Source organism: Cynocephalus volans, chromosome X, assembly GCF_027409185.1.
Source record: "Cynocephalus volans isolate mCynVol1 chromosome X, mCynVol1.pri, whole genome shotgun sequence".
NCBI lineage: Eukaryota > Metazoa > Chordata > Mammalia > Dermoptera > Cynocephalidae > Cynocephalus > Cynocephalus volans.
Genome location: NC_084478.1, coordinates 12,620,661 through 12,763,838, shown reverse-complemented (window position 1 = coordinate 12,763,838; position 143,178 = coordinate 12,620,661). Strand labels below are relative to the sequence as shown.

Here is a 143,178-nt window from a genome sequence, read left to right as displayed (position 1 = left end):
TGGACATACCGCAGGGCCTTTCAGAGCATATGGGCACTTTGCTCCTGATTGGGTTTTCACCTTCGTGTAGTTGCTAAGTATTTTTTTGTTTGTTTTTGAAAGTTTTTGTGACTAGTTTAGGAGCAGTGTATGTAGTAGCCTTTCCAGTGTATGTAGTAAATGCTTTTGATTCTTATCTGAGATACTCCCTCCTTTAAACTGATGCTTAGTTTTTGTTTGTTTCTTGGCAGCTGGCCACTATGGGGATCTGAACCCTTGACCTTGATGTTATAACACAATGCTCTAACCAGCTGAGCTAACTGGCCAGCCCCTTGGATGCTTAGTTTTTAATACATGTGACTGGAAATTTGTGGTTTTGTTGCTCAGGATGGAGAGGATTCAGTTGGGACTTCTGTACTCAATTTCCATGCATACATCTATATACATGCATACACATGCACTCACATGCTCACTCATGTATTTTAACCACACGTTGTATTGCATGGTATCAGCAATATTTCACATACATGCCTTTTCTCCTTGATTAAGATAATCGGTGGGGCTTGGCTGCAGTCTGACAGCTGGTAGTTTAACTGTCACATTATTAGAAAAGGATGAAGGACAACTTGTCCATTTAAGAACACTTAGAGAGTGGAAATGCATTGTGATGGAGAAGGGAAAATTGTTCCACCACCGGAATTTGGATTGCTCCAAGCTTTGAATCTTCCTTTCCCAATCGTTACTGAAAATTCATTGGGGCTCATTAAATAATTCTTTATATATATATACATAGCACTTAAAAAACCGTGCAATTAAATAGTTACATTACAACCCTGGAGTATTATACAACTTGTTTTCTATTTAGCAGACTCTGATTAGGGGTAGCTTAATCCAGTCTAAGTGGACACATTCTTTTTATGATGATGATGGGTACTTTGAAATCCTCATAGGAGGTTAATGGTGTGCTCTGAGGTCACAAACCTGGCCAGTCCGGGGGAAGGGCCTTGAGAATCAAAACCTGATGTCAAACATACATTGCTGCTTCCCCTCCAGTCTGTGCCATCTGCTCACATCTGCTTACATCTTGCAATACAGTATCGAATAACTGTTGCCTTTGTTGGGTCGGAGGGTTTTCAGCTTTGGCACTGTTGACATTCTGGGCTGGATCATTCTCTGTAGTGGGGCTGTCCTGTGCATGTTAGGATGCTCAGCAGTAGCCCTGGCCTCCACCTACTGGATGCCACTGGTACCTGTCTCCAGGTGTGACAACCAAAGATGTCTCCAGACATTGCCAAATGTCCCCTGGGGACAGAATCACCCTGGTTGCAAATCACTTTGTTGGATTAACTATGTATTACCTTTGCTCTTACAGGATTTTTGCTTTAAAAGCTCATGTTTAATTCTTCTTTTTGAGGTCTAGCCTTCAGCTGGTGTGTGTGGAGGCCCCTGGCACTGCTAGTGTTTGGGTGGAGGGCTGTTTTCTTCCCAAGCGTTGGCCCTGAGAACAGGCTTTATTTACATAGTAAAACTCAAACAAATACTTGCTTCATCTGCATTTTTGTAGCAAGAGAAAGGCAATAGAAACAGGAACTCCCGAGTGTTCTGTTTTATGGGCAGTCAGAGTGGCCGCTGGGTAAGGACTGACTTTTCTCTGGGTCTAGTGTGACGTTAAAGGACTAACTTCTGGGCAAGAAGAATACTTGGAATTTGAGTTGCCTGCATGAAGCCCAACAAGACCTCTGCTGAAAGATGGCAACAGGATTCGTGACTCCTCAATACATTTCCACTGATTCGTAGCTTGAAATTTTGCTATGGTTAGTGAAAAAATACACTGAAACTCATTTTTCCATGCTGCTGTTAGCGAGGGAGCAGGAATAATGTCCACGTTCTAAGAAACTACACGATTTGCTGGTATTTCCGAGACTCCGCGTTGACACAGGACCTCTCAGGACCCGTGTAAGTATATCCGATGGATATATGTGCTCCTACAGCTTTTTGCGTGTTCCTTTCCCGATCGGTTCAACCAGTGGAAAACTTCAGTAGGGGGAAGGTAGGGGGCTGATTTCTAAAATGTCACCAGAGTGGCTTGAATTCCAAAAAGCCCTTTGGGGGATTCATTAGGAAGCATTAAATTCTCCAGCTGGGTGTCAGCAGCCCCCTGCGGCCTCAGGAATGTTTGTTAAGAGAGGGAAGGAATGAAGCCCCAGCCCCTGCTAGTCACCATTTCTCAGAGTCCCCTCTAAGAATGCCAGAAGCCTTAGCCAGAAGCTCCAAAGGAGACATTAATTTGGGCCTGGCCCAGCCCAAACGGGGTAGCTCCCTTGGGCACCCAGGGATTTCAGATTGTGTTTGGGGAACAGAGCCAGCTGAAGGGGGTTTGGATTGCTGTGGCGATTGCTGTGGTGTGGGATGCTTGGGGGTGCTGATATATAGGCCCCCCACCTGACTCACCCTCTCAGGGGGATCACGCTGCTAGAACATGTCTCTGGTTATGAGACAGAGCTCTGAAACGTCCTTTCTAGTGAATACTGAATGCAGGTACGTTTGGGGGATACAGAGCCAGGTTGCAAGTGTCCTGTGTACAGCCTTAGCTGGAGTCCATGGTTGAAGAGGGCTCAGGACAAAGACAGGTGGTTGGTGATGGATGGGAGTGGGAGACCCAGTACCTTCCTTAGTTTGAAAAGGGGAATCCATCTGATGGGGCCGTGCTGAGTCATGTCATTGGTGACCCAGGGATGGGGAGGTCGGAGTGGCAACCCTGGTTGGGACAAATTGTTGTCTTTTATGTCCTTATATTTTCCCCCAAGAGCCAAGTCCTTTTTCAGATATCAGTAATGGCTTGAAAAAGAGGGATCTGTTGAATTCAGCAGTGGATCTAAACTTCTCTGTGGATTTTGGTCGGTTTCTGTGTTGAAACACAGCTGGCCAGCATTGTCTGCATTAGGGAATGCTGCTGCTTTTTCAGGCCTCTCAGAGGGTGGGCATGAGGGAGACCTGGGGCTGCCACTCCTCAGAATTGTAAACCCCCAGTCACTTCCTGATTGTCAGTGACAGTGTTTTCTGCGGTTAGTAGGATGCACGTAATGCTCAAGATTCATTCGTATTTAAGAATTAGTAGTACAGTTCAAAAACAAGAGATGAGTTTTCTGTCCTGTGCTGAAAGACCCTTTCAGCCTATAGACCTGCCTTGCCAACTGGCTTTCAAATATGTCTTTATTACCTTTTCCTAGCCTGCGAATTAACTTGGCCCTGCTGAATTCTAATGCTTGTTCCTCCAGAGATGTTTTGGGCGCAGGGGTGGGGAGTCAGGCAGAGTGTCTGCAGTCCTCCTCCAAGGCCGGCTAGCTGGAGGCTCGGGGGGTTCCTCCTCTCCCAGGGAGTAATGTCGCCTCCCTCACGCTGTAAATCTGAGGCTTCTACAGTTCCAAAAAGGTATAAACTGAAGCTGTGCGTCATGCTTCTGCACCACGATAAGTTCAGTCTTCGTGGCTCAGTTCTGAGTACTTCTTAACATGTCCTAACATTTATCTTTTGAAAAAAAGAAAACTAGCTTGCCCGAGAGCTAAATGTAGCATGGTATGATAATGAAAAACTCATAACAAATAGTTTTCACTTCGTCCTAATAAGTTGGGATTCTTAATCCACATTTATACTTCATGGCCAAAGAGATGGGGCTGCTCATTTGGGAAGGGTTGGTTTTTCTATTTGGAAAGTGTTTTGGAATTGTCCCCTTGCCAAAGTTGTTTTGTGTCAGCATGCAAATAAACCTGGATCTGTGGCCAAGTTCTTAGGGGCAGAGGGAGAAAGCCTGGGGCTCTGTGGAACTTTTCTTCTTGCACACCAGGCAGGGTGGAAACATTCTACAGGATAATTTTAGGGTGTAAAGGCTGAATAGACTTTTTATTCATTTCTTAACTTTTACTTTTAAACACGGTAGTCAGGAGTGGGGCAACACTTTGAGGAGAAATTCTGCAGGTTTCTGCAAGCCACGGCTCTTCTTCCAAATGCAAGCTGAAAACTAACCCACATGAAGGATTTTGAAGGAGCTCTGGGTTGCATGTTGCTCTTTTAAGGCCTTTTGAAAACATTGCCAGTATCCAATACAGGGAGGGTATATACTGGAAGGATTGTTTTCCTGTTACCTTGTTTGATCCAATATTTGCATTGTCCCATAGTTGATCGAGCCTATTCCGTTTACAATTATGAATGTTCAGGCTTCTCTTTGGGGGGTCATGTCTTAGTAGGAGGATGATAGTGTATCATTAAAAAAAATTGAGCTAATCTGATTTGGTTGAACCCCAAAACCTGGATGTTCTGTATTGCAAAGCAAAGGTAACATTTTTTTCAGGTTGAAGAGACCCTGGGCTTTAAAAAAAAAATCTCCAGGGTGTTAAGTTGCAAGTGATGACAGCTGCCTCTGCTGGATGGAGAAGGAAGAAAAACAGTGCTCTGAATTGGCAAGGAAGGGTTGGGATTATCTTTCTTTTGGCCAAAGGTGACTTTAAGACTTTTAGATCTTAAAGGCAAATTGTGAAGCTCAACCCTGGCAGGATAGAGTCTGTGCCCTTGAAAGCCAACATTTTTACTTATTCATGGAAGGAAAGGGACAAAGTGTCAGTGTATCTTTTCTTGAGTTTTCTTTTTATTTTTATCAAAGTGGCTCTTGTATAGTATAAATAATCAAATAGTTCTTCAGGGGTTGTTACATACCAGCTCTCTGGCTGTCATTTCCCCTCCCTAGAGACAATGATTGAAACTTTTTAGCTGATTGTTTTATGTATTTCTATCCATATCCCTAAATTATGGGTTTACATTGTATATTTTTCCCCCCATACTTCTGCTGCCCACCCTCGGTCCCCCAACTGTTTAGGCACATTTCTTGGGGGAAATGTGCCTAATGTAATCACTTTGTAATTTTGGTTGGAAGAGTTTTCAACCTTGGCGTTGTTGACATTTGGGGCCACATAATTCTTTGTTGTGGGGCCATCCTGTGCACTGTAGGGTGTTTAGCAACATCTTTGACCTCTTCCCACTTGTTGCCAGTAGCAGCCTCCTCCCCCAGCATGAAAACCAAACACATGTCTCCAGACATTGTCAGATGTTCCCTGTGGGGGAGGGGATTGCCCCCCTCTGAGAAGCATTGGGTTAATAATATTCAGCGTTGACATTGTTTTGATTGCAAATGGTATCACTGCTGAGCCTGGAGGTACATACTCTGATTATTTTTCCTGCACATGTCTTTGCAGTCACTAGGGTTAATGAGAGCTTTGTTTTGTTGCTTAATTTTCTATGCACAGATCATTAATTTATCCATCAAATCCTCCCCAATGATGAAACATCTCTTAAAATATTCAGACATACAGGGGGTCATCTTTTGACACCTTCTCTGCCTGAAAATGTCATGATTTTATCTTGACAATAAATTGATTGGGCCGAGCCCGTGGCGCACTCGGGAGAGTGCGGCGCTGGGAGCGCTGCGACGCTCCCGCCGCGGGTTTGGATCCATATAGGAATGGCCGGTGCACTCACTGGCTGAGTTCCGGTCACGAAAAAGACAAAAAAAAAAAAATTGATTGTTTGGGCGAAGTCTCAGCTGTAGACAGCTCTCCCTCAGCACTCAGAAGGTGGTGTCGGTGCTGTGGTGGTGTGCAGTGTTGCTGGAGGGAGGTCAGACCTTTCTGTTTCTTGACCCTTTAGACTGGCTCTAATTTTTTCTCTCGTTTTTCATTTCTGTGTATTTTTGTTCTTCTTGGGAGAGTTTGTTCAACCTCATTTCCCAGTCCTTCCAATGAGTTTTAAATTTTTGCACTCATTTTTTTCTAATTCCAAAGTTTTATTTGTATCTCAAATGTTCCTTTTTCGTACCCTACTGATCTTATTTCATGGTTCTTCTCTCATGTCTCTGATGATAAAAATCATGACAAAAATGTCCTCTTTCTGCATAGATTCTGTTTCTGAGCTCTGCTCTTGTTTGCTTGTTTTGGCTTCTCTCTTCCCTTTTAGATATTTTATTTAAATGACTAGTGCTCCTTTGCCATCTGCTGGTACTGAAGAGTGAGTTCCCCAAGCTGTTTGGAGACTGTTTGCATGTGTGTGAATGACCTGGTGAGGCTGTTTCCCTGGTGACTCCATAAGGCCATGACTTTGGATTGTTTCTTTTGGGGTTGGCCATGTCCTTGTGGATAACAAGTTTTTCTCTACTTAATAAATTTCTGGTATAGAGCAGATTGAAAAGTAATGGGAAGTCTGCCATTTGAGGGGATCCCTGCTTTGCTCGGTTGGGGAGAGTGGTCAACTCTGTCCTGGTGGTTCCAGCTTGGAGAGAAGGTCACCAATAGGATTAAGTGGCAGTGTTTGCTGGCATCTGGAGCTGGATCTTGCACTCAGTTCTTAACCTTTTTCAATCCTTAATCCTTCAGTCTGTCAAACCAGAATCATTCCTATTTTATTGTGTTATTATGGTGATTAAATGAAGTAATGTGTAAAGCTAGCTCTAATAAATTTAAATTTCTTTTTTCCTCCCCTTCCCCCCTTTCCCTAATCCTGATTCATTAAAAGTTTGGAGGGCCGAGCCCGTGGCGCACTTGGGAGAGTCCAGCGCTGGGAGCGCAGCGACGCTCCCGCCACGGGTTCAGATCCTATATAGGAATGGCCGGTGCACTCACTGGCTGAGTATCGGTCATGAAAACGACCAAAAAAAAAAAAGTTTGGAAAACTATTTTAAAAATGATAATATATTGAATCACCAATTTGCTATGGAAAGACTTTAAGCTGGGTTTTGTATGGCAGGAGTTTAAAGTGTCTCCAGGAGATTTTGTTACTGATTTTGACTGTTTAGTATAGGATTTGTAGGAAAGCATTTAATTAAAAGATATATGTAATGCCCAACACCAGTACATTGTTTGTGCTATTTACAGCTCACTGGAAGTTATTATTTCCTTCCCTCTACCAAAAGTTTAATTTTGGGGGGAATAATACTGTTTCTTCTTTTTATATTAATGAAGGGAGTAACTCTTTCATATCAATGTGATATTCAGAAGAATAGGATTTTTAAAAAATGATTTTGGAAGTGAAATTAATGGGAGAAATGAAGGCTGGGTATCTCAGAGACAAGACTCCATTTCTTTACTCCTTCACTCTGTGGCAGTAGAAAATCTTTCAGGGTGTTGAGTTGGACTCACAGGCGTGGGGGAGATGCCACTTGCTGGAGTCCAGTCTCCTCCTCCTCTTGGACACACAGTTGTATTATGTTACCCAGCCTCTCTTGCAGCTAGGTGTGGCCAGATGATGGTTCTACTCAGTGGAGTGCAAGCTGTACTTTACCCCTTCTGGATGGGTGGAATGAAGATGGCCTTGGGGCAGAGACTCATCCACATGGGTCCCTGAGTGACTGAGGAGGTGGCTGCCCCACAATGTGGTCACCTTCCCAGTAGTATTCATTATATGAACAAGAAATAAGCCTATGTTGTGTTTGGGCCACTGTACGTTTCCTGGATTACTTGCTATAGCAATTAGACTGTTGTAACAAATGAAATCCTGAGAGAAATCAAAAGCTTTCCTTTTAACAAGTATACTCAGCTTGGAGAGACAGAATATAAAATGCTTCATTTACACCCATACAGGAAGGAATGATTATTTACTTTGTTGAAGGAATCACCATGGGTGTCCATTAGCACCTAGCTTAGTCCCCACACACTTATTATATAAAATGAGGCCTCCACGCCTATCAGCGTCTTTCCATCTTAGGTTTTTTTCTCAGCTGATAATTTAATTTTTAGCCTGTCTTGCTTTTCCTTCCCCTCCCTGCTGATGATTGCCTGGGAACTACAGAGAGGCAGGGTGGGATGCCCTAGGGGGAGGCTGGGGGAATGTCCAGTGTACATGATTAGCTCTTGGTAGGGATTGGACCTCTCTCCTGGTTGTATTGTCTTTTCCTGGGGTAAAGTGCAGGAGTTGTTGCCTGGGAGGGCTGCACATTAAGTCATCATTAGCAGGGCTGCCTTTATCAGATTAATTCATTATAATCCTGTATGGCAGACTTGTTTTCTTCTGGGGAATAGCACACAGACACATGAAATTAGACCAGCAATGAGAAGGGGGTAAGGATGAGTGCCAAGTATAACTGGCCTTGGAGAGAGGTGGAGCTGGAGGGGAATGGAGTGTGCTGGAGAAGGAGGTGAAGGAAGACCTCATCTGTCCACACCACCCAGGAAGAGGAGAGCCTGCTGATGTCAGGTGGGCTGGATCCTCTGAGCTGGAAGCCCTCCCTGCACTCGCAGGAGGTGAAGGGGGTTCTTTGCCTATGGCTTGCAGATTCTGAAGCTCATGAAATTCTGCATCTGTGTTAATTGTGCATATGTTTGTAAATCTGTAAGCAGAATGATACTTATCTGTACTAATTGTATGTATGCTTGTAAAGTTGTAAGCATGGTGGTATTTTTTTTTCTTGTTGCAAAAACATTAAAACAATATTGAACAAAATTGAAAATGAAGGAAAAGAGATTGATCAGGAGCCCAAAACATAAAATAATCTTATTTCTGGAAGTACAGCTGTATTGATTCCCCCCTCCCTGGGAAATTGTTTGCTTTGAATCATGTAGACCTAATTATTAATTGCTTGATTCTTGTAATTCTCTTAAGAATTATATTATCAACAGTCCCTGGAGTCAGATAACAGATTAAAGGAAGTTTAATTTTGTGTGTGCCACTTGAAAGTTTAAGAAATGACATGTTTTGTTATTGTGGAATACATTGAATTTTATAATTTAGCTTTTTCTAGACAGGCTTGTATATATAAGAAAGAAAAACCTAACTTCTAGAAAATTGAGTACTCATGTTGGGCAAATATGTCAGTGTTTAAAATAACTGTGCTTTTTTTGGTATGTGTAGCTTTTCTTAACATTTTCATTATGATTAGATGCCCTGAGTCTTGAGTTAAAGTGTGGAAAGGAAACATCTGGACTTGAAAAGATAGGCTTGCTGCTGCTTGACTCATTTTTCTTTTGTGTTGATTTAACGACAGGGATCTCACACAACTGATGCTGTTAGGGTTTACGAGCTGTGGGGGAGGAGGGACCTGTTTCAGCTTCTCCTCCCCATTTTCAGTGGCTGGTATTTTGGAGAAAACTAATTAAAACCTCATGCCACTCTGCATGGTTGTGAAATTTCAACCACAAAGGTAAATTTTACATTCCCTGCTGGTTCCTGAGGATGCAGCTTCTTGTACCCTGAGGCAGGAACTGGCTTTGCTTTTAGAGTTTAATTCTCAAATGATGCCTGCCGTTATTGCCTTTCTGAAAAAAGATGTTGAATTCACAGGAAAACTCAATGTTTTCATTTCTTTCAGACTGTTTTTACAGTGGTCTCTACTAGCTCTTTTTCATTGCCATTTACTGGAATGTTGTTCTCTTGAAGGGCCTCCTATTCTCTCTCCTCTCTCGTCTAGGTGGTAATCATGCGTTTGCTTGAAATAGCATAAGTGTATGTAGACATCTCTTACTTTCACATGTCTACCCCTCAAGAGCAGGTCCCCGACAGCAGACCGCAGGCCCCAACCCCACAGGGAGCAGGACCCCCGTGGGCCATGTGCTCTGCACCCGAATGGAGCATGATCCCCCACCGCGGGACATGCGACCTCAGTCTACACTGAGCGGGTCCCTACCGTGGAACTCGCGCTTCAAGCAGACACCGATAAAGTCTGTAGTCTTCAAAAGCACGAAGCACGTCTCCCAACCAGCCACACGCCCGAATCCCGCACATACGGGGCATGTCCCTGCGAGGATCACGTGACCTCACCACGGAGGAGCAGGTCCCCCCCCCCCGCGGGCCGCGCACAGTCACCTGGACACCTGTAAGATCTAGAGACCACAAACCACACGAAGCATGTACACCAGCGTGATGTGCGCCCTGACGTGGCACGCAGGAAGTACCCCCGCGGTCCACGGTCCCTCACCACACAGGAACAAGGCCCCCGCTATGCCTCAGACCGCATGCACTCACCACGCAGGATCAGGTCGCCAACGTGGGTCGCGCGCCATTACCACTCATGGAGCAGGTCCCAGAATCAAGGGGAATGCCTTCACCACAGACGCCATAGTTCCTCGCGCTAGCCCTTTGCCCTTATCCCGCACTGAGAAGGTCACCCACTGGCCGTAAGCCCTCAGACCCTACGCTGGGTTCACATTCCCGTGAGTGTCGCATCATCCCACTTCACAGGGAACGAGACTCCCGCGGGCTGTATGCCCTCCCTCCAAATGGAGTATGCTCGTCTACTGCCGGAAGCACGCCCTCCCTCTGCACTGAGCAGGTCCCTACGCAGTAGGGATGCACGCCTCAACTGGACACCTACCTGTAAGGCCTAGAGACCTCACTTCGAAAGGCGCAGGTCCGCACGGTGGGCCGCGCGTTCTCACCAGGACATGTATAAGATTTGGAGCCCTCACACTTCAAGGACCAGGTCCATCCTCGTGGGCCGAGCGCCTTCACCCTTTAAGAACATGTCGTCCCTAAGGGACAGTGCAACCTCATCCCACAGGGAGCAGGACCCCCGTGGGCCACGCGCCCTCACCACTCAAGCGTTTGTCGCCACCAGGCGACTGCGGGACCTCACCCCACACGGAGCAGTACCCCCGCGGGCCATGCGATCTGCACTCGGATGGAGCATGATGCCCAACTGCGGGACGCGCGACCTCCCTCCACACTGAGCGGGTCCCTATGGCGGGACGCACGCATCAAGTAGACACCGATAAAGTCTGTAGTCCTCAAAAGCAGTAAGCAGGGCTACTAAAAGCCGGGTGCCCTCACGCCACATGCATGGAGCATGTCCCCTGGAGGGTCACGTGACCTCACAATGCTTGAGCAGATACCCCCCGCTGGACGCGCACTGTCACCCGGACCCCTCGAGTCCTAGAGACCTCGATCCGCACAGAGCATGGACCCCGGCATGACGCACAACCTCACCGTGAACCCAGGAAGTACCCCCGTGGTCCAGGGGCTCTCAACTCGCAGGAACAAGTCCCCCACTGTGCCTCGGACCGCATGCCCTCACCACGGAAGAGCAGGTCACCAATGCAGATTCTGCGCCTTTAGCCCTCACAGAGCAGGTCCCAGAGTACAGTGAAATGCCCTCACCCCAGACGGCGCATCTCCCCACGCTGGCCTTTTCCCCTTATAGCGCGCTGAGAACATCACCCCAAGTGCCGTGAGCCCTCATCCCCGTAAGCTTGGCCCACTTTCCGGCGCGTGTCACGTGATCTCACATCACAGGGAACAAGACTCCCGCGGGCGTATGCCATCCGTCTAAATGGAGTATGCTCGTCGCCTACCATGGGAAGCGAGCCCTCCCTCTGCACTGAACAGGTCCATACCGTGTTACGGACGCCTCGCCTGGACACCTGTAAGGCGTAGAGACCTCACTCCGAAAGGCGCAGGTCCGCACCGTGGGCTGCGCGCCCTCACCAGGATATGTATAAGATTTGGATCCCACACACTTCAAGGACCAGGTCCGTCCCCGCGGGCTGAGCACCTTCACCCTTCAAGAACATGTCGTCCCCAACAGACCGTGGGGCCTCACCCCACAGGGAGAAGGACCCCAGCGGGATGCGCACCCTCACCCCTGAAGAACATGTCTCCTCCAGCCGTCCGCGGGACCTCAGCCCACAGGATGCAGGACTCCCGCTGGTCGCGCGCCTTCATCCCTCAAGAGCTGGTCACCCCGAGGTGACTGCAGGATCTCACCCCACAGGGAGCAGTAACACCGCAGGCCGCGTGCCCTCACCACTCAAGAGTTTATCGCCACCAGGGGACCACGGGGCCTCACCCCAGAGGGAGCAGGATGCCCACGGGCCATGCGCCCTGCATGCAAATGGAGCATGATCCCCAACTGCAGGACGCGGGACCTCCCTCCACACTGAGCGGGTCCCTACGGCGGGACGCATGCATCAAGGGGACACCGATAAAGTCTCTAGTCCTCAAAAGCAATAAGCAGGTCTCCAAAAAGCCGGGCGCCCTCACGCCACATGCACGGAGCATGTCCCCGCGAGGGTCACGTGACCTCACCATGCTTGAGCTGATACCCCCCGCCGGATGCGCACTGTCACCCGGACACCTACAAGATCTAGAGACCTCGATCCGCACGGAGCATGGACCCCGGCGTGACGCGCACCCGTACCCTGAACCTAGAAAGTACCCCTGCGGTCCACGGGCCCTCAACTCACAGGAACAAGTCCCCCACTGTGCCTCGGACTGCATGCCCTCACCGCGGAGGAGCAGGTCACCAACGTGGGTCCTTCGCCTTTAGCCCTCATGGAGCAGGTCCCAGAAGCCAGTGGAATGTCCTCACCCCAGACGGCGCAGTTCCCCGCGCTGGCCTTTTCCACTTACGGTGCGCTGAGAACGTCACCCCATGGGCCGTCAGTACTCATCACCATAAGATGGGCCCACGTTTCCGCGAGCCTCGCATCATCTCACTTCACAAGGAACGAGACTCCAACAGGCCGCATGCCCTCCCTCCAAATGGAGTATGGTCGCCAACCACGGGAAGCGCGCCTACCTCTGCACTGAGCTTGTCCGTACCGTGGGTTGCACGCCTCACCTGGACACCTGTAATGCCTAGAGACCTCACTCCAAAAGGCCCAGCTCTGCACCGTGGGCCATGTGCCCTCACCAGGACATGTATAAGATTTGGAGCCCTCACACTTCAAGGACCAGGTCCATCCCCGCGGGCAGAGCGCCTTCACCCTTCAAGCACATGTCGTCCCCAACAGAACGTGGGACCTCACCACACAGGGAGCAGGACCCCAGCGGGACGCGTGCCCTCACCCCTGAAGAACATGTCGCCTCCAGCCGTCCTCGGGACCTCAGCCCACAGGATGCAGGACTCCTGCGGGTCGCGGGCCTTCACCCCTCAAGAGCTGGTTGCCCCGAGCTGACCGCAGGACCTCACCCCACAGGGAGCATGACCCCAGGCGGCCAAGCGCACCCACGCTTCAAGAGCATGTCGCCCCTAAGGGACAGACAGCGGAACCTCAACCCACAGGGTGCAGGAACCCGCGGGTCCCTTTCCATAACCCCTGAAGACCAGGTCGCCCCCAGCGGGCCGTTGGACCTCACCCTACAGGGAGCTGGACCCCCGCGGGCCATGCGCCCTCAGCACTAGAATATGTGGCCCCAGCGAACCTCCGGACCTCACCCGGCAGGGAGCAGGACCCCACGTGCCGATCGTCATCATCCCTCAGGAGCAGCTCGCCCCAGCAGACCGCGGGACCTCACCCCACAGCAAGAAGGACCTCCACGGGCGACGCGCACACTCACCCCTCAAGAGCAGGTCGCCCCTAGCAGACCACGGGACCTCACATAACAGGGAGCAGGACCCCGGCACTCCGCACGCCCTGCAGCCGAATGGTGCATGACACCCCACTGCGGGACGCACGACCTCCCTCCACACTGAGCGGGTCCCTACAGCGGGACGCATGCCTCAAGGCAACAGCGATAAAGTCTGTAGTACTCCAAAGCAGTAAGCAGGTCTCGAAAAAGTCGGGCGGCCTCACAATGCACGCAGGGACCATGACCCCGCGAGGGGCACGTGACCTCACCACGCTTGAGCAGATACCCCCCGCCGGACGCGCACTGTCACCCGGACACCTACGAGACCTAGAGACCTCGATCCGCACGGAGCATGGACCCCGGCATGACGCGCACCCTCACCCTGAACCCAGGAAGTACCCACGCGGTCCACGGGCCCTCAACTCACAGTAACAAGTCCCCCACTGTGCCTCGGACCGCAAGTCCTCACCGCGGAGGAGCAGGTCGCCAACGCAGGTCCTGCGCCTTTAGCCCTCACGGAGCAGGTCCGAGAATACAGTGGAATGTCCTCACACCAGATGGCGCAGTTTCCCGTGCTGGCCTTTTCCCCTTATGGCGTGCTAAGAACGTCACGCCAAGGGCCGTGAGCCCTCATCCCCGTAAGCTTGGCCCACGTTCCCGCGAGTGTCACATGACCTCACATCACTGGGAAAGAGACTCCCATGTGCCGTATGCCTTTCTTCTGAATGGAGTGTGCTCGCCTACCACGGGAAGCGCGCCCTCCCTCTGCACTGAGCGGGTCCCTACCGTGGGATGCACGCCTTGCCTGGACACCTGTAAGGACAAGACACCTCACTCCAAAAGGCCCAGCTCCGCACCGTGGGCCGCGCACCGTCACCAGGACATGTATGAGATTTGGAACCCTCACACTGCTAGGACCAGGTCCGTCCCCGCGGGCCGAGCGCCTTCACCCTTCAAGAATATGTCGTCCCCAACAGACTGTGGGACCTCACCCCACTGGGAGCAGGACCTCAGCGGGACGTGCGCCCTCACCCCTGAAGAACATGGCACCTCCAGCCATCCGTGGGACCTCAGCCAACAGGATGCAAGACCCCTGCAAGTTGTGCCCCTTCACCCCTCAATGGATGGGCGCCCCGAGGTGACCGCAGGTCTCACCCAAGAGGGAGCAGGACCCCAGCAGGACGTGCGCCCTCACCCCTGAAGAACATGTCGCGTCCAGCCGTCCGCGGGACCTCAGCCCACAGGATGCAGGACTCCCACGGGTCGCGGGCCTTCACTCCTCAAGAGCTGGTTGCCCCGAACTGATGGCAGGACCTCACCCCATAGGGAGCAGGACCCCAGGGGGCCGCGTGCCCCAATGCTTCAAGAGCATGTCGCCCCTAGGGGACAGCGGGACCTCACCCCACAGGGCGCAGGAACCTGTGGGTCCAGCTCCATAATACCTGAAGTGCAGGTTGCCCCCAGCGCACCATTGGACCTCACCCTACAGGGCGCCAGACCCCCGCGGGCCAGGCGCCCTCACCACTAGAGTATGTGGCCCCCAGCGAACCGCCTGACCTCACTCCTCAGGGAGCAGGACCCCCGTGGGCTGAGCGCCCTCATCCCTCAGGAGCAGATAGCCCCCAGCGGAAGGCGGGACCTCACCCCACAGCAAGCAGGACCTCCGCGGGCGACGCACGCACTCACCCCTCAAGAGCCGGTCACCCCCAGCAGACCGCGGGACCTCACCCTACAGGGAGCAGGACCCCCGCGGACCACGCGTCATGCAGCTGAATGGTGCATGATACCCCACTGCGGGACACATGACCTCACTCTACCATTAACAGGTCCCTAGAGTGGGACGCGTGCCTCAAGGGGACACCGATAAAGTCTCTAGTCCCCCAACGCAGTAAGCAGGTCTCCAAACCCAACGGGTACCCTCACCCCGCACGCAAAGAGCATGACCCAGCCAGGGTCACGTGATTTCACCAACGGGGGTCCCGCAGCTTTAGCCCTGACGGAGCAGGACCCAGAAGCCAGTGGAATGCCCTCGAACAAGATGGCGCAGCGGTTCCTCGCGCTGGCCTTTTACCCTTATGGCACACTGAGAACATCATGGCAAGGGCCGTGAACCCTCACAACGTACGCTTGGCTCACGTTCCCGCGAGTGTCCCATTATCTCACTTCACAGCGAACGAGACTCCCGCGGGCCGTATACCCTCCGTACGAATGTACGATGCTCGTCTACAGCAGGAAACACGCCCTGATCCTGCACTGAGCAGGTGCCTACGCGGTAGGGACACACGCCTCACCTGGACACCTACCTGTAAGGCCTAGAGACCTCACTCCGAAAGGTGCAGGTCCGCACCATGGGCCGCGCCCCCTCACCAGGATATGTATAAGATTTGGATCCCACACACTTCAAGGACCAGGTCCGTCCCCGCGGGCCGAGCGCCTTCACCCTTCAAGAACATGTCATCCCCAACAGACCGTGGGACCTCACCCCACAGGGAGCCGGACCCCAGCGGGACGCGCGCCCTCACCCCTGAAGAATATGTCTCCTCCAGCCGTCCGCGGGACCTCAGTTCACAGGATGCAGGACTCCCACCTGTCGCGTGCCTTCACCCCTCAAGAGCTGGTCGCCCCGAGGTGACCGCTGGACCTCACCCCACAGTGAGCAGGACCCCCGCAGGCCGTGCGCCCTCACCACTCAAGAGTTTATCGCCACCAGGGGACTCGGGGCCTCACCCCTGAGGGAGCAGGATGCCCGCGGGCTATGCGCCCTGCATCCAAATGGAGCATGATCCCCAACTGCGGGATGCGCGACCTCCCTCCACACTGAGCGGGTCCCTACGGCGGGACGCATGCATCAAGGGGACACCGATAAAGTCTCTAGTCCTCAAAAGCAATAAGCAGGTCTCCAAAATGCCGGGCGCCCTCACGCCGCACGCACGGAGCATGTCCCCAGGAGGGTCACGTTACCTCACCACGCTTGAGCAGATACCCCCCACTGGACGTGCACTGTCACCCGGACACCTACAAGAACTAGAGACCTCGATCCGCACGGAGCATGGACCCCGGCATGACGCACACCCTCACTCTGAACCGAGGAAGTAACCCCGTGCTCCACGGGCCCTCAACTCACAGGAACAAGTCCCCCACTGTGCCTCGGACCGCATGCCCTCACCACTCAGGAGCAGTTCACCAACGCGGGTCCTTCGCCTTTAGCCCTCATGGAGCAGGTCCCAGAAGCCAGTAGAATGTCCTAACCCCAGACGGCACAGTTCCCCGCGCTGGCCTTTTCCCCTTACGGCGCACTGAGAACGTCACCCCACGGGCCGTCAGCCCTCATCCCCGTAAGCTTGGCCCACGTTCCAGCGAGTGTCACATCATCTCACTTCACAAGGAACGAGACTCCGCGGGCCATATGCCCTCCCTCCAAATGGAGTATGGTCGCCAACCACGGGAAGCACGCCCTCCCTCTGCACTGAGCGTGTCCGTACCGTGGGTTGCACGCCTCACCTGGACACCCGTAAGGCCTAGAGACCTCACTCCAAAAGGCCCAGCTCCGCATCGTTGGCCGCGCGCCCTCACCAGGGCATGTATAAGATTTGGAGCCCTCACACTTCAAGGACCAGGTCCGTCACCGCGGGCCGAGCACCTTCACCCTTCAAGCACATGTCGTCCCCAACAGATCATGGGACCTCAAACCACAGGGAGCAGGACCCCAGCGGGACGTGCGCCCTCACCCCTGAAGAACATGTCACCTCAAGCCGTCCTCGGGACCTCACCCCGCAGGGAGCAGGACCCCCACGTGCCGATCGTCGTCATCCCTCATGAGCAGCTCACCCCAGAGGACCACGCGACCTCACCCCACAGCAAGCAGGACCTCCACAGGTGACGCGTGCACTCACCCCTCAAGAGCCGTTCGCCCCCAGCAGACCCTGGGACCTCACCGTACAGGGAGCAGGACCAACGCGGACTGCGCGCCCTACAGCCGAATGGTGCATGATACCCCACTGCGGGACGCGTGACCTCACTCAACCATTGATGGGTCCCTAGAGTGGGACGCGCGCCTCAAGGGGACACAGATAAAGTCTCTAGTCCCCCAATGTAGTAAGCAGGTCTCCAAACCGGCCACGCACCCTCACCCCGCCTGCACCGAGCATGCCCCCTCCAGGGTCACCTGACCTCACCAACGCGGGTCCCGCGCCTTTAGCACTGACAGAGCAGGTCCCAGAAGCAAGTGGAATGCCCTCAACCAAGATGGCGCAGCAGTACCCTGCACTGGACTTTTAGTCTTATGGCACACTGAAAACGTCATACCAAGGGCTGTGAGCCCGCACACCGTACGCTTGGCCCACGTTCCCACGAGTGTCGCATCATCTCACTTCACAGGGAACGAGACTCCCGTGGGCCGTATGTCCTCCATCAGAATGGACTATGCTCATCTACCATGGGAAGCACACCCTGCTTCTGCACTGAGTAGGTGCCTACGTGGTAGGGACGCACGCCTCACCTGGATACCTACGTGTAAGGCCTAGAGACCTCACTCCGAAAGGCGCAGGTCCGCAACGTGGGCCATGTGCCCTCACCAGGACATGTATAAGATTTGTTGCCCTCACACTTCACGGACTAGGTCCGTCCCCGCGGGCCGAGCGCCTTCACTCTTTAAGAACATGTTGTCTCCAGCAGACCGTGCGACCTCACCTGACAGGGAGCAGGACCCCCGCGTGCCGCGCGCTCTAACCGGGACATGTATAAGATTTGTAGCCCTCATATTTCACCGACCAGTTACGTCCCCCCGGTCCGCGTGCCCTCACCCCGTATGGAGCACGTACCCTGCGGACCTGGCACCCTGACCCAGACACCGGTAAGGTCTGGATTCCTCATTCTGCACGGAGCATGTAGGTCCGCTCGAAGTCCACTAGCCTCACCTGAATACCGATAGGTCTTAAGCCCTCACCATCATGGAACAGGAATTCCCGTGGGCCCCTCCCCGTCACTCCTACCTGAGCAGGTCCTCACTGTCTCACCCGGACACCGGGGAAGTCTGGAGCCCTAAAGCTGCACAGAGCAAGTGCCCCGACATGATGTGCGCCCTCACCCTGCACGGAGCAAGCCCCCCTGCTGGTCCTGCACCCACACCCAGCACGGAGGAGGTCACCACCACGGGTCTCGTGCACTCACCTGGGCACCAATAAAGTCTGGAACCCAAAAGCTGCACGGAGCAGGTGCATTGGCGGGCCATGGACCCTCGCCGCACATTAGCGGGTTCCCCCCATGCCTCGGATCGCGTGCCCTCACACCGCAGGAGTAAGTCCCCAACCCGGTTCCAGCACGCTAAACTGGTCACCGATAAGGTTTGGAGCCCTCAAGCCACACAGAGCACGTGCCCCAAATGGACGTGCGTCCTCGCCACGCACGGTGCAGTTCCCCCCACCCTTCGTTGCCCCGTACCCTCAGCCCGCACGGAGGAGGTCCCACCGCTGGCCGCGCGCCCTAACCACGCAGGAAGAAGCTCACCCAGATCGGACTGCCAACTCACTCCTCAGGAGGACGTGTCCCAAACCCATGGGCTGCGTGCCCTCACTGGGACACTACTAAAGTCTGTAGCCCTTCCCGGTAGGACCACGTCCCCCTCATTGGGACCAGAGCCCTGTTCCTGCACAGAGCAGGAACGCCCATGAGCCGCGCACCCTCCCACCCCACAGAGCAGATGCCCAGCCACGAAGGACGCGAGCCTGCACCTTTCACAGAGTAGTTGCCCACAGCAGGCCACCCACCGCTACCAGCAGGACCAGATTGCCACCTCCCCACCCCCGCGGCCCGCGTGCCCTCACCCCTCAAGAGCATGTCGCCCCCAGAGGACCGCGGGACCTCACCAGGACACCGGTAAAATCAGGATCGCGCATCCCTTAGGAGCAGGTCCTTGTCACGTGGGCTGCACACTCAGCGATGCGGAGCAAGTCCCCACCCCATCAACTGGACACCAACAAAGTCTGGAGTCCTCACACTGTACGGAGCCGGTACCCACCGCAGGCCACGTGCCCTCCCAGCGCACTGAGCAGATTCCCTGCTTCCCAAACGAGAGCCCTCCCTCTCCAGGGAGCAGGTGCCCACAGCTGGCTGCGTGCCGTTACCCAGCAGGAGCCGATCGCCACCTCCTCAGTCCCGCGGGCGGCGCGCTCTCAATCCCCAAGAGCATATCCCCCCGTCGGACCGCACCCTCTCACCCCACAGGGAGCTGGACCCCCACAGGCCATGCAACCTCCACCCGGATGGAGTATGTTCCCCTACGGCGGAATCATAAAGGGTCCTTACACATGATGTCATGGAGAGCGGAATCATAGACGGGCATTATAGATAACATCAGTGAGCCAATCATAGCCGGGCATTATAGATAAAATCATAGAGAGGGAATCATAGAGGAGCATTATAGATAATACAGAGAGCCGAGTTATAGACTGGCATTATAGATAATATGAGCAAGCTGAATCATAGCCGGGCACTATAGATATATTCATAGAGAGCCAATCACAGCTGACCCTTACACACAATATCAAAGAGAGCGGAATCATAGAGGGGCATTATAGATAATATCTGGACACCGAATCATAGAGGGGCATTATAGGTAGTCTCATAGAGAGTGGAATCATAGAGGGGCATTACAGATAGTATCATAAAGAGCCGAATCATAGAGGGGCATTATAGATAATATCAAAGAGAGCCGAATCACAGACGGGCCTTACACATAATATCATAGAGAGTGGAATCATAGAGAGGCATAATAGATAATATCTGAGAGCCGAATCATAGAGGGGCATTATACAATGTATCATAGAGAGCCGAATCATACACGGGCCTTACGCATATTATCATAGAGAGCCAAATCACAGGTGACCCTTACACGCAATATCGTAGAGAGCTGAATCATAGAGGGGTATTATAGATAATATCTGGACACCGAATCATAGAGGGGCATTATAGGTAGTATCATAGAGAGCGGAATCATAGAGGGGCATTATAGGTAACATCATAGAGAGCCGAATCATAGAGGGACGTTATAGGTAACATCATAGAGAGCTGAATCATACAGAGCCGAATCATAGCCAGGCATTATAGATAGTATCATAGAGAGCCAATTCATAGAGGGACATTATAGATAATATCAGAGAGCCGAATCATAGACAGGCCTTACACATAATATCATGGAGAATGGAATCATAGAGGGGCATTATAGATAATAGCTGAGAGCCGAATCATAGAGGGGCATTATAGGTAACATCATAGCCGAATCATAATCGGGCATTATAGGTAGTATCATAGAGAGCCGAATCATAGAGGGGCATTATAAGTAACATCATAGAGAGCCGAATCATAGCCAGGCATTATAGATAGCATCATAGAGAGCCGAATCTCAGAGAGGCATTATAGATAATATGGAGGAATCATAGGGGAGCATTACTAGACAATATCATAGCAGGGCATTACAAATAGTATCATATAGAGCCAAATCATTGAGAGGCATTATAGATAACATCAGAGAGCCGAATCATAGAGTGGCATTATAGATAATATCATAGAAAGAGGAATCATAGAGGGCATTATAGATAATCTAGCGGGATGAATCATAGAGGGACATCATAGACAGTAGGGTCATAGAGAAAAGATTCGTAGAGTGATGTCTTAGCTACTATCACAGAGAGGGGTGTCATACTGGGGATATCATAGATAATATACATACGGGTATCGTAGAGGGGATATCATAGATAATGGCATCATGGGGAAGGGTTTCATAGAAGGACTTATTAGGTGATATGATAGTGTGGGGTATCATAGAGGTACATCGTAGATATCATACAGGGGGTATCATAAAGGGACATTATTGATAATACCATAGAGAGGGGTGGTATAGAGGGACATCATACATAATATCATGAAAAGGGGAATCAGGGAAATCGTAGATAACAGCATCATGGAGTGGGGTATCACAGAGGGGCATCATAGATAACAGAGAGAGAGAGGAATCATAGAGGGGCATTATAGATAATAGCATCATAGAGAGGGGTGTCATAGAGGGACATCATAGACAGTCGGATCACACAGAAGGGTTTCATACAGGGACATCTTAGGTCATATCATAGAGAGGGGTGACCTGATGGGACATTATGGGTAATAGCATCATAGAGAAGGTATCAGAGAGGGACATCATAGAAGCAATGAAAACATCTAGGTTTGGGGGGACACAGCCATCTGCTGAGACCCACTCCCACGCTCCAACTACCACAGGGAACTTCCCGACATAGTGGTCATGACACGGGCACCTGGCTAGCCACCTTGGTCCTCTGTGGGAAGCGAGTTTGTGAGCATCTTAGCACATGCGTGGGAAGGGTCCAGACTGAAAATGCTGCAGGGCCCCAGTGTTCAGAATGGAGCCTCCTCAGCCTTCACGAATGGAAAACCGTGTAACAGCACAGCCTGGGACAGAGGCTTGCCAGCCTACGACTTCGTGGCTTCCGATACAGGCTAGAATAGAAGCTGCAGGACACTGTACACTGCAGTGTGTGGAGCTGAAATGATGGACTCAGTGATGTCGGGGACGAGAGAAACCGAGCGGGGAGAGGTGGCAGGGGATCTTGGAGTGCAATGGAGGGGAAGGCGGGAAAGGCGCGTTGCCCTAGGCAGCAGGAGGACAGGCGGCTGGGAGCACGGTGGTCAGGGGCCACCAGGTCACAGGGGACATTGATCTCCCTGCCCGACGGCTGGTGTTCCTCCCTGGTCACAGCCTGGGATCACCAGGAACCTGTAAAGACTCCTGACGCCCAGCACCTGCCCAGAGACTCCCATGTCCCCGGCCAGGGGTGCTGGGGTGGAAACGCTCCGGGTGCCTCTCCCGGGCAGCGCGGATGCGATCCAGCATCTCTGCACCTCGCGGGTCACTCCAGGGATCGTGACATTGAATTCTCACACCAACTGCACAGCCTTCTGTCATCAACCTGGTTGACATGCAGCTGAAGCCAGCAGACCTTGCCTGCTGTGCCCACAAGAGGATGGGATGAAGTCAATTTAATATGCACCCTACAGCATTGCAACCAGATGTGCCCACAAGACATATGAGGAATACGACATTTCACAGAGCAGGGCTTACTTACCATGTTCAGTGTCCTCTGATCACTTCTGATCCACTCCATTAAACTACTGCAGTCTGGGGTGTGGGGGGCCCAGTTCACAGGCATCAGGGTCGCCGCCCGTGTGCATACCTTGGACGCAGCTCGGGGTGGCAGTGCCGAGGTGAGAAGCCTCCACTTTGACTAAGACGCTGCATTCTCGCTGCTTTGCTGCCTCCCCTGGGTCCCTGAGGGTCATTTGGGCTCCAAAGACATGTTTGAGAAACGTGGGTTTTCTTTGTAAAGAAAAGGAAACGCCTAGAATAGCCATAGGACACCTCAGGCTATGTTCTAGTGGACGTGAACCTGGATACTAACAGTTCCATAACAGAGACATGTGTACCTATGTGTGTGTGTGTGTGTGTGTGTGTACATGCGTGTGTGAGTGTGTGTGTGTGTGCATTGCGTGTGCATGTGCACAGAAGAACATTGTACAACACCTACTTGAATTTCTGACTTCATGTCGATTTTGTAACACACACATATATTGTTACAGGAGTCCATGTATTGACCTTCAGCCAAGGGGCACGCCTGGCCTGGACACTCACCTCCTCGGTTTCGAGGCCTGGGACCCCACTTTCCGCTGCCTCGTTCGTTACTCTATTGTGCTCAGAGCCTTGCTTGGGACGCCTCCAAACCATCCCCGCAGCCCCCGACTTATCCCAGCACCAAGAGAGGCTAATTGCAACTGGACGTTGCCTGGGGGGCCCAAAGTCTATTTTGAATGGTCTCCATTTCTATTGGCCTCCCCATCCCCACCGCTCCACCAGGAGCAAATCAAGCTCCCCAACCCTTTTACTGAGCCTCAGGCTGTCACTAGCAAATTTCACCCTCCACAAAGCTGTCCTTCTGCCTCTAAATCTCCCTCTGGGCATGTTCTCCTTTAAACACCTCCATTCGGGCCGGCTGCTCTGCCTTCTTGTCTCTGTAAAGACTGGGGATCCTGCTGCCTGAAGCCAAGCCATCCGTCTACACACCAGAAACCCCAGACACGCGGCCCTGACTGGGATCAAGAGCAGGGCACAAGTACCCAAAAAGAAAAAAGTACCCCCTGGCCAAGGACTTACTTCACCCCCTTGAGGCTGAGGTTTTTCCTTCTTTGTCCTCCCAAATCCTCACGCTGCAGGAGAAAAGTCGTGATAGTGTCACTCAGATGTGTCTCTGATCCCTTCTGTACTCCACTCACACCTCGCTAGAGTCACTCTTGGATGATCAAAATTCCCCAAAGAGTCACTGTCACGTTGCTCTTCCCACTGTAATTCTGTAATTCCCAATTATGCCCAGTGTTAACCTGGTGAGACTTTCACAGAGACGTTCAATGAACGAAAATACTAGAAAACAAATCCTAACTGCTACTGCACTTTCCGATATCATCGAAAGGGCCACAGATCATCAATTCCTGGTATCTCCAGGGAAATCCCCCGTCCTCTCTAGCTCTCACAACCCCACATATCCCCACAGCCTCCCCTATCACAAATCCACAGATTAACCTTGTCCTTGCCACTTTGTCTACCTTACAGATTTCACCCCGTCAGTTAAGCTTCAACCGTCACGTGTAGCTGCACGATAATTAAATAGGAGTGTGACGGAGAATGTGCTTTTCCACGAATTCAGTTCTCCTCTTCTTAGATTAAGAGTCTTTTCACTGGGTATGTGGCCACCTCATTAAAAGACCCCTCAGAGGCTAGGAGTGACTGAGTGGGGATGTGGATGTGATGGCAGGAGTTGGAGCACCTGTGTTGGGCCATGAGTTGGAAACCACAAGCTGAGGAAAGCAGAACAAGAGGAAGGGGCATGGATCCCTGCTCTATGTGGAGCACCTTCAGACTGCCAACAAGGACACAAGGGACAAATAAGTTTCCCACTTTTGGAAGCTCCTGGGCTTTGGGGGTCTCCCTGTCAAAGCAGCCAAAGGCTATCCTAAGTATTGCAGTAACAACTGGAGGAGGGAGGAGGTGTGTGCATCACCCCTCCCTGCTTTCCTTCCCTCCCCACCCGTGCGCTCCAGGGCACTCTTCTAGTCTCTGCTTCTCTGAGTCTGTTTTACATTCCTCATACTCATGGAAGTGGTATCACGTAGTAGGCGTCCTTCTGTGTATGGCTTATTCTTCAGCATAATGTCCTCCACCTTCATTTCAGGTTGTCAAGACTGAAGGATTTTCTTCCTTTCCAAGGCCAAGCATGTTTAAATCTCTTATGTCTTTGAACCCCCAGCTGTGGTTGTCGAACTGGCATGTGAAGCAGAATCACCTGGAGGGCTTATTGAAACACAGATTCCTGGGCTCCCTACCACTCTTCAATTCTGCAGGTCTGGAGTGGGGCCTGAGAATTTGCATGTCTAGCAAGAACCCGGGCACGGCATGTGCTGCTGGTCCAGGGACCACATGGTGAGACCCACATTGTTCTCTTAGACCTGGACCTTGCAATAGTCCAGCCACCAGCTCATGCACTAACGGACACTTGAAGAGGGGAGGTCTGAAGGCACATGTCTCCTGGGTGAAAAATACACGACAGGCTTTAAAGACATCACACACACCAGCGCAGAATGGTCAAATACCTGTAATAATCTTATATCTCTTAGACATCGAAAAGAAAACAGTTTACATATCTGAAAGAAAATATACAATATTATGACATCCATCTCACGTATTTGGTATTTTTAATGTGGCGGTTGTGGTATATATAATTATACGTCCTGCATTATATTTCTATTGCAGAGTGGTGTATCAGACAATTAAAGGAAGTAGGATATCAAACTGTGAAAACTAAGTGGGTACGATAATTAGATATTTGAATACTAAATGAATGTTTGGTGATATCAAGGAACTGTTAAAGTGTAAATAAAGCTTTAATGTTAGAACAGCGTTAGATTCACAAGATCCTAAAATAGTGGAGAGAGTGCACATTTTCCCCATACCCAATTTCCCCCGTTATTAGTATGTTACACTACTATGGTACCCTTGCCACAGCTAGCGAGTCAATGTAGATACATAACTATTAACTAAGGTCCAGGCTCTATTCAGATTTCCTCAGTTTTTTCCTAATGTCCTTTTCCCGTTCCAGGATCCCATACTCCACTAAGTCATCATGTCTCCTTGGGTTCCTCCAGGCTTCAACAGTTTCTCAGGCTTCCCTTGTTCCTGGTGACCTTGTCCGTTTTGAGGAGTACTGATCAAGTACTTTGCAGAGTGCCCCCAACTGGGATCTGTCTGATGTTCCTCTCATGATTAGATTAGAGTTACGGGTTTGGGGAAGAAGACCACAGAGTGTCCTCATCACATCATATTAAAGATCCGTGCTATCAACAGCACTTCTCGTTGTCAATGCTGACCTTGGTCACCTGGCTGACACAGTGTTTCTCAGGTTTCTCCACTCTAAAGGTACTCTTTTTTCCATTTTCCATGCCATGCTCATTGGAAGGACATTATTATGGGCAGCCCACCCTTAAGGAGTGGGCAGATATGCTCCAGATCCTTGAGGGCACAGTAAGTACGTAAATTATTTGGAATCACCTGCACAGCTTTGTGTGCTCTCCCTCATTTGTTTATTTATTCAGTCATTTATTGATGATGGCATGGACTCATGGACATTGAGTTTATGCTTTGGGTTCTAATCCAATACTGCTTCATTCATTTTGTAGCTCAGTTCTTCCGCATTCAGACATTGGGGACATTGGGGTTATCTCCTGTGTACCTTTTACACCCCTCCCCGCACTGGGCTTTCTTTGAGCACAACCCTCTCATACTAGAAAACACTGCAGGCTCAGCTTGTGTATTCCACATCCCAGTCCTAGTACCAGCCATTTCTCTAAGGATTCCCAGTTCCTGTGATTAGAGAATGGTGTTAGAAACTGATTAATGCACGAATATGCCAACTATCCTGATTTGATCATCACATACTGTGCACATATACTCATCATCAACTCTGTGTGATAATGGTGGGGTTACTATTTTAAAATGTTATCTTTGAAGTACACATGCTGTCATAATTACAGATTAAATGATAAGTCTGATTTGCTTCAAAATCATATGGAAATGGGGATTCATGTGGACATATAGATGAAACACAATTGGTCATGAGCTGATCATTATTGAAGGTGGGTAAGAGATAGAGGGTTCCTTTTACTATTTTTTTTTCTTTTTCTGCATCAGCTTAAAATATCCTATCATAAAGCTTTTAAACAAGAAGGCAATATTTGGTAGATCCAGTATTTGCTCATGGAAATCGGTGTTGAATAGTAGATACCAAGACCAAGCACAACTTGGATATTGTATTTTTTTAATTTTTAAATTTTAATTCCAAAGCATGAAAAAGGCAACCCATAAATGGTTGGTAGGAGTAAGAGCTCGGCCGGGTAAACGTGGAATCACCTAGCACTTTGTCTGGAGACATAAGGTATAAATGGACTCTAGGACCTAGGACAGTTTTATTAAACCTTCCTTTAAGTGTTTACAGCTCACACTTAGATGTCCAAATGCTACTTAACCACTCATGCAAAACACTGACCTCTTCATTTAAAGCACTTGGTTTGTGTCTTGGCCAAATCTTCTAGGATATTCACAGTCAAAGATTAGGGTTCTTTCCATTCTCCACATGCAAGTCCTCTCATCTCCTGTCTTCACTTCTGTTCAAATGTCAGAGATACTCCATGGAACTGGGAGGAGCCACATGGGACTAATGAAATGACAATACTGAGTACAATTATTTTATTTGACAATAGGAGATGTACCCAAAATGCCCATGTTTCTTGAAAATTTGCTTTCGCATTCTTTCATTTATTCAACCATCTGAGCGTCTGTTATGCAGGAGACACTGTGCAAAACCCTGGGAATACAAAAGTAAATCAAAGCGTCAGCCCTCGATGTGCTCCCAGGGAAGAAACAGCATTCGGGAAATGTCAACCTGCCCACAGGTTCCAGAAACAACAGACTCGGGGGACTGTAAGAACAGAGAGCTCCGTGGGAGTTGGGAAGCCTGAGACCTGGCTACCTCAGGGCTGCGTGCGGGCTGTGGACAAGGGAGAGCTCAGGCCCATACTGGCAGTCAGTTCGTTGGGTGACAGGGTGCACGAGTAGGTGAGGGTGCTAGTGACAAGGCAGGGACTGGTGAGGGGCAGACTGGTGAAGTGAACACAGGAAGACTCAGGCAAGGTGAGTGGGGGACACCTGCGTGGGCAGGGTTGGACACAGAAGTGGACAGTTGCAGCCACAGGCCTAGAACCCAAGGAGAAAATTCAGGAAAGAAACTGTGGCTAGGGAGATAGTGGTGGTGATCATCGATTGTACTGTTAGTGTCACAGAAGAGTCTCGTTAACTTCTAAGTTTGTGTCCCAGACTGTGGCCTGTGCTGTATCTTCTGTAATTCACAGTGTTCTTTGGACGGTAGTGGGTACCGAATTTTGTGAAAGTCCTATGAATTCCTGATAAGAGTATATTCTCTTTTTGAATTTGAGGTCTACTGATGATATCTCTTCAATTGTATCAGTATCTGCCATTTAATTTTGCTAACTTCTGTCAAAGGCTGAAACATATAATAACATCTTTCATTTCTGTCGCACTTCTGTTAAATTATCATTATGGTCTACCTGGTTTTGATTTCTACTTTTCGATTCGATGTAATTAATCATACATAAGCTATTGATCTGTATTTAAACCTCTTCCCATGTAATGAGTCCTGATTCATCGACTGCTTTTTGCCTGCAGTTCCACCTTGCCTGGATCAGTATTATCACTGCGGCTGACTTTTTCTTTACCTGCTGATCAACTTTTGCCCTGACCTTTATTTTTAATGTTTAAGGCAAATGAGAAACTAGGTAAAATTACATAATTGTTTTTTAAGGTCAATCCTTGTGGTCATTTAATCTATTTACACATACTATCATTAAATTAACTTGGTCTTCTGACATGTACCTTTTTCCTTATGTTTTGCTGCTTCTCCTGTCTGCAAAATGGCAATGTTTTTTTTTTTTTGTTTTGTTTTTTGGGGTTTTTGTTTTTGTCTTCCACAGTGATTAGGACATGATATGGCCTGGATTCTTGTAATTAAACAATTATTATAAAAACAATACACTGCAGAGAAATAAGAAATAAAGACGAGCAAAATGAAGTGAAACATATCCAGAATCCCACCAACCCCGAGATGCCGATTATAAGCACGTTCATGTATATCTTCTAGGCATGTAAACACATCTGTATAGAAACACAGAATAGAATCCCCTTATAGAAGTAGTGGAATACATCTATATCTGTGACCTGCTTGGATCAGCATATTGTATGAATCCCTTTTACTGCAAATAAATAACTTTCCCATAAGTAATCTTTACTGCCTACAATGTATCCTATTAAAAGGGATAATCATAATTTAAACAGTTCCCCTACTGTGGACTGGTTTATTAACTCTTTGCTATCAACTGAGAATATTGTGATGAATAGGCTTTTTAAAACCTTAATCTTTTTAGCAGATGGTTAGATCCACAGGATACATTTGAAGTCATGAAATTACTAAGTCAACAGGCACGTGCATTCTTCAGGCTTTCTATATGTAATGCCAAACTGCGTTCTGGACATGTAACACCAAATTTATGTCCTATTAGTATGAACATTGACTGTTGGTTTTGACCTTTGCTACATTTCGAAAAGGTGAAGAATCACATATATCCTGTTTTCCTTCGTATTTCTTTATTTACTTAAGGTTGACATTTCTCATGTATGCAAGAGTTTTAAGCCTCCTAGATGGTCCCCAATGGTTCCCACCTCCTGCTATTCACACTCTTGGGTAATTCCCGCCCACAGTGGATCAGGCCTGATCTGCATGACCGGTAGAATATAGACAAGTGGTCATCTGTCACTTCTGACACTTAGGTTCCAAAAGACATTTTTTATTTTGTATGATTCATATATTCATTGCAGTTTAACACGTGCTCAGTTTTGTGAAAGTTCTTTGAATGCCTCTGCCTCTCTCTTGGATCACTTCTGACTGTGCTATGCCTCAGTCTTAGATTGCTTGCACGAGAGGGACTTTGCAGCCACATTGTGAGCAGCTCTACGGAGAGGCCCACATGGAGGAGAACTGAGGCCTCCTGCCAACAGCCAGTGAGGAGCTGAGCGTTGCAGTCAACATGCGTATGAATAGGGTCACCACCCATTCTGAGACAGAAGGGTTACACAGGACAGGAGAGTTTCAGTGCCAAAACCAGTGAAGTCCCAGGCAACTGGATGAGTAGGTCACTCTACACACGAGTGAACAATCCTGGAAGCAGATCCCTCAGACCTAGTCAAGCCTCCAGGTGACTGCAGTTCTAGCCAACATCTCGAATGTGATTTTCTGTAAGACCCTGAGCCAGAAACACCCACCTAATCCCCTCCCAGACTTCTGACCATCACACAATGTGAGATTCTAAGTGTTTGTGGTTTTAAGCTGCTAAGTCTCAGGCTAATTGGATTCCACACAAATAACAAGTACATGATCTTTTAAAAATAATTTATAATGGTTTAATATTTAATAAAGTGATCATTTCAGCACCCGGAACAGTTGACTTATTCAGTGTATGATATAGGAATAATTGGGTAGCCATGTGGGAAAAAGACAGGAGCTTTACAGGCAAATGATCACCAGGTGTATTTGACATCGTAAAGAGAAAGTCACACACCTTCAAGTTGAGAGACCATTGAGTGTTGAGAGAATCTCACTCTTGCTCAGTGTCCTTGGCCTTCAACGCACACCTCCCTTCACCACTGCCACTGGCATCCTTCTGGTCTTGGCAAAAAAGACACTTCATCAAGAGAACCGTTCATATCTGCTCCACCATGTAAAGGTCGCCGGGTGTCTCTCTCATGGCTGCTTCACTTTTGGCACAGGGTGTACTCTTATAAATTACCTAGATATTTGTATTTTTTAATGCTGCCTTTCCATATAGACTGTAGGCCTCCTGAGGACAGGGATCCTACCTTCTTTATTCACTCTTCTATGCCCAATTGTCTGTCACTATTCAGTACCTTTGTGGGGGCATTTTCTCCTGTCCCACTTCCTAGTTCATTGGCACTGAGTGTTGAAAAATTACACTTCTCAGCATTTGCCCCTGTCACTGCTGTTCTCGTCTCGGCTTCCACCTGGGACGCTGCACTTGTGGGGTCCCATGTACGACCCCCACATGCCACCTCCAAGAGCAACATGAGTCTCGTCTGCCCCCCCCCCCCCGCTAGCATTTGCTAAGTGTTTTGGAATCGACAGATCCTGAAGGAAAAAGCAAGAGGCAAAGCATGTCCGAGATACTAATGACTGTACATCACGGAATCTGAAGATGCCACGGACGGTAAAACCCCTTCAGAAATGACACATACTCATGCATGGGTTGGGGGAGTACATCTTAGAGTGATGATGTAGTTATTTCCTCAATCCAGCTTCAAGAACCTCAGACGTAGTAGAAATATTTCCCAAACTAGCAAAAGCTTGCCTGTCCATCTTAGTTTTAGGGGTGCCGTGCGTTTTCGTCATTTTCATTATTTATGGGTATTTATTGAGAAGGCAAGAGGGAGTGGTTCGATGGCTGTCAGAAAGATGTCATGTGAAACCAGACGACTTGCTGGGGACGTTACAGTTCTTAATTGTCTTCAGAGTCATGCTGCTATCCAGTCACTCACCTTTTCTACCTGTAGTTTCAATGCCTGACAAAACAGAAGGAAAACCAACCAGAAAATCGTCCAAAGGCCAAATGGCAAATTGTCATTAACTATCATACTTGTGGAAAGATACAGGAATGTATTCGGCAATGGAAAACCTCTACCTACATCTGATTCCCGGGATGCTGACTCAATCAACAAACAATTGAGCCATACTATGTTCTAGGTGCCAATCCACACACTGGGGACAGCAGGAATCAAGCTAGTGAAACTCGCTGCCCTTATGAACAGTTGCTTTTAGTGGGAAAAGACAGCCAAGTTGCAAAGACATACTTGTATACGATATCAGGAACTGTATCAGTTACAACTCACCACAGGTTTGAGCTATGGTGGTAAGTCCCAGATCCCAGCAAGTTAAACCAAAAACATCTATTCTTGCTGTTGTCATGTGAAGGAGGTGACAGGATGGCTCTGGCCCAGCCCCATGTACCGTCTTGCTCCAGAACACAGTCTGAAGGAGCAGTCCCAATTCGGTGACTGCCCTTTTCATAGCAGAGGGAGAGAAATGACAGAGAAGATCTATGACACCGCAGAGAGTCTACACGGATGTGGCGTTCTTCAGGTCCACTTCCTGTCCCATTGGTCAAAGGAGGGTTCTGGGTGAAGCGTAACAATGGGGCAATAGATTCTGCCTTCAGGGATGAACTGCAAGTCCTATGACCATGAAGAGGATGCAATACCCTTTCCAGGGAGGAGTCAATGATTGCCAACAATCTAACCAAGCACAAGTTCAAGTGACATGGAGAAAATGAAGCAGGGAAGGAGGCTAAGAGGAGCCAAGTATGGGGAGCCAAGTATGTGAGTGCAATGGGGAAAGTGGGGTGTCACAAGGAAATTGACAACCTTAAAGGAGGCATCAATGACTTATGTTCTGCTACTAGGTAGGTGGCGTATGGTCGAGACTGCTAGCTACATACCAAACAGCCATTTCATCATCCTCTTGAGTACACAAACAACCCCCGGCCACCGTTGAACTGCGGTATGGCCACGTGACTGAGTTCCAGCTAACCGAATGGGAACAGAACGATGTGTCCCTTGCCACCTGGAATCAAAGGACCCCGAGGCACTAGCAGATGATGGACACACAGGATGGAAGGAGTCTTGGCCCCGCAATCACCATAGTGAAGAGGAACACCTGCTTTGGATTGTGAGGAAGAAGTAAGCAACTAGTGTATCTGGGACATAATGGATGTTGTGTCTGTCACTAACGGCAGCCTAGGATACCCTAAAACTTCAAGTTTTCTCCAAAAGTACCCTTTCCTGGCAGATGGTTTATGTGTAGAACTTCGACGAGAGGAAATGTCGGGGCAGGTGGGGCAGATGGACAGAACTTCCAGTTGCAAAACCCAGTCTAGCTTACCATGTAAAAGTGATGCCAACAGCCAACAGTGTGTCAAGGGATGATTAGGACCATTAAGGCAAATGTCATGCTCTTACAAAGTGTGTCAACTACCAAGGTGAAATCTGGCATCTTATGATAAATGGAAGCCAGCTGGTAGTGACAAAATTTATGGCGATGTTGACTTAAGTGGACTCTCCAGGGAGGGAGTGACTTGTGAACATGGGATCGGGATATATTGGCAAATAGGAATTATGAGGGTCTTTTATAGGTATATGTAAGAGGAATACAAACGTGGAAAAAAGAATGGAAAACAGAAATAGGTCCTTGTTCCCGGAAAGGAAATAGAATTAGAGAGATAATAACTAGAATGACCAACTGGAGAGAGCGCGAACAAATTTGAAAGAGCTAGGCCTTGCACTTGTTGGGAATCACCAGAAGGCGAGGTGAACAGGTGAGAGGGAAGCAGACACTTTTAGACAAGGCAGAGTGTGGAGGGTGGTGGTGAAGAGATGAGAGCCTTCCCTTTCTTACAATCTCTCTTCCAGAAAACCCCCCTCAAGATCTGCCCTAACCGGACGCATTTTATTTTATTTTTTATTTTTTTATTTTTATTTTTTTTATCTTTTCATCCTCTTAAAATATCTTTTTTAAAAAATTTTTTTTTAAAAATTTTATTTTGTCGATATCCATTGTAGCTGATTATTGCTCCTCATCACCAAAACCTCCCTCCCTTATCCCTCCCCCCTCCCCCCCAAAAAATGTCCTTTCTGTTTGCTTGTCATATCAACTTCAAATAATTGTGGTTGTTATATCTTCTCCCCCCCCCCCGTTTTTTTTTTTTTGAGTCTGTGTGTGTGTGTGTGTGTGTGTGTGTGTGTGTGTGATTTTATATATTAATTTTTAGCTCCCACCAATAAGTGAGAACATGTGGTATTTCTCTTTCAGTGCCTGACTTGTTTCACTTAATATAATTCTCTCAAGGTCCATCCATGTTGTTGCAAATGGCAGTATTTCATTCGTTTTTATAGCCGAGTAGTATTCCATTCTGTAGATGTACCACATTTTCCGTATCCACTCATCTGATGATGGACATTTGGGCTGGTTCCAACTCTTGGCTATTGTAAACAGGGCTGCGATGAACATTGGGGAACAGGTATAATTTTGACTTGATGATTTCCATTCCTCTGGGTTTATTCCCAACAGTGGGATAACTGGGTCGTATAGTAGATCTATCTGCAGTTGTTTGAGGAACCTCCATACCATTTTCCATAGAGGCTGCACCATTTTGCAGTCCCACCAACAATGCATGAGAGTTCCTTTTTCTCCGCAACCTCGCCAGCATTTATCGTTCAGAGTCTTTTGGATTTTAGCCATCCTAACTGGGGTTAGGTGGTATCTCAGTGTGGTTTTGATTTGCATTTCCCGGATGCTGAGTGATGTTGAGCATTTTTTCATATGTCTGTTGGCCATTTGTATATCTTCCTTAGAGAAATGCCTACTTAGCTCTTTTGCCCATTTTTTAATTGGGTTGCTTGTTTTCTTCTTGTAAAGTTGTTTGAGTTCCTTATATATTCTGGATATTAATCCTTTGTGAGATGTATATTTTGCAAATATTTTCTCCCACTCTGTTGGTTGTCTTTTAACTCTTTTAATTGTTTCTTTTGCTGTGCAGAAGCTTTTTAGTTTGATATAATCCCATTTGTTTATTTTTCCTTTGGTTGCCCGTGCTTTTGGGGTCGTATTCATGAAGTCTGTGCCCAGTCCTATTTCCTGAAGTGTTTCTCCTATGTTTTCTTTAAGAAGTTTTATTGTTTCAGGGTGTATATTTAAATCCTTAATCCATTTTGAGTTGATTTTAGTATACGGTGAGAGGTATGGATCTAGTTTCATTCTCCTGCATATGGATATCCAGTTATCCCAGCACCATTTGCTGAAGAGGCAGTCCCTTCCCCAGTGAATAGGCTTAGTGCCTTTGTCAAAGATCAGATGGCAGTAAGTGTGTGGGTTGATTTCTGGATTCTCTATTCTATTCCATTGCCCAGTGTGTCTGTTTTTATGCCAGTACCATACTGTTTTGTTTATTATAGCTTTGTAGTATAGCTTAAAGTCAGGTAGTTTTATGCCTCCAGCTTTATTTTTTTTGCTCAGCATTGCTTTGGCTATGCGTGGTCTTTTATTGTTCCATATAAATGTCTGAATAGTTTTTTCCATTTCTGAGAAAAATGTCTTTGGAATTTTGATGGGGATTGCATTGAATTTGTATATCACTTTGGGTAGTATGGACATTTTCACTATGTTGATTCTTCCAATCCAAGAGCATGGAATATCTTTCTATCTTCTTGTTTCCTCTCTAATTTCTCTCAGCAGTGGTTTGTAGTTCTCATTATAGATATTTTTCACATCCGTTGTTAACTCAGTTCCTAAGTATTTTATTTTTTTGGTGGCTATTGTAAATGGGCAGGCTTTCTTGATTTCTCCTTCTGCATGTTCACTATTGGAGAAAAGAAATGCTACTGATTTTTGTGTGTTGATTTTGTATCCTGCTACTGTGCTGAAATCATTTGTCAATTCCAACAGTTTTTATGTAGAGGTTTTAGGCTGTTCAATATATAGGATCATGTCATCTGCAAACAGGGACAGTTTGATTTCATCTTTTCCAATCTGGATGCCCTTTATTTCCTTCTCTTCTCTGATTGCTCTGGCTAGTACTTCCAACACTATGTTGAATAGGAGTGGTGAGAGTGGGCATCCTTGTCTAGTTCCTGTTCTTAAAGGAAAAGCTTTCAGCTTTTCCCCATTCAGGATGATATTGGCAGTGGGTTTGGCATATATGGCTTTAATTATGTTGAGATACTTTCCCTCTATACCTAACTTATAGAGGGTCTTTGTCATGAATGAGTGCTGAACTTTATCAAATGCTTTTTCAGCATCTATAGAGATGATCATATGGACCTTGTGTTTGAGTTTATTAATATGGTGTATCACATTTATTGATTTGCGTATGTTGAACCAACCTTGCATCCCTGGGATGAATCCCACTTGATCGTGATGAATAATTTTACGTATGTGTTGCTGTATTCTGTTTGCTAGTATTTTAGTGAGGATTTTTGCATCTATATTCATCAAGGATATCGGCCTGTAGTTTTCTTTTTTGGTTATATCTTTACCTGGTTTTGGTATCAGGATGATGTTTGCTTCATAGAATGAGTTTGGGAGATTTGCGTCCGTTCCAATCTTTTGGAATAGTTTGTAAAGAATCGGTGTCAATTCCTCTTTGAATGTTTGGTAAAATTCTGCTGTGAATCCATCTGGTCCTGGGCTTTTCTTTGTTGGGAGCCTTCTGATAACAGCTTCAATCTCCTTTATTGTTATTGGTCTGTTCAAATTTTCTATATCTTCATGGTTCAGTTTTGGGAGCTTGTGTGTGTCCAGAAATTTATCCATTTCCTCCAGATTTTCAAATATGTTGGCATATAGTTGTTTATAGTAGTCTCGAATGATTCCTTGTATTTCAGATGAATCAGTTGTAATATCGCCTTTTTCATTTCTAATTTTTGTTATTTGAGTCTTCTCTCTTCTTTTTTTTGTTAGCCATGCTAATGGTTTGTCAATTTTATTTATCTTTTCAAAAAACCAACTTTTTGATTCGTTGATCTTTTGAATTGTTTTTTGGTTTTCCATTTCATTCAGTTCTGCTCTGATCTTAATGATTTCTTTCCGTCTGCTAACTTTAGGTTTGGATTGTTCTTGTTTTCCTAGTTCTTTAAGGTGAAGTGTTAGGTTGTTCACTTACCATCTTTCTATTCTTCTGAAGTGAGCATTTAATGCAATAAATTTTCCCCTCAATACTGCTTTTGCAGTATCCCACAGGTTTTGGTATGATGTATCATTGTTTTCATTAGTTTCAATAAATTTTTTGATTTCCTGCTTGATTTCTTCTTGGACCCATATGTCATTAAGTAGAATGGTGTTTAATTTCCATGTGTTTGTATAGTTTCCAGAGTTTCGTTTGTTATTAATTTCTAGTTTTAATCCATTGTGGTCTGAGAAGATACATGGGATAATTCCAATTTTTTTGAATTTATTGAGACTTGATTTGTGACCTAATGTGTGATCTATCCTGGAGAATGATCCATGTGCTGATGAGAAGAATGAATATTCTGAGATGGTTGGGTGGAATGTTCTGTAGATATCTGCCAATTCCAATTGGTCTAGAGTCTTGTTTAGATCTTGTGTTTCTCTTCTGATTCTTTGCCTAGATGATCTGTCTAATATTGAGAGTGGGGTGTTCAGGTCCCCTGCTATTATGGTATTAGTGTCTATTTCCTTCTTTAGGTCTAATAGAGTTTGTTTTATAAATCTGGCTGCTCCAACATTGGGTGCGTACATATTTATGATTATTATGTCTTCTTGATGGATCAGTCCTTTTATCATTAAGTAGTGTCCCTCATTGTCTCTTTTTATGGTTTTTAGTTTAAAGTCTATTTTGTCAGATATAAGAATAGCTACACCAGCTCGTTTTTCTTTTCTGTTTGCATGGTAAATCTTTTTCCATCCTTTCACTCTTAGTCTGTGTGAATCTTTATGGGTGAGGTGGGTCTCTTGTAGGCAGCATATAGTTGGGTCCTGCTTTTTGATCCAGTCAGCCAGTCTGTGTCTTTTAATTGGGGAATTTAAGCCTTTTACATTAAGAGTTGTTACTGAAAGGTGTTGATTTATTCCTAGCATTTTATTGGTTGTTTGGTTGTCTTAGGTGTCTTTTGTTCCTTGCTTTCTGATTTACTGTTTGGTTTCTTTGTTTGTTGGTTCCTTAGGTTGTAGATAGTGTTTTTGTTAGCTTGTTTTCTCTTCATGAATGCCATTTTTATTGTACTAGTGCATTTAGATTTTTCTTGGGTTTTTATGGCAGTGGTAGTTATTTTTCAGGAACCAAACCCAGTACTCCCTTGAGGATTTCTTGTAAGGGTGGTCGTGTGGTAGTGAATTCCCGCAGTTTTTGTTTGTCTGAGAAATACACTATTTGCCCCTCATTTCGGAAGGATAGCCTTGCAGGGTAGAGTATTCTTGGCTGGCAATCTTTGTCTTTTAGTATTTTGAAAATATCATCCCATTCCTTTCTAGCTTTTAGGGTTTGTGATGAAAAGTCTGATGTTAACCTGATTGGAGCTCCCTTGTAGGTGATTTGACGCTTCTCTCTTGCAGCTTTTAAGATTCTCTCTTTGTCTCTGAGTTTTGCCAATTTGACTATGAAATGTCTTGGAGAAGGCCTTTTTGGGTTGAATACGTTTGGAGATCGTTGAGCTTCCTGGATCTGAAGATCTGTGATTTTTCCTATACCTGGGAAGTTTTCTGCCACTATTTTGTTGAATATGTTTTCAATGGAATCTCCATTTTCCTCCCCTTCTGGAATACCCATGACTGGGATATTTGAGTGCTTGAGGTTGTCTGATATCTCTCTCAGATTTTCTTCAATGTCCTTGATTCTTTTTGTCTGCTTGTGTTATTTCAAACAGCCCATCTTCAAGTTCAGAGGTTCTCTCTTCAACTTCGACAAGCCTGCTGGTTAAACTCTCCTTTTTTTTTTTTTTTTTATTTTGCTGAATAACTTCTTCAGTTCAGCAAGTTCTGCTACATTTTTTTTCAGGACATTGATTTCCTTGTACATTTCCTCTTTCAGATCCTGTATACTTTTCCTCATTTCATCATGATGTCTAGCTGAGTTTTCTTGTATCTCATTCAGTTTACTTAGAATTATCACTCGAAATTCCTTGTCAGTTATTTCAAGGGCTTCTTGTTCTATAGGATCTAGAGTTTGAGATTTATTAACTTTTGGTGGTGTACTTTCTTGATTTTTTGTATTTCTGGTATCTATTTTTTGTTGTTTATTCATTGTGGCATGGGGTTTCACAGTCCACCGGTTTGAGACTAATGACTAACTAGGATGTTGCTGTAGTTGCCAATTTCGTATGGCTCCCTCCATGACTGCTCAGTTGGCCTCTAGTGCCTTGTGTGTGTGGTTGCCTCGGGTCTTGGGCTTCTCCGGGGAGCCACCTTTCTGGTCAGCTTGGACTCTGCTGGGCTGGTGGGTCACGTACCACAGGGTATGTGATCTCTGTTGAGCTTTCACTTCCTGTGCAGGACTTCTCCCTGTTCCGTGTGCTCTGGCCCAGGCTGTTAGATCGTGTAGTGGTGACCCCACCGAGTGTGTGGTTTCTGTCGAGTCTCCGCCTCCCTGGCCGCACGTCTCCCCACTCTGTGCGCATTGTGCTGGGCTGGGGCGTGTCTTCTGCACCCCTCGTCTATCAGCTGGGCCTTCAAGACCCTGCTCGGCACTGCCTCGCCCAGGAAGTCTACCAGGTTTCTGCTAGGCACAGACGACCGGTCTCTCTGGGTGCCTTTGTAGCACTGTGTAGATCTTTCTCGGGTCTTGTTCACCTTTGTATCCCCCTGGTATAAACCGAGTCTAGCGCCCGCCTGCAGCCTGCTCTCCAGCAGGTTCAAGCGGACTTGGGAACTCTCCTACCACACTATTCCCAACCAGAAATTCGTTAGGCTTTTTTCCAGACTGGTGGCCGCAGAGATGGTATCTGCCTCCCAGTAACAGGAAGTTTACCGGGGGCGGAGTCCAGGGTGTGGTGGAGTGACAGTCGGCCCGCCCGTACTTCCTTGACTTCCCAACACTGGCCGGGGACGCCCCTGCCACCAGCCCCGCCAGAGTACCACGGAGGGAGTGGGAGAGGAGGCCGGCCTGCAGGCTCCGGAAAGCCCTGCGCCGGGCCAAGCAAGTGGGAGGGCTCAGTGATGGCCGAGCAGGGCAGAGCTGCCCACACCTGGGAAAATGGAGGCAGCACCGGGGCGGTGAGTGGCCTGGTGGTGCAGGCGGGAGCCGGGTGGGCATCCATCCCCTGAACAGAACTGGGCCAAGGGTCACTCACAGGGTTGTGCCAGGTCGGGTGCTCACTCTCTGTCTCTGGTTTGTCGCCTTCCGTGTTCGCGGCCGCTGCTGCCTCGGGCTGTTCAGTCACGGCGCAGCTCGAGCGCTCCCAGGAATCTTCTTTAATGCTGGCCTGAAACCTCAAATCCTGAATAGGGCAGCTGGCCGCTTTCAGCGCGGCCCCAGCCTCCGGGATCCTGGCTGCATCAACAGCAGCCCTGGCGCCGTGTTCCCTGTTTCGAGACTCGCTTTTGCAGCTAAGAAACAGTTCTTTTCCTGCTCCACACTTCAAAGCTGTTGCCTGTAAATGAGGCAGCCTTTCCTGCCGGGGGCAAAGTGGTGTTCAGCCCCCACGACCGGCCAGCAGCTGCAGTCCTCCCTTAAGAGATGGCGAGAGGAAGGTCCACAAGTTTCCCAGATGCCTGAGGCCCAGTGGCCGCCTTTTCCACCTCAGCTACTCCGCGCCAGCCGCCGCAGCCACCGCTATCTTGAAACTCTTAAAATATCTTTTGAAGAGCAGAATTTTACATTTTTTTGAAGCCCAACGTAGTGTTTTTTGCATCATGGCTTTGGTATTGCATCCAAGAAATAAGAAATACTTTTCTAACTAAAGGTTACCGTGATTTTCTTCCATGTTTTCTTCTATAAGTTTTATAGAATTAACTTAGAATCAGCTTATCGATTTCTACAAAAAAAAAAAAAAATTGCTGGGACTGTGATTAAGACTCTGATGCGTTTTAGAAACACCTGTATTTTCAGTCCCCAGAATTGCAGACCTGCCACGTACAATTTATCCCAGTGTTTGTCCTTTCACTTCCTCACGGTGTTTTCTATATGCCTCCCAAGAGTATTTTCCTGACAGAGAAAGGCCTCTATGCTTTACACCATTTCACTTTTACATCTATTATTTCAAAAGCATTACCTGTTTTTGGCCATACCATGAAGAACAGGTGTTTCACAGCGGTAGGCGGCTGAACTCTTCGGGGGTAGTATTAAGCAACCTCAAGGAAGAAGTCTAAATATTTACCATTAATTTACTGAAATTCTCTGTAGATTTAATGTTCCTTGACTTTAGACACCTGTGAAAAACAATACGGAGCTTTGTCTTCATATTCTGGATACTTTTCTTCAATTTCTTTTTATGGAAACTTCCAAAATACATTAGAGGGATTTGTGTAATGAATTCCCATGTATACTTCATTGGCCCTCACAAATACCGCATAACTCCAATCCCATTTCATCTGCACCTCCCCCCCGACCCCTCCGCCTGGTCCTGTCAGAACAATTCAAGATGTCATCTCACTTAACCTGCAAAGTTTTAGTATGCTTTTGTAGGAGAAAAGGACATCTCCCATTCAAAATAAAACTCTAATACCAGTAGCACCATTGTTACAAATGAATAATAACCCTTTAGTGACATCCAATGACCCCTGGGCTTGACCTTTTCCTGTATTGTGTCATATATGTCCTTTTACTGTTGCGTTCTTTTCATGAGGATAGAAACAAGCTCGGTGCTTAACATTTGGATGACATGTCTCTTAAGAATCTGCTAATGTATAATTATTCCAACTTCCTCTTTTTTTCTTCTTGCTGGATGCAAGGAAATGATTAAATATCTCACTACGTGTGATGTTCTCATCCTAGTATTAACTGACACCTAAAAGTAAAGTAAACATTTCTGGTGAGGCTTTCTGCTTGTGACAGTGGATATCACTTCATATTTCAAAGTCTTCTTGGTAATTTTGAATTTTGGGCAGATCTGATTAGATTGCTTTTGTTTCAATTAGTACTATGGTTGTTGCAAAGCTTAGATGAGGTCTGCTGCTTTCTTACTGTTCCCTTGGACTTAACATTACTAGTCCTCGGTTATTGGAACTTCCTTGCATTAACCATTTAAAACCACCTGTTATGCTTTAGAAATAGCATTTTACATGCTTTAAGCCACCCGTTTTTTACCTGTTTAACACGGATGAAATTGATTTGCACGCTATAGTTGATGGTGAGTGATAGATTTACAGGCAGCATTTTCCTTTCTATGTGGTTCAGCACACAGTTGCACATCTTACAAACAAAGGGGTCTTAGATTTGATGAAATACACTTGTTTACTGAAACTAGATAATCTGAAGGCACCTCTCTGTGGAATTTTCCTTTTCCCTCAGAGCAGTGGGCAACCTCTACAGGACAGACATTTCTGAGGAAGGTGGAAAAGTCAGGGTTTGACCAGGAACACACAAGCAATTCTACGTGTTCAGAATGGAAGTGATTTCATACGAAATCAGAAGCTTACACAGATGCTGGAAGGCAGAGGGCCAAGGTGAGGGAAGAAGATTCTCGAAATCCAGGACTGCAAGGGTTGCAGGAGACTTCCACCAATGATCTCAGCTGCCTGCGTGACTAAAGCAGGTGAATCTCAAGATGACACCCAGAGGCCGCTGGCAACCCCCTCATCTGCCTTTTGCTGATGCCCAAAGGACTGTCCTGTGCAGCTCCCAAAGGAAAACTCCTTCTGCTTCACTTCCTCCATGTAAAATCATGACAGAGTGCCTCTGGTGGCAGAATCTAACAACCCAACCCTACTGGCTTCATGCCTATAAGGACAGAAAGGAACATAGATGGGCTGGGATGGTGACAAGTATCAATGACGTGCAGCACTTTGGAACACTAAACATTAATGAATCCATAATTAAATGTAGAAAAGCTCAATTCCTCTCACCTTATGTGACTATGAAGGTGTACTATATTTGCCCTGTTCCCAATGCCTTGGCCTTTGCACCCCATGGATTAGGCACACCCCCCTCACACATGACATCAGTGGCCTTGAGCATCCAAGGCCACCAAAGCCAGGGGGAGGGGTGAGGTCAAACATGGGTCAGGGCTTGAGGAAGCCACAACCCTGCCCTGGCTGCCCCCTACCCCTGAGGTATTATTTCCACAAATGAATGCACTAAAGTGCTTTGGTTCTTTGGCCGAAGAGCAGGACACACAATTACGGAAGCGTGATGAGACATCACTTGTTTAACTTGGGCCTGAATCACGTGCTATATCATAGGCATCCAGAGGTTCTTCTTTCCATGAATGTTCACCTCAATTGTGTTCCAGGCAGCTCGAGGGGAGGAGCTAGGACCCTTATTTCTTAAGGATTGCTCCTCAGTGCTGACAGTATCCCTAAAGGCAGGCAAGGCCACACCAAAATACGACAGTTGCCTCTCCTGCAGCAGGGTGAGCAACCAAGCTGAATCTGAGGATGTGCTCACTATGGAGAGTCGCCTTTACATTTTCTGTTCTTCCTGGCTGGCTGGCATGAGGATTCAAACCCTTCACCATGGCGAGCTAACAGACCAGCCCAAGGAGAGTCGCCTTTAAGCTTCAATCTCATTGATCAACTGGACAGAACAGGCCAAACAGCAGGGAGGTAGAGGAAGGAATAGTGTCCACCATGCATTCCAAAGTGGGCCCCTCTTTGTCCCTCCTCTCTATCGTAGAGCACTCCCTCACCTCCTGGATCAGCCTCAGAGGGTTTGTAAGCAAGTCCCAGCACGACGCCGTGGAAGGATTGAAATTGACTTTGTTTGCTCAGCCACCTGCCAGTACAATCCCCTCTGTAGCCTGAAAAAGCAGTGCTTTTCCTCCCAATTACTAGTCACACTATTTATGTTTTAATTTTGAACACTACAGAAGCATATGGCATTTTAAACCTTGTGGACGGAGCCCTGGGTTTAAAAGTTTGGACAATCCCACTCTAGAACATATTCTCTAAGACATTCCAATGAGGAGAAATAACATGCATGGAAGACCAAAGCAAATGCTGGGTATGCCTGGAAGGACTTAGAGCTCAAGGTGCAAAATTTTGCTGGCTAGAGAGAGTCAAAGATGGACGGAGAGGCAAAGCTAGGGGAAAGATCACTTTAAATGCCTGGAAAACTCACAGGAAAGAGAAAATACATGATAGTCTCTGGACTCAAAATGTACAAACCTTACAGGAAAAAAGAAGGGCACTGAATCACTCAAGGCTCAGATCACTCAAGTTAACACCTCGTTCCAGCCAGCTCACTAGCTACCCTGGAGCCTCAGTCTGGGCCCCAGTGTTGCCAGTGGAAGCTGGGCCACCTGTAGGCAGAGGGACAAGAGCCAGAATCTCACAGAGGGAGCTCCTGGGTCCCAATGGTAAAAGAGTGGCCAGAGTTGCCAGCCAGACGTACAGACTCACACAGGATGAAGTATCTGGGGGTACTGGCAATTTCTAGCACACTCGCAAAGTCAGTAATATTTGAAGTAACAAAGCTTTGGAGCACAGTAAAGAAGTTCAGGAAGGCTTTCTCTTAGGGAGGCAGCCCGCCTCCAAAATGTAAACCAGAACTCCATTCTGAAATGGGCTCCTGCCACTTGTGTACTGGACACCACCTCTTCTCCGTGGACCTCAAGTCTGGGTGTCCATCCCCAGCCTCTCCGTGGACCTCAAGTCTGGGTGTCCATCCACAGCTTCTCCGTCGATCTCAAGTCTAGGTGTCCATCCACAGCCTCTCCATCGACCTCAAGTCTGGGTGCCCATCCCCAACCTCTCCCTGGACCTCAAGTCTGGGTGCCCATCCCCAGCCTCTCCATGGACCTCAAGTCTGGATGTCCATCCCCAAACTCTCCATGCACCTCTAGCCTGGGTGCCCATCTCCAACCTCTCTGTGTACTACAAATCTGGATGTCCATCCCCAACCTGTGCATTGACTTCCATACTGATAATTTGGATGGCATGTTTACCAGGCATTTCTTAACCATAATCCCACCCTTGTCATGATAACCATTTTCCTACCACTATCCCTTCTCTCCAAGGAAAACTTCCTGTACCTGTAATTTAATCACTGTCTTACTAAGTCTGCTTGGGCCGCTATAGGAAAATGCCAGAGTCTGAGTGCCTTGTAGACAACAGAATTTTATTTCTCATTCTGGAGGCTGGAAATCCAAGATCAAGGTGCTGGCAGGCTCAGTGTCTTGTGAGGACACACTTCTGGGTTTATAGATGGCACCTTGCCCTCTCATGGTGGAAGGGGTGAGGGAGCTCTCTGGGGCCTCTCCTATAAGGACACTAATCCCGTTCATGAAGACTCCACCCTCATGACCTCCCAAAGGCCCCACCTCCTAACACCATCGTCATGAGGGTGAGGATTTCAGTATATGAATCTGGAGGGGGAGGGGCACAAACTTTCAGACCCTAGTGCTGTTTAATCTAAAAGCGTCAGGATGGTGTTCAAACAGTTCTCTTCTGCTGCCTCCCTGTGTTCAATCCCCTCACCCCACACTCCCTCAGGCGTGCACTCCCCACCCCATCAAAGACAGCTCATTCCCCCTCCTCATTTGTTTGTTATAATAACAATAGCTCACATTTATTGAGCACTTACTGTGTGCCAGGCATGCTTCTAAGTTCTTCACAGTTGAAACTATTCCTACCAATCCCTGAGAAGTAGAAATGGCTCCATCCCTCATTTACAGATGAGAAACCCAAGGTGTGGAGAAGTCCAGACTCACCCAGGTCACACTGGGAGGTCATAGAGCTGGCCTTCAGAAAGGGCCATCTGGCTCTGCAGTCTTTCTTATTGGCTTGTTTGTTTAAATTGACAAATAGAAATTGTATATACTTACCTTGTACAACATGACATAGGCATCACCTCACATACTTTTTTTGTGGGAGAGGTCTACTCTCAGTGATTTTCAAAATATAATGCAATTTTATTAACTGTGGCCACAATGATGTAAAGTAGATCTCTTGAACTGAAATTTTGTATTCTGTGACCATCATCTCCCCAATACTCCCCCTCCGCCCAGCCCCTGGTAACCACCGTTCTCCTTTCTGCTTCTATAAGATCAAATTTTTAAAATTCCACACATGAGCGAGATTCATGCAGCATTTGTTTTTTGGTGCCTGGCTGATGTCATTTAACTTAATGTCCTCCAGGTTCATTCATAGCGTCACAAGGAGCAGGATTTCCTTCGTCTTTAAGGCTGAGTAGTGTTCCATGTATATATGCCACGTTTTCTTTATCCATTTGTCCAATGTCGACCACTTGAGGTTGTTTCCATATCTGGGCTACTGTGAATACTGCTGCAATAAACAGGAAGTGCAGATGTCTCTTTCATGTACTGCTATCCTTTCCTTTGTAGTAGGATTGCTGGATCCCATGGTAATTTTACTTTTCATTTTTTGAGGAACCTCAAAAAATTGACTGTTTTCCACAATGGTTGTACTAAATTACATTCCCACCAACAATGTACAATGGTCTTTTCTCACCAAAAACTTCATCTTTGTGATAATAACTTTTCTGACAGGTGTTGGTGATATCTCATTGCGGTTTTGATATGCATTTCTCTAATGATTAGTGATGTTGAGCATTTTTCACATACCTCTTGAATCTTCTTCTTTTAAATGATTTTCCTTGATTCTATTCATGTGGTGAAATTATTTATTTATTTTCTGACATTAAGCCCTGTGTTCCTGGAACAAACCTCACTGGGCCAGGACATTCTGTCCTTTCTATGGCTGAACTCAGTTTATTAATACTTGGGTACACTGGGAAAAAACTGGGCTCTGAGAAAAACTGGGCTCTGATGTCTCTTTTTGAATATCCTTGTCAGGTTTGGATCTCAGAGTTATGCTGGCTGGCCTCATACAACAGGTTGGGGCTTTGGAAACTGTTTTCTTAAGGACCTCTTAGTCCCATCTCCTAGTCTATATCTCCCCATGATCAGGATTTAGGAAACTGTAAAGGGCCAGTTAGTAAATATTGCAGTCCCTGTTGTAACCATGCATCTGTCTTCTAGCACAAAAGCAGCCACTGAAAATAAGTAAACAAATATGACTAGCTGTGTTCCAATAAAACTTTATTGACAAGAACAGGCAAAGGGCTGGATTAGTCCCACAAGCTGTAGTTTACTAACCCCTGCCCAATACAATCTGAGAATTTCTTCCCCCTTCAGGTGCCAGTGTGTGTCTAGTGAGGATTCTTTACTTCCTTTCCCTTGAAGACTTCTGTGGTCCTCCTGCTCTCTGATCTTCTATTTCCCAACTGCACTTCTTTGCTCTTCATCTGAAGTTTTGCCATATTTGCATATGCCTGGGGAATTTTATTAATATTTATTAGTATTCTTAAACTGATGCAGTTACTTCGTCTTAAATGTACCAGTAGATATTAGTATAACTAGTTCTGTTTAGTTCTGTTCTGTTTGCATAACACATATTAGTTCTTTGCACCTTAAAATAAACTACTAAAATTTCAGACGTTTGCTCCCGTGCTGCCTAACATCATTTGGAGTACCACCAGAGATATGGATGCCATGAAAGAGTCCTTCTTGGTGTCCAAGAATACAGCAGTTGTCCCAATTTTCAGTTCCACACATCTCTTGTTGGGTTGTCCCATGGATGGTGGCACTGCCCTGAGTGCTAGGGTCAGAAGGATGGGTGAAAAGAGGAGGTCTTGTTGTTTTCTCCCCGCCTAGAGAGGATCACGGATACTAAAGCAGTCAGCTCTTGCACAGGCTGATAAATGTAATATTAGAAGTGCCTGCCACGTGTGCACAGAGGGGCCCAGGGTCCCAGGAAAGGGCACACAGAGGAGACGGCATCTGAGCTGGGTCTTGAGCTAGAATTCTTCAGGCAAAGGAGGAAGAAGAGCTTTCCCAGGAACGCTAGGAGCCTGAGGGAAGGCCCTGAGGCACAGCTAAGCCGGCTTGTGTAGGGAGGAAACCACCTTGGTGAAGGAACCCTTGGATACACGGTGGGAGGGAAGAGGAGGAGGTGCTGGAAACTGGGGCTGGCAGCAGATGAACACCAGCTCAGACGTTGGTCCCCGTCCAGTGAAAAGCCATTGATTCATTTTTTAAGCTAAACCTGGAGGTAATCTGAGTAAAAAATGACCCAGTTAATAACCAAAATGGTGGCTGTCAAGACCAATCAGCACCTGGGGAAAATGCTTATATCGTGTTAGGTAAAAAAGAACAGGGATGCAGTATTCTACGATCGTGAGGGTTATACGTAAAAATTAGTACACCTAGAGTAAAGGGGCTGGAGAGAATTCCCCAATGTCAGGACAGGAGCTGAGCTGATTGTATAAAAATGGGAGTTATTTCCTCCGTCTTCCAAATTGCTTTCTCAGTTATTTCCAAAGTCAAGTTTTTTCTAATTGTGACATTTAACAGTGCTGTCCACAGTAAATCTCCAGATTGGCATTCATGCTCTTATTTCCTGATTTGCAGACGTTGAATCCCAAATGCACAAGGGTTCGAAACTGCTGGGGACCCCCCTGTGGTGCTGTGGACGAGACTGTTTGAGCCTTGCCTTGCCGAGCGCCTGACTAGAAGCAGAGCTGGGGTTCCCCTCCTCTGCATCCACTGGGCTTCCCGTGGGCATTTGCAGGAAAGCAGCCTCCCCCACCAGCCCGGGCCCCTTCACAGGGACCCCTCACCCACGGCCCAGCATTGACCGGGGAGGATGTAGCAGCCTAGTTTATGACCTGAGTAAGCTTTCCCCTCCTGCATGTTTCCCATGCTTAGAGGATATTAAAATAGTCTTGGCAGGGGCGCCCGGCCACAATAGTCAGCCACCCGAGCTCTAGTCAGCTGCCACCCTTGGGGTCCAGGCCAGATGTTAGAAGTGAAACCCTGTTTTAATGAGATCCTCCTGGTATTGCCTTTGGACGCCCTCCAAGGCAGTTCCATTTTACACTAAATTCCATGTTATGGCGGGTCATCTCGAACAGGTCTGCACACATAAAAACATTCCCACTGCACTCTGTACTCTAGCAAAATGTGGACAGAATGAGGGTAGGATTCAGGCCCTGGGCCATGAGGATTTTTTACAAATATATACACACATTGAAATGTAAAGCAGATAGGAACATGTCGAGTGATTTAGACTGCAAAATCAAACGGAATTCTCAGCATGTTTTTGTACATTTTGCTGTTGATGAAGCTGGGGTTTGCATATGCTAAGGATCGCTTCTCGGGCAGCAAATGCAGTTGTCTGGTGAGACCAATCCATCTCTGTAGAACAGAAGTGACAGTAGTAAATTAGCTCCAAAGGGAGGACGCAATTTGTAATTCTTGCACCTTTTCTGTTTACTCTTTCTGACTCTGAGAGAGAGTGTGAGCGTGTGTTTCCGTGTGTGTTTTCTTCTTGGCTATCTGGCCCAGCTCCCACTATATCTCCACAGCCCTCTCCCATCTTTATTTTGATCAGTGCCCTCCACCACCTTGAGTCACCTCGGCCCCAACCTTGAGAGCAGAGCAGGCACCTTTCCAGGCAGCTGCAGTTCTGCTGGAAAACCTTGACGATGCATGAACTATTGACAAGGGAGATGCTGAGCTGACTCCACCATGTTGAGTGATGTTCCAGAAGCATCAATATTTGCAGAAACAAAAAGAAGCGCTACATAAAAATCAGCAGTCCGCGGTTGGGTTTCAGAATGACTCTGTTGTTACATCTTCTCTCATTAGCCCTTGAGACTGGATAAGTGTGTTAAGCACTAGTGTCCGTCCATATAGGGCCAGCCCAGCGGCAGAGTTGTTCACCTGTGTCTCATCCAGTGGCTGTTAAATCATAGTGCAGAGCTCCCGACCATAAGGTGTTTTCACTTCCTGTCCAAGGAGGGATGTCCCCACCATGTAGTCACAAAGGCACTGTCCCAGATCCTGCCTCTGGCTCTCTGCTTCCTGGTCCCTGGTGTGATAGTTTCTTGTGGCCCTGCATGGCGTGGCATTATGTGGCATGCTCCCTTCCCTCGGGAACTGTAAGTAATAAGTTCTTTCAGTGGCATTAACCTTTCTGTGTTGTCACTCAGTCACCTCCAAAAATTAAAATCTCTTGGATTTGCTTGGGACAACTAGGTAATTTTTTTTTCTGCGTAGAATTTTGGAATCTGTTTGTTGGTTAGAAAAGGGAGGCAGGGCAGCTAATTGGGCACCTGTTTAAGTGTGCTTTCTCCTTAAGTGTAAAGAAGTGGTACAAAATTCTTCTGTCACTGCATCTGATCTTTGTTCTTAATTTAGGTTTCTACATGAGCGTTGTTGAAAATTTCGATTAATCTCTGCTTTTTTGTCCTACAGAAAGCATCCAGCCGTGTTGTTAACGTGTAGACCTTGTCTGTGACTTATTTTGCTGAAAACATAATAAAAATGATGTTACTGATTAAATGTGTTACTGGACACGGGGAGTCCATCCCTCAGAAGCACAACCAAGACCAGGGTGAGAAGAAAAAGTCTTTATTACTTGCAAGTAAGGAGAACATGCGGGATTGCTCCAGAAGCAGTATCTCCCCAAACACAGGAAAGGAATCGCCTTATACAGGCAAAGTTCACCCCAACTTCCTGCCCAAGTCCTCACTGAGGTCCTCTCATGTAAATGAAGGATACAAGCTTGCTCAATTTGGATTGGTTGACTATGGGACATACTTCACTGGTCAGTTCTGAAGCCAAATTTGTATTTAAGCCTGGGAAGGAATGTGACTTTCGTTCAACAGCAGGACTTCAGAAAGTTGTCACACAGGCTAACCCTTGAGCCTTGGCTAGTACAGGTTACAGTCTAAAGGTGGCAAATTGAGACTCTCATGGCTGACCCATGACATAATACAGAGGCAAGTAAGTCTGGAGATCCCAGCTCCTCTCTAGGTGGAGAGTCACCAGAGTTCATCTCTGGGGCCCATATTTCAGTTTTAGCTAGTATATTTTGAGGGCAGTCTAGTATTTCATGGTTCATGACTTCCTGCCACCTCCTGCAAGAACAGAAACTCAGAGCAAAGTGTTATGACCCGTTTACTTCCTGTTTTGGGCTTCTAAGTGGTGGCAAGCGCCTGGGCATTTAGGAGACCCTAGACCCTAGGTTACAAATGGTTTCCTTCCTCTTTTAAGGGGATGCCGTCTTGAGTCATCATTGGTTTCTAAACACATTTCAGTAGTGTATGGTGTGTGGGTTAAGAGCGTGGATTCAAGGGTCAGGTGGCTGTTTGCTAGCTGTGTGCCCTCATGGAATCCCATAACCACTTCATGACTCAGTTTCCTCATCTGCAACATGAATTTAATTGGACCAAATCGTAAGTTGTCAGATCTCTCTGACTTAATTCATGAAAAGGGCTGATGCACATAGTAAGCACCCTCTGTCATTAGCTTTACTGTGGCTGTTTATAATTCTTTCCAAATAATTAATTGTTTTTGACTCAGGTATAGATTTATGGCTGAAAGTTTTCTGACTGGCACCCTTGTCTGAAAACTCAGTTTTCTTCCTGTTGTGCTGTTGTGCCTAAGTCCTCAAGTCTTGTCTGTCTCCTTGAAAGTCCTTTGTTATGAAAATAGTGACAGTCACTTCCTGTCACGCTGGGGTGTAGAAAGGACTCCTGGCTGTGGCCATAATTACCAAGAAGGAAAAGGTGTCCGCAGGGGTGAGAGCAGGGTTTCTAAACCATGGCACTCTTGAAATGTTGTTCCAGATCATTCTTTGTTGAGGTGGACTGTCTTGTGAGTGGTAGATGTTTAGCAGCATCCCTGGTCTGTACCTGCCAGATGCCTACAGCATACGAACACACGCACCCCCATTATGACAACCAAAGATGTTTCCAGGTACAGGTTGAGCATCCCTAATTCAAAAGTTGGAAATCCACTATGCTCCAAAATCCAAATCTTTTGAGCACTGACATGACATCATAAGAGGAAAATCCCACACCTGACCTTATGTGACAGGTCATGGATTTCATGCACAAAATTATTAAACATATTGTATAAATTGCCTTCAGACTGTGTGTGTAAGGTATATATGAAACATAAATGAATTTCTTGTTTAGACTTGGGTTGTGTCCCGAAGATATCTCATTATATCTATGCAAATATTTCAAAATCTAAAATCCCAAATCTGAAGCATTTCCAATAAGGGATACTCAACATGTATTGCCAAGTGTCTTCTTCTGGGGAACAAAACTGCCCTCCTTTGAGAAACTGCTGACCTAGACCGAGAGACCAGAATGAGCAAAGTCATCCTGCAGGAAAGCAGGCATGTGCTTGGAGCAAGGCATGGGAGAGATGACAGCGGAGGTTTGGAAGGCCGTGCTGAGGCCGGGGGCTTGCCCAGGCAGGAAGGAGCGCAGTGGGCTGCTTGTGGTGAAACAGCAAAGTTGCTGTGATGGTTTTGTGTTGCATCACGTTATTATCAGGCCTGTTAGAAGGAGAGGAATGAAAGAGGGGTTGGGAGAGAGTAAGGATCCAGGATCAGAGTGGTGGCAAAGAGAAGAGAAAAGTCAGGTGGGTAGCATGGATACGGAGAGAAGAGAGGATCTGGGAGGCTTAGTGATACCATGTATATATGTGTGTGTATATAATTGGGTTAGCATACTCTTCATGTAAGGCAGCAGATAGTAAATATCTTCAGCCTCGGTGTGGGCAGTATGGTCTCTGTTGCAACTACTCAGCTCTGCCATTGTAGCATGAAAATAGCCATAGACAATACACCAAATCATGGGTGTGGCCATGTCCCAATAAAACTTTATTTATACATACAGTCAGTGGGCCAGATATGGCCTGCAGGCCTCGGTTTGCCAAGCGCCAGTCTAGACCATTTTGAAATAAACAGACTGTGCCCACTGGACAGCTGTCAGTATGTAAGTCTGTTAAATACTTAATACAAATTCTGTTTTTAATGCCACAAACTGGTGCCCTTGGTATTTGTTTCAGCTGAAGATGCAAAACTAACCTCGGAGCTGCCTGAATATTAAGTGTCTGCTTTTCTCTGTCAAATAAGCAGTATTTCTAAGGGCTGGAGGGTGATAATTTAGCAAAGTTTGCTGATAAATCAGGTTTGCATTAACTGGGCATAATGGGTCAATGTACAACTAAAATGGTTTGTGAAGCCATTTGTGAAAGAGGTAGAGGTAGGGAGTATTCTAATTTTAAGAAACAAAGTGTGTACTTGGTTTGTTTTGAGTGTGTTTTTATTCCCTAGTGAGGTGAGACAAACTCATGCACAGACTGTTTCCTCTCTTGTGAGACCAAGGCAATTTTCACTTCAAATGGACAGGACTCTACTTTTGAAGATCCGACCGTTCTTTTTAGCATGTAGTCCTTATTTTAAGCCTTCCTCAGTTTATCTTGATTGTGTCTTTTTTTCCTTGGGAATAATTTTGCCTCATCTGGTGGTTGTCTGTTACTTCATATTCTCTAAAGTTTGTGATCAATTGCATGTAGACAGGGACTTGCTTTTCATTGGCAACAATCCAGAAACAAGCAGAAAGACGAGTAGAATAGAGCTGTGGATAGTTGCCTTTTGGGGGGGTCAATTCCTCCGTGTTATTGGTTTTCAACCACAGCAGGGTCGACTAGATAATGTTTGGAGACATTTTTGGTTGTCCCAGTGGGAGTGGATGCCACTGGCATCTAGTGGAAAGAAGCTGGGGACGCTGCTCAACAGCCTGCAAAGGCACAGGACAGCTCCCACAGCAAAGAATGATCCAGCCCAAAGGTCAGCCGTGCTGCTGCTGTGGAGATGCATCAGGGATACAGTTGCTAAGTGCTGGCAAGCCTGCTGGCTTCCGTAATGCCTTCTGGGTAGCTGAGCAGCAGGCACCAAGGACACTGACTCGTTGCCCTCACATGGATCTTTCATGCATCCACCACCATGCTTTTTGTACTTCTCCATTTTAACTACTCCTGCACCTGCTGCTGGGGCAGTCCTGAGTGTCGCATCTGCCAATGACATTCTGATCTTTGTGCCTACCTATGTCTTGTTGGGCAGAAGAGATGTGTTGAATGTCGTGGGACAGCTGATAGGTACAAGATACAGAAGTCTCACCGTGCCAACAGACTGCGAGCGGATGTGCTCATGAGCCTTGGAGTCCCATTGGGAGGGGTGGGACACCGGCAGTGGTGGAGGTCGGCTCACCCTGGAAGAGAAGTGTCCTGCCTGGAAGTACACGTCTTCCAGGACAGCACCTTAAACAGCACCTGGCCGTGGCCGCAATCTAGCAACTGTGGCCTAAGAGGAAGTAGCCGAGCAGGCCTCAATTACATAGTCCTTGGGCATTGTCTTAGTCTGTACAGGCTGCTATAACAAAATGCGTTAGACTGGGTCATTTATAAACAACAGAAATTTATTGCTTACAGTTCTGGAGGCTGGAAGTCCGAGATCAAGGTGTGGTAAATGCCATGTCTGGTGAGGACCTGCTTCGTCGTTCACAGACAGTGTCTTCTCACTGTGTCCTCACATGGCGGAACAGGCGAGGGGGCTCTCTGGGGTCTCTTGTATAAGGACACAATCCCATTCATGAGCACAGAGCACACATGACTTAATCACTTCCTGAAGGCCCCACCTCTTAATACTGTCACAATGGGTATTAGTTTCCAACATGAATTTTGGGGAGACACCAACATTTAGACCATAGCAGACACCTCCCTGATCCAGAATGAATATCAGAACTGGAAAGAGTCCTAGCAGCCGTTTCATCCAACGTCTTCATTGTACCAACACAGAAATGCAAAAAAGTGATGTTTCCTCTAGCTCGTGGTCTTCTGTCCTGATCCATAAGTGTCTGGGGTCTGGCTGCTCTTGCATCTGGCTCTTCTGTCGGCTCCTTGAGGTCCCTTTTATTGCCACAGTACGGAAGAGGAAACAGAGGCCCAGCCACAGTGAGTTACGTGGCTCAGATGCTCGATGACAGGGCACACATAGAAGCCAGCAATCGTTACTGTTCCCAACTTCTTCCCCATTGAGCCCCCCCCACCCCGGCCTCGATGACATCAGACTGGCGAGGAGTCAGCGAGAAAGTCTTACAAGTAAATGGACTGAAAACCATTGATTTAGAGTTCATATACAGATCCATCGAAAGAGATGCAACTAATATGAATTTAAGCAACTAGGAGAACTTCTTTGAACAGGGACATGGAATGTACAGACTGCGAGTCTTTATGGAGGTGCCTAATTTCCAGTCATGATTACCCGCTGTCTCCAGTAGAAGACCCAGGCTAACCAAAAATGTTCAAGGTAATGGAACCCTGTAGAGCTTTATCCTGCCTTTTCCTCGTCATTCTGCTGCCATGGGGAAACTCGTTCTAGCAGACTGTTTTCAGCTCAGACTCCCACACCCTCAGCCCATCTTTACTGCTCCGTCCCTTTTTCAAGAAGACTCAACTCAGTAGCGTCATCAATGCAGTCTAGAGTTGGAATCCCCACCAAAGAGCATCGTCCCATAAAGGTAAGAGAGTGATGCAGTCAAACCATATACTCAACGTTTAAAACCCCAGAGAAAGAGAGAAATAAGGGGCGTACTCAGGCCTGCGGTTAGGAATAGAAATGGGCTCTGCATCCGTTTGCAGGTTATCTGGCCCTGCAGTGATGCTGCTGGTCAGAGCTGCCAGCCGTGCAGCCGGGCAGCAGGTGGGAGTGCCATCTGCGTCAGCCTAGAGGCTGCAGGAATTCTGCTTCCTGTGCCTGCGGGTCTTACAATGTAGGGTAAAAGGATGAATCTTGGAATCACGGGGTCTAGGGTTCAAATTCTAGATCAGCCTCTCATCACAGGTGTGAACCTTGGGCAAGTTACCTAATTTCTCCAATATTTTCCCTTCTTATGTGTAAAACAAAGACAGTACTGGCTCTGAACAGCTGCTGTAAAGATTTAGGTAATGGCTACAAAGCTCCCAGATTCGGCTAAAGGTAGCAATGCAGTCAGGATCAGCTGTGCTTCTCGGAGCATGCATCCTTCAACGTCAGTTCTGTGGCTTGGTGTTGCTTGAGAGAACGAATGAATGAATGAGTGAGTGAATGAGTGAAATACAGACAGTCCCTGGCTTGCTATGGTTCAATTTATGATTTTTTGACTTTACGGTGGTGCAAATGTGATTCAGTAGAAATCGTACTTATGAGTTCTCATACAGCCATTCTGCTTTTAACTTTCCATATGATTTTCAGTAAATTACGTGAGATGTTCAACACTTTATTATAAAACAAGCTTTGCATGAGGTGATTTTGCCCACCTGTAGGCTAATGTAGGTGTTCTGAGCACATTTAAGGCAGGCGAGGCTAAGCTGTGATGTTTGGTGGGTTAGGTGTATTAAATGCACTTTGGACTTTCAGTATTTTAACACACGATGTTTTATCAGGACATGACATCATTGTAAGTCGAGGAGCATCTGCACACCAGAAGCTGGACTTCTCTTGCACAATTGCTCCAGCAGTCACTGAGATTTGTTTGTCAGGAGCCCTCATCAGCAGTGAATGCTGTGCTCTGAAGCGTTTAGTAGATGTTTCTCGACAGTGTTTTACAGTGACTAAGCACAGTGTCCCACTGCCGGGGTTTGGAGCTCAGCCCCACCCCTACCAGCTCAGTAATGTGTGCCCATCAGTCACCCTTGATAGATCTCGGGGACTTATTCTGTGAATGGGGAAGCGGAGGAACAAGGGAAAGATGGCAGAGGGAACGACTGCCAGGAGGCTTGAGTGAATTCGAATAAAGCCCCAGAAGCAGTGCCAGGCTGAGAGTGGGTGCCCTGTGAAGGCTGGCTGTCATTATTATTACGACTGTAGTGTCATAGCCCTGCATGAGGTCTTTTCAGGATATCAGGAGGATGAGACATAGCCCTCCATCCATTGACCAGCCTTGCTGGAAACCTGGACGAGGAAAGCCTGGAGCTATAACCCTGCACAGCATGGTGGAGATACAGGGGAGTCACTGGTTGAACACAGGGGTGGGTTGTTTTGTTTTGCTAGGAGTGGGTCAGGGAAAGGAAGGTGGGTAAAGAGAAAGAAAACAGGGGAGAAGGGAAAGGTAAGGTCTACTGTAAAGGGCCTGTGCTTGTATCCTCCAAAAACGCAGAAGAGAGGAATCCTTGCAACCTAATTTATGTATGGTTTTGTGAAGAATTACAGGGCTGTATGCAACTGAGTGCAGAATTAATGACAGCTACCACGTTTGCTCCGTTCCGTCAATATAAACTACCTATTTTACACACCCGTTATTACCGGGAGATGAGGGAGGGACGGGGTGGATTGGGGAGGAGCGAGTGGATAGGGAAGTGAGCAGGGGACGGGGCAGGAGAGCGCAGACACAGACGCCTCCTTTCATGGAGGTGTGCTCCCATCTAGTGAGACTTTGGTTTATTGCAAAGTCAGTTCGATTTGGGTAACGGGAGGCAGCAGGGCTGATGATATTGCATCTGATGAGAGACGAGCCCGCGAGCTCCTGATCCCGCTGCCTCTGTTCGGGTGACTGAGGGAGGGTGGAAGGGAAGCAATCGCCAGGCCAGGTGGAAAGGCACCCACCTGCTCGGGTAACCAGGGACTAAGCCTGCAAACCGGCAACGTCGCCATAAACAGTGGGCAGAACAAAGTCAGGAGGAGTGGTCACTTTGAGAACCCTTGCTGCCCGATCAGCAGACAACAGAAACGGAGTGAGAGGCCCTGCCCCACCTCTGGCCGGGGAGCCGAGCATGGGGGTCCAGGTTACACGGATCCCCCCACAGCATTCACCTCCCTGGGATTACGAGCCCTCGAGCACCCCAGGGCCGCCTGTGGGCCACACGGGCGATCAAGCCCCACCAGACTGGGCTGCCTGTTTTACCTGCAGCTGCGCAGATCCCCCCACCGACAGCAGGGGGCCAGTTTCTTGTCCTTGAGGAGGGGCTGTTGCAGCTTCCCCACTGCCCTCAGACCCCTACGTGGACCCCCAGCACCTCCTTCCATGCCTCATGCCACTGCCTTCTTTTCGCAACGCAGCTGTCATCCACACGCAGTAGCCATCCTGGCTCTTCTGAACTTTTCCTTAAAAACCTTCATCCAAAATTCCTTTGAGTTGCCAAGCAGCTTCCCACACAGGCAGTAAAGGAGACACACTGGGGGAGGAAAGGGACACAGAGAGGCTGCGGCACTGAGCTCCTGCAAAGAATATGTGAACCGAGGGGTCGGGGGACGCCCAGAGTGGGATTTCTGCAAGAGACAGCCATCCAGGGCACGTGGGGCCGCCTCCACTCTGTTCCCTTTTGCTTCTTAATAGCACTGAAAGGGTCCTCCCATGAAGGCGTCTCATCCCTTCCCCAGTCTTCCTTGGTCTCACATGCGTCTCTCTCCCCCTGCCCTTTCCTGCCTGCCTGACCCCACATCGGAAGCCGGGAGTCCTGCAGCAGTGTCCACCCCGTTAATGAAGCGTGGTTGAAATTCGCGCTGCCCCCTTCAGAGCTTGCTGGCTGTGCCCGCTCTTCCAGCTCTGGTCTCACCTGCCTGGCCTCCCTCTCGCTGCAGGTTTTTCCCACTCGGCCTTCACGTTCGGGATCGAGAGCCACATCAGCCAGTCCAACATCAACGGGACGCTGGTGCCGCCCGCCGCCCTCATCTCCATCCTACAGAAGGGGCTGCAGTACGTGGAGGCTGAGATCAGCATCAACGAGGTACGTGATGGGTGCGGGGCTGGGCTTCCCAGCAGCGGGGGGCTCGGGGCCCCGGTCCACAGCCCGCGTGTGCTTCCTGCAGGCGTCTGAGAGCAAGCTGGGGTTGCTTGTTTGGTTTTTGTTACACGTTGAGCATCCCAAATCCGAAATCCTAAATGTTCCAAAATCTGAAGTTTTTGAGCGTCAATGTGATGCTCAGAGGAAATGCTCACTTGAGCATTTCAGATTTTGGATTTTCGGATTTGTGGTGCATAACCAGTAAGTATAATGCAAGTATTCCAAACTCAGAAACAAATTTCACACTGTGAAACACTTCTGGTCCGAAGCATTCCTGGGAGCCTGACAGAGGGCATAACCAGAGGGACAGTCAGGGACAGAGAGATGATGGCCCTGTGTTAAAGTGACTTCAGGTGCTGGTTTCCCGACTGTGCTCTTTGTGGAGCTGATCCGGGGAAAGATGGAACAAAAACCATCAATTAAAATCACACAAATTCTCTTGTATCCCCTCCCACCTTCTAGATTGGGGCTGTGCCATTTTGATAGAAATTTTGAAAGTCAGTTATTTGGGTTTTAAACAGTTCCCTTCACCTCCCTGGCCCCTTCATCTGTGCTCTCGGGATTCAGCTGAGTCCCACGGATGAGTCCACGTGTCCCAGCTCTGTCCTGCCTTCCTCCTCTCCTGCCTCAAGTTCAGAGCACACAAAAATGTGTTTGTCTGTCCACCAGGCAGCACCCTGAGCACTGCGGGTTTCATGTGATGCGAGTATTTGGAAAGCACGTCTTACTTTTAAGTGTGTACAGAATTTTTTTTGATAGTACCAGAGAATCGAAGGATGTTCAGACAAAAATGTGAATCAGAGGCCCAGACTGCAGCTCACTCGGGAGAGCGTGGTGCTGACAACACCAAGTCAAGGGTGATCCCCTTACCGGTCATCTTTTAAAAAAACAAAAAATGTGAATCAGAACTAAACGAGGTCATTGTCGGTTGTATCGTGGCTGTATTCGGTCTAAACCCTGAGCCCAGGGCATCGTTTCAAGTAGCTGCAAGTACTTATTTTATTAGATCACATGGGCACGTGCACCAGGAAGGAAATCCTGAATGCTGCAGGCATCTCTAAATCGGGGCCGATGCTTCCAAAGACTTACTCCTCCCACAAAAGTGGGTACTAAGAGATTCCACACTTGCCGTGGCACCGGGCAGGGTTTCTCCTGCTCAACACTATGTACATTTGTGGCTGGACCCTGCTCTGTGGTGGGGACTGTCCTGTGCACTGGAGGATGTGGACCAGCATCCCTGGTCTCCACCCACCAGCTGCCAGTAGACCTCCCGCCAAGTGGTGACAATGAAAAATGTCTCCAGTCATTCCCTGATTTCCCCCAAGGAGACAAAATTACTCCCCCCATACACACACCCCTGCCCCTGTTGAGAATCCTTGCATCAGGGATATAGCACTTTTGTCTTGGAATAAAGGAGACACGTTCACATGTCCTTAATGCCCCAGTTCAGGTTGACACCAAATATCAGGTCTCCCTCGGGACAGCCACCATACCTAGTTCTTCATCGACGGTTCCCCTTGTCCACCTCCCTGTCCTTGGCCCACCATGGAGTCCCTCTGCCCTGCCCCTACAGTCCGGGCACCTGCTTGATGCCGCCGACCCCCGACCCCAGCCCCTGAGCTCCCAGGCGTCTCTGTTTCTGGGCCACCTTCCTGCACCTCTCCCACCTGGAAGGCAGAGTCTGGTCCTGGAGGTCTTCTTTTGCGGGTGCTGACGGCTGCCCTTGGCTTACTTTCCCAGGATGGCACGGTGTTTGACGGCCGCCCCATAGAGTCCCTGTCCCTGATAGACGCCGTGATGCCCGGCGTGGTGCAGACGCGGCAGCAGGCGTTCCGCGAGAAGCTCGCGCAGCAGCAGGCCAGTGCGGCGGCCGCAGCGGCAGCAGCAGCCACGGCAGCCCCGGCAGCAGTTTCCCAGCAAAATCCACCAAAGAACGGAGAGGCCACGGTCAACGGGGAGGAGAACGGAGCACACGCAATAAGTAAGTGTGGGGCTTCCGGCGCTTTATTGTGCTTCTAAAGCTGGGCGAATGCAACGACTTCTTAGAGATCTGCCCGCTGTCAACTTCTCACCAGTTGCTCTCCAGTGCTTGCTCACTGTCTGGCCGGAAGACCTTCACGTTCCCTGGTTGTCACCAAAATCCTTAGACCCGACCTTCTCGACACACATCCTGGATTTTATGAAATCCTGCTGCCCTGCTCCTGCGGGCTCACGTGTAACAGGGACAAGTACCAGATGCTCACTGTCCAACACGAGCAAGTGTCTCTCTCAGCCTTCCATGCAGAGGGTTTTCAGCCAAATTATGGTCTAGTAGTCGAGCCCATGGTCAGTGCAAGGGCACCACGCCCCGGACACCAGGCATCATCTTACTTGGTCATTGCAAAACCCCGGGAGGTTAGACCTGTTAGCTAATCGCCCAAGAGTATGCAGCAGATGAGTCAGAGCTCGACAGTCATATCACAAAACTTGCTCAGGCCCGGTGCACCTTCCACCAACTAACTCCCACATCAGAATATCTATTTAAAACTAGAACAACAGAGACAAAAGAGGTGCCCTGTCCTGGGACCCACAGTCAGAATGCAAGGCATGCCTGTGCCCCATCCAGGACCTGAGCCATTCTGCCACCACTCTGGTCTGAGGTCGGCTCCTTACCCGTTCCGCATCTCTGGTCTGTTGCTCTGGAGGCTGTTCCCTGCTGTGGCCATGGGAGTGGGAGTTCTTCTGCCCAGGCTGGGTCTGGGCACTGACCCCTGCCCCAGGGAGCCCAGCCTCCTTCTCTTGCTCGTGCACGTGGCTAATACACCCTGGCTCACTGCTCTTAAGTTCTGCAGCAGCCGCCTCGACCCCCTTCTCAGCACCTCACACCTGGTCTGCAGACCAGCCTGTCGGGGCTGGAGCGTGCCACGGCTGCCTGTGGATAAGTGAGCAGGTGACGGCCTCCTCTGCACGCCTCTACAGAGTCCCAGGCCCCCACTGCACGGCTGGCTAGGACGCCAGCTGTCCTCTCGCCATCACCAGGGGATGGATCCACCAAACCTGGAAGATCATTTTGCTTGTCTTCATCTTCTCCCAGCCACATAGGAACTTGGGAAGCATATAAGAAGTAGCGTTTTTTCATAGCCCCACTGTTCCTGAGGGTAGGCTGTGAAGATTTTGTGTCAGGCTTCTCAATCCAAGCAGGGTCACCAGGCATTTTCATATTTTTATGTGTTGACCCAGAAGCAGTGGATCTTAGGTTACCTGCCACTGAGAAGTGAGTCCTTCTCTTCCTGGGATTTTCCACCAAAATACCTGAACAAGAAGATGTAACAGCAGACTCAGCTCTACACTGCATTGCAAAACTGTCAGCTGCTGCTGACTGTGTGCTGGTTAGACTGGACCGCTGCCTTCTCTTTCCCGTAAAGCAGGGGCTACTAAACTTTCCCTAAGGGGCCAGACAGTGGCTGTCACAGGCATTCAGGGCCAGGCAGTCTCTGTCACAGTGACCCAACTTTGTCTTGAAATGCAGAAGCAGCTGTCCTCTTCTGCTCGGGCTGCTGTGACAGAGCACCGCAGATCTGCGGCAGAAACAGCAGACATTTCTCCCCGCAGGCCTGGAGGCTGCAAGTCTGAGCTCCAGGCGAGGCAGGCTGGTTCCTCCTGAGGCCTCTCTCCTTGGCTAGTAGACACCATCTTCTCCCTGTGTCCTCACATGGTCGTCCCTCTGTGTGTGTCTGTGTCCTAATCTCCTCTTCTTATAAGGACATCAGTCGTATTGGATTAAAACCCACTCTAGCAAGCTCATTTTACCTTAATCACCTCTTTAAAGACCCCGTCCCCAAATACAGTCACTGTCTGAGGTACTGGGGACACGGTTCATCCCGTAACAGTCGCTGCAGGTAATGCATAAATATGTGGGCGTCAGTAAATAACTTAAACGTGATTTATGAGGAGAGGCTGCAGCAGGCTAGATTTTGGCCCATGGGTCATAGTTGACTGGCCCCAGTTTTATGGAATAAATTAGTGTATTCCTCACTCAAATTTGAAGACTGGCAAAATACAAAGAGATATAAAATACCCAATCACACAAAGCCATGATTTAGTTATAATCATCAGAGATGGTATCGCCTAGTACATAAAAACAAGGTGTTCCTAAAACAGAAGCCCCCTGAGAATGAGTTTCTTTTGTATTGATAAGCCACGTGCCTTTTTGTGTTTCCTACAACAGATAATCACTCGAAACCCATGGAAATTGACGGGGACGTTGAGATTCCACCCAACAAAGCCACAGTCCTTCGGGGCCATGAGTCCGAGGTGTTCATTTGTGCCTGGAACCCTGTCAGCGATCTGCTGGCTTCTGGGTGAGGATGTCAGGTTGGGGACGCTCCAGGGTCAGGGGAACCCCTGCTCGTCTCTGGCATTCTGCCTCAAGGGACACGTGCTGTTGTCTGACCTCGTGTGTCACGTCTTCCCGACATGAGCAGATCCCGAGCGGGTCCTGTGCACTCCACAGCTCTGTGTGTCTCGGATTGTGAAGTCGGCATTCCTCGCCGTGTTCTCCATGGGATGGGGATCAAAGACATTTAAAACTGCTAAATGCAGAGATGGGGAGGAGGGGGGGTGCATGGGAGGGGTGGAAAGAGCTATTCCCACCAAGAGCCGACATGCGCGTGTTTTTATTCTGCAAGTCTGGAGACTCGACGGCCAGGATATGGAACCTTAATGAACACAGCAACGGGGACTCCACCCAGCTTGTGTTGAGGCACTGTATACGGGAGGGGGGACACGATGTCCCCAGTAACAAAGATGTCACCTCGCTGGACTGGAACGTAAGCATCTTCCACCCCCCAGGCCCCTTGAAATGTCAGGGTGCGGTGGCCCTGCCCTGAGCTGTGGGCTCACAGGTGCCCTCCATTTCCAAGAGCTCCTGCTGAGGCCATGGCGGGCACAGAACGAGCTGGGTGTTGGGTGGCCGTGCCTTCCCATGGTCAGCACGCATGAGCGAGTCGAGCCTGATGGCTCTGTGAGGGGGACCTCACAGCGTGAAGGTGGGACCCCGGGAAGGCTCAGCTGGGGAGCTGTGACAAGCAGCCAGGAAAGAAAACTTTCCATCTTGAGAGCTCAGGACCAGCTGCTATGTGCATTTATACATGGGACACACGCCGTTCAACTTCTTTTTGCTTTCTGCAAAGTCTTAGGATGACTTTCTATAGGTATTTTAAATTCTGTCCTTAATTAGATAGCACACAAGGTGAGTGGTTCCAGTGTGGTTTTCTCGCTTCCTGGTCCACATGCCTTGCGTTTAATTTAACAGCAGTGTGTGCTGAAGTAGTCAGAGATGACCCGTTAGTCTCTTAATGTGGCATCAGTTATCGGCTTAGGAATATTCTAGACTTGGGATCCTAGCGAGTTCTGTGTGCTTTTCTGGTACCACCACTACTAAGCTGCTTCTGTGGGTTTGTGTCTCTTTCTGGCCTGCAGAGCGACGGGACACTTCTGGCCAGAGGTTCATACGACGGTTTTGCAAGGATTTGGACGGAAGACGGTAAGTCCTGCGTCTGTCGTGTTGGGGTTGGACAGGACCTGCTTCTGGATGTAACCGTGAAGTGAACAGACCATGACTTTGAAGTCAACATGTTTGTCGGTATTTTTTTGACATAACAGGTAACCTGGCCAGCACCTTAGGCCAACATAAAGGCCCCATCTTTGCCTTGAAATGGAACAAAAAGGGGAATTATATTTTGAGTGCTGGTGTAGACAAAGTGAGTATTAACTTAAAACACATACTTTCGATCTATACATGTTTATTTTCAGTCTCCAGATAACACGGTGTTTTCTTTGAATTCTTAGGCTTTCTCCTTCCCCTTAAGAAATCAAAAGGACCTGTATAGGTTTTGCTTTTGTAATTTTGATCTTAGTGTTAATTTATAGCCCATAATCTCTGTCAGTATATTCCACTGTTCTACAGACCTCTGTGCAAAGTGTCCCTTCTTTTGAGGTTCATAGTTCAGTGATAAAGAGAGGAAAATCTCCAGACTGTGTTTATCAATGGCTGGACAGAGCAGGTGGTGTGGGTGTGCTCTGTGTAAACTTTCACGCCTAGAGTGATGTTAGTGACACAGACTGTTCTCTTAGCAGACTTCTGCTTTCCTAATTTGATAAGCTCCTGCTTCCCACTGTGGACTGCACATTTCCCGAGCAGGAGTAAAACGGACCTAGGGACAGGGCACTGTCCCCTGACAGGCCACGGAGCCAAAGTGGGACTCCCTTGCTCTGCACTTGGGCAGGGCTGCCAGAGAGACGTGATGGCATTAGAGCCAGGTGCCTCTCGAAGCCATCCTGGGGTGGAAGATCCCAGAACAAAGAGGAAGGAGACATAGAACCATTCCCCCACAGAAACTACACTGGTTTCATGATAGTTTGAAAACTTTACTCTGTTACTGCTTTCTGTTCATTCAAGTTGTAAAATTTAATATAAAATAATAAACGAACTCTAAACATCATCACACTCTTGGAGAAGTCATGGGTGCACTTGGCAGGGTACAGCCCACACAGGCCATAACTGGCCCATCACCTGTTCTTTTAAATAAAGTTTTATTGATACACAGCCACTCCCATTTGTTGAGAATTGTCGGTGGCTGCTTTCACGCCTTAGTGGCCGAGTTGAGCAGTTGCAGCAGAAGACCATTGGCCCTCAAAGCTTAAGGTATTTACCAGGTGGCCCTTGATAGAAAAAGAGTGCCAGCGCCTGTATGTGGATATAACTGTGTAGGTCAGTGAATCATTTGTTCCTTTTCTCTATATTTAAGCCAAGAAACTCTTCATTCGGACTTGGGAGCCTAATTTATTATAATATAAGAAAAGATAAGCTGCTGTGGTTGACACACTAAATGTGTCGTGTAACTACCATCAAATTTTTCCCAAGATGTTCTAGTTCAAGTAATACGCATACACAGCACTCTGTCATGCCTTTAGCAGGCCATCGGTAACTGCCACTTGAATTATGAAAATAATTCATGAAAATGATCGCTAACATTTACAGCAAGCACTTTACTACTATGTGTGCTAACCCATCCGATACTCTCAAGATGGAGGCAGGCATTAGTATGATCAATCCCATTTTACAGAGGAAGAACTGGAGCCCCAGAGAGGTTTATTAACTTGTCTAGTGACACACAGCTGGTGCAGCGTGGAGGAGGATCAGGCCACGGCTTACCAGTAACTCTGCCCTCCGACTTGCCAAGCATTCTAAATCGTTTCCTGGCCTCCTTCCCACCTGGCGGATCTTTTATTTTACATTCATTTGTGTGTTTCTCACCGATTATTTATTTTGACTCTACCAGGTGACGGACTGTACGATCAGTAAAAATGCGTATTTGGAATCATGTTAGTCTTTTGGGCCATATATGTCCCTCTTTACTCCTTAGTCAACCATGGCAGGAATAATAACAGTGTCCTTGAACATAATACCCATGGAGAAAATGTAATTTATGAGGATGCTGGTGTGAGCCTCAGTGTATGCTTAACCCAAAGTGACGAAAATATATTTCACATTCCCAAAGCTTTTGGGAAATGTTTTCTTTGGTTCAATGTATATTTAACATAAATGTCAACTAAATGTTCCAGTGACTGATTGTAGTATGTGAAATTGTTTCAGACATTTGTGAGTTTACTTACAGTTTGACCCTTGAACACAGCACAGGTCCACTTATACATGGAACTTTTTTGGTCTGGTAAATACTGCACAGTGCTATAAATGTATTTTTCTCTTCCTTGTGATTTTCTTAATAACATTTTCTTTTCTCTAGCTTATTTTATTGTAAGAATACAGTACATAATATATATAACATAGAAAACATGTTTTAATTGAATGTTAATGTTATTGGTAAGGCGTCAGATCAATAGTCGGCTATTAGTAGTTAAATTTTGGGGAAGGCAAGAGTTACACGTGGATTTTCAACTGTGTCTGGGTCGGTACCCTAACCCGCACGTTGCTGAAGGACCGATTGTACTCAGAATATATAAACCACATTTGTTTGTGCTTGACAAATTAAGAAAACAGTTGCAGACAAACAGTGACAGGTGGTCTAGAGCTGACCCCAAATGTAGGAATACCATGTTTCAAAGACACTTGCTGCTCTGAGTGTTTCCTCTGAACGTTTCTACAATCAACCCAAAACATAACCAGTTCTTAAAACGAAATCTTTATGAAGTCTCACTGACAGACAGGTGTAACGTTTCCAATGACGTTGAAAATTCCGGTTAATGAAGACTTAATTCCAATGGTATTTATGGAGCTGCCCCTGGCTACTGCTTTAAGTATGTTCCTAGCATCAGTAAGTTCATCAGAATTCATGATTTACTTTGTGTTCCGAGGTGCCGATCACCGTTTTCCTTACTGTAGACCCATAAATCAGCGCCTGACCCGGGCGTAATCCGATGGCTTTGCCACATCTCGTGGTCCTGGTTCATGGAGGGTCGGTCAGGGGAATTTCCAGAAATGTCTGTTTGTGCAGCTCTTCATTTGGAAAACTGCTGAAAAGACATTTAGATATGTTTTGTTACAGGTTTTTTAGCGTTTTGGGATGAGGGGGAATCACCACTGATTTGGGTAGTTTTCTCAGGTATCAGTTAAGGCTGCTGTGTCCGCTGCAGTAGCCACCAGCTCGTGTGACTGTAGCTCATCACATGTGGCCGTCCAAACTGCTGTGTGTAAAACACACTGTGATTCCAAGCCCTAGGATGGGGGGCAAGAAAGAATGTCAGATACCTCATTAATATTTTTCTATACTGATTACATGTTGAAAGAATAGTATTTTGGCAGTATTGGAGTGAAATAAAATACACTGTTAATGAATTGTACCAGTTTCTTTTTTCTTTTTAATGTGGTGACTGTAAAATTAAAAATTAGTGTAGTGACTCACATGATACCTCTATGGGACAGTGCTAGGCAGTTAGCTTATTTGGGGAGAGCACGGTGTCACACCAAGGTCAAGGTTCAGATGCCCTTACCAGCCAGCCACTAAAAACCCCAAAACTACAGAGAAAAGAACACTCCCCTCTGCTTCCCCTTCTCCTCATAATATGACCTCTCCTCATCCTGAACTTCCTACAGCTTCCCTGAAAAATTAAAGGAATAGCTCTATTGGACTGTGCTGGTTTAGAAGGAATAAGGGCCCACTGTCTTTTCTTGCATGATGCATTTTTCATGAGAAAACTTTGCAAGAAGAATAATTACTAACTTTTTCCTTTGTTTGCGGAGCGCAGACAACAATCATTTGGGATGCCCACACAGGAGAAGCCAAACAACAGTTTCCTTTCCATTCAGGTGAGGTTTGTTTTGATTTCGTAATTTAAAAGTCATGATTCAGAGTTCTGTGAAATGTACCTTAAAGTAATTGTGAACGCACAGAGGGAGCAGCCTGTGGAACCTCGCTGGTGGGAAGGAGACCCATTTCGTGTTAAGTTTTGTCGTTCAGGTTTTCAAGGTACAGACGCCTCAACACCCACCTGCTCCCGAGTCTGGAAACACGACTGTGAACCAGCCAAAGAGCCAGGGCAGGCTTCTCTGTCCTGCTGCTCCAGGAGGGCTGCTGTGTTGGGGTCCCCGAGACCACTCCGTGTTTGGCGGTCTGCTGGGTGGACACACAGGACTCAGCATACACAGCTAAGATTTCTTGTGGGAACGGATACAAAGCAACATCAGCAAAGGGAAAAGGCGTGAGGGATGAAGTCCCGGGGAGAACAGATGTGAGCTCCCAGGGGAGTCGCACGGGATCTGCTTAATTCCCCCAGAAGTCAGCTGTCTTCCAGGGAAGCCCATTAGAGACTTGGTGCTGAGGGTTTTCAGCTCCCTCTCCCCCTTGCTGTTCCTTCCCGAGCCCCCCGCCTCCTGTCATCACCTCTCACTTGATGCGTAAATGCCTCTAGGGAGTGTTCCAGTGGGACTGCCTCAGGGGAGCAGAGACTATACAGACATGAGCGGTGCATGGCCATGAGGTCCCCGGAGTGCCAAGTGATCACTTGAGCAAGTGGGTGCCTGAGAGGAGGTCGGAGCAGCCGCCCTCAGCCGCAGACCCGCTCCCTGTAACTGGACAGGCATGAGGCTTGGAGGCCACAGGTACAACAGCCATGGGGACTAACACATCTGTACCCCTTCTCTGGCTGGTAGCTGTGCTGATGGCCTGAGATGGCTTGTCTCACTCCACGCTCAGCGTCCCCTGAGGGCTTGTCAGAACATCCCTGTGTGCAGCTGAGACCCCAGGACCTGCCTGAGGGACAGAACAAGGATGGAGTCTGGCTGCTCTGACTTCGCCACCCTGGTCTTTACGTGTTCTTCCAACGTCTTGGGGCACCGGGCTCTGAGGACAGAACGAGGGCTGGGCTTTTAACAATGGTCCTGGGCATTTCGGTGCATTGGAAAGTGGCTGGATTTCCCGCTGCCGTCCCAGCAAAGAATCCAGAAAGTAGAGAATGAGACCATAACTAAACTGCAGAATTAGTTAACCTTTGCATTGTTCCCGTTGTCGTTACTTCTGAGGTCCCTTCAGGGGCAGGGCTCACACTGGAACAAGGAGTAGGGAAAGGCGGGACATGGAGAGGTCTAGTGGGGAGTGACCAGAGGCCAGTCACCTCAAAACCCTCAGCAGAGCAGAGGGTCTCTTGGACTCAGGGAGGGTGTTCATCACGAGTCCTGAACCTTTCACCCAATTTCATCCCTAATATGGGATTCTTGTTGACACTAATTATCCCCAAATCCATGGGATGCATTAATGGGTTGCAGGAGGTTTTTTAATTGGGGTGTCTTGAGCACAGGCTATGAAATCTTTTTCCTCTTCTTTTTTCTCCTCTCTCTGTGAAAACAAATCAAACAGGCCCACCATGGTGATACTGCTCAAGCAGGAAGGTGCGGGGGCAGGCAGCCAGCACACCTCACCTGCCCTTTCTCACCTGTGCCGTGGGAGCAAGAGCTGCTGCATGCCATGGGGCACAGAAAGGGCCACGGGGCCTCTCTCCAGAGGCATCTTGTCGTCCCTGCAAATGTGGGAGGAGAGGGTCTTTAAGGTCTTTGAAAGTAAGAGTCTGTTCACGCGGGAATATGTTTTATCGTGTTACTAGATATGGCTTCTCCACCATGCTGTTAATTGTTCTAAGTCAGCCGAGCTCTGTGCACAGTTGATAAATGTCAGCGTCCTCCCTGTCTTTCCTGCTCCACAGCCCCTGCTCTTGACGTGGACTGGCAGCACAACACTACCTTTGCCTCCTGTAGCACAGACATGTGTATTCATGTATGCAGACTCGGCTGTGACCGCCCGGTCAAAACCTTCCAAGGACACACAGTAAGTGGGACTTCTGAGTTTCAGACTTGAGTTCATGAGAATGTGATGTGGGAGCCTTTTTATATTTTTTACCTAGAATCAAAAGATGCCGTGACAGCAGACCAGTTCCTCTGCAGACCTTTGCTCTTGAGCTGTCACAGCTACCCTAGGCAGTTGGATTAACCCAGTGACGGGAAGGCAGTGAGAAAAACTGACCCTGAGGTGATCTAGATGTTGGACTTTGCGGCAAAGGCTATGAAAAAACTGTATGAGGGTATAAAGGAAAAGATGCTTGTAATAAGTAAATAGATGGGGAGTATCAGCAGAGAATGGAAATACTATGTTTCTAAAAAGCAAATGGAAATTGGAGAACCGAGAAGCACAATATCTGAAACGAAAATCTTATTAGACGAGTGTAACAGCAGGCTGGAGATTGCAAAAGCAAGGTTAGTGAACCAGAACGGAGATCATAGAATGGCCAATTTGAAGAACAGAAAAGACTGAAAAAATGAGTGGAGGCTTATGGACGTATGGGACAATATTAAACATATATCTGTGTTATATGGGTAGAAAAAAGAGAACGGAACAGGAAAATTACTTGAAGCGACAGTGGCCACATTTTACTAAATTTGGTGGAAAACATCAACATTCAATCCAAGAAGCTGAGCAGACCCCAAGAAGAACATCTAGAAAGATATCTGTACACCTAGGCATGTGGTCAGCAAACACTAAAACCAATGATAAAGAGAAAGTCATAAAAGCAACCAGAGGCTGAAAAAATAATCTCATCATATACCAGTAAAGAACAATATGAGCAGCAGCTGACTTACCAGATTTTTTAGCAAATCACGTGAGGCTCTTCCCAGTCTTTCCCCTGCAGATCCCTCTAGTGTCCAAAAAACCCCCCATTCCTCAGTTCTCCTGGAAGACCCGTGTGGTCGAGCCCCTCACACCTCATCTCAGCCCCTCCTGAAATGCTTCCCTGCCTTAAACTCTCACAGCCCCCACCTTACACCCCCTCACCATGTCCCTGGTCTGACACAAAATCCTTTCCATCTTCCACGACCCCATTCAGATGTCCTCTGGATTCCCTGGGGACAATTCATGGCTCCCACCTGGGCTCTCTCCTGTGGCTTCTTGTTTATTCTCACCAGCACCCAGAATGTCATTAGATGTTGGGGATCCCCTGTTAAAGCAGAGGGGTCTGATCAAAGCCCCTGGGGAGTTCCCATCATGCCACCAATTTAAGGGAATTCAGTTCCATTGTCCTCAGTGCCTGCGCCTTTCCCTAGTACCCACCAGTCTCAGCTCCCGGCCCAATGTGTCCCTGCTTCCAAAAGAAGGTGCTTTTGGAGCACAGGCATCCATTGTCCCGTGAATATCTGGCTGTGGTTACGAATGGACACTTGCTTTTTCTGGTCTAAACTTGTTTCTCCTCTAACCCTGGATGATCTGCAAACTTTTAATAGCGCTGCCCGCAGTCTGTGCGTGCTGTAGGGTACAAGGTCACATAGCTATGTGATTTCCAGCTGCCGTGCCCGGGACTTTACCACCGTGCCACCACTTGGCTCTTTAAATGGGTCTCCTTGTGGCTAATCATTTGGAACAAGCCTCAAGCTAAATGTGGCTGAGCCTACTTCTTCCTGAGACTTCTGAGCTGCTTCTCGATGCTTCCCAGGAATTGTGACTTGGGCTGGGAGTGGCGGGTGGGTGGGGTTGGCACTCCATTCCCAGGAGGGTTCAGCTGGAGACAGTTCATGGTGACTGGCTCCAAATTCCTGGGCCCCAAGAAACTTGCCCATCGATTCTCCTCTCAGCAGCCGCAGCCAGAACCAGCTGCCCTTGTGCATTTACACACGCCCACACTCCCACACATGCATGCACACTCACACCTCCACACTCGGCACATGCACGCACACACATACATGCATACACACTCGCACACACGCAGGCACACTCATGTGAGTGCACATGCACACAAAGTCATGCACACTCATGTACACCTGCGCACACATACGTGCACACACACGTCTGCACAGTCACACACAGGTCCACACATTATCCCCTCTCCAGTCTGACCCCTTCATCCTCCCCTGGCTCACAGGAGCCCACTCCTTGGACTCACATGCATGCCCACTCACACTCCTGGACACTCACATCCACATATGCACACCAGCATACATGGCCACATGCTCAGACACATGTCCATGTATTCATACACATCCGTGCACTTACACACGTCTGCACACTCACACACACCTGGGCACTCACACGCACCTCTGCGCACATGCCACTCTCCAATCTGACCCTTTCATCCTCCCCTGGCTCACACAGGAGCCCACTCCCTGGACTCCAGGCTTTCTTCCTCCCTTTTCCCAGGCCATCCGTGCCATGTGGAACACTGATGTGGCCTTGTCACTTCTTTGCTTCACACCCTTCAGAACTCAGTTTCCTTAAAAAGTAGTGTGACCGTATAATTTATCTTCCAAACCAGAGTCCTTAGGAGTGTGAAATTATTTAGAAAATGAATTATGAGTGTGAAGTTAGTTAATTGTTGGGCTGGGACAGCAGGCATAATATTGTGGGATTGTCCTGAGCAGATGGGGCCCTACAGTCACCCTAAGGAAAAGCCCCTTGTGGGTGCACCTTCTCCTTGGTCTCCATGTGCGTCACAGTGTTCCTCTGCCACAGGCTGTTCGTTTGTAGAACCATGTTCCCTGTGTGTCCCCCTCTCCCTTGCCTGCCGGGTACATTTGCCTTTGTCCCCCAGGGCTTAGCCTCAGGGTCTCGGGGCCCTGGTGGCCCTGAGGAACAGTCCTGCTCCTTTGTGCACCCAGCATGCTGAGCTGCCTGGTAGAACTCCCCTGCCCTTTGTATTTCCAGGCTGTTTGCACTGGAGCTCAAGCCCCTTGGGTGGGTTTAGTTTCTCCCGGGTGTTCTCACAGAGCCACCCTCTGGGCTCTGGCGTGCGCTTGTGCACTTGGGGCACACGGGCCTCCTGTTCCCCGTGGAACCCCACCATGGCTGAGGGGCTTCGTTTGTCTGCATTGACCCCCGTCCACCGCCACTCGCCAGAAAAATGTAGCAGATTTAGATAGAAGGAGTAGCTGTTGCATTAAAAATGCACAGGGAAGTGATTTCCATGTCCAGTTTTTAAAACAGCTGTGGTTTTGGTGTTTTTATTTGCTGCCTATATTGTATATGAATTCTTCATTTGCTTCCTTCCTAGTATGGAATTTTTTCCCTTCAAGAAATATTGATGAGGGTGGCTGCTCATTTGTGGTAAATGGCTGTGCTTTTATATAAATTAAAAAGGCAAAGTGAGAAAAAGGAAAATGCATGGCCTCCCGGGCTCTGTGCTTTGCTTTCGGGGAAAGTCCCAGGTGGCCGGTCAGCAGGATGACAGAATCTTGCTCCCCCTGGAGGATGGCCAGCAGGATGACAGAATACTACTGCCCCCTGGTGGATGGTAGGCAAGATGACAGAATGCTTCTGCCCTCTGGAGGATGGCCAGCAGGATGACAGAACGCTACTGCCCCCTGGTGGATGGTAGGCAAGATGACAGAATGCTTCTGCCCTCTGGAGGATGGCCAGCAGGATGACAGAGCACTACTGCCCCCTGGTGGATGGTAGGCAAGATGACAGAATCGTTTTTTTTTGTTTGTTTTTTTTTGTCTTTTTCGTGACGGGCACTCAGCCAGTGAGTGCACTGGCCATTCCTATATAGGATCCGAACCCGCGGCGGGAGTGTCGCCACGCTCCCAGCGCTGCACTCTCCCGAGTGCGCCACGGGCTCGGCCCAAGATGACAGAATCTTGCTCCCCCTGGAGGATGGCCAGCAGGATGACAGAACGCTACTGCCCCCACCAGCAGTCTCTGGTGGACCGTTGGCAGGATGAGAGAGTGCTACTGCCCACTTGTGTACAGCTGCTGGGATGACAGGGCGCTACTACCCCCTTGTGGACAGCTACTGGGATGACAGAGCGCTATTGCCCCCTGGTGGATGGCAGGATGACAGAACACTACTGCCCCCAGGTGAACGGTAGGCAGGATGAGAGTGCTACTGCCCCCTTGAGGACAGCCACTGGGATGACAGAGCACTACTGCCCCCTGGTGGACTGTAGGCAGGAAGAGAGGGTGCTGCTGCCCCCTTGTGGACAGCCACTGGGATGACAGAGCACTACTGCCCCCTGGTGGACGGTAGGCAGGATGAGAGAGTGCTACTGCTCCCTTGAGGACAGCCACGGGGGTTACAGAGCACTATTGCCCCTGGTGGGTGGTCGGCTGGATGATAGAGCACTATTGCCCCCTGGTGGACAGCCACTGGGATGACAGAGCACTATTGCCCCCTGGTGGATGGTCGGCCGAATGACAGAGTGCTTCTGCCCCCTGCTGGACGGTAAACAGGATGAGAAAGTACTACTGCCCACTTGTGGACAGCTGCTGGGATTACAGAGCACTATTGTCCCTGGTGGACGGCAGGGTGAAAGAGTGCTACTGCCCCCTGGTGGACGGCCACCATGATGACAGAGCGCTACTGTCCCCTGGTAGACAGCCACTGGGTCTGATCTCAGGCCTTGATTTCATTTCCAAACCCATTCTATCTTTCAGAATGAAGTCAATGCTATCAAATAGGATCCTTCTGGAATGTTGCTAGCATCCTGCTCTGATGACATGACATTAAAGGTAAAGTTGGCATCTGTAGGGATGAGCTGTTTAACCCTAAACAGCCCCCAGTACTCAACGCAAATCTCACATTCCCTGTTCCTTTGGGGGTTATCTGCATTGAGTCCTCTTCCTTCCTCTGTAATTTGTCCCATTACTGACTGTCAGATTAGCTCTCGCCCAGTGAACTCTGATGTACCAATCAAGGGTCCTGCTAGGAGTCCCAGCCCTTCCTGGGCAATGACCTGCAGTTTTTCCAGTGGGACACTCCAATGGCTTGTGTACGGTTCACAGCCAGCAGTCTCTCGGCTCGCTGGAGGGACATAGCTTGCTCATGTTGTTACCACTGTGTTCTCTAGATCTGGAGCATGAAGCAGGACACGTGTGTGCATGACCTGCAAGCTTACAGCAAAGAGATATACACCATCAAGTGGAGTCCCACCGGGCCGGCCACCAGCAACCCCAACTCCAACATCATGCTGGCAAGGTAAGGACAGGACCCCTGCACAGCCCAGCCTCGGCTCCTGAACGCAGCCTGGCCTGCTGTCACTGAGTCAGCAGCATAACAGCAGAACTTCCTCATACGTGGAGAGAACAGGACATTTTGCTGGAGCATTGAACGTCGTAGCTCCCTTTTGAAAGGGCCGAGATAGAACTTTTAATTGAGGCTGGGAGAAGGCACGTGTTGAGAGGGCTTCAGGCACTTGGCTTTGCTGAAGGTTTTCCTGACAGCAGAGAAAGGAAAGGGAAAGAGTTCACCTCGGACCTTGGGCTTGGTTTATTCGTTCAACTCAGGGCTTCTAGGGGCAGGAATTTCAAGCAGGGATAAAGGTTCCCCCAGCCACAGCCAGACTTGACCTGACATTTTATATAGTGAGTCCTCTAAGACACCAGCTTGGGAGGGAGCGGAGTGGCCAGCCAGTCACCGCCAGAATTGGGAAGAGGGGTTATAAGTGACAAAGGTGGCCTCCCCAAAACCACGTGGCTTTAGGCTTCATTCAAGAGCATTATTGTGCCCTGATGCTCGCCAGACCCCATTAAGAGTAGAACGTTCCACTCTCGTTATTTCAGGAAGAACTTTTAGAAGAACAAGCTAAAGAGATTCTGAGACCGAATGCCGAGCTCCTTAGGGGTCTGAAAACCAGGATCTAGACCCATGAAATGTGGATGTCCCCTTAGCCTACAAGAGAGGAGAGTTAAGGGGAATGTTTGGGTACCAGGAGGCAGCAGCGGGTTATTCTGTGTAGCTGCAGAGAGAGGGTAGTGACAGGCGGGCACACCCCTCCTGTAAGCGGAGAACGCCTGCCACCTGCCTCTGGGACAGCGGGAGCCAGCCGGCCGCGCCAGGAGCGAGCAGCTTGTTGAAAGTGCTCAGCCCAACCAAGCTTGTTTCTTAGAAAAGACTGGAATGAATCCCTGTATCAGCCGAGTGGTTGAACAGAACAACACAAAGGCCATAATTCTCTTATTTCACGTAATTGTCCTAAAAGCCACTTAAATTACTACGATACAGCACCGCGTGCTATAATCATGTATTGGTGACTTGGGAGGTCCTTTTGTGTCACGTGTTACCCGTTAGGAACATAAATGACCCTTTAGTCAGCACACACGAAAAGGACAGGGTGGTACCAGCCCTGTAGAGAAAAAGAAAGCCAGATAGCAGGTTTGTGATATGTACTTTATTTTAAATTTGAAAATAACTGAAATTTGCAGCTCTCAGCAATGTGGTCGAATGTGTAGATGTGACTGTGTTTTAATTCCTGTTGGCTTAAAAATTTTATAAATATTTATTCACTCTATTCGCTGTTTTTCCAAACCTGGCTATCTGCATTTGTTGGTAACAATAGAAGTTTTTCAATGTAAGAGCATCTTAGAAAACTTGATAAATATTCCACAAAAGTATTTACCATTTATATCTTTAAACAAATGCAGAAACATAGAAACGTGGGTATCAGTTTGCTTTCGGAATAACAGCACCAAAAGTTGTTTGTTTTGTGACGATGGCTTTGTTTTCACTGCATCTGAGTTGCATTTTAGGAGGAGAAGCTCACCGATCTGGACCTAGAAGCGGGGAGAGAGAGACGGCTCCTGTGAGGTGTGGCCCGTGTTGGAGGGACGTGTGCTAAACGCCCGCGTGCTCAGGTGATAATGTGTCCCCTCCGTCTCCGCAGTGCTTCGTTTGACTCCACGGTCCGGCTGTGGGATGTGGAGCGAGGGGTGTGTATCCACACGCTGACCAAACACCAGGAAACTGTCTACAGTGTCGCTTTTAGCCCCGACGGGAAGTACTTGGCCAGCGGCTCCTTTGACAAGTGTGTCCATATCTGGAATACTCAGGTAATCTCTTGACCCTCGGGGTTGAGTCCTTTGCAAAGTAATGCCCGAGTAGCTGTGTTTGCAGTGACCTGGGCTCAGAACAGCCACTGGGGAACCGGTGCTCAGGAATGAGCTGCCACCCCCCATGGAGAGCCCAGTCCCGGGCTGTCTGTCCAGCTCCGCCTGGCTGCACACTTGCCCGGGACACACACCCAGGGCCACTCCCTCCCCGGGAAAGGTGTCTGCTTCTGCTGTCCTCAGGGCTCACAGCTCCAAGCAAGACATCTTGGAGACGTCCCTCCTTGGAGGAGCCACCACCTTCTTTTCCCCTTTATGAGCAGCTCCCCGCTGTCCCCGAGACCCGTGCAGCACCTGGGCGGGCAGCCGGGCTGCACCCCGTGTGGTAAGTGCTGGTCACTCTGCTTTCTCCACAGAGTGGCAGTCTCGTCCACAGCTACCGAGGCACCGGTGGCATCTTCGAGGTGTGCTGGAACGCTCGCGGGGACAAAGTGGGCGCCAGCGCCTCCAATGGCTCCATAAGCAGTGCTCGAGTTGGCAGGGGCAAGCGTGGGGTCGGGGCAAGCCGGGGTGGCACTCGGCAGGGCTCAGATCGTGCGCGGGGACCGCTTGGGGTGGCCCCACATCTGAGAGTGGCCCTCGCATCAGCCCTTGCAGAATGTCCTTCTGGTCAAAACTTCCTGGATGAAATTGGGGTGCTCTGCCCCTCTGAGGACATTAGGCAATACCTGGAGGCCTGTTGGGCTGTCACTGCTTGGGTTTGGGGGGCTCTTGGCATCTCCTGGGTGGAACCCAGAGATGCAGCACAACCTCCTCCCATGCACAGCACAGCATTGACCTCGAAGTCCAGGGTCCCCAAATGTTCTCGGAGGCCTTGCTCTTAGGCCTAAGCTGCCACCTACCTCGCCATGTAGGCATCTGGCTGTGGCTTCTGCTGCTGGCACTGTCACTCTGCCACGTCGACCTTAGTCCTTGCCCTGGTGTTTCCCCCAGTGCTCTTTGCTTGAGTTTGGTTGGTCAGGTGTGCAGGCACTAGCCTGTTCTTGGAGCTTCTCTGACCTTCATCACTGTGTTCCAATAAAACTTTATTCACAAAAATCGGTGGTTGACCACCGTCTACCGACCCCTGCTCTAAAGGCACGTTTGTGTCATCTCTCGAGATAACAGGTGCCTCTGTCTTTCCCTCCAGGTGTGTGTTTTAGATCTGCGGAAGTAAACACAAAATATTATAGAAAAACTCAAGAGTTCTAGTGGACCAGCAGAGAACGTGTGGGTCGTGGCCCTCTCCAGACACCATTCTGTCAGCTCCAAAACTGTACGAACTTGACTTGCGTTAGAGTGTACTTGGAAATCAACTCGTCCCTGGCCACAGGAGTCTGTAAGTTTTCGTAATCTTCATCAAGAAGTTCCAAAACAAATAAGCAAAATCAAAAGCATACACACAGTCATATCAGAGGGGGAAGAATGGTCTCCACCCAGAACATTCAGCCCAGGAAACAGGAAGCTAGACGTGCACGGTGTGGTTTCCATCCGGAAGAGGCTCTGATGGCTGAACGGAAAACAAGAAAAAAGGAAGCTGTGCCAAAAAAACAAAAACAAAAAAACAAAACAAAGAAGCAAAATGCTGTGATAAACCAGAAGGGGAAACGTCCTCTCCTCACGCTGGTGTTTTCTTTCCCCTGACAATTGGGACACTACAGCTGCTCTGGCAAAGGATGTTCAAAGACCAGTTTGTACTGATGCTATGTGCAACTTTGTAATCCCAACACTTTCTATTTTCTAGAATCTTCTTTGTTCTGTGGTTTTTCTATCAGCTGGAATTCTGTCGTCTGAGGGCCTTTGGTCTGAGATGGAAACTGTTTTGGGTTTGTTGCGTCTTCCCTCTGTTGTTCTTGACCCCTCCGCCTTTTCCCCTTGTCTGCTGTGGTCTGGCTTTTCAGGACCCCTCGGTCGACGCAGCCACATAGACATGGTGACAGAACTCTCCAGTGGACAGCTTCCTCCCTCCCTCTGTCCCCTCCTCCGTCCCGCCCTCCCTGCCCCTACCCCTCGCTCACCCTTCTCTGTCCCGTCCTCAGAGTTGCTTCAGATCTTAGGTCTCAAGGGCACTTTGGGCGCATAATAAGTGCTTTATGTTAAGAAGGCAGGGCAGGGGGACTTTTTACAGGAGAAAAAGAAAATGACTTATAAGAGAAAGAGCCTGGAGTATTTTTGGAAAAAAAAATATTTTTATGTTAAAACAATTTAAAAATCCTAAAATGGCCATCAGACATAGAGAGCTGTGTGTGATTCATAGTCTAGAAAAGCTGTCAGGAGACACAGGCAGGGCCCGAGGTGGCTTCCCCCGTTCCCTTCAGCTCCACAGGTTGTCAGGAAACTGGGTGGGAAGGGTCAGTCCTATGGGTGAGCAGCGGGTGGCTCTGTGGCCCGCCGGGAGGACGAAGAACCACGTGGCCTCTTTCGGGGTGGGTGACCTTAGCGGCTGGCAGGACGGTGTGCTCTGACCCTGAGGATGCGTCCCCAGAACCAAGAGGCACCGAAGCCATCGAAAGCCACAGCTCGGCTCGCCGTGGCCGCAGCTGCCTCCTCCCCACAGCAGCGTCGTTTCTCCAAGAGTGGGCCAGGCCAGTCCTTGCAAAGGTGACGTCAGGGCTCCAGGGCGTCACTTGGTCTAATGATGACAGAGCGTCACTGATCGTTTCTGCTGTCTTTATCATTTCCTTCTCTCACACGAGACTAGGAGAAAGAGGGTTTTTTAAAAGAATGAATCTTTTTAGTGTATTTTAAAAATTAAACAAGGCTTTGAATTCCTAGAAAAGTTTCCTTTCATTGGATCAGGTGACCTCTGTGCTCGTATTGTCACAACCCGACACTGGCTTACTTTTGAAATCAGCAACGGGGGCAAGGACCGACGGCTTGGGCCCATCTCTCATCGGCGTCCTGTGGGCCAGGGAAGATCTGAGGACGGTGGCAGGGCTGTGGCGGTGGCGGCGGTGGCGGCTGGCAGTGGTGGGTTCACTGGTGTGTGTTCCTTCCAGCCACGAGACCGTGTTATTCAGGGGGCGGCGCCCCTCTTTGGAGCCGAAAACCGACATCTGGGAAGGGCAGGGGCTTCCTAGAGAACTTGGAATGGGCCGGGACCAGCTACTAAAGCCAAGGGGCGTCAGTCATTCCCGGGTCATTCTCTGGCCTCCACCTGGGCCTGTGAATTATTCAAGCCCAGAAAGTGCTCTGTTTCCAAGTAAGGCTTTATTGGGGCTCTGTCACCTGAACACTTAGTGACGAAGGCCAAAGTCCCATGGAGTAACCACTCCCGTGTCTGAAAACAGCCGGCACCCCCAGACTCACCGCTGATTCCTGTCTCCAGAGTGCGTGAGGTTTGAGGGGCAGCGTGTTGGGGTCCAGATGAAGACCATCCCCCCTCCCCAGATGAGAGCGTTTTCATCTCTGCAGAGCATCGGCTGCCGGACATCAGACCACGGTCAGGATGTGGCCTGTGCGTGGCAACCAGAGACTGGCGTGGCATGGTGACCGGGGACGTACCGGGAGGGATTCACTAGACAATCTTCCTGGGAATGTCGGGAGCCAGGGTCTCACCAAAGCGCTGGCTTCAGCCTCCTCATGAATCTCAAGCACCTCGGGATTGTTAGGTTGGAGCCGAGGGCTGGGGCCACGGACAACGGGCTTCCCATCCCTGTGCACGAGAGTGAGATTCGGATGAAGGGAGGCGGCCACCCCCGAGCTGGCCACAGGGACCAAGCATGAGGGTGTCGCTGGTGCCCCTCGAATCCGTGCCTGTCCTCAGCAAACAGTGTCATCGACGACTAGTTTGGAGCCCCTGACACATGTGGCCATCGTGCCCTCCTGCCAGGCACACGGGAGATTCACGTTCAGGGTCCGGGGTGGCCACCTGGACATGTGGCTGTCGGACGTCGCTTACAGCTCTGAAACCCTCGTGAGGGTCGCTTCAGTCTTAGTGACCAAATTCAACCTTGAAAGCAGACATAACACAATGATCCTTCCTGGAATCTTTGGTTGGATTTGAAATGACCAAGAGCCACGTCCAGCACGCACCTGGGGAGGGAGCTACCCCGGGCGGAAGGGCCGGATGTCACAGGGTGAAACCTCTGACCCCGCGCGACACCATAAGACGTGACTTTGGTTTTGTCTTACTAAAACTAGATCCTGGAGCCCAGAGAAGTGCACTTTGTCAATCGTAAGGGTCTTTGTTCCTTCTTATTTCTCTTTTTTAACCTCCCGTTCCACCTTTTTTGGTTTTTTTTCATGGTGTTTCTTGTCCAATGCAGTAATGTCCCTCCCGCCACTCACTGAAGCTTCGAATTCTGGCTTCTGCAGTTTTATTGTCTGTGTCAGACGTACAGCCAGACCTGCTTCCTGTCCGCGTTGCCCAGATCCTGTTGCAGTGACATGGAGCCCCGTCCTGTTCTCCTTCCACCCCCACTCACCCTCACGCTCTTTGGAAAAAAAGAATCACCTTGTGTGTTGTAGCTCATTTGTTTCGAGAGAAAATCAACAGATCATATTCAGTGTCTTGAATAAATTGCTCTGTTTTGATATTAGAGAACCTGGTTGGTGTGCTCTCTCCATGTCACTTGGTCACTCTTGGGGCCACATGGACACCCATGAATGAAGACAGCTCGGCCTTTTCTCCAGAAGAAAATGGCTGGAGTGCCCCTTTCCAGAACTGCCACATTCAGTAGGGAAAGATCCCTGCCTGTTCTAAACAGCCGCCATGCAAAGGGAGCGTGCTTTTTAACAAAGTGTTTCATTTTCATTATTTTAGTTCAGGCCAATTGTTTAAAAAAGTCAATGCAAATGAATTCTCTCTAGTTAGCAAATTGCTTTGCGAGGAATTTGAGTTCAAGGATTAGCCCTGAGTAACTGGAAGAACCTAAAGTTATAGGACATGGCTAACTGTTGACGTCACTTCGGCCTGTCGCAGAGGAACACGTTGCATTATTTACTGACAAGTGCTCTGTGCTGGACGCTACCACGTTCCATCTATGCCACTTTAATTACTTGGTGGGTGTCACATAATTGAATGAGTTCATGGATGTTGCAGTCCCTGTTATATGAGGAGGCAATAGATTCAGAGAGGCAGAGAAGGCAGATCAGCAGACGCTGTCACTCTTAGCATCAGGTTTCATGAACAAGTTAGTGACACAGAAAGTCATGGTGTTCCTTGCCTGCAATCCTAGCTTGTCCCTGCACTGGAACAAAGCAAGGGGATAAGGCCGTTCCTGCCCGCCTTGGCTCAGTGCTTCAGTGGAGGGTGTCTGTGGCCTGTGACTCAGATTCTGGCAGAGCCAGATCCCAAGCACATGTCCTGAATTGGCAACTTGAGACTAAATGTGAAGTGACCAACTGTCACCTTTAGGGAAACCTATCTTGTCTTCCAGTCTTATTCTTTTGCTTTTTGACCAATCACATTCCCAGTTAGTGGATTTGGGGTAACATTCTGGGTACCCTAAACCCTAATACAGAAGCCACAGGAGGCCCCCGGGAAGAACCTCGTGCCATCCCTCAGTGGGCAGCCCACAAAGCGTGTGACAGAGTCCCCAGGATGAATGCGTATGTGAAGTGGCTTTTGGGGCTTCGGCGACAATGCTGTTCACATATTAATAGCTTTCAGTGTGTTTCTTTATCCTGTAGAGGAAGTGACTGGGATCACATGATTGCCCAAGATTTATGTAACTTTAATACTCAGATACATGTAACCGTTTGCTGCAGGGATTCCAAAAATGTTGTCCTTTGTCCATTGAGGCTCCCAACTTAATTGTATTTAGTTTGGGAATTTAAGCTTCAACTCACTGAACAGAAACCTTTTTTTTTTTAATTGCCCCCACCACGGTACCGTTCCAAAAGGATATTTGAGAAAATTTTCTGTGTTCACAGAGAGTATTCTCTGCCCCTGTGGGTTCTAGCTGTTAATTACTGTTGACAGAAACCCAGAAGTCACTCTGACGTGCATGAGAAGGGGCAGGTGTGGGTGGGGGACAGATTCATGCTCTTAAAAAAGGACTTTGTATTTGGCTGAATGTTATTTTTCCAGCCTGGATCCTGTGTCTCTGAAGCATCTGATGCATAGCAAGGTAAGCAAGGCATCCGGACACAGCTCTATGTGGAGAACGGAGTAGAGGGTGCAGGGGACAGCGGGACTGGGCAGGGAGGATGTCACCTACAGGACTAACCTTCCCCTAAAACTTGATGTTAACACTGAAGACTGAGGCTTTGGTTAGGAATATAGTTGTCCTCAAGCAGGAGGTACTTATTCAGAGACACTCAGGACAGTAGCTGGGTGTATATATCCTACCGTCACTGCACAGTCGTAGACGGTGACGATGATGGTGATATCTTACTCTGTACTGGGGGAGATGAGTAGACTTAAAGCTTTTGATGGTGTGACAACTAAACTGGCTGATAAAATGGCTAGTAAATTAAAGTCAGATGGGAGCTGTCTGCTGGTCACAGTTTCATCTTTCCAGCCAGACTCCCCTCTGTCACAGCCTCATTCTCACAGACCAGCCCAGACTCCTGGCTGTATGTTCCAGTTCCCACTCTCCCTGAAGAGAGAAGGTCCCTCCTGCAGATGTCCCTCCATCCCACTATCATCATCGTGTTCCCTCCACGGGATCATTCCCCTCAGCATCTCAACATGCTCTAACGTCGGTCATCATGAAAACAATAACAGAACAAGCCTCCTGTGACTGTACGGCCCCTGCAGCAAGGAGGCTTCCACAGAAATGGCCCCAAACCAATTATCATCTCATTTCTTCCTTTGCTTGCTCAATCGTCTCCTTGTTCCCTAGATCGACTTTATACACGACGTCCCTGATGTGCATTTTTCCATGCCCAGTGCGTGGCGAGTCGCTGTGAGAAGGTGTCTGCTCACCCTCTTCCTCTCGCAGCTCACCCCAGTCAAAAGCATCATGCTCTGGGCGTCAGCTGGTGATGCTCAGTGTCCTGTCTTGGAGGGGTCCCTTTCACTGCATAATCAGATCAGTTGGGGTTCTGATTTGCAAGCTGCAGAAACTGACTGGCTAACGTAAACCAAAAAGGATTGAGAGGGATTGTGGCAGCTTTGAGAATCTCTGGAGAACCAATTTGGCAGCTAGACAGAACTGCCAATGTCAGGCTGCAAAACTTGGCCAAGATGATGACAAATACAGCAGTGGATACTGCCCACACCCTGAAACTGGACTCTGGACCCGCCCCTCAAAGCACACCCAATGCACCACCCAGCACAGACCTGCCTGCTGCCACTACTGCTGCCACTGCTCCTTCAGAACAGCTTCTCTGCCAACCATTCTCTTGGGCACTCACTTCTAACTCAGAGACTCGGGCGACATATCTGACTGGCACTGCCAAGTTATGCACCCTGCTCTAGCTGCAAGAGAGGCTGGAAAAGCAAGTAGCTAGCCTCTCTGCTTCTAGAATGAGAGGTGGAGCTGTGCCTCATCAGGTTGGAGAGAATGCTCAAGGAGAGATTAAGAAGGTACAGCAACAACTATCAGAGACCCCTGGGCAACCCAGATACCAAGGTCACAGGGTGCTCTAAATGCATCTGCAGCTTTGTGACTCCAAAAATTCAAATCCAGATGCTTTCTGGAACAGCTCTTCTAGAATGAAAGGGAGACTTAATCTTGATGTGAAGGGAAATGTCACATGGCAGAGCTGTCCACAGTGTCCTGAGAAAATCGTGTCTGGCTTTTCTATTTAATACCTGGGTGTCTTGTGACCCCAATGCATGCTGCAACATTTTTTGCAAAAAGGAAAAAATACGCACACACACACACACACGTACATTCATGCTCTGCGTAACAACATTTCAGTCAACAATGAGCAGCATATACGACAGCGGTCCCATCAGATTATAATGACTATACCATATAGCCTAAGTGTGTACTAAGCTATACCATCTAGGTTCGTGTAGGTACTCTCTATGATATTCACACAATGATGACACCACCTAACGACACATTTCTCAGAACAGATCCTCATCGTTAAGTGACACATAACTGTGTGGAGATATGGATAAGGATCTGAGCAAAGTCAGGTTCCAAGGATTCCTTTGACTATGTCATCGGTCAGCCCAGCATGGGAACACAGGCTAAATTAGTGACAAAAGCCATGCCCCTTTTCCGCCCACTAGTGGGTGTATTGAGGACATGCTGTGCAGCTGCTCTGTGACACCCCCATTTCCTTTTCATCCAGCTGGATTGCTACCTTGCCTCTGGCCCCATCAATGCCCTACTCAAGAGCATTTGCTAGAATGAACAAGAAAAACTTAGAAACTATACAAATACATGGAAATTAAACAACACCCTCCTAAACAACCAATGGGTTAATGAATAAATTAAAAGGGAAATTAAAAAGCTTTTTGACACAAATGAGAATGAAAACACATCATACCAAAACCTATGGGACACAGCAAAAGCAGTTTGGAGAGGAAAGTTGACAGCACTAAATGCCTTTATAGAAAAAGAAAGTTTTCTAATAAACAACCTAAAGGCAATAGAGAAAGAACAACAAATTAAACCCAAAATCGGCAGAAGGAAAGAAGTTATTAAGCTCAGAGTAGAAATAAATGAAATAGAAATTTAAACAATTGAAAAGGTCAATGAAACGAAGAGTTGGTTTTTCCAAAAGATAAACAAACTTGGCCAAACTTTAGCCAGATTAACCAAGAAAAAAAGGGAAGATTCAAATAAATAAAATGAGAAATGAAAAAGGACACATTATAGGTGATGCCACAAAAATTCAAAGGATCATAAGGGTCTATTATGAATATGCCCACAAATATGATAACAGAAGAAATGGATAAATTCCTGAAGAAATACAATTATGAAGAAATAGAAAATCTGAACAGAGCAAAAACAAGTGAGGAAATGGAATCAGTTATAAAAAATCTTCCATTAAAAGGAAGTCCAGGACCTGATGGCTTCACTGCTGAATTCTACCAAGCTTTTGAAGAAGAGTTGATACCACTTATCTTCAGATTATTCTGGACATTGAGGAGGAATACTTCCGAACTCATTTTATGAAGCCAGCATTACTCTGATCGAAAACCAGACATGGACACACACAAAAAAGAAAATTGTAGGCAAATATCTCTGATAAACATACATGCAAAAATTCTCAACAAGACACTGGTAAACCGAATTCAACAGCACTTTAATATGATCATTCACTGCGATCACTTGGGACTTATCCCAGGGATCCAAGGATGTATCAATAAATTCAACAACCATGTTAACAGAAATAAAGACAAAAATCATATGATCACTTCAATTGATGCAGCAAAAGCATTTGACAAAATTCAATATCCTTTTGTGATAAAAACTCTTAATAAACTAGGTATTGAAGGCATGTACTGCAATACAATAAAGGTCATATATGACAGAACCACAGCTAACATCATACTGAATGGGGAAAACCTGAGAGTTTTCCCTCTTTGATCAGGAACTAGACAAGGGTACCCACTTTCACCTCTATTCAACATAGTACTGGAAGTCCTAGCCAGAGCAATTAGCAAGAGAGAGAAGAAAAGTCATCCGAATTGGAAAGGAAGAAGTCAAACTGTCCCTTGTTTGCAAACAAGATGATCTTATATGTTGAAAACCCTAAGGACTCCACCAAAAAAACCGTTACAAAATTAGTATTCCTATATACTAATAGTGAACTATCTGAAAAGGAAATCAAGAAAACAATTCCTCTAATGATAATTACAAAAATATTTACATACCGAGGAAAAAACTTAACCAAGGAAGTGAAAGACTTCTACAATAAAAAGTATAAAACTTTGTAGAGAGAAATTGAAGGGGACATAAACATATGGAAAGATATTTGATGTTCATGGATTGGAAGAATGAATATAGTTTAATGGCTATTCTACCCAAAGTGATCTATAGATTTAATGAAATCCCTATCAAAATGCCAATGACGTCCTTCGCTGAAATAGAAAAACAATCTTAAAATTCATATGGAATCCAAAAACGACCCCAAATAGCCAAAGAGATCCTGAAAAAAATGAACAAAGCTGGAGTCATCACACTACCTGACATCAAATTATACTATGAAGCTAAAGTAGCCATAACTGCATGGTACTGGCATGAAAGCAGACACATGGACCAATGGAACAGAACAGAGAACCCAGAAATAAATTCCTTCACCTCCAGCCAGTTGATCTTTGGCAAAGGTAAACATATTGGGGGGAAGATATTCTTTTCAGTAAATGGTGCTGGGAAACTGGACACCACATGCAGCAGAATGAGACTAGACCCCTACCTCTCACTACATACAAAAATCAATTCAAAATGGATTAAAGATTTAAATGTAAAACCCGAAGCTATGAAACTGTTAGAAGAAAACATAGGGGAAACAATCCACGATATGGGGTTTGGCAAGGATTTTTAAAATAAGACTTTAGAAGCACAATTAATGAAACCAAAAGTAGATGAGTGGAATTACGTGAAAGTAAAAAGATTTTGCACATCAAAGGAAACTTGACAGAGTAAGAGACAACCTACAGAACGGAAGAAAATATTTGCAAACTTTACATCTGAGAAGAGGATAATATCAAGCATATGTAAGGAACTTAAACAACTCAACAGCAAAAAAAACAAATGGCTCAATTGAGAAGTGGGCAAAGGATCTTAATACACACTTCTCAAAAGAAGATATACGAATGGCCAACAGGCATATTTTATACAACATATGTATGTATCAAAATATCAGATTGTACCCCCATAAGTATGTACAATTACAATGTGTTCATTAAAATTTTAAAAACAACAGCATTTGCTAGAGGTGTTGTTCAGACAGAATCCAAGTCTGGCTGGGAGTTCAGCCTCAATTACTTTATTATTTAACTTCTTTCCCGAGGACTCGGATCTTGCACGTACATTACGACCAGCCTCAGAGAAACTCTAGTAGCAACTAAGAGTCTAGAGAAGTGACTGAATAGTCTAGAAGGGACGCTCCTGCACTCGCAGGTGCACACGCATGGACCACTGCTCCTATCATCAAGAGGAGCCTCGGGAAGAAGCTCTCACGTGATGACAGTGAGGTCTGGAGGATGCGACAGCTTGGCAGCACGGGGATGGGAAGATGAGAACATGATTCTAAAGAATGAAAAGTGCAGAGTCTGAGGAATGTGGGGGCTGGTCGCCTGTCAAGTCCCCTTCATAGGTCTCCACGTGTTTGGGGAGCAGAGTCCAAATCATTTGCATTGCGGGACCCACTTGTAGTATGGATTTCAATGGTGCTGGCATCAGAACCTGGCGAGAAAAAGAGAAGAGATTGTGATGGTGTCTGTGTCCGTTTCCGAAAATGGACAGAGCTGTAGCATTCGTGTTGTCTGAAAAAAAGAAGAAAAGGTATAGCATACATTTCATCAACATTGTATGACATCATTACATGATGACATCATTGTATGATGTCATTACAAAAGATAAAACAAATCCCCCAGAATCATGTCGGGCAATTGATAAGTGGGTGGTGTGTGGATGGATGCTGCAGGAAACCACAACTACTGACCCAGGAGGTTCTGGAGCCATGACACGTGCACTGTCTGACGGAGGAGCAATGGGCAGGTGCAGCTCCGGCAGGGGATGCAAACTCAGGCAGCAGCGCCCTCACGCTTGCCTGCCTACCTGCGCTCAGTTCCAAGAGGTGCCCAGAGGGAGGGACCAGCACCTTCTGTACGACTAAGCCTCCTCCCCATTGTCTTGTCACGGTTCATGCCACATGGTTTCAGCAAGCAGCTCCTCTATGCCAGCACCTACCTCAACCCATGGAAAACGTTTCCCTCTTTCAAAGCCCAATTGCATACACAATAGTACATGCCTGCTAAATCTCTCCCAAATTGGGCTTCTTGGTTCTGATCACAAACTGGGACCATGATATGTGATTATAAAGTGACCCACGATGGCGTTTGTAATACCTAAATTGATATATCCAAATATACTCAACGTTATTCGGCTTCAACTTCATGAAACATCTGAGGGGACACTTTTTCTCAGGCCTGGGTTTCAAGAGAATGTGTGCTTCCGTGCACACTTGGTATGTTTTCTTGTGGACAATTAAGAATCTTGGAACAGATCACATTTTCTCCTTCACTTCCCGTCTAGGGAGCTCAGAACCAAACTAACAGCCCATTTTAAATAAGCACATGGTGCTAATTCTACCTGGCTTTATTCTGATTTCATCGTGATTCTCCTTTGGGCCTCCTTATTAATCTATTTTCCCCTTTCCCCTGTCCTTTCTCCAGAACATGAGCTGGCTTACAAAAAGCAGTGCAACACCATGAGGAATAAAATATTGCGTGCCAGTCGGTAGTGTGAAAGCACACATCACTCTCCTCAAATGAGTGATCCTGCAGGTCTGTTTAATCATTCCCACACAGCTTCCTTCAGAACCTGTGAGATCCTTTGCAACAAATGTCAGAATTATTCTCTCAGTCCACAAATATCCAGGAGTGCCTGCTCTCTGCCAGCCCATAGGCTGTGCACGGGGAATACACAGATGGAAGACACAAAGAAGGGTGGCCTTTTCACCGATGCAGGCGGGACAAATGACTGCCCTTCACAAGAGCTCCAAGTCCCTCCATCTCTGGGCCCTGCTGGCAATGACAGCCTCCCCGTGCATCCCTCAGGCACACTGGCCTCCCTGTTTTCCACACTGCAAGCTTGGTCCTGCCACAGGACCTTTGCTCTTCCCTTTTTCTGCCTGTAGAGCTCTTCTCCAGATTTCCTCATGGCCCCTTCCTGCTCTTCATTTAGGTTCAATGTCAGCTCATCTTGGGGAGACTTCTGGGACACCCTAACTAAGTCCACTCTCTGACCCCACTCCCTGATTTGCTTTTCTTCATAGCACTGCTCACTATCTGAATCGAATATTATATTATTACTTGTGCTTTTTATTCTCTGTCTCTGCCACTAGAATGTCTCAGTGAGCAGGGAATTTGTCTGTCTTCATCGCCCTAGTATCACTAATGCCTAAGACCACATCTGTCACATAGAAGGTGCTCAATAAGTGAGTCGAATGGACAAACACAGGTAAGTGCCCTGACATCCACTGGAGGTAGCGCTGTGCCCTGCAGCACTAAGACCAATGAGTATAAGGAGGGGCATGAACAAGTGCGATTTTACAAGAGACACATGTAGAGTCCGAGAGGACACGTAAGGAAAAAACAAAAGAACATTAGCGTTACATGGAAAGGAGAAGGTGGTAAATTGTGGTAATTGGAGAGGTGTGCTTGGAAAAGACTAGCAAAGTCTGAGCTACAGAAACAGGCGACAATATTACCAAGAAGGCAAGTATGACACTACCGTGTCCCCTGACATGCACATAGACATTGTGGCCTGTGTGGCACTTCACAGACTTGATTCTAGCAGGGTCACCCACTGTTCATGAGAACATCCTGTGCTCATGGGAACTCGTGCAATTTCTTCGGTTCTTTTCCCAAAGACTCTGGACGGGGGTGTCACATGGTGGCTTGTGATCAAGCTCTGGGCTGAGGATACTCCCCCATGACCCCACACTTTGGGACATGCTCTGGGTCCTGTGGCTTTGAAGAGCTCCCGGTCCTTTCATCCTCCCCCTGGGGCTCCATGGAAAAGAAAGTTTATGCATAGCAACTTTCTTGAAGCAAATGCTGCTGGAACAGGGCTGCCTAATCCCAGCCCTGCCTGTGCTGAGTTGGATGGGTGCTTTCCAGCAGGCCTGCTCTTAAAGGTCTCCTCGAAGAGAATATGCTGGCTGAGCAAGTCTCTGAGAAGATAATTCAACAAGGCTGTTGGGGAATGTTGACTAATTTCCTATGGGTGCTATGTCTATGACTATCTAAGGAACATCCCTGCAGGAAATGCAGGCTCCAGTAACATCATGGTGCCCAAGGGCCAACCCCTTCCACTGGTCCCCTTGAATGAGCCATGCAAGTCCAGGCAGATTTTGGGGAGCCCCATGTAGAACTGAGATTTGAATGTATATTGGATATCTCCTGTGCCCTCATCTGCCTTTCTTGGATCCCTTGAAATTATTGAAGGCCTAGAACTGGAACCCTCAACCACTGGACACCGAGCATGAGCCACAGAAAACCTGACACCTGGGCGTGACTCCACTTCAAGGCGTTAAATATAATCTGGCCAGCTCAACAGAGTCCAAGGTCCTGGGGTATGTTTTCTTCTGCACTCTCCTAGCAGCTACAATTCATGTGGCTAGTGGGTGTTACTTTCAGGGAGAGATGAAGTGAGAACAGATTGCTGTGAGGGTAAAGCTGATTTCCCAGAACCCAAGCCCAAGAGACTCCACCTAACACGGGCTGATTGTGTGGAGGAGTGGGATAATGTTCAGTTCTTGAGAAGGGCCTCAGGGCACTACTTAGAGGATAGGCCACTGAAAAAAATCTTCACATGCACAGTGCTGGGTAAGGAGCCTACAAGTGAGACACAGGAGAATGATAGGAGATACAAGAGAAAAGGATTAGTGGAAGGCAAAAGGAATTGTGGGACACTCAAGGTAATGTGAGAATAACAAGGAATTTGGGGAGAGACAAAGATTTATGCTGAAAATGGACAGTTGTGTGGGGAAAAGAATTGTGGGAGAGGCAGGGAATTATGGGAGAAACAAATTTGGGGAGAGAACAAAAAACTGTGAAAAAGACAGGATTATGTTCAAGAATGTAGAGTTATAGAAATGACAGGAAATTGTGTAAAGAGGAGGGAATTTGGGGAGAGAATCAGATTTTGGATGAGAATTATGGTAGAGAAATTAGAAATGTAGGAGAAACCAAATTGTAGGGGAGACAGAATGTGGTTGAGAATTATAAAAGAAAACAGATTTGTGAGAAAGGAAGAGTGAATTGTGAGAGAAAGCAATGAATCGTGGGAAAGAAGAAATTGTGAGAGACATGGTACTGTGGGAAAAACAAGGAATTGTGGGTGAGAACAGAATTGTGGGAAAGATAGATTGTAGGCAAAAACAAAGAACTGTGGGAGACACAAGGCATGGTGGGAAAGAATGGTGAGAGAATCTGAGATATGGGAATTGTGGGAATGAAGGGAAATTGTGGGAGAGAAGCAATTATGGCAGAGAAGAGTATAGTCAGGTGACAAAATTATAGGAGATAACAAAGAATTATAGGAAAAAAGATTTATGAGAAAAAGTGGAGAATGGGTAATTGTGGAAAAATCCCTGCAAACTGTGGGAAAGAGGAATTCTGACAGAAATATGGAATTGTGGGAGAAACCAGAAATTATGACAGAACTAATGGGAACTGTGGGAAACACAGGTATTGTAGGGGAAACAAGAAATGGTAGGAGACACTTGTGGTCAAGATGGTGGAATAGACAGTCCCCAGCATCACCCTTTCCCACGATCAACCAATTTACAACGAGTAAAAAGGATTGACTGCCAATCTGGGGCCACTAGAGCTCAGGGGAACAAGAGAGACCTACAGAGTTCATGAAGGCAGGAGAAGCCATGATGAGAGAAAGGACCACTCTGACCATTTTGAGACCCGGCCATTTCAGGGCTGGTGAGCACACGAAGCAAGATCTGGCAAAAGCCATAGCTGTGCCCTTCATATGAAGTTGTTTGGAGACTGTAGGGGACAAGAGGGCCTTGGTGACCCCAGGCCAGCAAGACCAGTGACGAGATTCCTGTGGACCCACATAGGAGTGAGGGGCCAAAGACAACTGAATAAAGGAGCCACTCAGAGGCTGGTGAGTCATCACAGGGAACCAGGGCATGTCCCATCCCATGGGAAATGCTTGGAGTATGGGCAGTGGATGTGACGGGCCCACTGGGGGAACACTGGGGCACAGCATGGACAGCTGATCTGCCCCCCAATCAGCACAAGACCACTCACTGTAGACTAGTCTGGAATATAGAACTGCAGTGGGTGTAGTTCACTGAAAAGACTCAGGCCCAGACCGGAGTTTCCACACAACCCAGGTGTACCAGACCTCACAAGACCCAGAAGTGCTTACAAGGTCAACAATTAAAACCTGAGCTGCACAAAAAGCCTTTGCCAGAGAATTGACAGCAAAGCAGCAATTTAGCTCAACCACAGGGCTCAAGAGCTGGTTTCCTTAGGAAGTCCCCCCATTTTATAAGTAAGCAAAGGACAACAAATCAGTTCCAGTGCTCAGAACAGCGAATAATCCAACACAGAACTGAAAGAGAAAACAAAAAACCCACAGATCTGAGACAAAGTTTTGATATTAACCACTAAAGGCCTAACACCACCAAAGAACACCTATAAAACCTAGAAGGAGAGGAAGCCTCCCAGGCTCCCAAGCCAGGGTTCAGGGAAGGCCAAGAGCCTCAGCCATGCCCCCAGCTCAACGACTGCATACAGCCCAGCAATGACCACCAGGCTGCTGCCAGAGGCACCCCAAGCTCCCAAGCCCATGCAGTGGGGGGCCAAGGGCCTTAGCCACACCCCCAACATCTGCACCCAGCCAAGTGATTACCACTTAGCCACCGCTGGAAACGCTCCAGGCTCCCAAGCATGGTCGTGGGGGTCCAAGGGCCTCAGCCACATCCCACTGACATCTGCAGCCAACCAACAATGACCACCGAGCCACCACCGGAAGCACCACAAGCTCCCAAACCAGGGCGGTAGGGGGACCAAGAGCCTCAGCCATTTCCCCTGGATGTTCCCATGTAACCCAGCAACAACCACTCAGCAGCTACCAGAAGCACCCCAGGCTCCTGAGCAGGGGTTGGGAGGGCTGGGGCCCCAGCCATGCCACACAGCATCCGCATCCTGCCCAGCAATAAAAAAGACACGACTGGAAGTCCCCTGGGCTCCCCTGCTTGAATGAATGGGGTGCCATGGGCCTCAAACACACCCCTCCTCCTCCTTTCTCCTCCCACCTTATCCTCTCCCCCTCTCCGCTCCCTATAAATATAATATTTATTCTTTAATAATAATAAAAATGTTTAAATAAATATATTTTAAAAAGTGGAATTGTAGGAAAAACAGAAAATGCAAGACATTATGATAGAGACAGAACATTATGGAGAAAACAGGAATTGAGGGAGACACTAACAAGGCATTAAAGGCAAGACGGGAAATTGTAGTAGAGACAAAACCGTGGGAGATGAGGACATAGAATTGTAGCACAAGGGAATTATAGCAGAGACAGAATATAGTAAAGCTCCAAGGATTAAAGATGAAAACAGATTTGTGAGAGAATTAAATAAAGGAGAATAGTGCGGGAAACTGGAATTGTCAGAAAGAGGAAATAGTAACAGAAATATAGAATTGTACGGAATAGTAACAGAAATATAGAATTGTGGGAGACAAGGCATAGTGGGAGAGGCAATTCAGGGATACAATAAAGGATTATAGAAAAGAGCAGATGTATGGGAAAGAGAAGGGTTGTGGGAGAAACAAGGAATGGTGAGAAACACAAGGTGCTGGGAAAAGAATTGTGGGAGAAACAAAGGTTTTTGGGAAAGAACAGGAAATGTGGGAGAGGGAGGGAAATAGGAGATACACAATGATGATGGAAGACAGAGTCTTGCAGCCTAAAACACAAAACAGATTTATAGATGAAAACAGACTACTGAGGAAAAAAAGAGAAAAGTAAGGGAAAACAATTGTCAGAAAGTGGAAATTGTAACAGAAATATGGAAATGTATAGAAAATGGAATTATGGAAGAGACAGAATACTGGGAGAACAAAGGATTATGGGAGAGAAGAAAGACATGGAATAGTCAAGGATTGTGGGTGAAACAAGGAATTGTGGGTGGGAGCAGAGCTTTATGGGAGGGACTAAATGGTGGGAATGACAAGGATTGTGGGAGAAACAGGAAACGGTGGGAGACAGAAGGGTTGGGACGACAGGAATTGTGGGAGAAACAAAGTGTTATGGGAAAGAACAGGAATTGTGGGAGAGGCAGGGAATTGTGAGACGTAAGTCATGATTGTGGAGAACACAGTGTTGCTAGACAAAGCCATCAGAGGGGACACAGAATGTGGGAGAGCACAGAGAATGGCAGATGAAAACTGATATTGGAGGAGAAAAAGAGAACAGTATGGGAAAACGGAAGTGTCAGAGAGTGGAAATTGTAACAGAAATGTAGAATCGAGGGCAAAACGGATTTGTGGGAGACAGAGGATTCTGGGAAAACAACAGAGTATGGGAGAGAAGAGAGACTTACGGGAGAGGCAAGGATCGTGGGAGAAAAGAGGAACCGTTGGAGAGAAGAGACTTATGGGCGAGAAAGAATTGTAGGGAAAAGGATTCTGGGAGGAACAGGAACAAAGAGGGACAAACGTTGCTGGGAAGAGAGGAATTGTGGGAGAAGCAGTGTGTTATGGGAAAGAACAGGAATTGTGGGACAGGCAGGGAATCTAGGGAAGGAAGCAATTGCAGAGAATGGAGAATGGCAGGTGAAATGGGACTGGGGGGGGGCGGGAATGGTAGAGAACAAAGGAGGAGAAAATGTGGATTTGTGTGGACGTCCCCCGAAGGGAGACTGGTGGGGGAAGTCAAGGAATTGAGGGAAAGAGGGAATTGTGAGAGAAATACAAACCCACTTCAGAAAGCTTTTGGCAGAATAGAGTTAAAATATAATTCTAACCTTTCCGTGAACTTCTTGACTCACCTCTCACAGTCGTGTGGGGGAAATGGAATTAGGAATGAGCGAGAGTTGTGGGACAGCAGAACACAGAAGAGACATGGAACTGTGGGAGATACAAGCAGGTGTGGGAGTGACGCCACATGTGGGAAACACGGGGATGGTGAGAGAAATGGAACCGTGAAAGGAGAGACGCAGACCCCGACGGAAGACGGTGGGGTAGGTGTCGTGGGAGAGACACGGCGACGCCCCACACTTGCCTGCCAGGCTCCCTACTCTGCAGGGACCAGGCCTCCCGAGTGGGTGCAGGTCCCCAGTGTGCCATTCAAGCCTCGCCTGTGCCCACCCCAGCAAGGCCTCAGCCCCCGCCTCACCCCTGTGGGATGTCGTGCCCCCAGTGCCACCCAGGGCCCGCCCATGGGCTCCCTTCCCAGGGGGTCGGGGACACCCGAAGGGGCTGCGAGAAGTGAACTGCGGCTTCAGATGGCGCACAGAAGGCGATGCATTAAATCACTTATCTCATTGCCATGAACTGGGCTGGTCCTTCGAGCAAGCAGGAATATCTCTTTACTTAAACTTTCACTGGCCTTTCATTGGCCACCGGGTGACGTCCACCCTCTTGAGCAGAACCTGTAAAAACCCTTCATCGTGTGGTCCCAACCTGCCTCTCCAGCTTCCCACAAGCCCTCCACAACCTTCCACACTGTGGCCATTTGCAAACAAGACGCAGACTTCCTGCTCTACGTCTCCCCTAGATTGTCTCTGTCCCACAACACCCAGCCTGCACATCGCCACCTCCAGAAACTCCCCCAGTACTCCAAAACCCAAGACAGTTCCTTTAACACTTCACAGATTTCTAAAAAATAAAAGTATTGTCCTTACTTATCTGTGAGTTTGATACATTATACTTCTCAAGGACACACCCATCCTGGCTAAAATGGTGCTGGCCCTATAGCAGATGCTCAATGAATATTTAAGATCAAATTGCGTTAACTTGTGCCAAGTGCCCAGTTAAGTGTGAAAGAACACACCAGATATTTCATAAGGCTCAGTGTGAGCCCCTTGGTCTTGGAATGAAACCTACAGAAGCAGAATGTTAAGGGCACGATGAGCAAGTCAAGCTTCATCTGGGCAGTTTACATACGAGAAGCCTACCCACAGCTAAGTTTCCTCTGTATCTGCTTAGGTACCAATGATCAGGTTTAGTCAAAAGGAAAAGAGTTCTAGTAAGAGGTTGACCTTGACTTTATGCACGGAAGTAGCATCATACACACATTTAACTTACTCAAATCTAATTCTATTTAGCAAACGGTCAGGTAGGTAGTGGAGGGGAGGAGAGGTGAGAATTTCCATAGTCCCAGGGATCCTGCTGCCTGGCTTCTCCACACGGTTAGCCTGTGCCCACAGGCAGGGAGGGAAGCAAACTTCAAACATTTCTGCAAGTTGGTAAAGCCCCTGGCAAGAAAATTTGAATGACATTTGAATTTCCCCCACCATTGACAGGCAAGTGGCCCCAGAGACATACTGACCAGGGAATTTAGAAGGAATCCTAAAATTGTCACCAGATAATACAATGGTGATGACAGCCACGACTCAGATGTGGATGTACTTATAAATGTGCTGAAGTGTCCTAAGCAGCAAAACATCTAAATTATTTAATTTACAAACAAAATCCCTCTTAATTCTTTTTAGATTGATGTATGCAAATTCCTGCAATGGGTTACCATACAAAATGGTGATGACTGTATATTATGGACGATCTTAAAATATTCCAAGAGGGGTTAGATGAAAACTGAACGCCCTGACTGCCACCCCAGTAGCATGTCCACTTTATACTTTTGCAGAAATTGTTTGTTGTTAACACTACAAACTTACTCTGGCTTCAAAAAAAAAAAAAAAAAAAATCTCCCCAAAGCCTTACTCAACACATGTTAGCTAAAAATACATCACTATGGGCTCTAAACTGGTAGCTGGCATTTTTACAGAAATTCTTTCCACAATCAGAAATACTAATTGTACTGATTTTCTCAAAAGGCTTTCCTTACGTGCTTTGTTTTTCCTCCGAGGAGTTCTCAAACTGGTATTTCTCTGGATTATTCAATTCTTACAAAAGAATAACTTAAAGATTTTAAAATATTTTTTCTTCAATTGTAAACTGCAATATCCTTGAGGGAAAGTTTACATATGTCTAGTACCTATACCCAACACACTTCCTAATACAGGACCTGGTGGAGTTTTGAGTGGTTATCAGTAGTTATTAAAAGAACAAACAATGGGTATATCCATACAATTGAATATTATTCAGCCATAAAAAGAATGAAGTTCTGCTACAACATGGCTGAATTTGGAAAATGCAATGCTAAGTAAAAAAAGCCAGACAGAGAAGAACAGATACATTATGCCACATATATGATACATCCGGAATAGGCACATCCATAGGGACAGAAAATAGGTTAGGGGTCAGCAGGGACTGGGGGTTGAGAGGAACAGGGCTTGTCTGCTAAAGAGTGCAAGTTTCTTTTTGGAGTGAAGAAAATGTTCTGGATTTAGATAGTAGACATGGTTGCACAGCCTTGTGATAGACTTAAAGCCACTAAAGTGTACATTCCAAAAGGGTGAATTTTATGGTATGTGGATTATATCTCAACTTTTTAAAAAAGCAAAGGAAGGAGGAATGAGCAGCCTGTGATTAGAACCCCTATACCTTAGTTGTTCTCTGCAGCTGAAAAACCAGAGATCCCTAACTTCCCATAAAGAAGGGAAAATGCCACTGTGGAACGTCCCACTTCACCAGGTAGCAGTGTCACTATCTAAACTCAGTCTTTTAAGATGTTTACTTCTTCTGTTATTTTCCAAAATATAGACTGACTAAACAAATGGCGTTCAAATTTCAAAGGTAAACTGCTACTCATGCCTGACCATATTGCTGTGAATTGTTGTTACAAGATAACCCTTGTCAAGCGCTTTCAATAAGCAGGAGGTAAGCAGAGAATGGCAGCCTCAGTGGAGAGCAGCTGTGGGGAAAGGCTGCCCTGTTGGCTTTTCTGCTGGATCTCTATTTGCTATTTCTAAAACTTTGTGTGAAAACCTCCAACTTTTGAGCACCAGTCCAATGCAACAGTTTGCAAAACAAAGAAATGATTTTGTTTCGTGGTGACTGGGGTGGGGTGCATCAGACGGACTGGGATGGTTTTTATTATTATTTTTCGAGTTTTGGTTGAATGTCAAAGATTGGCTTGGCCAGTTTAAATCACCAAAATGGGAATAAAAACAAAGACAAATAAGTCAAGATAAGAATTTGGTTTATTCCCCAGGTGGTTTCAATAACTCTACATGCTAACAGCAATTCCAGTTGGTGAGTCCCTGACCCTTGATGAGCTATTTGTACCAGGTAGAAAGTTCATAAACACATGGTCTCTGTCTTTTAGCTTTGGCCAAAACTACTTCTCTGTTTCCCTTTGAGGCTCCCAATTACAACCAGACAGTCCTGTCTCATGGAATCAACCCATCAATTTCTCATCATATTTTTGGGCCTTCAGAATAAACCAACCTTTTATCATCTAAAAATAAAACCTCCCTTCAGCATATTTGAATAATAGAAATGGAAAAGAAAATAGAATTATTTTAGCCATTACCAAACATACTCTTGCGCATTTTTCCTGCTCCAAATTTCAACATTATTCTTGTGCAAACCAAAGTGGTTTGGACTGTGAGGTGTTTGTCTTTGGTTTAGTGTGTGTGTGTGTGTGTGTGTGTGTGTGTGTGTGTGCACGCACAATTTATTACTGATGGAATTTGGATGTGACCAGCACCATGTTACACACACTCAACACAAAATGGCCACCAGCCTTTCCCTTATGAGAAACCTCGTGGTTTCTGAGAAACAGAAACTCCTCCACACCAGCACCAAACCTCTCCCTGATTACATCAGCCTTCCCTACAACCTATATAAGCCCTCCCACTCTGACGCCAGTTGCTGCTCTCCATTTTGAGTGCAGCCCGGCAGATTCTTTTCCTTTAATAAAGCTTGATTGGTACCCGGTGTTTGGGCTCACATTCATCTTGGTGCTAAAACCCAGGGGGTCCAGGCTGTGACCTTTGGATGATCCCCTCTCTTGGGTTGATTGGCCCCCCCAGCCACCCTTCCTGGACCTGCTGAACCAGGTACCTCAGGGACTCTCTCCCTTTGCCGTTTCAGACCAACACATCCACCATCAGCCTCAATTCAGGGTGTGTCAGGGGGTCTGTCCTATTTCTACGGGTTCCCCTGACTACTTTCTATGACTACTGTCTACTTACCAAAGACCAGGCTACTTCCTGAAGACCAGGCACCTGGCAGAGGGAACCCCTCTCATGCCCCTGGCTATTGGAGGATGCTCCTCTAGCTGGTCAGTGGCTTCCCTCTGGAAAAGGAGGTGCGCACCAATGACAATGCTCCTTGGTGTTCCCCTTCTTCAACTGGGACTGATCACCTCCTTTCTCACCTGCTAAATGGGATCCTCACAATCCAGACCTCCACGCTCTACACCCTTGGGCTGTCTCCTGGCCAATTTAAACTGAACCGTCTCATTTTCTACAATCCTTTGGCCTCCAGGGAGACATTAAACCTAAACATCTCATTTTCTCCCTGCTCTACACCTCTGGACTGTCTCCTGGCCAACCTCTTGGCCTCCGGGGAGATATTAAGGCAAATGCCTCATTTTCTACTGTAATCAGGTTTGGCCTAAATACAAACTAGACAATGGATCCCAGTGGCCAGAAAATGGCACTTTCAAATTGGGTACTCTCAGAGACCGAGACAACTTTTGTCACCGAAACGACAAAGCCAGAGAGATTCCTTATGTTCAAGCCTTCTTCTATATCCGATCTCATCCTTCTCTCTGTCAACACTATTCTACATCTCAAATTCTCCTAACTCATGCCTGACCTCCCCTTCTGGACTCGGATCAATCTTTTGATCCGTCAGACCACTCTGCTCCCCAACCACATCCTTATGCTCCAGATCCTCCACTAGCCCCTTCACCTTTTCCCTCTCTTTGTCCTCAGCCACTCAATCCCTCTCCTTTTTCCCCTTCATCAGGTGAGAACCCCACCTCAGTTTCAGCTCCTTTATACCCCCTCCATGAAGTGGCAGGGACAAAGGGAATTGTCTGGGTCCATATTCCCTTTTCTCTTTTTGATCTCTCCCAAATCAAAAAACGACTGGGATTTTTCCATTCCAACCTGGACACATATCTTAAGGAATTCAGATACCTCACCCAGTCTTACAATCTCACCTGGCAGCTTAATGTTTTCATGATTCCAACTTACACCTTGTCCCATGATGATAGGGAGCAGGTCTGGATAATGGCCCACCAACAGGCAGGCGAGGTACATGGCCAAAATAATAGGCAGCCTGTGGGAGCCACTGCCATCCCTCACATGGACCCAAATTGAGACTACTGGGCCAGCCATGGTGACTGGGATCTCTGGGATAATATGATCACATACATGATTTATGGCCTCCAACAGTCTACGCACAAGTCAGTCAATTAGAGAAATCACACAGTGATCCACCAAAAATCCCGGCTAGTTCCTAACCCACCTCCCTGAGGCTTTACATAAATACACATGCATAGACCCAAACTCCCTTTCAGGCATGGCCCTCTTACACTCTCATTTTATTACCCAATGAGACCTCCTCAATGCAGCTTTCAAGGTTTTTAACAATAGAGAGGAGGAGGAGAGGAAGGATTGATACAAAAGAGATCAGGCCAAATATTAGCTCCTGGCTAATGCTATCCAGAGATCACACACTCCAAAGCTGGTGGCCTCTATGGGAACATCACCTGGGAACTGCTTCAAATGCAGTCAACCGGGCCACGGAGTACTGCCATATCCTAACCCCAGGCCCCCTCCCAGGCCCTGTCTGCACTGCAAAGAGCCAGGCCACTGGGGGGTTGACCATTTCTCTCATGAGAGAGGGAATGGCCCAGTCCCCAACTAACCCTTTGGCTTCATGGCCATCCTGACCAGAACTGCTTGGATTTGCCCAGGAGGAGGACTGAGATGCACAGGGCCTGAGGCCCCGAAGGAGATTACACATTTGAGCCCAGGGTAACTTGCCTTGTAGCAGGTAAGCCAATCTCTTTTGTCATCCATACAGGGGCCACTTACTCTACCCTTCCTGAATATGCAGGACCAACAACCCATCCTCTATCACAGTAGTAGGGGTCATGGGATCAGAATAACACCCGTGGATCACTCAACACCTTTCCTGCAACCTACATCCACCCCATTCAATCATACATTTTTAATAATGCCTCAATGCCCAACCCTCTTACTGGGACAGGACATCCTTTCCAAATTCAAAGCTACTCTTACCCTAAACACCTCAACTCCAGCTACAATACTCCTGTTACAGGCTGCCCCAGACCTGGTACCTGAGGCTTCCAACCTTCCCTTCAACTCGGACAAGGTTAATCCTGTAATATGGGACAGTTCTTCTTCCTCCATTGCAATGCACCATTCCCCTATACTGGTTAAATTGCTGAACGCTTCTTTGTTCCCTAATGTCCCAGAATACCCCATCACTAACAAACACCTAATAGGCTTAAAACCCATCATACACAAACTCCTTTCTTCTCATCTCTTACGGCCTACCCACTCGGCTTTTATATTACCCACCCTTCTGGTTATAAAGCCTAATGGCTCATACCATTTAGTTCAAGACCTCAGGGCCTTTAATGTGGCCATTTTACCCATAACCCCAATTGTTTCTAACCCCTATACTCTTCTATCCATAAATCCCAACAACACCACATTTCTTCTCTGTACTTGACCTCAAAGATGCCTTTTTTTCTATCCCCTTACACCCTTCCTGTCAAAACCTGTTTACCTTCACTTGGACTGACCCTGATACACATGGTCCCCAACAACTCACCTGGACAGTACTGCCTCAGGGGTTTCGGGGTAGCCTCCACTTCTTCAGCCAGGCCTTAGCTCAAGACTTATCTGAACTTCCTCCAACCTCTACCACTTTAATACAATACGTGGATGACCTCCTCCTTTGTAGCCACTCCTATGAGGATTCACAGGCCCACACTGTTGCTCTCCTTAATTTCATGGCCTCCAGGGGATATTGAGTGTCCCCCAGCAAGTCCCAAATTTCTTCTCCTTCAGTCACCTATTTTGGAGTCCACCTCACCCTAACACCAGAGAAATAGTGATGGATTGCAAGAGTTTAATTTCTGAACTCCCTACTCCTACCACAAAAGGTGAAATCCTTTCTTTCTCGGGGCTTGCAGGGTATCTTTGCCCATGGATTCCTAACTCTGGTGTGCTAGCAAAACCACTTTATGAGGCAGCCAAAGGGTATCCTGCCATTCCCTTAGATCCCACAAAGCCCATTCATTCTCCATTTCAGTGATTAAAAGCCACTCTCCTTGTAGCCCCAGCTCTATCCCTCCCAAACCTATCTCATCCTTTTATCCTGTACATCACTGAAACCCAAGGATTGGTGGTCAGGGTTTTAGGACAAGAGGCAGGAGATATCTCCTGCCCTGTTGCATACCTTTCCAAACAATTGGACACCACAGCTCGAGGATGGGCTCCCTGTTTATGGGCCTTGGTGGCAGCTGCCCTTTTAGCACAAAAAAGCTCTAAACTAACTTTTGGACAACAAACAGTCATTTGTTCCCCCCATCATCTTGAAGACCATCTCAGCCATGAGAACATGTTGACTCTCTCCCCTTCCCGCCTACAACTTATCCACCTTACCTTCATTGAAAATTCCCAGTTCTCCTTTAAACCTTGCCCTCCCTTAAATCCAGCCACTCTCATCCCAAAACACTCATGACCCTTGGAACATAATTGCATGGAGGCTTTAGACACTTTCTCAATCCCTTTCCACACACCTCCCCACATCCCATTACACAGCCCTAACATACATTGTTCATAGAATGCAGTGTCACCTCCACCCCCACCCCCTGGGTGGGTTATGCCATAGTAAATCTAACACAAACTATTGAGGCTGCCCCCTCTCCCCCTAACACCAATTCCCAACAGGCAGAGCTCATTGCCCTCACCAGCACTCTCACTCTGGCAAGTAACAAACGAGTCAATATATACACTGATTTTGAGTGTGCTCACCACATCCTACACTCCTGTGCGGCCATATGGAAGGAGAGAGAATACATGACCAATCAAGAAGGGCCCATAAAAAACGGACATCTTATCAAGATACTTCTTGAGGCTGCACAACTCCCAAACGAGGTTGGGTTATACACTGCAGAGGACACCAAACGTCCAATGACCCCATAGCCCAGATAAACAAACTGGCAGATCTAACTGAAGAACAGGCTGCTCAATCACCAGACCCCCACTCTTCCTCTCCTGCTCAGTCCTTCTCATGGTCCCTATGCCCTTATCCCAATACAAACCCCAAGAAATACAACACCTCCCACAGTTGGGGGCACAGAGGAAGGACAACTGGTATACTGTCTCTGGTCACTATGTCCTCCCTACCACACAAACTGAGCAAATCCTTTTAGATTTCCATAATTCAGTTCATATAGGCTATGAATCCCTACTACACCTTCTTCAGCCTTTAAATGACTCTCCCCACATGGCCAGGTTACTTAAACAGATCACTCAAAATTGTCCTTTGTGTACTCGTTGCTCCAATCAAGATGGCCTCCAAGTTCGGTCCTTTCCCCACCCACCAGGCCAGAGGATACACTCCTGGCCAGGATTGACAAATTCTCTTTACTCACATACCTCCTCACAAAAGGACATACTATCTTCTAACCTTAGTAGATACCTTTTCAGGTTGGGTTGAGGCTTTTCCCTGCACTTCAGAGGATGCTACAGCAGTAATGCATGCTCTCACCTCAGGAATCATCCCTCGTTTTGGCTTGCCCAGCAGCCTCCTGTCTGATAACGGCCCAGCATTCATTTCCCAGGTTACACAACTCACAGTACAGGCTTTACATATCAAATGGGACTTACATATACCATATTGGCCTTGGTCATCAGGCAAAGTAGAAAAAGCCAATCACGTCATAAAAACACACCTCACCAAGCTGTCCTTGGAACTTCACCTCCTTTAGACTCAAATTCTCCCTTTAGTACTCACTCGCTTGCAAGCTGACCTCCCCAAACCCACTGGCCTCAGCCCTTCAAACTTATGTATGGCAGACCCTTCACCCTCACACCTCTCCCTTCCAGCTCATTGCCTTTAGGCCAGTATCTCCCTACTCATTAGGGATCTTCTTCAGGAACAGGCCAACCTTCTATTACCTCATCCTTTCCCCACCACCCCCTCAGACTTTAAACTGAGCCTAGGACAGCAAGTGTATATTCAAACCCGAATCCCAAAGCCTCTCTCACCATGTTGGGAAGGGCCTTGTACAGCACTTCTCACCACCCCCATGGCAGTAAAAGTACTAGGAAAGGCCTCTTGGTATCACTTATCCTTGGTAAACCTAGCACCTGAGACTTTACCCAAAGAATCTGTTAACACCAAGCCAGAGGGGTCCCTCTGCTCAACCCCAACCCAACATCTCCTTACACTTCATCCATTTTAGGACCCACAAAATTGAAAATCTCCAGGACCTCCACTCTTCCCCCAATCCCAGAAGAAGGATGATCTTTCCCCTGGTAATTGTCCTTTCACTCTTGCTGGCCCACTTCATGTCTTTCACACAGGAGCTGCTCCAAGACTGGTCCCGACCCACCACCTCCAGTGTTGAAGATGCTCTTGAGTGGGTAACTGAGTTAGCCTGGCAGGGCGCCTTCTGTGATTACAGCCCCAACATGGTTACCCTCTACTCCTTTTTCCTACTATGCACCCTCTCAACGTCTCAGCCCCTGAACGCTTGCCTTTTCTCTTCCTCTTGCTTCTTTTCCTAACAGAGACATGTGCCACACCCTGTTCACAATGTATAACCAAGGTCTTGGTGGGTGGAAGGACACTTTCCAACCTCCTGGGTCAGCCACCCGGAATCTTCAGGGGAACCCTACAGGACACGTTCACATCCCAGACATACGTTCCCATAACATGCTATGACCAGACAATAGCCAATCATGTGCTTATGGGGTTAAAAACTACTGGACAGCTCTTTCCAAAGGGGATTCTGCTGGAGTCCAGTGCCCACCCAACAAAACATTTCTGCTTCACCTAAACCACTCACTGAGGCTATAGCAATGGGGGAGGACTTCAGGACAAAACACGTCAGACCCCTGACCATGATGGGACTTATCTTCCTTCTTGGTCCCTGGCTCTTTCGGTGTTTCTCTAATTTCTTACAGGAACATATGCAGGCATTCACCAACCAAAAGGTTGCCGAATTGTTCCTGGGAGGAGGATATCAGCCCCTGAGAACTGTTGACCCTTCACCAGAATACAGCCTCCCCCCATGAAACCAATACTCCACCACCTAATTGTTTTATTTATTTCCTATCTTTGCACATCTCCAGCAGGAAGCAGCTTCAGAAGAATGAGACCTTCACCCCTTTTCCCTTATCTCTATACTTAAAAGGCAAGAATGGTGGATCTTGGATGTGACTGGCACCATCTTGGACGTGACTAGTGCCATTTTTCACACACTCAGCACAAAATGGCCACCAGCTTTTCCCTTACAAGAAACCTCGTGGTTTCTGAGAAATAGAAAGCAGCACCAAACCCCTCCACACCAGCACTAAACCCCTCCCTGATTACATCAGCCTTCCTTACAACCTATGTAAGCCCTCCCACCCTGACTCTGGTTGCTGCTCTCCATTTTGAGTGCAGCCTGGCAGATTCTTTTCCTTTGCTAAAGCTTGGTCGGTACCCGGCATTTCGGCTCAGTTTCTTTCCATTACCAGCGCAGATAACATGTTGGGGAAAGCAAAGTCTTGGATCCAAGCCTCTGAAAAGGCTAATCATTCTGAGACATGATTTGGTCTGTACTGGGGCCACTGTGCCTCCCCAAGGGACATTTGTCATTGTCTAGAAACAGTTTTGGAAACTGCATCTAGTGGGTAGAGGCCTGTGAAGTATGCATAAAGCAAATGTACTTCACAGGGCCTGGTTTTCAAAAGCCTTGTAGTTTCAAATATTGACCTTACAAAAATCGGGAAATTTCCCCCAGGCTATTGAGTCTCTGTTGTAAGATAAAGAGTTGTAACACAGCAAGGTTGCTGGCTCAAAGACAGACAAGTGACTGATTGATATGTAAAGTTACTGGGAAGCAGCTGTAAAAAGAGAACATTTGCTAAGATCAAGCTTTTGTTGGTGGATCACTTAATTGTCTAATGGAATGTCATCTGACTTCTTTTTACTGAAAGTTACCAGCCTATATTGTCACACTATAATCCCACCTATGTCTCTTGCTGTAACTTCCTGGGCTGGAGAATAAATACAAGAAGGGAACCCCAATTCATGGTTAATTTCCCAAATGAAAGGAATGCTTCTCTCTTGAGGGTTCTTGGAATAAACCACTTCAGGGCTTCTCACTGCTCAGAAGAGATGGGCTTTGAGTAATCCTTTGTGGCTCCATCACACAGGGGAAGAGAGGTGACAAATCCATGGGGGGCAAAGCAACAGAGGCCAAGAAGCTGCTAAACATTCTACACCGCATGGGACAATCCTCAGGACAAAGAATGACCTGGTGCTAAGTTCTAATAGTGCCAAAGTTGAGAAACCCTGCTCTGAAGGAAGAAACAGTAGGTGGTTAAGGAGTTTACAGAGAACTAAGTTCCATTTCAATCCAGTCCCAATGACCCAACTGAGAATAAGCAAAGCGGCATTTATGTCCCTGAATGTTTTTAAAAGTCGAATTCTCTCAGTTCTCTCTCCCTCCTTCTTAGACATCCAGTAGGCTACTATATAATTATAGCTATCAAATGCTTCCTCTTAAAAGATCAATTTCCTCGTACTTTAAAATCATTAAGAATCCACAAATGTCAAAGTGGTGATTTTCAAACTTTTTTCCTCTCCAAAAGGTAGTTTCTTGCTAAAGCAAAGCCTTACTAGAAACCTTAAGTCAAAGACAGATGAGGAAAATATTAGCAAAAATTTATTCATAAGTTGCAATTTGAATTTAATTAATGTTGTTATCAATTAGAACTCTAAGGACATTTTACTCAACACAAAATTCTGAAACCAAAAACTGAGGCAAACATTATGATCTTCTATCAACTTGAACATCTAACTTTTTCAGCGGTTTGATTTGATTGCACCATATCAAGAAAATCTAGTTTTAAATGGCTAAGGAGCTGAAAATGTAATGGCTTTTAAGCAGTCCAGCTTGCCATCTCAGGACAGTCTTCACTTAAAGAGGGTAGGAGAACATTATTCTGAGCTCCACATACAAATGAGCTAACTGGTGTCAAGGTAATGAGTTGATGGGTTACTGTTTGGTAGCCAACACATTTGAGCATGCATAATTCTGATCACAGGTTTTCACATGAATTTTGGAATGGTATTTGAATCACTTATTAGATGCCTGAAGCACCACGTTAGGGTTCCACAGAGCACGATGGGAAGACCACAGCGCTAGTCCCCACATGGAAAGAGTAGATTAGGAGAGCCAGCACCGGCTGATTGCCTTTCATGTTAAATGAACTTAAATGAGCTGGACAAATGAAACTGCACCTGTAATCTAAAGAGGTCATGTCATAATATGCATTGCCTCATAGCCAATGTTAGTAAAGGATTTAAAGTGACAAATTATCACATATTCAAAAATGCCATCCAGCCCAAGAGGACCAGTTATAATCAATACAAGGCTACAGTGCTTAGTAACTAAATGAAAGGCACCATTAAAATATTAAAAGGAGAGGATGATGAAACGTAAGAGTAGAGTCAATGTCAGCTATTGTAACTTTCCGTTTGTGCCCTGAAGTTGGCTGTAGACATCATGGACATCCTCCAGTTTCATCTTGTTTGATAAAGGATTTCCAAGCCCCAGAGCGCCCCAGCCTACCTTCCCAGGCCTACAGCAGGGCTTTACCTTCAGACAGCATGCTCAGGGCTTTGTCAGAAGTGTGTCCACTGACACGTGCCATCCTGGAAGTGGTGTTTTCACTGGGCACACAGGAGCCCACTGGGGACGGGTAAGTTCCCTCAGCGACAGAGGTCGTCATAGATTCCCACTGGATCTCCATCCGGGGAGCCTGAAAATCCAGGCTGCATCCTGTCCAGCCATAGAAGGCCAGAGATAAGAAGAATCCTTGGGCTGGATTCAGTATCCCCTGGGAGAGAGGGAGGCAAGAAGACACATGGCACTCAGCGCAGTACAGCGGGAATTAGAGCATTCTGTCCTCAAAGTGCTAAACTCTGCCCAGGATGCCTACTGGGCGGCCCTCACTGAGGAGTGACCTCTTAGTTAGTTGGTTTGGCGCAAGGTAAAGATTGGCCCTAGTAGGTGCTGTACCTCAAAGCATGCCTGAAAATAGGGGTGGAGGAGCTGGCTGGTTGGTCCATTGGTTAGAGCATGGTGCTGATAACATAAAGGTCCAGGGTTTGATCCCTATACTGGCCAGCTGCCAGGAAAAAAAAAAGTGGAGGGGGAGAGTGGAGGGGAGGGAAGAGAGGAGGGAGGGGGGAAAAGGGGGAGAGGAAGCAGAGAAAAGGAGAAAGGGGCAGGGCTGGCCCATGGCTCACTCGGGAGAGTGCGGTGCTGATAACACCAAGGCCATGGGTGCGGATCCCATATAGGGATGGCCGGTTAGCTGACTGGCTGAGCGTGGTGCTGACAACACCATGCCAAGTGTTGAGATCCCCTTACCAGTCATTTTTTAAAAAAAGAAAAAAGAAAAAGGAGAAAGGGGGAGGGGAAGGGAGGGGGAAGAAGGTGGGGGGAGGAGATCCATGTGACCCAGGCAATGGAACCAAGCACGTTCTTGACTCTGCCTAAGGTGCTTTGCTCTCCTGTAGCTTTCTACCTTGCACTGTCAACTCAGAATTTGATTTAACAAATGTTGTTCAGGCAAAAGTGAGTCTGGGAAACATCCCTCCATTTGTGTGGTTCCCTTGGTTAACTTCATGTGTTTGGTTTGTTAGCTTCAAACCAAAGCACAGAGACTGAGGAGGCTAGTGCTGTCCTCATTTTAAGGTTCTTGTGAATCAGATCTTTCCCAACTCAGAAGCAATGTAAGCATTAATTCTGTGTAGCACAGAGTGGACCTCTCCGCCAATGGAGACTTCAGCTCATGCATGCCTTTCTTATTGTAAATGTAATATAATCAAAACACCGGGGGAGAAGTCTACCCATGGCGCTTCCACCCTATTATCATTTCTTGTATTTCCAGCCAATATTTTTATAGACATATGTGTTTATGTAGTTGTAACTGGTATAATTTCATATCCTACCTTGTCCACTTAATATCAGAAATTTCATAAGAGTCATTTAAAAAATCTGGGTAACATTCCACCAGGATGAAAGACTATAATTTACTTAACCACCCCCCCTTTTTTTTTCAAATTTGGGTTTCCTATAATGCTTTATAATTATGGATAATGCTACTAGAAATTTCTTCATCCCTATGGCTTCTTCGTCGTCTGAAATACTCCTTCAAGATAAAAGATCTGATATTGTGAGTCTGCCTGACAGTTTTGATGCACTGTGCCAAATTAATTTACCAGAGTTGTATCCATTTAATAATGATCCCAATAATGAATGAAACCTGGTAGCTTAGCACACAAAGGCCAGATATAGGTAGCCCAGGAAACTATTCAACTCACTATATATTTATATGACAATACATCATACTTCTGCATGTTTTTTTTTTTTTCCAAGCTGAAAATTTTAAATCTACCTACCATAATAAACCACGTGGTCTTGGCTGCACTTCTCACACCTTTCAAAGAGCCTCCATTGATATCTGGTTGCATTTCAAGATAGAATAAAAGGCTTTCATTGATGATATTTGACAACCAACTGTTAGAAAGAAAATGGCCCATGGGTAAAGAGAACATGCAACAAAATTCACTTTTAAACTCTGAGGTCAGGGAATGATTTCTACCAAGGCCTAAAATTCCTAATTCCTGGTGGAGGGAAGACCACTTCAGCAGTAAGAAAGCACAAAAAACCAGCACACCAAGAATTTAATTTAAGAACTATAACTCCTCGCAGTCTATAGCAGAGATCAGCAAATCCTTCCAATGGTAACACTCAGTGCCACTTCAGGGTATAAAGTTCTAGCACCGTGTCAAATAACCCAGAATTCATTCTTTGTTTGAGGAGTAACCCGAAGTTTCGATGTAGACCAAAACAAATCTTATTTTGACATTTTATGCTGGAACTTTAAAATGTTCCTCTTGGGGGTCAGTGAAATTTGATATGATGAGCTGAGTGTATTTTTAGTGAGAGATAATTTAAGTCTCTCCTAGGAGGGTGTTCAAACAAATCTCCTAATATCAGATTAGTTATTAAGACCACAGAGGCTTGCTCTGTCCTGCAAAGTGTTGATTTGCTGCAGTGCAGGGTGTTCTAATTTCCACCTGTTTTGCACTGGCTACAGGTCTACTTTCAAAGCATCCACCTGTCCTTTTGGGTAGGACACCAGTGATGAGGAAAACTGAAGAGCAAAATTGCTCAGCCTGTTCTCTGCCCTTCATGACTGAGGTATGAGTCTTTACACAGAAGATGTGCACTTGCTCCTCTGTGAGATACAGAAATTCTGGTGTCACGATTGAGGCACATGGGTGGATTTAGAAAGTATGATCAACTGCTTCATTTCCATTAATCCCAGCAATGGGATGAAATACTGGATGCATATGGTGGGGACATTTCAAAACTAAATCCGGAAGTTCTTGTTCTAAGAGCGTTATATATAATTTGCGTACATTTGGATATTCTTCCTGAAATTCATACACTCTGGACTTGCTCCACTGTCCTCCATGTATTTCTTCAAAGGGCACTTACCACTGTTTCAAAGATTTCCTCTCCAAAGACTCCCCACTTTGGAACTTCCAGGTCACACATGGAAAAGCAAAAGGGCAAACCATTTGCCTATCCCTTACCACAAGCAATAAAAAATAAAAAATAGAAGAAAGGTTACCAAATAATTAAAACCAGCATTATTTTGAAAAATCGGATCTTGATCACAGCTCCCATCTGTCGCTCGTTCTCCGTTTTAAGGCCTTGGCGTCCTTTTAGTAAAGAGGCTACTGGGAGGAACAGAAGGGAACCACACACAGTGTTCATTATTTCTGTTTACTGAGTACAGAGAGCAGAATCAGAGCAGATGTGAGCCCATAATCAAAACCAGAGAGCATGAGGCAAAGCAAGCTACTGACCTCCATGCCTCACAACTTCCAAGTTGGAGTCCTCCTAGACTCTAAGGAATATATATTTTTAAAATTTTTACTTTGAAGCAATGTTAGATTGACTTAAAAATTGCAAAGGTAGCTCAGAAAGCTTCTGTATACCTTATACTCTTTGCCCAGCTTCCCCCAGTGTTAACAATTTACACAACCACAGGACGTTTGTCACAAATAAGAAATTAACAGTGATATGAACTAAACTTCCAGTTTTACTTGGATTTTACTAGTACAGGGACTATATTTTTAAAGGTTTATTTTCTCTAATATAAAAATAATACACACCTGTTATTTTAAAATACTTAACTATTTTAAGTTTCTCCTTATAGACAAGTTAGAAAGTATAAAAGTTTACAGAAGAATTAATGACCCATGGTCCCTCCACCCAGAGACAACCAATGTTAGCGTTTTACTGTATTTCTTTTCAGTCCTTTTTTCTATGAGTCATTTTCATTGGTTTGATATACTTAAATCACTACTTTTTACTTAATTTTGTAAAAAAAATTCCTGTGTTTAATGCACCATATTTAAATGTAGATATAAAAAGACTGGTCCAAAGAGCCGCAATAATTTCCTGCTCCTAGTGGTAGAGTACTTTAAACAATGTTTTAAAATTCTAAAATCAACAGCTGATCCTCAAACAACCTTTCTGTTAAGGCAAACTTCCTTATGCCCATTCTGCCCTTGAGGGATCCACAGCAGCCCGAGGAAGCTGGACACTTGCTCCAGGTCACCCTTCCTTGAAGAGGTGGTAGGGGCTGGAATGGAAATCCCCAGTCCCAGCCCAGAGGTCTTTCCCTAACATTCTACTGACTCACGATACTCCTCTTATCCAGTTCTTCCCATTGCATCTGGCTCATTTCCTGTTTCCTGCCCATCTGAGAAAAGACACAAGCCAAGAGCATCATGGGACTGACCAGGCTCCAGACTCCTCAGTCTTTGCTGCATCCCTTCCCCCCACCCCTTCTCTCCCCTTCTGCTACTACCTCACCTCCACAGTTTCCTAAGGCCATTCCTGGGAGCCTCTAAGGCGTGCCAAGGGCAGACCCAGCATGAGCCCTGCACAGAAATGAAAGGCCAACTTGTCCTGGCCTTGAGATAACAAACGTTGACAGACAATGTGTGTGGTCCATGACTAAACAGGCTTGCTCATTTTCATTTCTTAAACCTGTTTACTTTATCCAACTGTATTCTGCTTATGCCTCTGGAGGATGATGAATGGGGTCCACTGTCCTGGATAATTCCAGAAGGATGACATGCCATTATCTGAGCCCCAGACATGGGGTCCTACCCAGTGTCCATGTACCCAGAGAACTTCCCTATTATTTACCTGCCGTCACTGTCTTTTGGAACAGGATGGGGTTGGTCACAAGGACAAGGAGCAGTGGCAAGTACGTGGTGACATAGTGGGGGATGGTGTGGTCCAGACCCCTTTCACACCTGAGAGAAGAAAACTGAGTCATTCTTCTTGAATGCAAAGCTTTGGCTAAAACATGCAGACTTATCTGGAAGCCGAGATAAGAGGGTGAGGGCGAAAAGGGAAATGCATAAATCTACTTCTGACCCTGCCAAAAGGAAATCTGACTCATTCCTCATGTCTGAGAACAAGCAATAAGGTGCAGGAGAATAAGGAAATCAATCATGTTTCTGTCTCGTAAATGGGAGGACCTGTAAGGCATTTAAGGAAAAGACACTCTGGGGTAGAAGATTCCCTACATGTGGTCTCTTCAAGGAAAAAATCACAAAATTCAAGTAGAAACAAAGGCACTCAACTAGTTAGGTTTTGAGCACTTACTACATGCTACACATTAGCCAGTAGCATGAATGACATCTCGTCCCTCTCCCTGAGCAACTCAAAATACCTGAGCTTCATATTTCAAAGGAAATTTGTTCTCATGATTATGGATATCAATTGTTTCTGTGATTCTTTTCAGGGAAAAGGACAAGGTTTTATACTGATGAGTCATAGGCATTGCCGGTCACTGTAGGATGTGTGGGGAGCCACACAGTGGATGTTACCAAGTAGGAACTATCAGCTAAGAAATGCATAATGTAGGAGAGAAGAAAAATGGTGCAGAGGCAGAGAGAACCAAGGCAAAGGGGAGAGAAGATGGAGCAGGCCCAACCAAAGGGGCAGGCAGAAAAGCAGATGACAGCCAGCCCCTGTGGCCACAGAAGGTGAAATGATAAAAACAAAAGCACTTTTAATATTCATGGAGCGTTCAAACCAACAGGTAAAAAATGGCAGAAAATATGAAAAATCAGGCAGGAAAAATGCAATACCCATCTTGCCATAGGAAGGATTTCCATGCTGCCACCTCCTTTTTAACAGGCACTTTCATCTTCAGCTATGAAGTCTACAATGCAGTCTGGAAAAGCTCAAGGGGAGAAAGGGAGACAAGGAGCAAGAGAAGTGACTCCACTGCCAAGACAGAAAGTACATGCAAATGAGAGTGAGCCTGCGAGCTTGAAAGACACCAAAGGCTCTAGGTTGGGAGATGTGAGTACTAAGAGCTGATTTTGGATTAAGATGCTTCCTGAAGACCTGACAGCACCTCGGGGCACCTTGTGAGCCCCCCAGGAATCACGCCCTTAGGCTCAGATTCCACTTTGCCAGGGGTCTCCAGGGTCCCTCAGGTGAGGGCAAGCGACAGAAACTCCCTTTCCAATTAAGTGCGTTCTCTTATAGCAGCTGCTGACACTGTATCTGCCCTGTTCAAGTTCTCCAGGAAAGAGAGCACACGAATGGATCTACACGGAGCTCCTGTGAGTATTCACCGTTGATAAGGCAAAACCAGTTTGGAGACCTCTAACTGAGTAGCTGAAAGAAATTGAAAAAGAAGGGGGAGAAATGATCTACACCGTGGGCCAGCAATTTTTTTCTGTAAAGGGACAGATAGTAAATATTTTCTGCTTTGTGGGTCATACCACAGTCTCTGTCACAACGACTCTACTCTGATGTTGTAGTGCAAAAGCAGCCATAGACAGTACATAAAAAAATGGGCTGTGTTCCAATAAAACTTTATGTACAAAATCAGGCAAAGGGCCAAATTTATCCTGAGGGCTGTGCTGTGCTGATCCGAGTCCACACAGCCCTAAAATCACAGGTACTGCTCACCTGTTTTCCAGTTTTCCATAGGAAGTTAGAGTATATGTCCTTGCAGGTGCCTTGAGGCCTTGTAAATGGTTGCATTGATGGGATTTTAAACTTGAAGAAATGCCTGAAACAGTTTCAGTGGCCACATCTTCCTGCATCTGTGTTCAGGGTAGCCAAGAGTGCAGGATGGAAGAAAAGGGAGAAAGCGCAGGAAGCAGAGGCACAGAATTAGCTCCTCCCAGAGCTCCCGTTTGCTTCTCATCTCGAACTCCTGCTTAAAATGTTAAACTCACCTGCTCCTCCAGAGGAAGCGTGAAGAATAGAAATTAAAGAGTGGGCATGAGGAAGCTTCACCAATACGGAGAGGATATACCAAATGCTTTGCATACGTGCTGTCAGCACGCAAACGAGAAAAGCAGAGGCCGGGAAGGAAATCACGGGTGCAAGGCCCTGCAGCAAGCCCTCCAGGTCGTGATTGTGAGTGGCCTCACATGGCACAAGACATAGGGGTGACCTGCAAGGCGACCCCTGTGGGTCAGGGCATGTCCATTTCCTGCAGAACACAGAATGGGCCTGGGGTTGGAACACCTGGGCTGCCAGGCGTGCTGGCTTACCTGGACACAGAAGGGTAGTAAAGCATGACAGCTCCCTCCAGGCAGAGTAGGGTGGCCAGGCCCCAGGCCATGATGTGGTACAGCAGGATGGTGCTGGAGAGGAAAATGCAGGCAGCAACAGCATAGGGGGACAAAAAAGTCCCCTGTGAGACCACCAGACTGCTTCCATGCCCTGGAAAGGTCAGGGAAGTACACACACAGCAAAACCCTTCTACAGAGAGTGTCCTTATGTTGCTACTGAGGTTGTGGATTGTTGTTTTTTGGTTTTTCTCAATTAAGGTGAAATGCATGAAACAATTCAGTGGCACTTAGTACATTTGCAATGTCATGCAACCACCTCTGCCTAGTTCCAATGCATTTTCATCCCCCCCAAAAGAGACCCCATACCATTAAACAGTCACTTCCCATCCCCCCACCCCCAACCCCTGGCAACTGCTGCTTCCTGCTACTTTCCATCTCTGTGAATTTGCCCATTCTGGACATTTTATATAGATGGGATCATAAAGTATGTGGCCTTTTGTGTCTGGCTTCTTTCACTTAGCATAATATTTTTGAGGTTCATCCATGTGACACAATGTGTCAGAACTTCATTCCTTTTTATTGGTGAATAATATTATGCTATATGGTTATATCATATTTTGTTTATTCATTCATTCGTCAATGGATATGTAGTTTGTTCCACCTGTTAGCTATTGCGAATGGTGCTGCGATGAACATGCATGTGCAAGTGTTTCTCTGAGTCATTGCTTTCTTTTCTTTTGGGTTTACATATAGGAGTGGAGTTGCTGGGTCAGATGGTATTTCTACATTTAACTTTTTGAGGAAAAACCAAACTACTTCCTGCAGCAAATGTACCGTTTTACATTCCCACAAGCAATGTACAAAGATTCCAGTTCCTCCATATCTTTGTCAACACTTGCTATTTTCCACTTTTGATTTTAGCCAGCCTGGGGGACTGGCTGCTAATTTTGAGTCTTGATCTAAATGGGACCCACTTTCAATAAAACCATGGAATAGACAATTCCATCTCTAGTACCCTCTGAACAAATTTTTCAGTTCCCATCTACTATATACTGAATGTTTGTGTCCCCTCTCACACATAAATTCCTATGTTGAAATTCTAACCCCCAAGTTGATGGTGTTAGAAGGTGGAACCTTTGGGTGGAAATGAGGTCATGAGGGTGGAGCCCTCATGAATGAGATTAATGCCCTTATAAAAGAGAACCCAGAGAGCTCCCTCATGCCTTCCACCATGTGAGGACACAGTGAGAAGGCACCATCTGTGAACCAGGAAGTGTGCCCTTATCAGACACCAAATCTGGCACCTTGATCTTAAACATCTAGCCTCCAGAACTCTGAGCAATAAATGTCTGTTGTTTATAAGCCACCCAGTCTGTGGAACTTTGTTAGAGCAGCCCAAATTAGCTAAGACAATATCTCAGAGTCCTGGTACCTGTGCCTTGCTCCTCTCAACCCTCCAGGCCCACTCAGCCTCCCTCTTATCCACAGCCTGCTAGCCTAATCCCAGGAAGATGCCCTGAGGCCAAAACACCTGGTGATTACTAGCAGCATGATCTGGGCCGGACCCTCTTCTCAGATCCTTGGGATGCTCTTAGTCACAGGAAAGATAAAACTCTCAATGGCCTGCCTGTGCCACTATAGTCAGGGCCAGTGGACATCAGGCCATGCAGCTGTCCCAGAACTGTAAACCAAATAAACTTCTGTTCTTAATAAATTACCCAGTCTCAGGTATTCTGTTACAGTAACACAAAAATGGACTAATGCAGAAAATTGGTACCAAGGAGTGGGGTGTTGCTATACATTAGCTAAAAATGTAGAAGCGCCTTTGGAACTGGGCAATGGGCAAAGGTTGGAGGAGATTGGAGGAACTAAAAGAAGACAAGAAGATGAGGGAAAGTTTGGAACATTTTAGAGATTGGTTAAATGGTTGTGACCAGAATGTTGATAGAAATGTGGACAGTAAAATTCATGCTGATGATGAGGTCTCAGGTAGAAAAGAGGAACTTATCGGGAATTGGACAAAATACCACCTTTGCTACACCATAGTAAGGAACTTGGCTGCATTGTGTTCATGCCCTAGGACTTTGTGGAAGGTGGGACTGAAGAGCTGTGAACCAGAATGTTTGGCAGAAAAAATTTCTAAGCAGCAATGCATTCAGGAAGCTGCATAGTATTTGCAATAACCATAACTCAGCAGTTATGGCAGAAAAGGCATGATGTAAAGCCAGAATTTAAAAGAGAAGCAGAGCGTAAAGATTTAGAAAATTTGCAGCCTGGCCATGTGGTAGAGAAGCAGAGAGCAGGAGAAAAACGCAAGGGTGAAGCAGATAGACTGGTTGCTAAGGACATTAGCTTGGTGGTGAGGCAGCCAGGTGCTAACAGGCAAGACAATGGGAGAAAAGCCATGATGACATTTCAGAAATCTGGAAGGGCACCTCTCCCACCACACACCCCTGAGGCATAGGAGACCCAAGGTGTCCCAGAGAACAGACCTGGGGCACCACTTCCCTCAGGGACCCACTCCCTGCATCCCAGCTGCTCCAGCTGGAGCATCCCTGCCTCAAGCAGCCCGAAGTGCGGTTTGTGTAACACCTCTGGAGAACAGAAGGTGGAAACCTTTTTTTGAAGGTTAATTCTAGGTGCCAACTTGGTTAGATGAAGGAATGCTGAGAAACCTGGTAAAACTATCTTTTCAGGTGCGTCCATGAGGGTGTTTCCAGCAGAGATTACTATGAGAGTCTGAGTGGACCGGGTGGGAAAGACCCACCCTCAGTGTGGGTGGGAACCATCCAATCTGCTGGGGACCCAGAGAGAACAAAAGACAGAGGAAAGAGGTGAAGCTCTCTTGATCTGCTGGAGCTGGGATAAACTCTTCTCTCCTGTCTGTGGACATCAGAGCTTGAGACTCTTCAGCTTTAGGGATCCAGGACTTACACCAAGAATACCATCAGCTTCCCTGGTTTTGAGGCCTTTAGACTTGGAGTGAGCCACGCTACTGGAATGTAGCTTATAGACAGCCTATCGAGGGACTTTTCTTCATAGCCACGTGAGCTAATTCTCCTAATAAATCCCTCTCATATAATTATAATGTTTTCTATTGATTCTGTCTCTCTGGAGATCCCTGACTAATACACTTGGTGGCATCCACATCATGTTAAGTCTTCAGGCTGGCAGAACATGAGAGCTGTGGAGGTATGGCAGCCTCCACCCCAATTTCAGAGGATGTACAGAAAAGCCTGGGGCCCAGGCAGATACCTGCCACACATGTGGAGCCACTGCAGAGGCCATCTACTAGAGCAATGCCAAGCAGGAAAGTGGGATTGGAGCTCCCACAGAGACCCCCCCAACAGAGAAATGTCTAGGAGAGCCAACACAGCAGGGCTGCCACCAGGACCCCAGAGCTGTAGGGCAACTGGCAACATAGAACACCCACCTGGAAAAGCTGCAGGCACCAGTGCAGCTCAATGGGCTATGCCTTGCACAGCACTGGGAGTGTGGCTGCCCAGTGCTTTGGGGGCCCAGATGCTCCATTGTGCCCAAGATGCAGGACTTGGAGTCAAAGAAGATTATTTTGGAGCTTTAAGACTTATTGTCTATCCTGATGTGCTTTGGGCTTGTTTGGGGCCTGTTTCTCCTTTCTTCTGGCCTAGTCCTCCCTTTTGAAATGGGAATGTGTAGCCAGTGTCTGTTCCACTATTGTATCTTGGAAGTAGATAAATTTGGTTTTGATTTTTACAGGTTCATGGCTGGAAGTTTTGCCTTTGGTCTCAGATGAGACTTTGGACTTTGAAGTTGGTGCTGGAACAAGCTACGACTTTTGGGACTGCTGGGATGGAATAATTGTATTTGTATGTGACAGTGACATGAGTTTTGGGGGGCCAGGGGCAGAATGATAGTTTGGATGTCTTGCCCCCACCAAAACTCACATGGAAATCTGACCCCAATGTGGCAGTGTCGGGAGCTATTTGAGTCATGGGGTGGATCCCTCATGAATGGATTAATGCTCTCCCTGGGGCAGGGGGGATTAATGAGTGAGTTCTCACTCTATTAGTTCCCATGAGAGCTCGTTGCTTAAAAAGACCCTGGCACCTCCTCTCTCTCTCTCTCTCTTGCTTCCTCTTGCCATGTGATCTGCTTGTACCCACCAGCTGCCTGCTACTTTCAGCCATGAGTAGAAGGAGCCTGAGGCCCATGACAGATGCAGCTTTCCCAGAATCATAAGCCAAATAAACCCCAGTTCTTTATAAATCACCCAGTCTCGGGTATTCGGTTATAGCCACACAAAAACGGACTAACAGGCCCCCACTGCTTTCTATTACTTATGATATGAGGCTGGCCATTGAGTTTGAGGACAGTAAGGACAGGAAATTTGAGGACAGGATGTAGGAGGACAGGGAGTGTGAGGACAGGAAGTTTGAGGACAGGAAGTGTGAGAATAGTTGGAGGACAGGAAGTGCCAAGACAGGAAATGGGAGGACAGTTTGAGGACAGGAAGTTCAAGGACAGTTAGTGTGAGGACAGTTGGACTACCAGAAATATGAGATAGGAAGTTCAAGGACAGAAAGTTCGAAGACAGGAAGTATGAGACAGGAAGTTCAAGGACAGGAAGTGTAAGGACTGTTGGAGGACAGGAAGTATAAGACAGTAAGTTCAAGGACAGGAAGTGTGGGGACACGAAGTTTGAGGACTGGGAGTTTGCAGACATGAAGTGTGAGATCAGTTGGAGGAGGGAGTATGACAGGAAGTTCAAGGACAGGAAGTTCGAAGACAGGAATTGTGAGGACAGGAAGTATTAGAACAGGAAGTTCCAGGACAGTAAGGAAGACAGGAAGTTTGAAGACAGTTAAGGAGACCCCAGCAATGGGGTCATCTTGTGCTCAGGAAGGTTGGAAATATTTGCTGGACCATCAGTATGGTCACTCTAGGAACTTCATTTGGCTGCACATTATTTAGAGAAGAGGGGCCAATGATAGGAGAGTCTTCCTACAGTCTTAACCTATACGCACAGCGTTCAGGTATGTGCAAAGGCAATGCTGAGTTCAAAGGAATGAAGCATTGACACATGCAACAATGTGAATGGACCTCAAAACATCATGCTGAGTGAAAGAAGCCAGACGCAGAAAACCACATATCACATCATTCCATTTATATGAAATGTCCAGAAGAGGCAAATGCATAGACACAGAAAGTAGATTAGTGGTTGCCAGGGGATAGGGTATGGGGGGATGGAGAGTGACTGGTAATGGGTTCTGGGGTTGTGGAAATGTTCTAGGGTTGGTAGTTATACTAGTAAATATATTTTGTGAATGCAATAGACACCACTGAATCTTCCATTCTAAAGGGTGAATGTTATGGTATATGAATTATATCTCAATCAAAAGAATAACATAGAGTTGTGTCAGAGTGATGAACCTCACTCAATGTCCACTGGCTGAGTGTTTATTGAGCAAAGTTTCTGCCGGCTGTAGGCACTGGAAACACTAAGAGCAACACAAAGCCCTGCCCTCATGGGGTGACAATCTTGAGAGGGTGACATATAAGAAGCAATGTCCTTGCCCCTCTGGCTGGGGAGGGGGCAGCCACAGAAGCCCTGGCTTAGGTGAAGAAGATTTTACATGAAATCAAGTTCAGAGCTGTGATTAATCTAAGAGGTGAGCTGATGTTTATAAGTGAAAGTGGCCAAACACTTCGGATAGCCCCAATAAGGGCCCCTAAAGACGTCCATGTCCTCATCTCCAGAGCCTGTGAATATGTTCTGTTACATGGCAAAAGAGACATTGCAGATGTGATGAAGTTAAGGATTTTTGAGATGGAGAGATCAACCTGGATTATTCGTGTGGGCCCAATGTCACCTGATGAGTCCACAAAAGCAGAGAGGCTTTACCAACTGCACAGAACGAGAGAGAATGGAAGTGTGAAGACTTGACCCAGCATTGCTGGCTTCGAAGACAGAGGAAGAGGCCACAGCCAAGGAATGGGGGCAGGTTCTAGAAGCTGGGAGCATGGTGTGGCTGGAGCAGGGAGAATGAATGAAGGAGGATAGAGGGAGGACTTGTGGTGAGGTCCCTGTGGGTCACAGGATGGTGTTGGCTTTTGTCTAAGTATATTGAGAATGCACTGGAAGACTCATCATTTTTTCAAAAAAAGTACTGCAATAAAGAACAGTCTTAAAGTTTACAAAACACAGAATATGAAGGCTGGGTGGCTGGCTCAGTTGGTTAGAGCACAGCCTTGTGACACCAAGGTCAGGGGTTCAGATGCCTGCACCTGCCAACCACCAAAAAAACAAAACAAAACAGAATCTGAAGAAAAATTCAGTAAGAAAGTGGGGAGGTAGCTTTGGGAAGAAATCAGCCGGTGGCCGTGACTCCAAGTTTTGGGGGAGATGACAGAAAGGGAAGAAAAGGGAAGATTCTTGGTTTTGTCTGGTCTCTGTTTACCGCCTGAATCTCCGACATGGAAGTGAATCCAGTTGGGTCTGGAGCTAAACTTGCCCTAAATCTGGGGATTCGCAGAAGAAGGACATGAACCAGGGGCCCTGTCCTTGGGCCCTGCATCCCCCAGGGAGACCTAAGGCCACATCAGTGCTGGCTTCACCTGATAAGTAAGGAGCTCCTATCCCCACTCCTTCCCAAAGCCACCTCTACCTAACGTGCAAGTGCAACCATCTGAATGCTCAGTCCAAACAGGAAGGAGTCCAGACTCGAGAGACCGGTGGTTATTACATAATTCACGAGAGCAGGGGTTCCCTTTCTTCCTTCCCCACCTCCCCAGTCCCCATTCCCTGCATAGTTAACATTCCTGGACAGTCCGTATCACTCCTCTTTGTGCTTCAGTACACCCCACCCTGTTTCCCCACAGGATCTGAGGCACCGCCTTGCACAAGCAGCTGGGAAGAGGGAGCGTAGCACAGGCAGAGCTGACTGACTGGTCCAGCACGGCCTTCGCTTGGCCTCTTCTGTCTGATGGGACCCCGGGGGGCTAGGGCTCCATCAAACGTGCCGGCCATCATTCCTAATTCCACCAGACTCCGGGAAAGTAGCGTGACCCCCATCTCATTGGGATTTTAACTCAGAAAGATAAGCTGTGTAGACACAGGGTGCAGTCAGGGATCCGAGTGGGATAGGATGCCCTTCTATAATGAGATGAGAGGGAAGAGACACGGAATTGCACACAGGGGAATGAGCTTCAAAAGGAGAAATATTTTGTAGCTAGCTGTCTGGGCGGCCATAAGGGACCGACTCCAACATATTTTGCCTCCCACATTGGAAGCAGTGCCAGGAGGAGCCCTTCCTTGGCCTTCCTGTGGCTGGGAGCATGTCGGGTGTGTCTGAGCAATGCGGGGTCCTGCCCAGGAGGCGCAGATACCCAGTGGAGTGGCTTTCAGCAAAGGGCTGGAGCACTAAGAGTGCACAGTCTCTCATTCCAGACCCTACCCTTGGGCTGCACGACAATTGTGGGCTGAGGTGGGACAGCGGGCAGGCCTGAGGCCAATCAACTCTGGGGCTGGAGCTCACCAAAGCCCGGTCAATGGTTCCCTACCCCCAAACAGGCATGCAGGATAGGGCTCAGGTGCGGCCCAGTTATGCAGCGGCAGCCACACCAATAACTTAGGCATCCAGCACTGAGCTTCAAGTGCTTCAAGAGCAACTTGAGGAGTCAGCACCATGGCAGAAGACATCAAGACCAAAATCAAGAATTACAAGATTGCTCCTTTTGACAGCCACTTCCCCATCCAGAACCAGACCAGTACTACCTGGACTTCCACCACTGCGAGAAGGCAATGACCACTAAAAAAGCAATGTTTCTGTGTGTGAGTGGTACCACCATGTGTACATGTCCGTCTACACCATAGCTTGAGTCTCAGCTTGGGAAGACTATTGGGCTGAAGGCACATTTCCTGAGAAGATCTGATCTGGCTGCACCTCACCTCTCCTCTGTCTTCTGTCCTTCTCCTGGGGTGTGGTAAAAGGAGACTTACCCTGGGACCCTGAAGCATGACTTAACTAATAATAAAAACACATTGGAAACCTGTGAAAATAAATAAATAATAACTGAGGCTTCTGAAATACCCAAGGGGTGAGAGTCTGAGCTCCAACCCAGCTCCAAGCATCCAGGCCCCAGCTGAAGACCACAGTTCCTTCGTCCAACCCCTGGACAGCTTCCACGTCCAAGTGAGTGAAAGTCTTCCCTAGACCCTCTTTATTCTCACACTGTCATTTTCCTAGAGCAAGTAGTGACTTCAATTCAAGTCACTTTTCAAAGATCCCAAGCACCTTCTGTTATTGTTTAACACCTGTATATCCCACAACCTGAAACCAGAGTAGCAGTTTAAATTTTAATTTTATATCTCCCTTAATGACATTTGTTAAGATTTGGATTACAAGAACCAATACTCCTGTGCCAAAGAAAATAGCTAAGTACTGAAAGGATCTAGAAGAGAGTGTGGAGTTTAATCCAGACATACCTACAAATTGCAGCCCCTACCCTGGAATTCAGCAGGACACTACCGTCCCCACCAGCTGCGGTCTCTCAACAGCCACCTGCAGAATGAACCCCATCCCAGGCAAGCTGGCTCCTACAGAGAAGCTACGGAGGCTTCTGATCCCACACTCTCAGCTGTGGCTCAAACCATCCAGGGAGATCCTCTTGGAGACCCCACACCCAGGCTGCAGGAAGTACAACTTCCACCAGGTAGGGGTGAGGACTTGGTCTCCACAGCCACTGAGCAACTGTCTTGTTTCTCTGCTGTGTAGCGTGTTCCTCTTTGATGGGAGAGCCTACCTCACTCGCAACAGACAGTCATCCTAGTACTGGAAACCTGCCCTTGCTCTTGCCCCTCGGAGGCAAGATGTCTGGATGTCTCACCTTGAATGTGCACCTTCTGCATGATGGTGGGTCCTCAGAAGCGAGGCTCTGCCCAGTATCCTTTAGTCTCTGGCACCCAGCATCCTGCCTACCTGAACACTGAGCTGCAAAATGTATTTGCAAACACTCTCCTGGGTGTGAGGAGGGCTTCCTGATTGCCTCTCCTGTTTCTGCTCATCTGTCCTCTGGGTACAGACAGTGCCCACCCTGTCCCATCTGGCCCCATCTCCCTTGCATCCCCATCATGGGTGAGGGTGAAGTAATGCATCCTCCTATGACAATAGGAGTAATGCACTTCTTCCAGCTGCTGCCAGCACTCCAAGGCTCTTCTTATCTCCATAACTGGTGGTCTATGAGACCTCTAGTTTTGTCGTAGCTCTGATCCCTCCAAATCTGATTGAGGGAATGGTTGGAGACACACCATTGCATAGGCTGCAGGAACAAGGCCTTCCCATGCTGCTAGTTGCCTACCCAAAGCCATTCTCTCCTTTATCTTTATTAACTTGTCACACAGAGCAGTGACATGCTTGGCTAGCAGACTATGCTGCCTACCTCTTCCAGCAGCTAAGTGTGACCACATGTACTAGTCTGTTTTCTGTTGCTGATAACAAAATACCTGAAACATGGTAATTTATAAAGAAATGAAATGTATTTCTTACAGTTTGGAGGCTGGGAAGTCCAAGTCCAGGGGGCATATCTGGTGAGGACCTTCTCCTGGGTGGGAACTCTCTACAGAGTCCATGGCAATGCAGGAAATCACATGGCAAGAGCGCATCTAACATGCTCACTCACTCTCCTTATGAAGCCCCCAGTCTACTTCCTGACAACCCATTAAACTATTAACCCATTACTCCATGAATGAATGAACCCAGGCATGTGGGCACAGTCCTCACAATCCAATCACCTTTTAAAGGCCCCACCTCTCAAATGCCATATTGAGGATTAAGTTCCACATGAACTTTGGAGGGGACATTCAGATCATAGCACCACGAAACTAAGTTCTGGCCAAGAATATGTAAGTAGCGTTGTGTGAAACTTCCAGAGATGCTGCTTAAAACTGGCTCAGGGGAAATGGGCCCTTCTGTATCACCCTCTTCCTCCTTCTTGCTGCTTGGAATGCAGGTGTGATGGGTGGGGCACCAGCAGCTATACTGGGCCATGACACCTTGAGGATGGAAGTCAAACAATAGGCTGGTGGAGCAGGGTGGTAAAAGAAGCCTGAGTTTCTGATGTCCATCAGAAGAACCCTGGATTGCCCACCTCTGGGCTCCTTTAGCATGAAAGAGAAGTTCTATCATGTTTAAGACACTATTATTTTATGTATTTTATGCAGCCAAAAAGAATCCTCACTGATGCACCTGGTTGGCTGCCTTTGGCTTTGACCATCTTCTCTGGAGGATTTTCACAGCCAGGCATATCTGTGTTCCATACAGATGTGTAAGAGTTTGGTAGATAAGTTAAGAAAAAAAAAAAAAAAGGAAGGAAAAAGCATAAAAAATGAAGTAAGCACTAAACCACAGGCCACGGTTAGAGCATGGTGCTGATAACATAAAGGTCCAGGATTTGATCCCTGTACCGGCCTGCTGCCAGGGAAAAAATAGTGGAGGGGGAGAGTGGAGGGGAGGGAAGGGAGGAGGGAGGGGAGAAAAAGCACCTCATGGCCCAGTCAAGTGGACACAAAATTAGCCAACATACTGCCTGAGTTTATAAGCAGTCACTCTTTGTTTCTGCTCCTGGTTCTGCTCGCAGTGTTGGGGTGGAGCAGCAGTGTCACAGCAGGGCTCCCTGAAACGCCCACCCCAGACCCTATAGGCTGAGAAGCATTGTATTAGATCCCACAGAAGGGGAAGGTTCGGAGTGCAGGCATCTAGAGAAACTGATTTTATGATATTGATGCAAAGAGCCGTCTGAATAGTGTTTGCCTTGCCTCACCTCATAATCAATAGGGAATTTTTTTATCACTTGAGAGTTGATGAATCCTACGCCAGCCACCAGGCCGCTTTCACGCTTGCTCTGCGTAATAAGCACATTGAAGAGCCTGGTTCTGTTTGTGACTCAGCTTTAAGCTGTGTCGTTGTGACGTTTAGTCTGAGCTCCCTGGCACAGAAGTAGAACCCTTTCTACTTCTACAAAAAGCCAGCTGCAGGCCAACCATACTGAAGGCAGAGTGTGATTTTTGCCTTCATTTCCTATGCATCTCCCCTGCCCAGTGTCCCTAGCCAGGACTGGCTACATAATTTGTGGACAACGTTTTGCAGTACCGAATGAAAATGCAGGACCACTTGTTCAAAAACTCTGAAGAATTTCAAGATGGCGACTGTAGAGCAATAACATAAGTGCAGGCCCTTTGGACCATGGGGCCCTGTGTGACTGCAGAGGTGGAAGCCCGTGAAGACAGCCCTGTCTATACCTTTGACTTCTAGTCATTGTGTCCTTTGAAAATTCCAAAAGGACAGCAATTTTCAGCAGCAGCAGAGGGGATCCTTTGGGGGAAATGATCTCTGCAAATCAAACCACGTGTTGCCCAAGCCTTCTCTGGCAGCCCAGTTATCTCCCCAGGGTCAGCATAACCCTGCTGATGGAGAGAACCTCCACTTCCCCTGACTGCCCGGGTTCCCTGGTGTTGGGGGTTACATTGTGCCCCAACCAAAAATATATGTTGAGGTCTTAACCCCTGTTGATATGGCTTTATTTAGAAATAAGGTCGTTACAGGTTTAATTAGTTAAGATAATGTTACACTGGAGGAGGGTGGGCCCTTAACCCAATGTGGCTGGTGTCCATATAGGAAGGAGAGAAGAGACACAGACACCCAGGGAGAAGACCGTGTGAAAATGAAGGCAGAGATTGGAGTGACGTGGCCACAAACCAAGGAATGCCAAGGATTGCTGGCAACCGCCAGAAGCTAAGACAAGGGCAAGGAACAGATTCTCCCCTAGAGCCTTCAGAGAGAGCGTGGTCCTGCTGACACCTTGGTTTCAGACTTCTGACCTCTAGAGCTATGAGAGAATGCATCTGTGTTGTTTCAAGCCCCCCAGTTTGTGGTACTTTGTTACGGTGGCCCGAGGAAACTCAGACATCTGGCAACTTGCTCTCAGGGTCCTGCTGCTGCTTCAGTGGGGGCTAGAGTCTACAGCACTCTGTTCACAGAGTCCCAGTCAGTGCCAGGAAATCCCACAAAGCAGATGCCCACCACGGCAGCCCCCAGAAATCTCGCCAAACCTATAGGCCCCATGTATGGCACACTTCACTCCATGAGTGTGTTACATAGACTGTAACAGCCAACAAGCAGTATAGACCAGACAAACCAGCAATGTTCGTATTTGCCATGTGCTGATTTGCCTTGGATTCCTGCCTACCTAGTCTGTATGAGATGAGGGAAGTATCTCTTTATAGAAACATTCCAGATCATTTTATTTTGTTTATTCATTTTTCCAATACTAGAAAACTGAAATTTGTTTGCTTCAATTTCTTTTTTCTTTCTTTCTTTCTTTTTTTTGCAGTATATACTCACATTTGAATAATCAAGTCTAGATATTTTAAAGGAGTGATGGGATTAGGATTAAAATAAAGGAATAGAACTTCCAAGGATTGACTGGATTTCAGCTTTGAGCATCAATGTCTGCCAACATCACAAAAGAGGGATGGCCAGACCTGATGTGGTTCCACGGACAGACACACCACTTGTGATGCAGTCTTGCGAAAAAGTCCAACCTGAATGGGATCAAAACCTGTGAACCTGATTACCAGCTTCCAGGAAATACAGACAACAGCGGTCCTCACGGTCCCCAAAGCTGACAACATCTACTATCTGACCCTTTGCAGAAAACATTTGCTGACTCCTGGGCTGGATCAGAACTTGAAAACCACTTTCTCAGAGACGCTTTTCCTCACCAGGTGTTTACGGACTGAATGTTTGTGTCACTCCAAAATTCATATATTTACATCCTGTCCCTTAATGTGGTGTTATTAGCAGGTGAGATCTTTTGGGGGTAATTAGGTCAGGAGGGTAGAGCCATTAATGAATGGAATTAGTGCTCATATAAGAAGGAGGCAGAGAGCTAGCTTGCTCTTTTTCTGCCACGTGAGGATACAGCAGGAAGTTGGCAGTGTGTAACCCGGAAGAGGGCCCTCACCAGAACCTGACCATGCTGTCACCCTGGTCTCAGACTTACAGCCTCCAGAACTGTGAGAGACACATGTCAGGTTGTTTATAAGTTACCCAGTCTATGGTACTTTATTATAGCAGCCCAAATGGACAAAGACACCAGGATTTGTCTGTAGCTATCTCTCATAGTACCACACCATTTCCCTTAATAGCCCCCACCAAGTTTGTATTTGTGCTTATTTGTGTGATTTTGCCTCCCAGGGACATTTGGCAATGTCTGGAGACATTTTTGATTGTCAAGACTAGGTATGGGGGAGGGGCGGTACTACTGGAATCCAGTGGGCAGAGGCCACTGATTGTAGGCTGCTAAACCTCGTACCGAGTGCTGGATGACAAGACTTATCCGGCCCAATATGTCAACAGTATTGAGCCTGAGAAACCCTGGGCAAGATTCAACAGACGGAAAAAAATCATGTTTTATTCTCCATTGTATATCTGCAAAGAGCAGATAATCAAGATATATTTGCTGAATGAATAAGGTATTATCTTGTTAATCGTATACATCACATCTTCCTGTCAATCAAATAACCTCCAAATCCGTGACCACAGCTCAGACAAAGCCATGTGAGATAGCCAAAATTAAGTGTTATTTGGAATATCCAAAAAGAAAATTACGTTCGTGATGACATCACAAAAAGAGAGACACCAGACATGATGTGCCTGTAGAGAAAAAACGCCACCACTTCTGAGGCAAGCCTGCCCTTAACCTCAAATCTAATCAAAGCCTCCAGAAAGATTGCATGGATTCCAAAGGTCATTATGAGCAGATAGAAAGGACATTTACCTACCACAAGATTCCTTTAAGTGCAAAGGTCTTTAGAGCTAGAGGAAAAAGTACATATCTTGAGAGCCAAATAAATGCAAAATCCCATCAAGTGATCAATGACGTTAGCCCTATAAATGCCCTTGTGTGCCTAGAAGAATCAATAATGTGTAAGGGTCAGGGGCCTGGAACCACCTCCCATGAATCATGGCATCATGGATAGAGCAATTATTAATAGGGCTCAAGTATCCCATTAGGGTCACTGTCAAGAACCTAGACAGGGTCTGGCCCAAATCTTGTGTGTGCCCACAGGCTCGGTTACTGGGATGGTAACTATCATCTAGAATAGGGGCGAATCTCAGCTCTAGGAGGATTTAGGAAAAGTATAGAAATATTCAAGAGAATCAAAACCATAGGATTCAAATTTGGGGTGCAGAAGGAAAATGTGTATGATTGATATTTAATGCATTTCTAAAGTTTAAAAGAATTTCTGAGCTTTGGGAGTCACTGTAAAATGTATAAGTGAGTAATTTAAACTTATGATTTTAGTTGAAAACATTCTATAGGCAGTATTGGAACACATAAAGGAACTTAAGTTTCACTATGTAAATTCAATTCATTTGATTTAAAAGAGTTATTTCTGTACATGAGAATGTATCTGTTAACAGAGACAACTGAAGTGATGAAAAAAGGAACAGAATGCAGTTTGCTAAAAGTTTTAAATGTACTGTAGAATGCATGGAGGTGTTTAATTAAGTTTGCAAACGGGATCAAGCATTTTCTGAAGGCTCCTTAAAAGTGGTTGCTATTATTTGCTAGACTTAAAATATAGTTAAAAAAGGAAAAGAATAACAAGGTTTCTAGGCAGAATTCTAAGGTTAAAGAAAAAGTAGGCATTGAACTTGTAACAGATAAACAGGCCATCAAATTTGTGAAACAGAATAAATCCTTTTTGTGCACACATACACACATGACACTCGAGGTACACAAACAACGCTTCTGAAGGGCTGTACAATGTCCAAATTAATTTGCTTACATAAAAAAACACAAATCCATCTTTGCAACCCTGTGTCAATAATATGATCAAATACCAATACTGTCTACCAGATAAATTCTACTCAAACTCAGAAACCTTGCTCAGCTCTCCAACTGGAGCCTGCTTGGAGCCGGCAAGACCTGATATGATACAAGTTGCATTCTTCCTAAAGTGTTTGTCTTCCTGTTTTTGCATAATCTGAATCTAATTTTCTGCCTTTGCCACATTCTCTCCCACTTATACATTTGTGTGTGTGTTAGAGAGAGAGAGAGAAAGAGAGAGAGAGAGAGAAGGAGGGAGGGAGACAGGGAGACAGAGATTGGTTGTCATCTGAATAAATTCCTTCATCAATAACCAACTTATCTCCGCTTCTTATAAAGGACCAAGGGGCTGGCCAGTTAGCTCACACAGTTAGAGCATGATGCTGATAACACCAAGCTCAAGGGTTCGGATCCCCGTACCTGCCAGCCACCAAACCAAAATAAAAACATAAAGGACCAACTTAACTCTATGCCAATTGAGCTAGGATGTGTTGTTGGCAGGTCCAAATAACCCTGTTTGCAGAGAGTATGTGCTTTGGAAGTTACTAAGCTTTGACCGGTTGAAGTCCACTGTGGTCTGATTGTGCCCAACAATAGCGTCCACAGAGCAGCACCATCAGCATCCACATTAGAAATATGGAGTCTCAGGGGAGTCTTGGGCCTCACCCAGACCTGTAGTTGTTTTTTTTTTTTCATTGCTGTTGTGACCGGTAAGGGGATCGTAACCCTTGGTGTGGTGTCGCCTGCACCACGCTCAGCCAGTGAGCACACCAGCCATTCCTATATAGGATCTGAACCTGCGGCCTCGGTGCTCCCAGCGCCGCTGCACTCCCAGGGCTGCACTCTCCCGAGTGAGCCAGAGGGTCGGCCCTGTTGTCTGTAGTTGATCAAAATGTCGTTGTGTGCCACATGACTGTATTTTAGGTGTTGCTTGTCATAGGGGTCCGTCACAACAACTCACTTCTATCACTGTAGTTTGAAAGCAGCCATAGCCAATATGTAAACAAATGTATATGATTGTGCTCTAAAAAACTGTCTTTATAAATGTTCAAATTAGAATTTCATAAAATTTTCACATCACAAAAATTTTATTCTTCTTTTGATTTTTTCTAACTAGTTAAGAATGTAAAAAATATTGTTTTCAGATTCTATTTCTTTGTCTAACTAAGTGATGATTTTTTTAAAAAAGTTTTCAAATGTTGGCAAGGGCACAGAAAAACAGGAATTCTCAGGGAATGTAAAGTGGTGCATTCTTTGGGGTTGGCAACATATATATTAAATGTGTTCATACTCTTTGACCATTTCTAGGCATTTATCCAAAGAAAATAACCAGAGATATACATAAGATTAATGGGCAAGGAGAGTGATCATAGCACTATTTATAGTATTGAAAAATTGAAAACAGACTCCACTCCCAGTTGTAGCAACTGGCCAGATTGAGGTAATGTATCCCATGCCCCCCGTATTTCTCCAAACACATCCACATGTTGTATAAAATATAATACAAATATGAAATACACACACTAGCTGGAGAGAAGCATCACTTTCCTGGGTCAGAAGATGATTGTATCCCAACATAGACACTCACGGTTAGGGGCTGAGGTTTTAATACCCAGCATAGGAATGAAAGATATAACATTGACATCCCCCCGCCCCCACAAAAGCCCCCGAAACAGGAAGCTGGATGAAGCTGAGACCCCAGCATAAAGCTGGGACATGGACTCACTACCTTCTTCATGAATGGGATGACTAGTTAAACTTCTCATCTACACAGGAAAGTAGCAAAAAAGCTTGTTTCTTGTGGACACTCCAAGGGAGGGTGTGGGAAATAATCCTATGAGAAAACAAAATCTCAATCCTATGCAACATATTTGTGGAGTCTGAACACACACTATCCCTGCGGCATGGAAATTCCAACGTGGGAAATTAATGGAAAAACTGGCCCCATCCAGCCCCTGGTGTATCTGACAGAAACAAAGGCCATCTACACTACAGGGCTGTATTAGTCCATTTCTGTTGGTTATAACGGAATATCTGAAACTGGGTAATTTCTAAAGAATTTAAAGTTATTTCTTATGGTTTGGATGCTGGGAAGTCCAGGGTCCAGGAAAAACATCTGGTGAGGGCCTTCTACTTGGTGGTGACTCTTTACAGCAGTGCAGGGTGTCACATGGCAAGAATAAGCTGAGCAAGAGAGAGCTAATGTCCTCACTTGCCCTCCTTATAAAGCCATCAGAACCACACCCATCACTCCATAAACGGATCAGTCCATTCACTTGGGCACAGTCCTCATGATCTAATCACCTCTCAAAGGCACCTTTCTTCAACTACCATAATTGGATTTCCCACTCTCTTACCACTGTTACAATGGGGATCAAGTTTACAATAGGTGAACTTTGAGGGTCCACATTTGACCCATAGCAAGGGCTCTTCCATGACCCAGGTCATTTAGGGCTCCCACAAGAAGAAGAGTCCTGCTAAAATTGAGAAATTATCTACCATAATGGAGAGTTAGCAGACACAACACACTTGAGGATTAGTAGCCTGAGAAATTAAGATAATAAAACCATCTAAAAAGGACCATAAAATAAATGGTTTGAATTGATTCCAAACATGAAAGAAGGAATGGAAACCATAATAAAATAACAGGATACAACAACAAAACAATAGGGAGAAATTTAGCAAGGACAAAAGAGAACTTCTAGGGGAAAAGAGTATGTCACTGAAATAAATTCAATGAATGGGTTAAAGAGCTAAAGGGAAAATTTGTGAACTAGAAACATAGATTACGGAAAATTACCAAGAATGTACTGCAGAGGGATTAAAAAATGGGAAAGATGAAAGTTAAAGAGACTTAAAGGATAAACTGAGAAGTTCCAACGCATGTCTAATGAGTTCCAAAGGAAGGAACAGAGAGAATGTGGAAATGGCAATAGAGAAGAGATGGCAGCCGATGATTTTTTGAGTTGATGAAAGACATGAATTCTCAGATTAGATAAACAAAAACACATATGCACTTGTACATATCATATTAGAACTTCAGAACACGAAAATCAAGAGAAAAATTTAACAGCAACAGAGAGAAGAGAATCACCTACAGAAGAAAATGAAGTTGTTTGATAATAGGAATCACATAAGCAACAAAACAAAAGGAGAAAAACAGTGAAATAATATATTCTACCAGCTAAGAGGAAATACCTGATCATTTAAAATTCTATACCCAGATAAATCGGCACTTAAAAATTTAAGGAGAAATGGGCAAAATCTATATTTAAAAAACTTAAAACAATACCAGAAGACTCAAAGAAGTCTGCAACAGATGGAAAAGCTTCAATAGGAAATCCTCAGATTAAACTACAAATTTTACAAAATCTCAAACATGAGAAAATATTTTCTGCAATAGATGAGCTATCTTAACATTCGTGTGGAAAAAGAAATATGCAAAAGCGTCAGAAAACATTTTGAAAAAGAAGAGTAAGTGGGGGAAGGAGTACTCGGTTTGTGAGATATTAGAACACACTGTAAAACTAGCATAATCTAAAAAGTGTATCACTCAAGCATTAATAAGCAGATGGACTAAGGAGAAATGGACTCAAATTTGTACATAGTATGAGGAATTGGTATGTGATAAAGTGGTAGTGCGAATGTATTTTCCACGTGGGGCACCCCAGCATCAAGCTAGAGACAAGGACAACACCCTAGGAGACAGAGGAGAAACAAGATGGCACCTGAATCCCTGAGTGACTGGAACCATGGAACCCATTGATCCGGAATGTCCCCCTTAGTTCCTTAGTGAGATCTGTACTGTAAATCACTGAATTTTTGGAATCTCATTTCTAAAACAGGCTAGCCTTCACTCTACCTCACATGGATTCCTAACTCACTTCTCAGCTAAGTAAACTCTAAGCTGATCAACATTTAAATGCAAAAGAATGACGTGCGGGAGATTTTTTTTTGCATATTTATTTATTTATTTATTTAAACATTTATTTAAACACTTATTTGTACATATTTCTGGGGTACAGTGTGCTGTTTCAATACACGCATATACTGCACAATGATTCACTTATGGTAGACAGCATAGTTTTGTACGCTTTAGTCGCCCATTTTTCCCTTCTTCCTCCACCCCCAATCCCCCTGCCTCTGGTAACCATTATTCTACTCTCTACTTCTATGAGAACCACTTTTTTTTTTTTTAACTCCACATGAGTGAGATCATGCAGTATTTATCTTTTTGTGCCTGACTTCACTTAACGTGATGGTTTCCAGTTCCATCCATGTTGCTGCAAATGATAGGATATCATTTTAAAAAATAGCTGAGTAGTAATCCATTGTGGGTATACCACAGGGTTTTTTTGTTTGTTTTTTATGCATTCCTTCGCTGATGGACATTCAGGTTGATTCCATCTCTGAGCATTGTGAATAGTGCTGTGATGAACATGGGAGTGTAGGTGTCTTTTTGATGTATTGATTTCATTCCCTTTGGGTATATACACGGTAGTGTGGAAGCTGGGTCCTGAAGCAGATGTATTTTCAGTTCTCTGAGGAACCTCCACACTGCTTTCCACAGTGGCTGTACCAATTTACACTCCCACCAACAATGTAGGAGACTTTTTTTTTCTCTGCATCGTTGCCAGCAGTTGTTATTTTCTGTCTTGTTGATAATAGCCGTCCTAACTGGTTGAAGATGATACCTCATTGTGGTTTTAATTTGCATTTCCCTGGTGATTAGTGATTGGGGCATTTTTTCATGTGCTTGTTGCCCATTTGTATATCTTCTTTTGGAAAATGTCTGTCCAGGTCCTTTGCCCATTTCTTAATTGGGTTATCTGGGTTTTTTGCTGTTGAGTTGTTTTAGTTCGTTATGTGTTCCAATTTGCAAACACTTTCTCCCATTCTTTAGGTTGTCTCTTCACTTTGTTGATTGTGTCCCTTGCTGTGCAGACGCTTTTTAGTTTGATTAGTCCCATTTATGTATTTTTTCTTTAGTTGCCTGTGCCTTTGTAGTCTTATGTGAAAAAGTGCTGCCGGCTCTTTGGGAGATTTTTTAAAAGCTTTTTTGTATTAAAAAATTATTGTATATATTTAAGGTATACAACTTGATGATTTGATATACATTGTGAAATAATCACATGGTGATTGAAATTTCATACTGTGAAATAATCACAATCAAGCTAATTAAATATTCATCACCTCACATACTTTTTTTCTATGTGGTGAGAACACTCAGGATATACCCTCTTAGCAAATTTCAAGTGTACAGTACAGTATTGTTGCCATAGTCACTATGCTGTACATTAGATCTCCAGAACTTACTCATTTGGCATAACTGATACTGTGCACCCCCTGACCAACATCTCTCTATTTCTCCCTCCTCCCGGCCCTGGTAACTTCTATTCTCTTTGGTATCAGGGTGTTGCCGTCTTCATAAAAATGAGCTTGTTTCTGGCTATGTCCCCCCATCAAAGCTTAGCTCCTGTTAGTACAGTTCACTTCCAGGGCTCTGCTCAGTCCCGTGAAGTCAGAAATTGTGAAGGGGCTGAGGCTTTTCCCCACCTGCCAGCTAACAAGGTAGCCTGGCCCAGTGTCATGTTCATATCCAGAGTCTGGACCCTGGAGCCCTGGTCAGAGACACAGACTGTTTATTATTCACAGCAAAAAGCAGCAGCCCAAGCAACGTCTTGGGTTGGTACCCAACACCCCAGTCCCCACAGGCCATGCTGGGAGGGCCAGGCATTCACCTGCAGGAGCACGGGTTGCACCACTGGAGAGGAACCCCGAACTGAGCTTTTGTCAGGGCTACTAATGGCCAGCAGGTCCTTCCCTCCAGAGAGGACTCATTACCTGGAATGCCACTAAACCCCTCAGGGGCTGAGGAGAAAGGTCTCTAGGTTTGCAACATTGGAAGGCAAGCCAAATTCTCCCCGGGAGCGGAAGGAGCAGGCTTTAGAGGCTTGGAATGCCTCTGAAGAGGGAGATTGTCCCTATCTTAATTAGGTCCCTATGTCTAGCTCCGGAGGCTGGTTGTGCCTCGAGCAAAGCTCGGTAGTGCCTTTTGCTCCAAACACCCAGACCGTGCAGGAATGCTGACACATCCAGGGAGAATTGTCACCCCACACACTCCTTGCCACTTCAGGCCTGTGGTGCTGAGCACTGCCACTGTTGCCAGCCTTAGGTACCGAACCTGCCCATGCTTTTAGAAACAGTCCCTTTATTAAGCTCTCCTTAAATTACCTGGTTTGGGCATGCCACGTGCTTCCTGTAGAAACCCTATCTGAATCAAAATGTACAAAAAATGTACAGATCAATAAGAAAAACACAAAGAACCCAACGGGATGATAATCAAAGGCTTTGGAGAGGAAATTCACAAAAGACAAAACCTTGCTGGCCAGTGAGCACGAAAAGATGCTCAACCTCAAAGGTGCTTAAGCCACGTCTCCTACCACACAGTGGTGGCCAGGATGTGAGGAAGTGGGACTCTCGTTTACTACTGGCCGAATTGGAAAGCGGAGTGATGTGGGAGGACAACTCGGCCGTATCTCGTAGAACTGAGGAGCCTCATCCTTTTCCATCAGCCACTCCTGAGAATCCCAACGCCTCAGGCCTTCACATTCGGTTCTTCTCTAGGCGCGCCCCCTAGAGGAACGCGCCCGCACTGCTCCATCACAAGAGCACTGATCTCCAACTACTGGAAACGACCTGAATGCTTAGCAACTGGGGAATGTGTTAATAAATTATATTTATAAATTTACCTTAGAGCAGGTAAAATTAGCTAAATCTATATGATCATGGGTAAATCTCGAAATCATAATGTTAAGTGAATAAAGGATATACACTTATGATTACGTGTGGAATTTTAAAACTCAAAACAATACTCTATTGTTTATGGAACATATTTTTAGTTAAAGTCTGAGATCAAATATAGGAAGGATAAATACCATCTTCGTATTAGAGGTTACTTATGGAATGGAAGGATAGGAATTAGTTGAATAGAGGGACCCTTCAATTCTGCCTGTAAACCATGATTTCTTTAGAATATCTGAGGCAAAGATGGCAAAAAATTAACAAGTATCAATTTTGGGTAGTGATTAGTTGAGTGACTATAACATTTTTCTCTGTATATTTTCTGTATGCGAAATCTTTTATAATTTAAAGACAGTTAAAACAGCCGAAAGTACTTATTTAGATCAGTTAAACAAGTTACAGAGTGTCCAAGGATGGAACACCGTGCATCCTTTGCAGGTATCTCCCACCGCCCACCACTGCCCCCGCAGTATATTTTGCTTTTTCCCGCAGGATTTATACATATATTTTTCCCGCAGCTGGCCAGTATGGGTCTGAACCCTTGACCTTGGTGTTATAAGGCTGTGCTCTAAGCAGCTCAGCTAGCCAGCCAGCTCTCCATCACATATCTATAACCATGACGATAAATGTCATATTGTTAACCTCGGCTATACATGAGTAGTGCCACCATAGGTGATTTGTGTTTTTCTCCCATATACCAAGTTTACAATGAATATATAGTCATTTTACCAGAAAAATAAACAATGCAGTGAATCATTTGTTCAGTAACATGTCAAAAGAAACGTGAGCAATTAGTAGCAGTATTCAATTCCAGACCAAATCCTCGGAAAGTATTTTTGCTACTATTTGATGTGCTTTTGCTGTCACCTGGTGGAGAAATGGAAGAATGCTTTATGAATGTAGAGTAATTTATAAAATTCAGCAGTGTTCTTTAAAGATATTTATAACTATTATTTGTAAAAATGAATACATGCTCATCATTTAAAAAATTAGAAAATCCATAAAAATACAAAGAAACAACAGAACCACACAAATTTCACTTTACCATTAACTCAAGATTCTGAACTCCTGGGCAGGGTACAGCAGTTCTTTCAGTATCAAGTCAGCCTTTTTTGTTTTGTTTTGTTGGCTGCTGGCTGGAAACTTCTCAGAACTGCTTTCGCTGTATCCCATAGGTTCTGGTATGTTGCGTTTTCATTTTCCTTGGTCTCCAGGAATTTTTAAATGTCCTCTTTAATTTCTTCTTTGACCCATTTGTTGTTTAAGAGCAAGCTGATTAAGTACCATGTATTTGTACAGTTTCCAGGGCACCTTTTGTTATTGATTTCTTGTTTTATTCCATTGTGGTTTGACAAAATAGATGGTATTATTTCAATTTTTTGTTTTCATTATTTATTTTAAAAAATTTGTTTTTTCCTTTTGGTGGCTGGCTGGTACAGGGATCGAACCTTGGATCTTGGTGTTGTCAGCACCATGCTCTAACCAAATGCGCAGACTAGCCAGGCTCCTTAATTTATTTTTCTTAATTGACCCAAGAGAATGGAATATATTTATGGAGTACAAAATGATATTTGGGTAAATTCGTGCTGTGGGCAATGATCATATCAGGATCTTAGTATATCCATCATTTCAGACTTTGTCACTCCTTTGTGTTAGGAACATTCAGCATCAGCTTGACTAGCTATTCCAGGATGCATACTGCTTTATGGTTAACTGTAGTCTCCTTATATTACCATAGAACACTAGATCCCTTTCTTCCTAACTCTGTACTATTTTGTATTCACTGACCACCCTCTCCCCTTCCCCCTGACCCTTTCCCCACCAATTTCTAGTAACCACTGTTCTACTGTCTACTTCTGTGAGATCAACTTATTTAGCTTCCACATATGAGTGAGAACATGTGGTATTTTTTTCTCTCTGTGGGCCAGGCTTAATTTACGTAACATAATTTTCTCCAAGCTCATCCATGTTGCTACAAATGGCAGAATTTCATTCTTTTTTGTGGCTGAGTAGATTTTCATTGTGTATATATTCCACATTTTCTTTATCTAATCATCAGTTGAAGGACATCTAGGTTGCTTCCAACTCCTGGCTGTTGTGAATATAGCCACGATAAACATGGGAGTGTAGGTGTCCCTTCAACGTGTTCATTTCCGTTCCTTTGGGCACATATCCAGCAGTGGGATTGCTGGATTGTGTGGTAGCGCTATCTGTAGTTGTTTGAGAAATCTCCATACTGTTTCCTATAACGGTTTTATTAATTTACATTCCCACCAACAATGAGTGAGTTCCCCTTTCTCCAAATCCTCGTCAGTATTTTTTATTTTCTGTCTTTTTGATAATAGCCATTTTAACTGCGGTGAGATGATATCTCATGGTGGTTTTGATTTGCATTTCTCTGATGATTAGTGATGTTGAGCATTTTTTGTATATCTTCTTTCAAAAAAATGTCTATTGAGTTCCTTTGCCCATTTTTAAATCAGATGATTTATTTTTTTACTTTTGAGTCATTTGAGCTCTTTGTATATTCTGGATATTAATCCTTTATTGGATGCGCAATTTGTACATATTTTCTCCCATTCTACAGGTTGTCAGTTCACTTTGTTGACTATTTTCTTTGCTGTGCAGAAGCTTTCAGTTTCATATAATCCCGTTTGTTAATTTTTGCTTTTGTTCCTTGTGCTTCTGAAGTATGTTCATAAAATCTTTGCCCAGACCTATGTCCTGAAGTGTTTCCCGTATGTTTTCTTCTAGACGTTTTGCTGATTCTGGTCTTACATTTAAGTCTTTAATCTGTTTTGAGTTGATTTTGGTATGGTGAGAGAGAGGGGTCTAGTTTTCATTCTTCTGCATATAGACCTCCAATTTTCCTAGCACCGTTTATTGAAGAAAATGTCCTTTCCCCAATGTGCGTTCTTGGCTCCTTTGTCAAAATCAGTTGGCGGTAGGTACATGGATTTATTTCTGAATTCTCTATTCTGTTACATTGGCCTATGTGTTTGTTTTTGTGCCAGTACCATGCTGTTTTGATTACTATAGCTTTGGAGTATATATTGAAGACAGGGAGTGTGATCCCTCCCACATTGTTCTTTTTGCTTGGGATTGCTTTGGCTATTTGGGGAGATATCACTGTGTTAGTTCACAGGTTGGGGGTGTGCACATGCACTCTGTGGGGCAGTTGTCTCAGGAGCTGGCTCACTGGGGATGTAGTTGCTGCATTGATTCTCAGGATGGAGGTGTGGGCATGTGGTGTGTCAGGGTCTCGGGCACTGCTTTGCCAGTGGCAGGGTCTCTGTGCTGCTTCTCTGACCCAGGGTGGGCTCACCGGGGGCATGTCAGCCAAGCAGTTTGTCACTCAGATGCACGTGCATGTGATGGCTCAAAGACTCAGGAGTGGTTCTTCCAGGGACATGACAGCTGAGGTGTTTCTCTCAGTGAGGGGCATGAATGTGCTTTGCCTCAACTAACTGAATATCGGTCTGCCAGTGGTTCTTCTGCCATGTCATTTCTTGGGGCCTGATGTGAGGTCATTCTTCCCTCCGTGGTTCAGGAGCTGGTCTGCCAAGGGTGGAGGTGCTGACCTGCTTTTCAGATAGTGAGCGAGGCCAGTAGCTGGGGCTGCTATGGGGGCCCATTCAGCTACTTCTTAGACAGTTGGCAATGCCTCTAGGCAGGCCTGCAATGAGGGGACCCAACCAGCTGCTTCTCAAATGGTGGGTGGGACTGCTAGGCAGGCCTGCAGAGAGGGGGCCTGCCCAGCTTCTTCCTGGGTGGTTGGCGGGGCCACTAGGAAGGCCTGCAGTGAAGGGGCTCATCCAGCTGCTTTGGGAACTGTTGGCAAGGCTGCTGGGTGAGAATATTCAGGAAAGAACTGCCTGGCCACTTTTTCTGGGAGGGCATGGATGCACTCTACTTCCACCAGCCCAAGGGCATATTCATTAGGGTAGAGATCAATGAGCTGTTTTTCCAGGTTGGGGGCTCAGGTGCACACAACTCCATCAGCTGGCAGGGCTGGGGGTGAGGGGGAGAAATAGGGAGTGGTACACCTGAGCAGGGTCTACCCATCTTATTTCTGGCTGGGGATGTGGGGGTGGATCCGTTCAGCAGTTTTTGGGCTGTCTTCTCAGACTGCAGAACTAGAGTCACCGCCATTGTGAGCCCAGGCTTCAAGCCAGGATCAGGGCATTGTAGCCTCTCTTGTGAATGCTCTGGGACAGGGTAGAGCCTTAAGGCTGGGGAAGCTCTGTGGCTACTGGCCCCAGGACAGGGTGTGCTCTCATTAGGGCTCTGGTTTCAAGATGCTGCTGTCTGGCATTGGCTTGGGTCATGAGGATGAGGTGGGAGAGCACAGTCTGTGCTAGTGTTCTACAGTGATGCAGTGTGTGTATTCTAGGCAGCTCTCTACATTTGGCTCCAGGCTTTTCCTGCCAAAGGATCTTCTGGCCTCTGTGGTAAGGGTGGGGGTTGGTGTGGGTCCTCTGCCTATGATTTTCCCACAAGGGAAAATTCGTCCTGTGTCACAGACATGGCAGCTGCGGCCATGTGCCTCTCTCTGCTCTCTCTGCTGCCATTCTGGGAATTCATGCTCAATGTGGATCTCACCAGTCTCTGCTGTACTCCTGCACTCTCCCACAGATGTGCCCATCAATGTTTAGCTGTTAGTCATTCTGGTCCTTTCCTGTTGGGGGAATGCACCCTGGGCACCCCTGCTCCACCATCTTGCCCCGCCTCTCTCTCCTTCATATTTGAAGTTTAGTTTTGCTGGATAGAGAATTCTCGGTTGACAGCTTTTATTCCTTCATCACCTTGAATATATCATTCCACTCTCTCCTGGCCTGCAGGGTTTCTACTGAGAAATCTTCTGAGAGCTGTATTGGGGCTCTACTGAATGTTATAGATTTCTTTTCTCTTGCTACTTTCAGTATTCTTTCTTGATCTTTGGTTTTTGAGGATTTGACCGTGATGTGCCTTGGGGTGCTGCTCCTCTTTGGATTGAATTTGATTGGTCACCTCTGAGCTTCCTGCATCTGGATGCTGTCATCTTTATCCATACTTGAGAAGTTTTCAGCCATTATTTCCTTAGATATGCTTTCTAAGTCTCCTTCTTTTTCCTCTCCTTTGGGTACACCTAGCATATGGAAGTTATTTTGCTTGAAGGTGTCCCGTAGTGATTGTAATTCTGTTTCACTTTTTTCTTATTCTTTTTTTCCTTTTACTCCTCTGATTGGGTATTTTGTAGATTCTGTCTTCAAGCTCACTGATTCTTTCCGGTGTTTGATCAAGTCTGCTGTCGGAGCTTTCTATCAAGTTTTTCCATTCAGATAGCATATTCTTTATTTCTAGAAGTTCTATTTGGTTTTAAAAATTGATTCTATTTATTTATTTACTTTATTATTATTATTATTATTATTATTGGCAGCTGGCTGGTAGGGATCTGAACCCTTTATCTTGGAGTTACAAGGCAGTGCTCTAACCAACTGGGCTGATCAGCCAGCCCTAAAAATCGATTCTATTTCTTTGTTGCATTTCTCATTTTGCTCCTGGATTGTTTTCCAAATATTATTTAATTTTCTATCTGTATTTTCTTATGACTTCCTGAACATTTTAAAGAGGATTATTCTGAATTCTGTATGAAGACATTCCATAAATCTGCTGTTTTTCTGGATCCATTGCTGGAACTTTGTTGGTTTCCTTTGGGGTGTCATATTTCTGTGTCCTTTCTTGATTCTTGTGTCTTTACGTTGATGTCTGCACATTTGAGGAGACAGCAACCTCTTTCAGTTTTTAAAGCTGTTCTTTGGGTGGTTTTATACCTTTACTGCTCAGTATCAGAACTTTGCCTGTCATCTGTTTTTTCTGTTCTGTGGTGGATTAATAGCAACCATCACCAGTTCATCACTGCACTGGAATTAATTTGCTGTCCTGCTGTGTAGTGGATTGAATTACATCCCCCCAAAACTCAATGAAGCTTGAATTGCATACCCTGAGTTTTATGTATTAGAAATTTAGCCCCCACTGTGACTGTTAACAGTGTGGGAAATCGTATAATGTTAATTGTAAGGTGGGGCCTTGAAGAGGTGATTGGGTTGTAGGACCCTGCAGTAGTGAATGGATTAAAAATGGTGATGAGGGGTGTGGTTCTTGGTGCTTTAAAAGGAGGGGAGAGGGCTGGCCCTTGGCTCACTCAGGAGAGTGTGGTGTTGATAACAGCAAGGCCATGGGTTTGGATCCCATATAGGGATGGCAAGTTGGCTCACTGGGAGAGTGTGGTGCTGACAACACCAAGTTAAGGGTTAAGATCCCCTTACTGGTCATCTTAAAATAAAAAAAAAGGAGAGGAGAGTCTGTCTTTCTCTCTCTCTGCTCTCTCTGCTTCCACAATCCTGCAATGTGAGACCCCTGGGTCACTGTCATCACCACCAGATGGAGTTTGGACTTCCCAGCCTCAGAAACTGTAAGCAATAAATTTCATTTTCTTTATAAATCACCCACTTTCAGGTATTTTGTTATATGCAGCATAAATGGACTAATACATGCTGTTAAGTCCCAGATCGGGGGAATCTCCCTGAGGGGACCAGGACTTGAATGTGTGCCTAGACTAAATTGCTGTCTTGCTGTTGTTTCTCAGACTGGGGGAAAATTTTCAGGCAAACTGAATTTTAATTGTCAGTGTTTTAGTCACTTCCAGGTCATGTGGGGTCTCCACTAAT

The 143,178-nt window shown here is 46.7% G+C and overlaps 1 protein-coding gene and 2 pseudogenes across 1 annotated transcript; 2 read left to right on the top strand and 1 right to left on the bottom strand.

Annotated features, from left to right (window-relative positions):
- The first annotated feature begins 57,745 nt into the window (after positions 1 to 57,745).
- LOC134367180 (F-box-like/WD repeat-containing protein TBL1X) lies at positions 57,746 to 78,119 on the top strand (annotated as a pseudogene).
- Positions 78,120 to 87,357: 9,238 nt separating this feature from the next.
- On the bottom strand, positions 87,358 to 118,321 carry LOC134367179 (G-protein coupled receptor 143-like). Its single transcript, XM_063083828.1, has 7 exons — positions 118,224 to 118,321; positions 114,770 to 114,862; positions 112,389 to 112,498; positions 110,797 to 110,905; positions 109,556 to 109,673; positions 107,745 to 107,985; positions 87,358 to 87,452 (listed from the first exon to the last, which is right to left on the bottom strand). The coding sequence occupies exons 1-7, from the start codon at positions 118,319 to 118,321 to the stop codon at positions 87,358 to 87,360; spliced, it is 864 nt and encodes a 287-aa protein (XP_062939898.1).
- Positions 118,322 to 122,457: 4,136 nt separating this feature from the next.
- Positions 122,458 to 122,704, top strand: LOC134367734 (cytochrome c oxidase subunit 6B1-like; annotated as a pseudogene).
- Positions 122,705 to 143,178: the final 20,474 nt, after the last annotated feature.

Bases quoted from the DNA above. Each gene is read 5' to 3' on its own strand.
- LOC134367179 (XM_063083828.1), bottom strand. From the start codon at position 118,321: ATGGAGCATCTGGGCCCCCAAAGCACTGGGCAGCCACACTCCCAGTGC. The intron at 114,863-118,223 runs GTGGGTGTTCTA...TTTCCTCTCCAG, and splicing joins GGTGCCTGCAGCTTTTCCAG to CACCATCCTGCTGTACCACA. The intron at 109,674-110,796 runs GTAACCTTTCTT...TCTTTCTAACAG, and splicing joins ATGCTGGTTTTAATTATTTG to TTGGTTGTCAAATATCATCA.